Raw genomic sequence first — 144,179 nt, forward strand, 5'->3', positions numbered from 1 at the left:
TCTGCTAGCATATCAGCCCGATAGAGCTCTCAAGTCTTTAGCTAGCATATCAGCCCGATAGAGCTCTCAGGTCTTCTGCTAGCATATCAGCCTGATAGAGCTCTCAGGTCTTCGGCTAGCATATCAGCCCGATAGAGCTCTCAGGTCTTCTGCTAACATATCAGCCCGATAGAGCTCGCAGGCCTTCTGACGCTGGTTTTCTGTGTACCACATGTACAAAAGAAGAGATTTGGTGAGGCTGCATTCTCATTTTATGCACCCAGATTGTGGAATGCACTGCCAGTTTACATTAGGGATGCAACCTCAGCAAATATATTCAAGTCAAGACTAAAAACACATCTTTTTAATATTGTGTATAAATGACTAATTAATTAAATTATGATTATATAATGATTGGAGCACTTTGAGCTGCAACGTTTGCATGAAAAGCACTACACAAATAATAATAATAATTACTGCAGCAGTCATGTAAGGTACAGCACCTGGGGTTTGACTTGGCCACTCTCACAATTGAAAGATTCACAAGTTGCTATGGCAGAATGTTCACTAGTTGCTATGGCAGCATGTTCCCTAGTTGCTATGGCAGTATGTTCCCTAGTTGCTATGGCAGCATGTTCCCTAGTTGCTATGGCAGCGTGTTCCCTAATTGCTATGGCAGCGTGTTCCCTAGTTGCTATGGCAGCGTGTTCCCTAGTTGCTATGGCAGTGTGTTCCCTAGTTGCTATGGCAGCGTGTTCCCTAGTTGCTATGGCAGCATGGTCCCTAGTTGCTATGGCAGCATGGTCCCTAGTTGCTATGGCAGTGTGTTCCCTAGTTGCTATGGCAGTGTGTTCCCTAGTTGCTATGGCAGTGTGTTCCCTAGTTGCTATGGCAGCGTGTTCCCTAGTTGCTATGGCAGTGTGTTCCCTAGTTGCTATGGCAGCATGTTCCCTAGTTGCTATGGCAGCATGTTCCCTAGTTGCTATGGCAGCATGTACCCTAGTTGCTATGGCAGCATGTTCCCTAGTTGCTATGACAGTGTATTCCCTAGTTGCTATGGAAGCATGTTCCCTAGTTGCTATGGAAGCGTGTTCCCTAGTTGCTATGGCAGCATGTTCCCTAGTTGCTATGGCAGTGTGTTCCCTAGTTGCTATGGCAGTGTGTTCCCTAGTTGCTATGGCAGTGTGTTCCCTAGTTGCTATGGCAGCATGTTCCCTAGTTGCTATGGCAGTGTGTTCCCTAGTTGCTATGGCAGTATGTTCCCTAGTTGCTATGGCAGCATGTTCCCTAGTTGCTATGGCAGTGTGTTCCCTAGTTGCTATGGCAGTGTGTTCCCTAGTTGCTATGGAAGCGTGTTCCCTAGTTGCTATGGAAGCGTGTTCCCTAGTTGCTATGGCAGCGTGTTCCCTAGTTGCTATGGCAGCATGTTCCCTAGTTGCTATGGAAGCGTGTTCCCTAGTTGCTATGGAAGCGTGTTCCCTAGTTGCTATGGCAGCATGTTTGCTGTACGATGAAGCGCCATCCAGTGAGATGAGGAAGCATTTGTACTTGTGATAGAAGTCAAATTAGTCTAATGTATTGATTGTAAGTCGCTTTGGAATAAGGCGTCTGCTAAATGCCAAAAATGTAAAAAAAATAAAAATAAAAAAAATAATGGATTGTGTCCCACTCAGAATATAGTAAATCCAGGCACCCCAATAGATGACAAAATGTATCCAACAGATATATCCCACCAAAAAAATAGGCAAGGATGCAAATAGAGACTTTCTGGTAGTTGAGAACAAAATATACACGGGAAACACTGAGCTTAGACCAGTTTATTGCTATACTTCACATCAACAACCAAGTTGGTTCGAACCACAACAGAAATCACAGATATGTAGGGGAACACTCTTTCTATGACGTCATTCCATTTTTATTTTTATTTTAGATCATTACGGTCATCCCATCGCAATGGACCTATCGCTGAGCCACGCCCCCTTTTAAAACTTCACAGAGCCCCCCCCCCCCGACCTGGACAGGGTCATACAGATACATTCATCATTCATCATAGCTTTTGCTAGCATATCAGCCCGATAGAGCTCTCAGGTCTTCTGCTAGCATATCAGCCCGATAGAGCTCTCAAGTCTTTAGCTAGCATATCAGCCCGATAGAGCTCTCAGGTCTTCTGCTAGCATATCAGCCTGATAGAGCTCTCAGGTCTTCGGCTAGCATATCAGCCCGATAGAGCTCTCAGGTCTTCTGCTAACATATCAGCCCGATAGAGCTCGCAGGCCTTCTGACGCTGGTTTTCTGTGTACCACATGTACAAAAGAAGAGATTTGGTGAGGCTGCATTCTCATTTTATGCACCCAGATTGTGGAATGCACTGCCAGTTTACATTAGGGATGCAACCTCAGCAAATATATTCAAGTCAAGACTAAAAACACATATTTTTAATATTGTGTATAAATGACTAATTAATTAAATTATGATTATATAATGATTGGAGCACTTTGAGCTGCAACGTTTGCATGAAAAGCACTACACAAATAATAATAATAATTACTGCAGCAGTCATGTAAGGTACAGCACCTGGGGTTTGACTTGGCCACTCTCACACTTGAAAGATTCACAAGTTGCTATGGCAGAATGTTCACTAGTTGCTATGGCAGCATGTTCCCTAGTTGCTATGGCAGTATGTTCCCTAGTTGCTATGGCAGCATGTTCCCTAGTTGCTATGGCAGCGTGTTCCCTAGTTGCTATGGCAGCGTGTTCCCTAGTTGCTATGGCAGCGTGTTCCCTAGTTGCTATGGCAGTGTGTTTCCTAGTTGCTATGGCAGCGTGTTCCCTAGTTGCTATGGCAGCATGGTCCCTAGTTGCTATGGCAGCATGGTCCCTAGTTGCTATGGCAGTGTGTTCCCTAGTTGCTATGGCAGTGTGTTCCCTAGTTGCTATGGCAGTGTGTTCCCTAGTTGCTATGGCAGCGTGTTCCCTAGTTGCTATGGCAGTGTGTTCCCTAGTTGCTATGGCAGCGTGTTCCCTAGTTGCTATGGCAGCATGTTCCCTAGTTGCTATGGCAGCATGTTCCCTAGTTGCTATGGCAGCATGTACCCTAGTTGCTATGGCAGCATGTTCCCTAGTTGCTATGGCAGTGTATTCCCTAGTTGCTATGGAAGCATGTTCCCTAGTTGCTATGGAAGCGTGTTCCCTAGTTGCTATGGCAGCATGTTCCCTAGTTGCTATGGCAGTGTGTTCCCTAGTTGCTATGGCAGTGTGTTCCCTAGTTGCTATGGCAGTGTGTTCCCTAGTTGCTATGGCAGCATGTTCCCTAGTTGCTATGGCAGTGTGTTCACTAGTTGCTATGGCAGTATGTTCCCTAGTTGCTATGGCAGCATGTTCCCTAGTTGCTATGGCAGCATGTTCCCTAGTTGCTATGGCAGTGTGTTCCCTAGTTGCTATGGCAGTGTGTTCCCTAGTTGCTAAGGAAGCGTGTTCCCTAGTTGCTATGGAAGCGTGTTCCCTAGTTGCTATGGCAGCGTGTTCCCTAGTTGCTATGGCAGCATGTTCCCTAGTTGCTATGGAAGCGTGTTCCCTAGTTGCTATGGAAGCGTGTTCCCTAGTTGCTATGGCAGCATGTTTGTTGTACGATGAAGCGCCATCCAGTGAGATGAGGAAGCATTTGTACTTGTGATAGAAGTCAAATTAGTCAAATGTATTGATTGTAAGTCGCTTTTGAATAAGGCGTCTGCTAAATGCCAAAAATGTAAAAAAAAAAATAAATAAATAAATTATGGATTGTGTCCCACTCAGAATATAGTAAATCCAGGCACCCCAATAGATTAGAAAATGTATCCAACAGATATATCCCACCCAAAAAATAGGCAAGGATGCAAATAGAGACTTTCTGGTAGTTGAGAACAAAATATACACGGGAAACACTGAGCTTAGACCAGTTTATTGCTATACTTCACAGCAACAAACAAGTTGGTTCGAACCACAACAGAAATCACAGATATGTAGGGGAACACTCTTTCTATGCCGTCATTCCATTTTTTTTTTTTTTTTAGATCATTACAGTCATCCCATCGCAATGGACCTATCGCTGAGCCACGCCCCCTTTTAAAACTCAGACAAACAAACAACGCTTCACTGACAGTGACTGACTGAATGTGACTGAATGACATTCAATGACTTACAATGGCGGGAGTTGGCAAATTTCTGATTTACCACGGCAAGTAATAGACATGTTTTTTAAAGAGTCTAGAAGCGAGTCTTATAATTTAGTTTTCCTACTACACGCTTGATTCCCTCTAACCAACATATGGAATTGGTAAATATAAACATGTTAAGTCAGATAAAAAAATAAAGATTGAATAAAGATTTCATGGTAAAAATAAATAAATATATATATATATATATAGTTGCACCAGGGATTCACATACTTTCAAGCATCACTGTATATTTCCATGACTGACAGTGATGTGGGGAATGGCCCCCGATTGGTAGAATTTGACGTAAAAAGAGAATCCTCTCTGCCCCCTGTTGGACAGACGAACACATTGCAGCTAAAATGGTAGTTGGTGATGATCACCAGGGGGCTTGCTAGGGAGGAGCCTGAAGGTAGAGGGAGTTCTGTTGGCTGTCTGGAGTGTCTGGGGGAGATGAGTAGACCAAGACAGACTGACAGGCCTCAGTATCCAGAATAGATACACAATAGTCATCTGTCCATACAATTTTTTTTACATACAGTAGATGATGGTGCAGCCAGCAGACCTCCTTTAGGGCTCCTGCCTCGTTGAAACTCCTCCCAAAACTCGGAGCAGTCGTATTGACTAGTGTGTGCAGTATGTATTCTCTGGTGCACATTTAGGGATTGTGCCCAACTGAAACTCTTCCCACACTGGGAGCAGTGATATGGCTTCTCTCCTGTGCGTGTTATCTTATGCTTCTTTAGGGATCCTGGGAGCAGTGAAACTCTTCCCACACTGAAGGCAGTGATATGGCTTCTCTCCTGTGCGTGTTCTCTCATGCTTCTTTAGGGATCCTGGGAGCAGTGAAACTCTTCCCACACTGAAGGCAGTGATATGGCTTCTCTCCTGTGCGTGTTCTCTCATGCTTCTTTAGGGATCCTGGGAGCAGTGAAACTCTTCCCACACTGGGAGCAGTGATATGGCTTCTCTCCTGTGCGTGTTATCTTATGCTTCTTTAGGGATCCTGGGAGCAGTGAAACTCTTCCCACACTGAAGGCAGTGGTATGGCCTCTCTCCTCTGTGCATTCTCTGATGCTTCTGAAGGGTACCTCCAGTAGTGAAACTCTTCTCACACTGGGAGCAGTGATGGCTTGTGTCCTGTGTGTATTCTCTGGTGTCTCTTTAAGGAATCTGTCCTGTTGAAAGTCTTCCCACACTGGGAGCAGTGATATGGCTTCTCACCTGTGTGTATTCTCTCATGCACCTTTAGAGATCCTGACACGGTAAAACTCTTCCCACACTGGGAGCAGTAGAATGGCCTCTCCCCTGTGTGAATTCTTTCATGTTTCTTTAGATCTTCTAGTTGACTGAAACTCTTCCCACACTGGGAGCAGTGGTATGGCCTCTCTCCTGTGTGTATTCTCTGATGTATTTTTAGTTCTCTAAGTCGACTGAAACTCTTCTCACACTGGGAACAGTGGTACGGCTTCTCTCCTGTGTGAATCCTGTGATGTAACTTTTGATGTCCTAGTCGACGGAAACTCTTCCCACATTGGGAGCAGTGGTATGGCCTCTCTCCTGTGTGAATCCTCTGATGTGACTTTAGATCTCCTTGTCGACTAAAACTCTTCTCACAATGGGAGCAGTGGTATGGCTTCTCTCCTGTGTGTATTCTCTGATGACTATTTCGGTGTCCTAGTTCACTGAAACTCTTTCCGCACTGGGAGCAGTGGTACGGCTTATCCTCTGTGTGTACTCTTTCATGTCTCTTTAGGTCAGGGTTAGGGTGGTGATTCTTAAGTCTTGAGCTCCTCCGTCTGTGTTGTTTATGGTTTCCTGATGTGGTGGAGCTGGGCTCGCTGTCTGAGCCTGGGTTGGAGCTCTCTCCTGTAATAGCAACATATACAGGATTAGAAACAATTAGATTAGATTAAATGTTAGTTTGTCATTGCTGAGTACAAGTACCAGACAACGAAATGCAGTTTAGCATCTAACAAGAAATGATATAAAAACATGACAGTGATAGGTACAGTATGGCGAGTACAGTAGTTAGAGGCATATATACAGTTATGAGCTATGTACAGTATGGCATGTACAGATGTATAGATCAGAATAGATTCAATTTAATTGTCATGGCAAAGTACAAGTACTATACAACAAAATGCAGTTTAGCATCCAACCAAAAGTGCAAATAGTGATATAAGGGCATGATATAAATAGAACAAGAATGGTAGTGATGAATAACTATGCAATATACAGTATGTGCAGACGTAATATTATTAAATAATATAATTAATATATAATAATAATTATAATAATATATATAATTATAATATATAATATAATTGTTATACAGTTATAAGATATGCACAGTGAGGTAGCTTCTGTACAGTATCTAATAGAATTGAATTGAATTGAATTGAATTGAAAACCTTTATTGTCCCCAATGGGGAAATTTTGTTGTCAAACAGCTTAGTTAGGGCAGACAGAAAACATTCAATAAAATACATAAAACAGTGCAGGCTCAATAAGTAAAAAGTTCCAAGTTCCAAAGTTCCAGCTCCAGGTCTCCCCCACCCTGCAGGGCCTGGTTGTAGAGTCGGAGTGCAGCTGGAACAAAGGACTGTCCAAATCTTTTTGTACTTTGACGGGGGAGAACAAATCTGTGGCTGAACTTGCTCCTCATCCCCGCCAGCTCGCAGTACATCGGGTGGGAGGGATTGGCCAGCATGGCCGCCAGTTTTTTCCCCATCCTCTCTTCTGCCACCACCTCTAGGCTGTCCAGCCCGGTCCCCACCACAGAGCTGGCCTTCTTCACCAGTTTGTTTAGCTTCGCAGCATCCCTGGCACAGATGTTTCCACCCCAGCAGGCCACGGCGAAGAACAGAACGCTGGCAACCACCGACTGATAAAACATTCGCAGCAGCTTGTTGCAGACACCGAAAGACCTCAGCCTTCTCAGGAAAAACAGTCTGCTCTGCCCTTTCCTGAGAAGAGCCTCGGTGTTGTCAGTCCAGTCCAGTTTGTTATTAATTTGTACTCCCAGGTACCTGTAGGAGTCCACCCTCTCGACTTCCACCCCCTTGATGGTGATGGGGGCTGGGGCCCTTCTCTTCCTCCTAAAATCCACCACCAACTCCTTTGTTTTGCTGGTGTTAAGCAAAAGGTAGTTGGTGTCGCACCACTGCACAAAGCTCTCCACCAGGGCCCTGTACTCCTCATCCCTGTCGTCTGTGATGTAACCGACGATAGAGGAGTCATCAGAAAACTTCTGCAGGTGGCACTGGTCGGAGCTAAACTGGAAGTCGGAGGTATAGAGGGTGAAGAGAAAGGGTGACAGAACAGTTCCCTGGGGGGCACCGGTGTTGCACACCACCACCTCAGACTGACAGCCCTGCAGTCTCACATACTGACGTCTGTCTGTGAGGTAGTTGTGGATCCAAGCCGTCAGGGAGTCCTCCACACACATCACTGCTAGTTTGTCAGCCAGCAGTGATGGCTTGATAGTGTTAAATGCACTGGAGAAGTCGAAGAACATGGTCCTCACCATGCTCTGTGGCCTCTCCAGGTGTGTGTAGGCCCTGTGCAGCATGTAAATGATGGCATCCTCCACCCCAATGCTCTCCTGGTATGCAAACTGCCGGGGGTCCAGGAAGTCCTTCACCTGGGGCTTAAGGTGTTGCAGCACTAGCCTCTCCAGGATCTTCATGACCTGTGGTGTCAGGGCGACAGGTCTGTAGTCGTTTGGGGTGCTGGGCCGTCCCTTCTTTGGCACTGGGACGATGCAAGAGGTCTTCCAGAGCTGTGGCACCCTCCTCAGTCTTAGAGATAGACTGAAGAGATGTTGGAATGTGTCCGCCAGCTCTCCAGCACACACCTTCAGAACCCTGGGGTTGATGTTGTCTGGACCTCTGGACTTGTTCACATTCACCCTGGAGAGCTGCCTTCTCACCTGCTCAGATGTTATAAAGCTGTGAGTACGGGTGTCTCCAGGTGTGAAGCATGCTCCCTGGCTCCTGGTGTTGGTAAGGGGAGGCAATTGCTGCTGGGGTGTGAGGGGGTCAGGGGGAGTGGGGGCTACTGTTGCCAGGGGTGCGGTACATTGGAGAGGGGAGGAGAGGGTCGGGGGCTGTGGGGGGTGACAGGGGGATGGTTGGTCAAACCTGTTAAAGAAGCAGTTCAGGTCATCCGCCTGCTCTCGGGTCCCCTCCACCACAGTATGTGGCTGCTTGTGGCCCGTGATCTTCTTGAAACCCTTCCACACCTCCTTGGAGCTGTGGGCCACTAGCCCGCCCTCTAATTTCCTCCTGTATTCCTCTTTGGCTGCTCTCAGCTCCTTCTTCACCTCCTTCTAAGCGGCCCTGGCTCCCTCAGTGTCCCCTGCCTTAAACAGCCTCCTCTTCCTTTTCAGAAGGTTCTTGATGTTCCCATTTATCCACGGCTTGTTGTTAGGAAAGCACCGTACCTTTTTAATGGGGACGATGCTCTCCTCGCAGAACTTGATATAGTCTGTGACACAGTCTAGCAGACCATCTATGTCCTCCCCGTGGACTCTCTGGAACATCCCCCAGTCGGTTGTTTCAAAACACGCCCTCAGCTCCTCCTCCACGTCTTCTGACCATTGCTGGACAGTCCTGGTGGTGATAGGCAGCCTTTTTATGATAGGGGTGTATGTTGGTTCCATCCAGACCATGTTGTGATCGGATGCCCCTAGTGGCGGGAGGGCAGAGGATGTGTAAGCTCCCTTCACATTGGCATATAGGGGTGTAAACGGATCGCCCCCCACGGTTCGGCACGCATGTGTACCGCGGATCAATTGCAAAATGTAACTAAGTAATAATATTACTTAATATTAGTTAATATCCCTTGTAAATCACAATGTAGAGTTGCCATGAAAAGATAGACGCGACAGTTGCGTGCTTTGTTTTACTCTAAAGCGCAATGATAGGTTGATAAAAAAAGAAAAAATCCAGAACAACAAGGCTGCGTTCGTAAATTCGCTCTGGAATCTGATCAGCATTCATGGAACGCCTCTTGTCCAATCAAATTACTTGGTCCCTTTATGACGTCGGACCCAGTGTGCTCTCCGGCGCTCTCAGAGCAAATTTACGAACGCAGCCCAAGTGTATCATGGCGAGTGCTGCTAATGTTGGCGACAGAGAAGAACTCAAAATGCCTCCCTCGTCATTTAAATCCCATGTATGGGAGCACTTTGGCTTCTCTGTCAATTATAACAATGACGAACAGTGTCATTGGAGGTGTGGTCGATAAAAAAGTTACGGTGTTTAAGCGTTGTGCAACGAGAAAGTCGTACGAGCATGGCCACACATTTGCCGCGACATCACCCTGGTGTGTTGACGGGAGGCACGAAAAAGGCAGCTTGACAACTTCTGATAATGTAGCCAATTTTTTCATACCATGTTTAAAGTAAGGCTTCACTTTATTATTTAGTTAAAAGTGGTATAAAACATGTTTATTTGTCTGCTTTAAAGAGCCCAGTGATTCACTGCTGCAACCAGGTGCCTCCTCCCTCTCACCTACTGCATCATTTAAGTTGAATGTGTGTTTCTGTTTAATATGTAGCCTAATGTTTGAGTGTAGAATATGTTATGTATGTATATATATATACACACACACACATATATATATATATATACCAGTTTTGACATCTTGAATGTTGTTGGGTTTTACACAGTAAAAGTGGTGTTTTTACAGAATTCGAGGTAATTTAGCTTTTTATTTTTATTTTTATGTTTTGTGTTGATCCGAAAAATGATCCGATCCGTGACTCAAAAACCGTGACACGATCCGATCCGTGAGTTAGGTGATCCGTTACACCCCTAGTGTGCATGTATGTGCATATGTACCGTATGTGCATATTGTTGTGTGTGTGAATGTGCGTGTGTATAATGTGTGTCTGTCAGCAAGGGTGCATATGTGCGATGCAGCGTGTCTCTCTTTCTCACCCTCTCATCCTACTTGTCAGCGTTCATGTGTTTGCGAAATTATATCCTGCCTGGCTAGCTGCCCATGCATTGACTGAATGAAGCCAGAAACACCCTAAAATGCCCAGTTGTGAGACCCCCTGGACTTGACAGCCATGTTGCAGGACTAATTCAGTCGTCAGAACCTGGACAGTGTGACATGAAGGTTTGTATTCTGTGGGAATGATCACACAATACAGACTAGTGTGTGACACACTTGACAAACTTCAACCTTTTCGCTGCTCGGCTCCTCTCTTTTTGATAAGCTGATGTGGAGATGCTCTTGAAAGACTGCCCTCTATCTGTGAAGAAGTGGAACTATGCCAGCAGGGGCATTTCTTTTGACTAAGTTATTTTTGTCAAAACAGAATGCATGCTTGAGCCAGAGAGACCCGATCGCTCTCTCCAACCATTTGCTTGACCAAGACCTTTACCTTTGGACTTATGTATTTAACTCATGCATCCAATGATTGATTTGTTGATGGATCATATCTGCTATTTATTCCTATGTGTTTATTAAATAGAAAATTATCCTACTGTTATTTGTTTGTTTGTGTCATGTGTGGTGACTGTTTTACTGTTGAGAAGATCTATGTAGTTCTGTGTTGGTTATGCTGTCGCTCTCAAATCTATCCTTGTAATTGTGTGTCTTTCCCAAACTGATGCCTGTAATGTGTTAGAAATATAACCAATAGGCCTACTGGGTTTACATAAGATTTAACATATGGTGACCAGGTCTTGAAAATGATTAAGTACACAACATGGATCGATTGGAGGTAAATGCAGTGCAATCCATACATGTGTGTGTGTTTGTGAGAGAGAGTGTGAGTGTGAGTGTGAGAGAAAAAGAGAGAGATCAGTGATTATTTTGTGCTGTAATTACATGTTTATCCCTCTCTTGGTGTCTATCGGTTATGTTGAAATAATTGTATGTGTCTCCAGTCTTGCATTGCCAAAATTCCAAGGTGAGAAGAAAGACTGGGGTGTGAGGTTAGTAGGCCTATGTCACTAACCGATTGAGAAAAATAGAAATGAGAAGCATATGAGAGCAAAGTGTCTGTAACACAAAGATAAAACCATTACCAAACTCTTTCTGTTAGAGTTATTATTTCTTATTGATGGAATTACAATTACTATTGATAATGTAACGTAATCGTTTACAATTTGGCCAAGTTACACGAAAGTATAACCCCACTGATGAAAGCCTGATAATCAGCGGACAGAACAATCTGAATAAATGTAAGCAAGTGGTACACCTCATTACGACACTTTGTCTGGGACAGATAAATACAGAGACTGGAGAGAGCAACAGCTTCTGTGTGCTGTTGTACAGTGCAAATGCTATGAATAAAAGTTTGACATAATATGATGTGTTCTTTTTGTAAGACATGGTGAGTTTTCTGATGGAGTGAGGGAGGGAAGGAAGGCAATATGAAGGGGTGGGTTGGTGATATGTGTGCTTGTGCAAGCAAGAGCGGATGAGCAGACATAATTATGTCACCTCCCTGTCATCAGAACGACCCTTTTGGGTAAAATCGAGCATGGAAAAGTGCCGGGGCCAAATTGGAAAAACTAGTGTGTCACCATGGCTAAAAGCTGCTGCGTCGTATTTAGCACGTCAAACAATAAAACAAATCCCAGTTTATGATTTTCTTTAGTTCCCCAAAGAGCGAAGAACAGTAGGCCTACAAGAAGAGATCTGTCGCTTCATGCCATCCACAGAGAGGATGAAAATGGTCAACTGTGGGACCCTTCAGTGCTGAGACCAAAGGGGCAGTTCTCCAGTGGCAGACAACATTTCAAGGGACTGTTGTTGTTGATGTTCTTCTTTTGCCTTCAGTTTTTTCCCGACTCAGCTTTTGATTTTTGCTTTGTCTGTGTAGAATGTAATGTCTTTATTCCAGACAGATGCCTCTAAATTAAACAAGGAGTGCTCTGACATGGGAACAACAACTTTCTCACATTCTAGAATAAAATAGAATACAAACACTTTATTTTATTTTATTTTTATTTGTTTTTACCTTTATTTAACCAGGCAAGAACCAGGCAGGCAAGAACAAATTCTTATTTTATTTTTTACTTACTTATTTTATTTTTTTTACTTACTTTTTCACCAAATAGGAAGAGCATTTATTTTCTTCTGAAAACGATTTAGCATGAAAATAATGAACAGCAAGCTATAGCCAAAACTAGTGCCGGAGGGGGGCAAGTGAGCTAGTCACATTGGACAGACTACCAAAACAGCAAAAATAAAGTGTATTAACGACAGAAAAAGGGATACAGGTCATAAATACATTACATCTGGAGATTCAATAAGGTAGTTGTAGGCCTAAGTCAGCTTAAGACACCTCAGACTCAACCCATATTTCTTTAAATTAACTAACCCGTTTCTATACAACGACAACGATGGTTGATCGGCAACGACGTTACATAATCGTTTGCCTGACTGGCCGATTTGGACTCAAAGCAACACTGTATTCTTATGTTATGCATTATTATAGCATAGAGTACAGCACAGTGTTTTATTAGTATAGTATAGTATAGTGGATAGTGTATATAGCCTTTATTTATGTAAACCAGCTCTTTTTCCCTTCTTGTTTTTAGTCTTTTTTTCCTAGCACCAGGGGAGACCCCCCTCCTAAATTTCGTTGTATGGTACCTGTACTGTATTAATGACAATAAAGACCATTCATTCATTCATTCATTGTTATGCGGAATTTGAATGTACTGCCAGTCAAACTAAGGGGGACAGTCTTCACCTAAAAGGGGGCGGGGCATGCAAGGGCAAAATACCCGGATGACGCTACTCTCCTTAATGATATGATTGGACCACACAAAGTGTGGGCGTATCCATTCACCCTCGCTTACTGATATGATTGGACTACACAAAGTGTGGGCGTATCCGTTCACCAGCAGGGTAATGGGTCTGCGTAGTCAACGAAGGGCATTTCAGTTCAGCCAAGACATCGCCTCACACCAGGTACAATGAACGGGCTAGACGAAGAACAAATTGGTCCACAGACGTTCCTTTATGGTGAGAAACTATTGTTGATGCCTGTTAGTGATCATGTTGTCTTCAAACATTTGGTTCACATGCGTGATACAATTATATACCTTGTTCGCTGAGAGTAGTAACGTTAGCTAGAGTGTAACTGAGCAATGCAGCTGCTAGCGAACCACGAGGTTGAGCATGTCCAATGGTCTCGCTACCTTGAATGGCTATTCCAGTCACAATGATGTGATGCTCGGACGTTCAGGAGTTAATTCTACTCATGTTTAAAATGAACGTTTTCTAACTTAAATTATTTGAGTGTCAGGCTTTTCCTGTGTTAGCTTAGTTAGCCCATGGCGTGCGTGTCGACACGTGCTTTAAGATGGCGCACTTAGAGGGGAAGGCCACTCACTGAAATGTGTCTGCTATATGCAGGACAGGTCGATTGTGTAAACCGAAGTGAACAGGAGTTGTCTCTTTCCATACACTGATGTTAAGTACAGGACTAATAAATAATAATTGCACCCAGTCACTTCTTAATCCCAGCATCATGTTTTCTGATCGCGGAAGTCTCTGGTACATGCGTCGCACACTTTCACAGTTGGCTCGGCGATTGTATATTGGACCTTAAGCCCAAACAAAAAGCCATCTAACGTACTTACCTAGTTAGGAAGACTGTGTCTAACAACCCTGTATCATTTTTAATCGAATACGTGCATCAAATATTATGACTATAGGAATTCCGCATGTTACGAGCAGTGATGCCGGCAACACGTTACTCTAATCTGAATACTTTTCCCAGTAACGAGTATTTTAACGCAATACTATTTCCAAATCAGTAATCGGATTAAAGTTACTTATTCAAGTGGCTGTGCGTTACTATTGCGTTACTACCTCATAACTTAGGCTAAATGCAGTATTTCTTTGTAATGTTCGATAGTAAACAAACATTTCTCGCGTCTTGGGGAGTGACGTCAGTGCTCACGTTTTCAACACGAGGTTACTATGGAAGGCCATGCCCGCAAAAAACGGCTCTCGACTATCGCGAGATTGCAGCAGAATCGCTCACGTGTATCACCACGCTGATTGCACAGTGTAAACAGAAGCGTAGCCTACACAATGGAGCGAGAACAGAGATATGCGTTAAATAGCTGGAAATATAAGGATTATTTTGAGTTTGTGTCAGCAAAGGATGACAAGAACATAAATGTTGATCATTGATAAACTCAGACTCACCCAGTTTAGGATTAGGATTATATTAGGATCATATCTGAATGGTCAGGGTAGGTTTTAGGTTTTGTGAAACCACTCCTTGCTAGTTACTGTTAAATAAAGATTATATTTATTTTATTGTTTAAAAACAAGTATTTATGTTGGGTGAGGCAAAGAAAGACTCTTTATTTTGTTGTTTTAAGTTATTGTTTAAAGTTTAATTATGTAATTTAAGTTACTGTTAAAATAAAGTGAGTTTTGGCAAAACCAGTTTTCATTTTTATGTTGCGGGGGGGGGGGGGGGGTCGGGTGCCTAGGCAGCTGCCAATAGTAACTAAAAAAGTAACTAGTAATCTAACTTAGTTACTTTTAAAATCAAGTAATCAGTCAAGTAACTAGATTACTTTTTAAAGGAGTACCGGTAATCAGTAATCAGTAATAGGGCTGCACGATTAATCGATTTTAAATCGAAATCGCGATTTGAAATGATGCGATTAGCTAATCGCAAAGCCTGCGATTTCCCTGCGATTTTATTATTTTTTTTTTTTTACTATTTAGCAGACGCTTTTAATCCAAAGCGATTTACAATTACGAATTACAGGGACATTCCCCCTGGAGTAACTGAGGGCTAAGTGCCTTACTCAAGGGCACACTAGTAGTGGTGTGCAGGGGCGTGTCCAGGGGGGGGCCAGGGGTGGCCCGTGCCACCCCTGAAATCTGATTGGCCACCCTAGGTGCCACCCTGATTGATTGGCCATCTGCCTAGTCACTCAGAGCAGAGGCCACTTCGCGCCACGAGACGAACTTTTCGAACAGAACACATTTTTGATCAGCGGTGAGGTGTGCTGGTCTTGGCGCTCCTGAAGAAATGTGAGTACCATTAATAACGTTAGACTTTTGCATAGCTACATATAGGCTACGGTGTTGTGCTAGTGGTTAAAACGTTTTGCTTCACTTGGAATCAGAGTTTAGGATAAAATTCGCTTTGCTCTGCGTTGTTTGGAGCTGTGAGAACGCACATTCGAAGTCACTCCCGGAGCAAACAACCAACACATGGTCCGGCGCTTGAAAAGGGTGGTTTCACTCTGATTAGAAACAACGCATCGAGGCTGTCCATAGGAAAACAACAGCGCATGCGTGTTGATCTGGATAAGAGCGGGACAAACGGGCAGTTTTCTATTTTCCTGACCAATCAACTACCACGTATGTTGCTTCAATTGCCTATGTTACTAAAGGGCTGTGAGAACGCAAATCAGAAATAATTTATGCAACAATGTTGCAAACTCATCCGCTTGCTCTGGGTCATGATTCAGATTTTCATGTAAGAACATGACCTTAGTAGCCCAATTAAAGTATACAATGGGGAGTGGAGACAGAAATGGTAATAAAAAGCACAAAATGGTGTGTACAAATTCACCAGAATGCAGGGAATTAAGTGTTAAATTCTCAAAATTGTGCCACCCATGCATAACAAGGTGCCCCACCTGGGCCACCCCAGTGAAAAAGGTCTGGACACGCCACTGGTGGTGTGGTTTCAGGCGGGATTTGAACTCACACAACCTTCCGATCACAAGTCCAACTCACTAGACCACCACTACCCGTATCGGATACGTCATACAGCGCGTCGGATTCAACGTCAATGAACGTCAACGTCAATGAACGTCAAAAATGAACGTCAACAATGAACGTGAACGTCAATGAAAATAGGTGATAGATAGATTCATCCAATCACCTGCCAAGTATTTTTTGAAAGTACCTGCCCTTTTCCAAACAGCTTCCAATTAAGCTTTCCTAGATGGTTGTGTGAAACAAACTACCTGAGTCAGGTTAGTAATGCTCCATCACATGTTTTAATCTGAAGCTTGATTTTAAAGCAACCCAACTTTAAAGCAACCCAATGTAAGTTTAGTTCTTTCACTCGTAGCTCGGGCTGTGGGGGTGCTAGAGGAGGGAGCCTCTAAGTCCCCTGAAGACGTACAAACAAACTGCACGTTGATACGACCTTCCTAGCCGGAGATATGGCCACACTTTACAAAAACTTCAAACAACTTTTTTTTTTTTGCTATTTAAAAAAAAAAAAAACGCAAATTAATCGCAATCGCGATATCTGTCCAAATAATCGCAATTCGATTTTTTCCCCAAATCGTGCAGCCCTAGTCCAGATCACATACTTTACTAACAGCTAGTCCAGATCAACATCTATAATATTTTTATTTTTTATCATGAATAATGTCGAAGAGGCTGATGAATCATCTATTGACTCCCACTATTTGTTTTTGCTAGTTAGTAGCTAACGCATATCCATTCAACATTGATTGGCCATTTCTGTTTTCAGGTGAAAGAGTCCTGTGTTTTCATGGGCCATTGCTTTACGAAGCAAAGGTAGGTTACAGTCATTTGAGATTGTAGCATTCGAAGTCAGTCAGCTCTAACAAAAACAATGACGTTGCATATTATTAACATAAACATCATGTTAATATTTTGTTTTACAGTGTGTGAAAATCAATATCAAGGACAAGCAGATTAAATACTTCATTCATTATAGCGGATGGAACAAAAAGTGAGTTATTTTTGCCTGTTCTTACTGTTCTTTCTGTTGCACAAAGGGGATGTATGGCATTTGTTTTAGGACCCGTGTATGAAGTGAAATCAGTATCATCCTAACTCCTCAATAGTTTTAGTCCCAGTGAAGATCTACAGATTTAACCTTTGTTTAACAAGAATGAATGTGTGGAACTATGCTGTTCTTTATCTGATCTCTCTGTTTCAGCTGGGATGAATGGGTCCCTGAGAGCAGGGTTCTCAAATATGTGGACAGCAACCTCGCGAAACAAAAAGAGCTTCAAAAGGCTAATCAGTAAGTTCCTATTAATATGTCCCAAGTTGGGGTTTGGAGAAACTATCGCTGGAATGGTCATACTGTAATCTATCAACATTAATTTATACAACCTGCCTGCAAATGAAAGCTGTTCAAAAGTGAGATTAAATACGAATCAATTTCTCCCCAGAAATGGCGATGATGACTCGAAGATGGGCGAACATAAAAAGTGAGTTCCACTTAGTTTATTATTATTGTTTATTATTAGAATATGTGTACTAAAGCATCTCTCATACATGTACAGTACTTATTGCCCATATTGCTTTTCCACAATAGAACTTAGCAGTAAAGAAGGTAAATACACACTATAAGCGACAATACATAGTATAGGCCTGCATGCAGTGAAAGAGATAAAAGAAGCTATAACAACATTCTGAAGCACTGGCGGACTCAGGGGGGGGGGGGCAGGGGGGGCGACTGCCCCTCCTGGTGCCCCCACGGTTGAAAAACGTCTCTCTTAAGTGCCCTTTTGAGTGGCAAAAATTCCCTTTTGAGTGGCGAAAATGAGAGGACGTGCCCTATTGGTGCCCCTCCAATGGTCTAAACTTGACCATGTGCCCCCACAGTTGAAAAACGTCACACTAAAGTGCCCTTTTGAGTGGCAAAATTAGAGGATGTGCCCTATTGGCTGCCCTTCCAATGGTCTAAACTTGACCATGTGCACTGATGGGGTCCCATGTTGTCCAGTAGGTGACCTTTTTTGTATTTTCGCCCCTGTCCTTCAAACAGCCTGAGTCCGCCACTGTTCTGAAGGACTTTTCTTGTTGATTATTGACTGTGTGTAATGTTGTATATTCTCTTCTGTCTTCCAGGGAGCATTATGTTGAGGGGAAGATGAGGGGTGTAGCACCGAGCAAGAAGATAGCTGCTGTGCAGCAGAAAAATGTTGATTTGTGAGTTTCTTCATGATTTTCTTTTCCGCAAGTAGTCTAGAAAGTTACTAAATAAATCGAACGAGCCCTCTAAATGTATCTTTATTTTATTTTCATTCCAGGAAAGCGAAAAAGACCAAACCGAAGAGTAAGTCAAAATATTGTCCGTTTTTTAAACTCATTTAGATTTCTTGCATGGAACAGTATGTGTTTGCCATCGGTTGAGTTTGTTTTGCTTGTTAGCTGCAGTTGAAATCAGAAGTTTACATACACCGTAGCCAAATACATTTAAACGTTTTTTCACAATTCCTGACATTTAATCCTAGTAAACATTCCCCGTCTTAGGATAGGATCACTACTTTGTTTTAAGAATGTGAAATGTCCGAAAAATAGTACAGAGAATGATTTATTTATTTCAGCTTTTATTTCTTTCGTCACATTCCTAGTGGGTCTACTATATGTTGTGTGTTTCTTGTCCAGCACCAGGGGCGGGTGAAGGCACCAGCACAGGAGAGATGCCACAGCCACCACGAAAGAAGAGGGCTCGTGTCGACCCAACCGTGGAAAGTGTACGTGTATGACTCATACCCTCACTGTGTGTTATCCTCAGATACATCCACTACCCACTGAGAATGGATTCATCTCTCAAATATGTGACTTTTTTAGTTTGTTTGCCCAATTACTTTTTCTTCTTATTTCCACAATAAGATGCAATGTAACACCCTGTGTGTAAGCGATCCTGTGGTTTATGTTTGTTTGTTTGTTTGTTTGTGTTGTAACCAGGAGGAGACGTTCACCAACCGTGTGGAGGTGAAGGTGAAGATCGCTGAGGAGTTGAAGCCCTGGCTGGTGGACGACTGGGACCTGATCACCAGGCAGAAACAGGTGGGGGTGAGGGATGGGCCGTCCAAGCCAGGCCTGGGGCACTACCTTTAGGCATAGGCTACACGGCGCCGGATTTGTCTGAAACGGTGAAGATTTGATATCGTTTGCACGTCACGGCTACGCGACTCCGCCGAATCCGTGAGCTCATACGATAACGCTGCAAGGGTGTTTTCATTTAATTTTTGGAGTCGAGGGGTCGGCGATAAGGTGCGTTTTTCCGATAACGGTGACGCGGACACCCACAAATGTATTGTGGTTTACTTAATACTGTTCAGCACTTGGTTACATTCAATGCATGACTTGTCAGTCCCTCCAGAAAAACGTGATTTTGCGGTCGTATAATTCAATGCATAATCAGCTAAATGGCGCATGATTATGCAAGGTCACGTAATGAAAGAGATGGAGCATATTCACCGCAATAAAATATTGCATGTTGACTTGACATCAGGTCACACTGTTCTGTTGTCCTTCTGTGGACGGGCGAGGGGATGACGTTTGGCGTCGTATATGCTGTGACGTTTGTCGGGCTGATGATCAATGTTCAAATACTGAAACATTGAAAAAAAGTACGTAGCCCATCTTCTTTCCCCCAGAATGACATTTCCAAAATTCAAGTATGGGGTGAATATATCTTAAACATCCGTAATGTATTTTGAAAATGGCGGTAGAAAACTACACGCAGATACATTATGCAATCGTTGCTTGGAGAGATGTGAACGTTTATGGCCATCCATCGGCAAGGCATATGAGAAAAAGTTTTTGCGAGATTGCAATTGCGTTTGTTCGTCGTTTTGTCGTGGTGTAGCCTCATTTGAAACATTTTAAAGTGTTCAACGCATCTTGAAGGGTCAATGTGTATGTAGTAACTTTGTGAAATGGGAAAACACTTCTCTGAGTTGCCTGTTGATCCTCTTATTTTGCAGCTTTTTCACCTGCCTGCTAAGAAGAATGTTGAGGCTGTCTTGGAGGACTATGCAAATTACAAGAAATCAAGAGGAACCTCAGACAACAAGTAAGCAAAACGACACCTCATAAGGCAGCTAATAACACGGTTAATTAATAATAAGGTTAGATAATAATAAGGGTCAGTGTTAGGGTCAGGGTCAGGGTCCAGCAGTGGAGGCTGGTGGAGGTAGAAATCGGAGGACGGGCTCATTGTGATGCGTGGAACGGAATGAGGAATGTTATCAAACACATGTTTGATATGATCCCTCATCCACTACCATGCATTACAATGAAGAATGGTATCAAACACATGAATCTGATACCATTCCTCCTTCCATCCCATGCATTACAATGAGCCCGTCTTCAGATCTCGAGATTCACCAGCCTCCCCTGTACAACTCTTACAGCAGTTAAACTCTTTGTTTGTTTTAACCATGATGCCATTTTCAACCCATAATCTCAAGTACTGAACTGAACACTTTCCAACTTACCATAGCCTCTGTTTCGCATCATTGACCTTGAATCGTACCACATTTCTTTCCCTCAAAACTGTCATTTAATGTCGTTTAACTTTCAAGTTAAGAATGTTCTCATTTCACCTTTTCACTCTTGGGGATCACCTCATTCTTACCGCCAGCTTTAACACTATCTTTATTTTTGAGCTACAAGTCAATTATTCAAAAAGAAAAATTGTGAGATATATAGAATAGAATAGAATGTGAATGTCAAGTACTGAACTGAACACTTTCCAACTACCACAGCCTCTGTTTTGCATCATTGACCTTGCTCTTCCTCTCAGGGAGTATGCGGTGAATGAAGTGGTAGCAGGGATCAGGGAGTACTTCAACGTGATGCTCGGCACCCAGTTGCTCTACAAGTTTGAGAGGCCCCAGTATGCTGAGATCCTGGCCGACCACCCTGACGCCCCCATGTCTCAGGTCTACGGGGCTCCACACCTGCTCCGGCTCTTTGGTACGTAAGCGTACTGCGGCTGCCGCTTCATTCTCCACCCTCCCTCCTCCAAGTGTGCACTTGTTCACTCGCCCCCCGCGTGCTCTTAAAAGAGTTGAATTGGTTTGATTACGGGCTTGATGGATGTTTTTTTCTATTTTCATTGTTACCACAGTCCTTTCCCATAAGGCTGAGATAACTCACAACATTGTGAGACCAAGGGCCGGTTTCAGAGACAAGGCTTAAGCCTAGTCCTGGACTAAATCACACTTTCAATGTAAAATCTCCATTGAAGATGTTTTTTAGTCTAGGACTAGGCTTAAGCCTTGTCTGTGAAACCGGCCCCAAGTGTAATGTTTTTAGTCTGTGCTAAATAGAATCGTTTTCTATTGAGTGTGTCGCTCCTCTTCTACAGACTAGGCTTGTCACGATACTAGAATTTTTACTTCGATACCGATACCCAGTTCAGTATCGATACTCGATACCATTTCGATACCACACAGAACAAATTAAAGCACAGACTTTTTTTACTTTGCTGTAAAACTTTTTTTTTTTATTGTCAAAAACTTACTGTATCATTAATACAATATTTTTAAAAGTTGTATAAGGTAGTGCAAAACAAAAAAGTACAACTTCAGTATTTAACCTCAATGACATTGACAACCCTCTTTATGTTGTCTGAGCTAGTGCCCACAGCCAAAAAATAACCTGGAACCAATGACACATTTGACACAAGTTGTCTGGGGTAGTGCAAAACATAGGAAATACAACCACCTTACTGTAGCATACCATGTTTTCAAGTTCTCTGAGGTAGTGCAAAAGAACAAAACAAAAAAACTATGTTCTCTGAAAGCTGATCCATGATCAGTTGTTTTGTTGCATGGTATAATGCAGGAATTTCAGTGCTCATGAAATAATTACGTGAAGGAAGGTCATACCTTGGATTTAGCTGTTTAAGAAGTTGTTTGAACCCAGGTTTCTCTACAGTGTAAATGGGGACCATATCCATGCACACATACTCTGATACAGCCCTGTTTATTTTCTTTGCTTCTTGTGACTTTGGATCATAATGTCTTTGCTGCTCAAACACTGCTGTTAGCGAAGGCTGTCTGTGTTTTGGTATCGCTGGAGCCGGCGCAGGTTGACTCTCCTGAGCGTCACTCTGGAGCTATAAGAGAAACATCACACTTAGCAGAGGCAAATACGTTTGTATCTCGTTAAGTTAAAGCAGTCGATTAGGATTACTCGGGCTGCGGGCATGCCTGCTAACGTTGGCAGCTAGCTCCATGTAACCTTACGTTATGGACTAGCGCTAGCTTGCAAGCTAGCTTACTCGGCTAATGCCCTGGCAACGTTACGTTACCGTTTAGGATGTAAATACAACTCAGTTAAATCACGATCAAACGGGAGCTTACCTCTCGAAATTCCTTATACAGATCGGGATGTCGGTCTTTAAGGTGCTTGGCCAAGTTTGATGTGCTGCTGCTCCTGGTCGTCACAAATCGGTAGCAGTGTTTGCATATCGGCTTATCCATATGCTTTGCCTTTCCACGTTCATCTGCTTCATAGCCAAAATACTTCCAAACAGCACTTCTACTCTTTTCCCTGTCAACCAGGACTGGCCGCGGAGGCTCTGCTGCGACACTTGCCATGGTTATATCATGTCTTCTTTCCATCTTGTTTTGCTGGTAGTAGCGAGACAATCACAAGCCGGGACATGTGGCGAGTTCAGCGCTGTGCAGAGCGAGAAAGCAGTCTGCACTCTGCAGTAGGGCTGTTACGATTATTCGACGTCGTCGACGTCACCGACTACGTCAATACGTCGGTTAGCGTAATATGCGTCGGTTAGTCGTAAATAAACAAAATGGCGCTTTTTTTTTTTTTTTTTTTTTTTTTTACCTTTATTTTACCAGGCGAGACAATTAAGTGTATGAGTGAAAAATGGATAGCTACTAGCTAATGTTACACAAGCAATGTAGCTCACCACAGTTCGTATGTCTTGTCTTCTGGTGTTAGTAACGTTAGCTATGTAGCTGGCTAGCTACGGTAGCCTATTGTCATTGTGGTGCGAGCACCTACTGTACGTTATCTAGCTCGTAGCTCGCATGCTACGTTAGCATCAATTTAGCTAATCATAACATAGCAGCGAGAGTAACGTTAGCTAGCTATGTGTTGTGGTGATGGACAGACTTCTAAATGGCCATGTTGGCATTCAAGTTGGCTAAACATAGCAGTGAGGTGGAGACAAAATTATTTTTATTTTATTTTTTTTTACAGTACAAAAATTATCGTTAGACTTATCGATAAATTAGTCGTTAGACTAATCGAATAACCGATAAAATAATCGCTAGATTAATCGTTAGAAAAATAGTCGTTTGGGACAGCACTACTCTGCAGAGCAGAGGGGGAGGGGCGCATGCGCAGGCTTCAGTGTGTGGACTGTAGCAGGCTAGCAGCAGACCATAGGCATAGGAGCAGACGTTAGCAGAGAAAGCGCTGTTGGTATCGAAGTCAGTGGTTTGGTATCTTTAGTATCGATACCACAGCAAGCTAGTATCGTATCCGTTTAAAATGTTTAGTATCGAGTAAGTACCGAAGTATCGATCTTTTTGACAACCCTACTACAGACACGCTACATAGAGTAGTACCAGTAGTACACAGTGGTAGGGAATGTGAACTCTGCAATGTGCTTAAGCACTGTGTTTCAAGTGAACACCTGTATCTCCTAGAACACATCAGCGTCTCAGCGTTCTCACTGAGAAAGAATGAAAACAATACTACACTACATACATGTGAAGCATCTTACATAAGATGTACCCTCTTTGCTCGTAGCCAATCAGCCAATTTCATGCATAGAAACATTCTCTGACATATAAATATAGAGTGCAGTGTACCATGTGACCGTGGAAGCGCGACTTCTGACACAACGTTGTGCTGTTCACAAATGCAGCCGGAGGATATGTGGATATGTCACGCAATTCTACAATTTCGATATCTTTCAATGCTGTGTATGCTCCCGTTCGCGCTCCCTTTGATCTCCTCTCTGGGTGCCAAAGCCCAGCGCGTGACAGGCACTTTCCTATCTCACCGTTGGCCTGGTTTGTAAAAAGCCCATGTAAGCTTTTTCATTTGGAAAAAAGCCCCCTGCACTTATGGCCGTCTATCAAGTCGCCCAGCCTACTGGATCAGCACAACCAATGGCAGTTGGTGGTGCACGTGCTGAGCTGCAGTGATGAAGAACAAGGGAATGTACCAGCACGCAGCAGACTCCTGCCAGTACCCTGTAGATGGGGCGGCTGTGGCGCAGGAGGTAGAGCTGCCGTCTACTGATCGCAATGTTGGCAGGTCGGCGGTTCGAGCCCCCGGCTGTCCTTGGGCAAGACACTGAACCCCAAATTGCTCCCAGTGAGTGGGCCGGCGCCTTGCATGTTAGCTTGCTGCCATTGGTGTGTGAATGGGTGAAGGAGAGGCCGTTGTAAAGCGCTTTGGATAAAGTCGCTGTATAAGTCAGTCCATTTACCATTTAGATTGGGGAGGATCTACGAGTGGAGAGAATTATAAAAGTAATGTAAAAAATTGTTTTGACTCACCCTAACTGCATAACGTTTGGTGATGATAGGCTTATGAACATATTACATAGCACATGTGTGCAGGCACTCCTTGAGGTTTTCTGCTGCGTTTCTGTGGAACCTTGCTATTGATTTTTTCTTCTCCTTTTTTTCATCATTATGAATGAATGTCATCGCACTGTTAAATGTTATTGTTTGATTGTTGTGTTAATGAGGAGTTGCTTACCCTAAAGCATTTAATTGCTTGCATATTTTGTAAATGACTATTACAATTTTATTTTAATTGGATAGTTGGGGAAAATCCCTATCAGTGATGTAGCCAATTAGGCCTATGCTGCATATGTTAGTATAATTCCTTGCATGGAATAGGCTACGCAGTCTCCAATTAAGCAATTAATTGGCGTCGGATCCTGTGTGACCAAAGCAAAACAATCAAAAGGTTGATTCAAAATCAAAAGGCAGGCAGAAAATAAGTTAATCAAAAACAACATTTCCCAAGGTTAATTTCATGTGCTCAACAGTATGCTCATATGCTTGCTCAATGGGGCACATTGAAATAATGAAACATGCACCACTTCCATACCCTCAGCGTTGTGGCTTGGTATCTTAGTGAGAAATTATACGGCTGCTTAAAAACCATGCTGTAGAATTGCATGAAATGCACTTAGAAAAGAGCACATTTTCCTGGGAGAGGACTCCCAGACCATCAGCCCAAATTAGGGCTATTAGTTTTTGCGCCAATGGATCTGTATTACAACAACCATCTCAGTTCTCTCTGCTTCCATCTGGCAGACGGAACTGACGCATCCAGACCCGGACCAACAGGTTTCAGAATAGCTTCTACCCTCAGGCCATGAGACTGTTCCATTAACACCCCCCTCCTAGACTCTGCACTCTACACTTTTACTCTCTCTCCTGCTGCTCTATGTATATATAATAGTATTATTAGTGTTCCTACTATTACTACGTAGTAGAACAGTAACAGTATTGTTATTGGTGGTTTACTTCTTATTATTCTTTTCCTGGCTTTGGTCAAATAGCTAAAAAAGTCCCTGACCAAAAATGCTAGGAATTTGCATGCCACAACTGGAGAGCATGGCAGAAAGAATGACCACGATTAGACCATAGGTGGTGCTATAATAACCAAAAGTAAATAATTAACTTCAGAATGCTGGCATTTCCACCCTGTTGAATGAAAATGTATGAAACTTGGTACATATGTGTCTTTCCTCATGGGGAACATATTTGCCTCAAGAACCCATAAGGTGGGGCGCTTAGGTGGCGTAACGGGTTAAGCGTCGACCATGTAACCGCAGGGTTCCCGGTTCGATTCCGACCACGGACATGTCCTGCATGTCATCCCTTCTCTCTCTCTCTCTCTCTCTCTCTCTCTCTCTCTCTCTCTCTCTCTCTCTCTCTCTCTCTCTCTCTCTCTCTCTCACCCATCCTTCCTGTCAAAACCTCTAATATCTCTATCACAATCAAATGAAAAATATGACTGGGACTCAGAAAATAAAAATAAAAAAATAAATAAAAAGAACCCATAAGGTCTGCCATGATGGATTTTTCGTCTCTCTTTTGGATGTTAAAGGATAAGAGGTCCATTTAAAATTAGATTTTTCCAGAATTTTCAAATGCTTGGGAGAATTTGCCCTGCTACGTCAATATTTATGGCAGTCGATAGGCTGATAGAGGGCACTACAATGTGTTACTGTGTCGAAGCATTTGAAGATATCAGAAAAAACATGGACATTACAGATGTTTGAAAATGTTCTATGTTTGAAATGTTTGAAACTTTCGAGGCGTCTGTGACGTAATGACGCTTCACGAACTATGCCGTGTTGGGGTCCTTGAATTTGAGGGAATTGAGTCTTGAAAGTCCTTGAAAGGTGCTTGAATTGGATGTTTCAGAAGGTGTGGGAACCCTGTTAGTTATTCAGGCCAGGTTGTGTTTCTTTCCTCATGTGTTCCGGGGCCGTGGTGCCCCTCAGGTCGACCCCGTCTCTGGTGCTCTGCACCTCCTCCTGATTTACAAATGAACCGCTGATCCACAACCACTCAACTCTGCCAATCCAGAAGCCTGTCGTGTGGAAAACAAGTTAGATTGATTGAAGGAACAATAAGTGTTGGCTGAACAGCTCGATAGTCTGTTGAATGCCATTGGTATTAGGCCAGCGTTGATGTGTCTCAGAGTGTGTCTTTAATCAGATGATGTGTGTGTGTGTGGAGGCCTATTGTTGTGCCAACAGGTGGTCTGGTGCACAGGATCCGATGCTTTAATCAGTATTTTTTTCTAGCTGGGATGATCATGTACTTCTTTCCCCTCATGGGAAGGTTAATGTGAAAACAATACTGTGCTTGGGTGAGGGTCATCCATTTTCACATTTTCAAGGTCTGATTTCCTCCGTCATAAATCGCGGCCCGGTCAGTCCCTTAGAAGTCTGTTGGTTTTTCCTGTTCTCCTGAACCAATGAGGCGTGAAGATGGAGTGTAATGTGCACTATGTTGGGTGGCAGTGAGTCTAAAGCATCTGCCACTGCTGCAAATGGCACCTCAGGATCCCATCAGCTCGTTTTTTAATGAAGGAAACCTTGAGCGGAGCTTTAAGGTAATGGCCTGCTGCACATCATCAGCGGTCGGCCTTCAGCCTGAGGAGATGATTGGCTGGGAGAGGTCGTGGTCAGGGACGCTCGTCTTGTTAATGAGGCATGTTAAAGAGAGGATAATGGGAGAACGACAATTTAGAACGTGTTGGCTTAGCTCCTGTGAGCAATGTTGCCTGCAACTTAGTGTTTATATACCGTACTATATACACACACACACACACACTCACACACTCACTCACTCACTCACTCACTCTCAGTACTTTATTACCTGAACACTTTCTCATTTATTCAGGTGATGTAATGGTGTGGGGATTATTTCCGTGGCACACTTAGGGTCCGTTAATACCAATCAATCATCGCTTCATCCCCCCCCCCCATTAATCCTTGTTTCTTACTTAATCTTTAATTCATATCTTCTAGCACAATGACTGCCAATGGCCCCTTACCCTAGCATGGATTACTTTTTCTTGCTACGAGTAATGGATATCTGATTCACCTACTTAGACAAATGTAATAAGTCGCTTTGGGTACGGGGCATCTGCACACACAGTTTTCACAGTATCATATTTGATGCACCATGTCACAAAGCATTCATTCTTTGACAATGTCACAAAGCCACATTCTTCAGTGGCGGAGTCAATGCCTGAAATATATACATGAATTAAATTGATTAATTTCATAACATATATATTAACATGATTCATTTCATCAACATGTAAAGAATGCATTGTTTCTAAAAGCATTTATCGTGGCACTTATGCTGTGATGTGGTTTTCAGAACAATCCAGCCATACCGTTATACCATACCTTTATAGAGAGAGCATTCATTTCATTGACCTCAACTCCAGTCTTGTTCATCCTTGTTCCTGTGTGTTTTGTACAGTGCGTATAGGAGCCATGTTGGCCTACACCCCTCTGGATGAGAAGAGTTTGGCTCTACTGCTCAACTACCTGCAGGACTTCCTCAAGTAAGAAGCTTTCCCTGTGTCCATCCCTGAATGGAACGTTAAGGTCTTTGCCCATTGATGCGTTTTTTTCGTATGCGTATTTTTAAATCCTTCATCCCAAAAATCCTGTTATACACAGAGACCTTGCACACTGATGTCCGATGCGTTTTATTAGAGTCCGATGTGTTTTTTTTATTATATTGACGTTGCAAAATTTCCCAATATGCTAAATTGAGTCATCAAGCAGTGAGGACGATGTTGTACTCCTGTCACTTTTTTTTTTTTTTTTTTTTTGATTTTATCCCTTTTTCACCCAATTTGGTAGCCAATTTAACCCAACTTAGCATCCAATTATCCCCTGCCTATTGCATAGGATCCGCCGCACGACCCCGTGGCCGGCAGTCCCAGAAGAGGCCGCCAGGCAGACTAGGCTGACTGGCTCCTCGAGCCCAGTACCGTTATTCCGGCGCCCAGGGGGCGGTGTTGCACGACGGATCCTAGTCCAGAAATACTCCTATACCGCCCTCGGAAGCGGCCGGCCAATATGCCGCTTCCCGTGTGCCTCGGCCATATCTGGATCTGGCGAGCCGGGATACGAACCCCGGCCCCGGTGGGCAGCATGCACTAGTGGCCAGTGCGTAGACCGCTACACCACCGCGGGGCCACTTACTCCTGTCACTTCTTGAGAATAGAAAAAGAAACACCCATAACCATGCTGAATTATGTACCTATATGATGCATGCCGAAAAGAATTATGACGGACGAATATTTCGGATTAGATGTGCAAACATGAAAGAACATGAGTTCTAATGTTTTTTTTATTTATTTATTTTATTTTATTTTTACGGACGTAAAAAACGCATCAATGTTCCTAATGTGACCCTAACGTCATATCCACACATTGCAACCTCACTGTGGAAAAATGTTGCCTACTGACTGTAAAATGTATGCATCTTTCTCAGGATTCAGTCTGCGCTGAGCTACACCATCAGACGTGACAATTTGATAGAGACTTACTAAGTGGCATATGTAGAAACTGAGGGCCTAACTATCTGTTTCCCCTTTCATACTTAAAATGTCTTGCTGCATGGGTAGAGTTTTGCTAACCTAAACTGTTGCACAGTGTTGTAAAATGAAGCTGTTGCAAAATGAAATGTTTCATTATGTGCTCTTCATCAACCATATCACAATTACTGGTAAATTGGCATAGCGTCCAACCATGCAGACAACAAATTGATTTGGATTTTCTCATAAATGAAGCTTCCTATCTTAAATGTGACAGATGTTTATGACGGCACTTCATTAAAGGATATGTTCCGCATATGTTAGTTATTTTTTTAACCGTATCATAATTTTGGATAGGGGGATGTACTACAGACACTTTTTTGATGAATTAATTTGTTATTCATAAACTTCCTGACACCAGTGAGTGACAGCAGGCTACAACGGAAGTAATGCAGGCAATCCTGCAACCGTGAACAAAGGCTAAAGAAAGTTTCAGAACATGTCCTTTTCGAAACTGCAAAGCTCCCAATTTAGTGATGGAGGGCCCAGTTCAAAACTTTTAATCTGGATCAGAATGATCCCGATTTATTTTTCTCTCTCATCCAGGATCAGATCTATCTGGCTGATTTAGGGGAAATCAGCCAGCTCTATCTGATCCTGGATCAGAGAGAACAATCGGGATCGTGTCATACATAAGAAATTGTGTCGGATTCGAAATTGGATTCCACCCTCAGTGTCCCAACCGAAGCTCCGTCAGAGTTACCGTTTTTCAAGATCAGGGTCTGTCGTTTTTTCATTATTCCTTCAGCCTGTGAAATATTTATTTATATATAGTCCCTGTACTTCTAACTCAGATCAGCCCATTATCCTTCATGCATTTACCTTGGTGTCAGTCTTTCTCTGGACAGTAATTGACAGGTGTTTTTTCTTCTCTCCTAGGTATCTGGTCAAGAACTCATCTATGCTCTTTAGTGCCACTGACTACGAGGTGGCGCCCCCAGAATACCACCGGAAAGCCGTGTGAGCGCTTTGAGGGAGCGACCCCTCTTCTTCTGAGGAAACGCCACGGTGTCTCCCAGACACAGACCACATGTATAGTAATTATTACAACCCTTTTTTTGGGGGGGTGGAAAAAAAAGCCGGACTCTGATTTTTCACTTGAACTCTCTTCAGAAAGTCGCCGGAGTTGTTATGGCTCTGAGAGAGGTGGCCTCGGAAACACAAGTTCACGCTGGAGGAGCTTTTAAGCTGTAACCTGTGTTTTTATTTTTATTTTATTTTTTATTTTTATTTTTAAAAAACCTGTCATATAAAACGAAAACAAGACAGGACGGTTTCTCTCAGTAACAATTATTATTTTTCATGAGAAGCTCTTTAATGTTTTCTGTGCATTCCATCAGATCAGCGTGTTCTCTTCTGTCACGTGTAAAGACATCGACAGCGTTGCATGTGTTTATTTATGGGTTTTTGTTCACATAAAACTACATGTGCTATGTTATGCTGACCACAATTTGGTGGATACATACTGTGTATTAGTTGGTTATCATTTTGTAATAAAGATGTTTCTACACAGTTTCGGCATTAAATCTCTGTTATCAAGCCGGTTTCGACTCATAACCTCTAGCGTGTTCTTTTCAATCTTTCTGCAACTCATTATAAAACTCATTATATAAAATGCCCCTTTTAGGAAAGCATGTAACTATCTAGGATGCATTGGACAGTTGATTGACGGGTTTCCAAGTGTGAATGCTCGCCAGTGAATGTTAATGGTGTGTTATAGTTATTACATGTGGAATTTGGGCCTTTGGTATTAAACCTTAAACATGTCGTTTTGCTCTTTGCTGCTCTCTTGGCGAGCATTTTAAAACGTACAATCTGCAATATTCTTTTTTTTTTTTAAATAGTGGCAAATGTGTGCATATCCAGGTAAACAAACAAAACGTGCAAATGGTATGTAAAGGCCAGTGTTCGACCAAGACATCAGATCACTACTGATTTATCATGCCCATTTAGCACTATTTGAAAGGTCAAATCTACATCCTGGACCTTTTAAAATAGAAAATATTGATCAAAGAAGACCCAATAAGCCTGAGAAGTAGACACAGAATTAGCCGAATGGTTTGCTTTACAGAAACGGGAGTTTAAGTTAAAAAGAATCAACCGATGATCCCTGATAATGAGATCTGCATGTTAGGCTGCTGACATTCACCAACGCCTGTTGGCCTGATATCATCAGTGGGCTAAACAAAAGGGGTCAGATGGGAAAACCGTCCCTGTGCTTCACTCTCATCACTCTGACATGCCCTATTCTGTTCCCACTGCGCGTAACCAGGGCGCAACTTCCACAGATAGCGAACATACACTGACACACAAATGAATCCTCAGACGCTGGAGTAAAGTTTAGTTTTTTACTCAATCCTCAGAAACATGAGTGGTCGTTTGGTTATTTTGTAAAACTGTAAATAAACATAAGAGTACAATTACTGTAATGCTCAAAACTATACTGTTACACTTTCAACATCAACAGTATGTAGCCAACATATTATATCAATATAACAATACAAATAGTTATACTTAAATAATATAAGCTATGTATTTATAAACATATACATTATACATTGTAGTTAAACAAGAAAAGAAAAAGCAACTTACAAGCAAAGCCTTTTCCAGGGCAAGAATGTAAACAAAGAGATTCTCCGGAGCTTTTCCTCTCAACTAGCTGTTGCACGAGCTATCACGTCTGAACAGTGTGCTCACGTCATGTGACTAATGTTCGTCATGTGACTAATCAAAACCGAAACTGAATAAAGGCAGTAACAAATGTAATGTCATAAAATGTCCACTAGATGTCTCCAAAATGAAAACCTATGAAACCATGACACTCCCCGTCTGGTATGGAGGAAATACCACTATGAACTAACTCAGGGATACTCAGTCCTTTGGCGACATGAGAAGCACTGTCTCAGATATTGGTCTCAAGAACGTTTTAGCCGTCCCATGTTTGGTGATCTTCACTTCGATTCTTCTGATCTTACCGTCCTTGTCAGGGAATGTCTGGCTGACTAGTCCTAAGGGCCAGTCGTTGCGCTTAGCCTGAGCATCTTTGAGAAGGACCAAATCCCCTACTTTGAGGTTCGGACGTTCCTCTTGCCACTTGCTGCGACTCTGTAGTGTCGTGAGGTATTCATGTCTCCATCGGCTCCAGAAAGTATTTGCAAGGTGCTGAACCTGTTTCCACTGCTGTCTGTGGAGGTCCGTATCACTGAAATTTCCCGGAGGAGGAAGTGGAGTGCACATCTTCTGCGTAAGAAGCATAGCTGGTGTTAGAAGAAAAGGAGAGTCTGGATCCATTGAGATGGGGGTGAGAGGTCTGGCGTTGATTATGGCTGTAACCTCTGCCATCAGGGTGGAGAGAACTTCATGAGTCAGGTGAGAAGGGCAAGCCTTGAGCAGCATGGAGTCAAGTATGCGCCTTGATATCCCTATCATCCTTTCCCAGGAGCCTCCCATGTGGGATGAATGAGGTGGGTTGAAGACCCATGAGCAGCCCTCTTCTCCCAGGTACTTTCGAATGCTAGGCATGTTGGGGTTGGTCAGCAGAATGTTCAGCTCTCGGCATGCGCCTGTGAAATTTGTTCCACAATCTGATCTAATCTGTTTGGCAGGTCCTCTTAGACCAGGGGTGCCCAATACGTCGATCGCGATCGACCGGTCGATCGCAAAGGTAGTATGGGTAGATCGCATGGCATTGAACAACAACAAAAAAGTTCAAAAAAAAAAAAAAAAAAGTTCAAAAAAAATTCCATCCTAACTATGGCTTTTGCCACTTGATTGACGTACAGGTAAGCCAGTCTGCGATCTGATCTTTTCACCTAACACACGGTTCACCACGCATGCGCAGTCAACAGCACCAACTACAAAATACAAAATACCGGCGAGACTAATTAACTAGTTAGCCTTCCAATTTCTACTATTTACTACTAAAGAAAGGGTATACAAATGAGTGGGGAAGCTGGACCAAGTAAGAAACCAATAACGTATAACTTCCATCCAGAATGGGATGAGGACTTTTACACGATGTGATATTGGAAGTGCGTCTGTCTGATCTGCAGATCTACGATGGCTGTTAGAAGGGAAATGTGGCAAAAGAGCGAAAACGTACAGCTGTAACGATAGCTTCTTATCGCGTCAGTCACGTTCTTGTTAAACACAAGAAGTCATTCAAAGACGGCGAAATTGTGAAAAAAGCGTTTCTCGAGGCTGCAGATTGCCTTTTCGATGACAGATCCACAGTGGCTGATGACACCTTGCAGCCTGCCTACACCTTGCAACCAGCTCCTACAGCCCTGACTACTAGAAACTAGCTGCCTCCTCCCAGTGCCAGGTCTCCCACTAAGGTAGAGAAATGCATTTATTTCCTCCTTTCAAACTAGGGAATTACCTGTTTTGTATCTGGTTTACTTTTCTGTTTGTTGGATCAGTAGTTGGCTATGGTACTGCAGACTGGCTGTCAGTGTGTGAGTGAGAGAATAATAATAATAATAATGGATTGTATTTATAAAGCACTTTACATTCCAAGAATCTCAAAGTGCTACAGTCAATAAAAGAAATAAAAACAGCACAACACAATAAAGATCACTAAAAACATCAAAAGCAGAAAGGTTAAAAAGACACTGTGGCATAAAAACTAAAGAAAAAAAAAATACAAATCTGGCTACTGGAACGCTTTGTTAAAAAGATGAGTCTTAAGTCCGCTCTTAAAAGAGTCGACCGACTGTGGTGCTCTCAGGTGGGCAGGGAGGGCGTTCCACAGTTCGGGGGCGATGGAGCAGAAGGCCCGGTCTCCCATGGAGCGGAGGTGGGTTTTGGTGGGTTTGAGGAGGTTTGCATTTGATGAGCGGAGAGTGCGAGTGGAGAGGCTGTGGGATTTGACCAGGTCCTTGAGGTAAGGGGGTGCGTTGCCGTAAATGCATTGATGAGTTAACAGTGAGATTTTGTAAATGATCCGAGAGGAGATGGGAAGCCAGTGTAGTGAGTGGAGGATGGGTGTGATGTGATCGTATTTGCGCACTCTCATCAGGATCCCAGCAGCGCTGTTCTGAATGTACTGGAGCTTCTGAAGGCTCTTGCTAGGGATCCCGATGAGAAGTGCGTTGCAGTAGTCGAGCCTGGAGGAGACAAAGGCATGGACTAACTTCTCGGCATCGGGCAAAGACAGGGTGGGGCGGAGTTTTGCTATATTTCTAAGATGGAAGAATGACGTTTTGGATATGTGTTTAATGTGGGCCTCGTAGTTGAGGTGGGGGTCCATTCGAACACCAAGGTTGGTGACGACGGATGACAGAGGGATAACCTGTCCAGAGAAAGTGATGCTTGTTATGGGGGATGATTTAACCTGGTGAGGGGTGCCGATGAGGATGGCTTCTGTTTTGCAGCTATTTAATTGGAGGAAGTTAACTCTCATCCACGCCTTTATCTCCTCCAGGCAGATGGTGAGTGCAGATGAGGAGAGAAAGTGAGTGTGTGTGTGTGTGTGTGTGTGTGTGTGTGTGTGTGTGTGTAAGAGAGTGAGAGAGAGAGAGGGAGAGAGAGGGGGAGAGAGAGGGAGGGTTTGTGCTATGGCTCCCTATGCAGACTGGCAAATGTGTGTGTGTGTGTGTGTGTGTGTGTGTGTGTGTGTGTGTGTGTGTGTGTGTGTGTGTGTGTGTGTGTGTGAATGTGTGTGAGCGAGAATAGCAAAGAGGGAGGGTTTGTGATGGTCTTCTCCTGTGGCTGTGTGACAGAGAGAGGGAAAGTGTATTGTGAGTTTACTATGCAGGCTGGGAACTGTGTGTGTGTGTGTGTGTGTGTGTGTGTGTGTGTGTGTGTGTTTGTAGTACGTGCATGTACGTTTGCGATGTTGAAACTAGACTGGTAGATCTTGGCAGACTGGCTACTTGAAAAGTAGATCTTGGTTCCAAAAAGTGTGAGCACCCCTGTCTTAGACTAAAGAACCTGCGTAGCGCATTGATAAAGCATGATGTGTCCATTGACTCAATCAATTCGATGTGGACAGCGCGCTTACTTAGACATGTGAAAAGAACAGCCCATCTTTTACTGTTTGCCTGTCCTCCTCTTGTGCGTCTTGTGCTTACATGCCAGGGGCCGAAGACGTCCAGTCCCACGTAGGTGAATGGGGGTTCAGTACTCAGGCGATCAACAGGTAGGTCGGCCATCATCTGTTCCGTCACTCTGCCTCTGAGCTTCTTGCAGGTTACACAGTCGTGAAGGATGCCTTTGATCAGTCGTCTTGCTCCCATGATCCAGTACCCTGCAGTGCGGACAGCGCCTTCGGTAAAGACTCGGCCTTGGTGCATCACCCTTTGGTGATGGTGTTCCACAAGTAGCTTTGCGATGTGTTTCCCTCCCGGAATAACAAGAGGGTGTTTTTCCTTGTAGGCGAGATCTGAATGTCTGAGCCGTCCCCCTATTCTCAGGAGGCCTTCTTCGTCGCAATAGGGATTGAGTTTCTTCAGAGGACTACTTCTTGAGATGTCCTTTCCACTTACTATGCACGCAAGTTCGTCCTTGTAAGCCTCTCCTTGCACGCATTTGATGATGATGAGTTCAGCTTTTGTCAGTTCTTCAGCTGTGCGAGGCTGCTTGCAGTGATGCCATGAACTGCAAGTTTGATCCTGATCTTTGCTGGTAGCCTTACAGGATTCCACGATGTGGATGAGTGAACTTGTTGCTCTCACAAGTCGCTTCCATGAGGAAAAACGCTCGAATCTGTGAGATCCAAGGTGTGTTCTGTCGTTGGGCAGGTTGGTGATGTGTGCCCGCACCTCTATGTCTGAGTCCGGGTTGATGAGGTCAAAGACTTCAGGTGATGATGGCTCCTCTACTTGTAGCAGAAACGTTGGTCCTCTAAGCCAGGTTGTCTCACCTAGCATAGCTGCAGGCACAGAACGTGTGCCAAGGTCAGCTGGGTTATGGCTTGTGGAGATGTAGTGCCACTGGGTTGGTTCAGAAGACCGCCGTATACGCTGCACTCTGTTGCTCACATATACATAGAACCTTCTTGTCTGGTTGCTAATGTATCCTAGGACAACTCGGCTATCTGTATAGAACTTGGCAGCATCCAGAGCTATATCTAGCTCGCTTGTGACTAGCTCAGCGACTTCCACACCCAACACGGCAGCTCCCAACTCCAATCTTGGGATAGTGTGAGCCGACTGTGGAGTTAACTTAGCTTTTCCAAGGACAAATCCTACTTGACATTTTTGCTCAACATCAATTACTTGGAGATAGGCGACTGCTGCAATAGCCTTCACTGAAGCGTCTGAGAACACGTGTAGCTCCTTTCTTATGGCTGTTGAGATTGTAGAAGCAGAATAGGTTCTTGGGATCTCCAACTGCCTGAGGTCTTGAAGAGAGCTTCTCCAAGCGTTCCACTCATCTTCCCTTTCTGGAGGAAGAGGAGAGTCCCAGTCGGAGGCTTCGTTTGTGAGCTCTCGTAACAGGATCTTTCCCTGTATCGTAACTGGTGCAACGAATCCAAGTGGATCGAAGAGGCCGTTGACAGTAGCTAGAACACCCCTACGTGTGAAAGGCTTTGTGGATTCTGCTACTTGAAACGTGAAGACATCTTTCTTCAGATCCCAACTCACTCCAAGGCTCCGTTGAATAGGAGTGGGATCGACATCCAAGTTTAGGTCTTTGAGTCCCTTTGCTCGGTCCTCAGCAGAGAATGCTTCCATAACCTCCTGGCTGTTGGAAGCAACTTTGTGAAGTCGCAGGTTCGACACAGCAAGCATCTCCTGTGTCCGCTTCAGTAGGTCGATGGCTTCACGTGCTGTGGGCCTTGACAGGAGTCCGTCGTCAACGTAGAACTCTCTTTCGATGAACTGTTTGGCGTCAGACCCAAATTCTTCTTCACCATGAGCTGCAGCACGTCTGAGACCATAGATTGCCACCGCAGGAGAGGGACTGTTCCCGAATACGTGAACCTTCATGCGGTACTCACATATGTCGTTCCTAGGATCGTTGTCCTCGTACCACAGAAAGTTCCTGTGGTCTTCTTTCACAACGAAGCTGTGAAACATTTGTTCTATGTCCACAGTGACAGCGATCGGTTCTCGTCTGAATCGCACCAGTACTCCTAAGAGGCTGTTATTTAAGTCCGGACCAGAAAGGAGAACATCGTTCAGTGACACACCTTTCCATTTTGCACTGGAATCGAAGACGACTCGAATCTGGCCTGGCTTCTGAGGGTGATAAACCCCGAAGATAGGTAAGTACCAACATTCTTGTCCGTTCTCCAATGTAGGAGCCAGCTCAGCATGATCACGGTCGAAGATGTTCTGCATGAACGCGATGAAGTGCCTCTTCATCTCGGGCCTTTTCTCCAGTGTGTTTTGAAGAGAGGTAAGTCGTGTGAGGGCCTGGCCTCGGCTGTGAGGGAGTTGCTGACGTGGTGTTCTGAATGGCAATGGTGCCACCCAGCTGTTGCAGTCATCCATATACATTTCTTTGTCCATGACCTTTAAGAACAGTCTGTCTTCAATAGAGAGTCCAATCTTGTTGTCATCCTCGGACGTGTTGAAGATGGTGCTCCCTAAGTTGCATTCCCGGATACTGTGGGTGCCTTGCTCTGGGGCAATCTGATGTGCTGGCTTCGGAACATATTGCTCCTTCACCTGGATCCTGTTCGGACATGGGCTGAAGAATGAAGGGCGTTGGTTCTCAAGCACATTGGTGCGGTAGCTTTGGATGTCTGAAGGCTTGTGGGCTGCCTCTAGGCAGACTTCTCCTATGATGACCCATCCCAGGTCGAGTCGTTGTGCGTAGGGGGCGTCATGTGGACCGTTCCGTTGCTCCCGCACTTTATGAACTCTAAGGATGTCTCGGCCTAGCAAGAGAAGGATCTGTGCTTTAGAATCCAAAGGTGGTATACCATATGCTATGGGCTTGAGGTGGGAATGATGCAACGCTGCTTCTGGCGTAGGTATCTCAGCTCTTTCGGTGGGAATGTTGTTACACTCTATTAGTGTAGGTAGTGTCACTGTTGTAGCTCCATCCACAGATTCCACCACAAAGCCTGTGGCTCTCCTTCCTGTCATCTGAGTTGTACCTGCACATGTACGAAGTGTGAATGCTGAATCTGACCCCTTGATGTGGAACATATCAAAGAATTCAGACCGTGCAAGCGACCTGTTGCTTTGGTCATCCAGCACAACGTATGCTCTGGTTGCTCTCTCTGGGTGTGCTTCTGGGAATATATTCACCAGGCAAATCTTCGAGCAAGATCTGCCGCTTTGACCCTCTCCACAGACTTCTGTGCAATTTGAGGTGACTGAAGATTGGTCTGATCCTCCTTCTCCCTCCCCGCCATCCTCAGATGGGGCTGAAGGCGGAGGTCCTGGATGAAGAGCCGTGGTGTGGCTGTTACTCTCACATTCCATGCACTTGATGGCTGTGGTGCAGTTCTGGGCTAGATGAGTAGTTGTGGAACAACATCTGAAGCAGACACCGTTGTCTTTGAGGAAGGCCTTGCGCTCCTCGAGGGGCTTGCTTCTGAAACCTCTGCAGCGTGTTAGGGGGTGTGGCTTCTTATGGAGAGGGCATAGTTTTTTTATGTCCACTGCTGTTCGGCCTGAACCGTCTTGTGTGTCTTTCTCGTGAGAGACATCTGTCTTATGTGCAGAGACCATGCTCTTACTTTGTCTCTTGAATGGCTGCTCTGACTTCATCTGGGCTGTGTTACTCATCGATAGCCTGAAGCTTGGGTCATTGCGAGCTCGTGCCTCTTTGGTGATGAACTCGCAGAAGAATGTGAATGGGGGAAAAACTACCTGTCGCTCAGCTTTGTATCTGGAACCCTGTGATATCCATTTCTCTTGGATGTTGTAGGGCAACTTGTCTACAATGGGCAAAATGCCGCGTGAAGTGTCCAGATAGCTCAAACCAGGCAGGTAACCTTCGAACATGGCTGCTTCCAACTCTTGGAGAAGGTCACTTAGCTCTCTCAGCTTCACAGGATCTTTATTGCTGATCTTTGGGAAGTTCTCCAGCCTGTCGAAGAGGGACTTTTCAATTACCTCTGGAGACCCGAAGCACTCTTCTAAGCGTTCCCAAGCTTTGCATAGACCTTGAGATGAATGACTTACATGTACTGCTCTTATTCGTTTCACGTGCTTTGCAGATTCACTCCCTAACCACTTAATCATGAGGTCCATCTCTTCATTAGCACTGAGTAGTAGTCCGTCAATGGCGTTCTTGAAGGACGACTTCCATGCCCAGTAATTTTCTGGGTGATCATCGAACTTGGTGAGACCGGAGGTTACGAGGTCTCTGCGTGCTAGGTACCGAGCCACATCACTGATGTCGGTTGTGTCACCGCTTCCTGTTGGTTTGTATGGTGAACCCTTGGGCCTGCTGGGTGTGAGCTGCTCTGATGTCTTTGGCCTACTAGGTCGCAGTGATGGAGAGCTGTGCTCATGCTTCACGGTGGAGGAGTGCTGTCTCTCGTATGAAACAGTCAGACGCTGTCTGGGTGGTGAGGAGGATCTCAGCCTATGGACTATCGGTTCCAGATTGGCTATAGAGTCCTTAACATCTTCGGCAGATAGTGGTAACTGTGACTGTTGTTCTACGTACTGGCGTGTGCGGTCAACAGTGGCATGAATGACAGCTTCGATACCGTTGTTTTCTTCCTCCGCTGCTGCTTCAAGAACATTAGCTTCAGCGATGGCTTCTGCCACTTCTTTCTCATGCAGCAAGTTCTTTAATTTTGCTTCCATTTGGGCTTTTTCGATCATAATCTCTGATTCCATTTTTGCATAGCCAGCACGTGTGCGTGCTACTTCCACTTTGACACGTGCATTGACAGCTGCCCTACTGGCTGTTGATTTAAAAGACCTAGATGTGCTAGAGGCCACTGACCTTGTCTCAGCATTGCTCAACTCTTCCATCATGAATATTGCTGTGTGCTTGGCGTGAGCAAGGATGATGGGGAGCAGTGCTTGCGCTGAAGATCTCTCTCCTTGAGTCGATCCGCCCGCTGAGTGGTTGCTTTTTTACTATTCTGTTCCCACTGCGCGTAACCAGGGCGCAACTTCCACAGATAGCGAACACACACTGACACACAAATGAATCCTCAGACGCTGGAGTAAAGTTTAGTTTTTTACTCAATCCTCAGAAACATGAGTGGTCGTTTGGTTATTTTGTAAAACTGTAAATAAACATAAGAGTACAATTACTGTAATGCTCAAAACTATACTGTTACACTTTCAACATCAACAGTATGTAGCCAACATATTATATCAATATAACAATACAAATAGTTATACTTAAATAATATAAGCTATGTATTTATAAACATATACATTATACATTGTAGTTAAACAAGAAAAGAAAAAGCAACTTACAAGCAAAGCCTTTTCCAGGGCAAGAATGTAAACAAAGAGATTCTCCTGAGCTTTTCCTCTCAACTAGCTGTTGCACGAGCTATCACGTCTGAACAGTGTGCTCACGTCATGTGACTAATGTTCGTCATGTGACTAATCAAAACCGAAACTGAATAAAGGCAGTAACAAATGTAATGTCATAAAATGTCCACTAGATGTCTCCAAAATGAAAACCTATGAAACCATGACATGCCCGTTGGCAGCTCTGCAATACTATGAGGGATCCATGGCAACATGGTTGCTATGGAGACTTTGAGAGCTAGAGCCATAGAAAGAGAACACATCTAGGCTGCTACTACACAGCCCAGAGTTACAAACATAATTGATGTAGTTAGATTTCGAATGCTTTCAGAGACATAAGCTGCATGTTCTGTGGTCGGCACAATGTAATGGGAGGGCATATTATCCTACATTGAACAAGACAAGATTTCTGAGTAATTGTCTGTAGCGGTAATATAAAGTCACAGGTGCATTACCAATAGGGGTAGCCTATTAGCAGTCTCACTAAGGCAGACTCCATTTAAAAGAGACACGATTCTGAGTTCTAAAATGAGGCTATTAGGGGAGCATGTGTTTTTGTTTTTATTCTAAACGTTTTTTTTTTTTTTGTGTGTGTGTGTGTGATGTGTCTCTACACTTTGCTACAGTATTAACCAGACAATATTTTTTCATGGAGAACTGTCCCGCCTGTGAACAAACTCCCTGGTGTTTTCTTTGTCTGCATGTATGGGACCAGCAGGGGGCATCATTCTCTTTTCTTGTGTTGAATTGTCAGACAGAAAATACTAATGTGTTTTTTAGCAGCTCTTTAGGGATATCTGATTCAAACGATTTTTTTTGTTTACATTTATATCCTCCATCTTATTTTTCTATACATGTTATAATCAAGTAGGTCTTTACATTACATTTTTGTTTGTTTTGCTTTTGTACATTGTACATTTTTTGTTTAAATAAATAGAAATCTATGTCCCATGTGTCTTTGGTCAGGCCTAGATGCTTGCCTTGTATGAACACAAAACATTCCAGATAACATCCTTCCTTTTCTTTTATGATGTCAGTTCTTCATGTCTAATGCAATTATATGAGTATATAATGTCACTATTATCCATTTACAGTTTCAAAATAAATACAGGACATTTTAATATGGCACATTTATGGAGACCAGATCTCCACAATATGTTTTAGTTTTGATTCTTGTAAAATGTACACTCACTGAGCACTTTAGGACCACTACACTAATACTGGGTAGAGCCTCCCTTTGCTCTCAGAACAGCCTAAATTCTTTGTGGCATTGATTCCACAATATGTTGAAAACATTCCTTTGAGATTCTGGTCCATGATGACATGATTGCATCACACAATTCCTGAATTTTTCAGGTGCACTTTCAATCTGTGAATCTCCCGTTCTACCACATCCCAAGGGTGTTCCATTGGATTCAGATCCGGTGACTGGGAAGGCCAATGAAGAACACTGAACTCATTGTCATGTTCATGAAGCTAGTTTGAGGCGACTTTCGCTTTGTGACATGGTGCATTATCATGCTGGAAGTAGCCATGAGAAGATGGGTACATTGTGGCCATGATGGGATGTGGCACATGGTCAGCAGCAACAATACTCAAATAAGCTGTGGCATTCCAGCAATGATTGATTGGTATTAACAGACCCAAAATGTGCCAAGAAAACATTCCCCACACCCTTACACCACCTGAATGAATGAGAAAGTGTACAGGTGTTCCTAATAAAGTGTTTGGGGAGTGTATGTAGGCAGACCTTGGACATAGGTTAGGCCTTTTGAGAATCAAGGACCCCAATTGAAATAAGCCAGTGGCTTTCTTGGGTTTTTATCCTGTTAGTTGACCTTGTATGTAATATGTACTTTCATATACCTACTTCTGCAAATCTTCTAATAAAGTTTTCAATCAATCAAAGCCTATAGCCTACAGTAGTCAATGCCTGGAGATGATATCTGTGTAGGATAACATGGAGTTTGGTGAGACAGAAATGATAGGCTGTCCGTGCTTGATATGCCATTTTCCACCCAGGTTGAATGGGATCCTTCTCCTCTCAGGTGAGGCCATACGTCACTTCACCCAGGTTGTGCATGTGGGTTGTCCCAGGATGTCCCCAAGAACTCCAAAGTACCCGATGCCACTAACAAACCAGGAAGTCCCTCCTTTCAGTCACAGCCGATTGGTAGAAACACAAAGAGTGACGCGCGTATTTCACTTTCATTGGTTGAGAAGATGGTCAATCTGAATCAGGGCTCGTAATGTGCTGTAGGCGTCAGGTGAAATCGTCGGGAGTTTCTGAGGGGGGAAAAAGTTGTTTCGTCTGACTTAACACAGCGTTAGGCGACTAAATTCGATCATATTTATTTAGCTTTTAGGTTTAAGTTAATAAACATTTAGCCCTACCAAGTAACCCGCAACAATGAAGAGTCTTAAGTATCGTCTGAAAAAGCATGAAGTGACCATCACAGTAAGTTGAATTATGTATTTTTTTGGGGGTGGATATACAAATACCATTTAGGATAGAGTAGGCTATAACCAGGGGTCGGCAATTAGGTTTGGCCTCGGGCCAAAAAAAATTTGAGCCACTAGATGGCGGGCCCGAACTTTTTTTTTCCTAACACCAGGGGAGCCACCCCTCCTAAATTTCGTTGTTTGGTACCTGTACTGTAGCAATGACAATAAAGACCATTCATTCATTCCATTAATTCATTCATAAGTAATTGATTGTTAAAAAATGTGACACATTCTAATGCTTTGACTTTTCTTTCGAAAAATGTACACATCTAGTCAACTAACACAGCTTGTTTTGTGAGCCTGCTAACAATGTAAAGTAGTGTAGTAGTTAACTAGGTAACAATGTAAAGTAGTGTTGTAGTTAACTAGGTAACAATGTAAAGTAGTGTTCTAGTTAACTAGGTAACAATGTAAAGTAGTGTTGTAGTTAACTAGGTAACAATGTAAAGTAGTGTTGTAGTTAACTAGGTAACAATGTAAAGTAGTGTTGTAGTTAACTAGGTAACAATGTAAAGTAGTGTTCTAGTTAACTAGGTAACAATGTAAAGTAGTGTTCTAGTTAACTAGGTAACAATGTAAAGTAGTGTTGTAGTTAACTAGGTAACAATGTAAAGTAGTGTTGTAGTTAACTAGGTAACAATGTAAAGTAGTGTTGTAGTTAACTAGGTTACAATGTAAAGTAGTGTTGTAGTTAACTAGGTAACAATGTAAAGTAGTGTTGTAGTTAACTAGGTAGCAGTCCAATCCATTACGTTGCAGTATTTTGGCTTGACTAGCAAGTTTGTGTTGTGATTCTCAACAACGTTGAAACGTAGTTTCACCCTTTTCCATAGTTTTGAATAATAAATGTGTGGACTGACGATGTAGCGCAGCCTAGCTTATTCTAATAATTATTTAACATACTTTCATTCTGAATGATTCCCCCCTCCTCCCAGACAAGGTCACATTATTATTGGATTGGTTGTTTGCCTGCCGGGTGAAGTTAGCTAAACATTTAACCTGCTAACTAGCAAGAGAAACATCATGTCACTCTCCAAAGGTGTAAAGAGGAAAGTTGACGGTGAAAACAGGGCATTTAAAGAGGAATGGACAGCGAACTATAATGTTCATCCTACCTGGTTTCATCAACGCAAAGCCGTTGTGAGACTCACATCTTCCGTGCTCACAATGTTCCCTTTCTATACATGCGAGTCGTCCTTTTCCTCAATGAATGTGATAAAGACGCACGAGAGGAATCGATTGATGCAAAAAAAAACTTGAGAACTGCCTGCGGATTAAAGTGACGTCCATATAACCAGATATCAAGCAAATACTGACCGATGGGAGATGCCACTTTTCACATTAAGTGAGTACCAAGCCTGTCGTTATTGTATTTAATAACCTAATTGTATTTTGTATATTTTGAATGAATGGCTCATTGTAATTATTATCCCTAATAGCGTGTTTGCTCTGTCGTTTCAGGAGCATAGGCCTATGCACCACCACCCCTCGCATAAGCGGATTACTTTTCTTTCTTTTCTTTTTTTCACCGATTTTGTTGTCAATGTTTTTCAGAATATTAAACTGAATTTGCTTTGTTACTGTTCATATGTGTGTTGCAGTCACATATACGTAAACATTACGTTTGAATTATTTACTGAGCTGGTGTTATTTTTTTCAAACCACACACGGCTATTTCAGCACTACACGTTGTCCACCTACTTATGATTCACTATGAGGGGTTCAGCGTCAGTGCGCTTCGGTGCACCCCGCTGCCTGATTGTCTGTCCCTGTGTCATTCACTCTCAACATGGATAAAAGTACAATAAGCATTATTCAGGTGGAGGTAGATTCTCTATTCGGACATTATAGGCGCTATATGTGGGACTGTCGGTCGGATATTGTAAAAAAAAAAAAAAAAGAAAAAAAAAAAAAAAGTGGATTCTCCAAATATTCTGCTGGGCCAAATATTATTGGTGATGGGCCAGCAATGGCCCGCGGGCCGCCTATTGCCGACCCCTGCTATAACTGTTCTGTCTTTCAAGTGATTTGATGAATACTAGGCTTTACTCCCCATCTTTCTAGTACCCATTACGAGTTCCCTAGTATCCAGGCTATCCTGCATTTCAGCTATCCCAGATTTTTCATAACCTATAGACATTCATTCTTTGAAACAAAAACGCTGGACGCACATGCTGTCAATCAAAAACATCCGTTCTAATTCACCAGTTCGTGATCTTAGAATGATAAGGTTCTATCTCCGTTTAGAATGATAAGGTTCTATCTCCGTTTAGAATTATAAGGTTCTATCTCCGTTTAGGGTAGTTCAGAGATATTGAGCGTCAAGGTTTTTACATTCCATTATGTTTTGTGAGATGGAACCTTTGTATTTTATGAATTACTAACTCAGAAATGTCAACATTTAAAAAAATAACACCACACAGGCATTAATAAACACCTAATGGATCAGATTATGTAAAAACCTAAATTTTGACAAAAATGGAGATAGAATCTTATAATTCTAACGTCACCCAGTGTCCAACTACTGAAACGCGTACGTACATGGTGGACATGGGATGTGATAAACGTGCAGTGGACAGACGGTCACACGGGCGCTCAATAGCGCCGACCGCTCGCAATAATGGAGGGCATTTCAAATCAGTGCTATGGGTTAATAAGTTTCATTCACTTTCATTATCAGGCTAAAAGGCGGCACTTCAGAGCGAGCCTTGTCTGGACCTGGATATTTCTAGGTGATCTTACTTAGGCCTTCGTTTTTAGAATATAATATAATAGAACTGAAGGATTTCTCCAGGGGGGGCTTGGCTTGAGCCTCAGGGGTGGTAGGGCAGTTTAACAGGCTACATGACCTGCAGGCTGCACAGTTACAGACATGACAAACACAGATGTTTGTCATGTTTATTTGGTTAAAATACTGTTAAAGGCACAACCTGTCATTTAAACGACAAAAACGGGCTCCCTGACACTTTTGGGGGGAGGGATGGGGCTGGACAAATGGGGCTGGACAGAGCTATGGGTGTAAGTTCTGACCATCCATGAGATCAAAGTGCTAACCACCGTTTAACCATGTTTTGAATCTATACAGTGTTTGTTTACAATTATCATCTTGTTTGTTGTTCTAAAGGGGTGTGACACTTGAACTAAGCTCATGAGGTGTTTATAAACTCTATTCTTCAAGAATCAATGGCTAGTCTATAGCCTATCATTAATTTAAAAGAACACATTGATGAACCAATAACAGATGGCCCCTTTAAAGGCTCTCTTGGTCCCAAGAGGGAACAACTGAAGCTTCAGGAGGCATTGTAACATGCATGAACTTCTCATTCTTGATAATAGCCCACAGAAGGTTATGTCTTGCTTTGACATGTTGTTAGAATTCCAGAGAGGTGGTTATGGTTGGTGGCAGCGTCCATCAGGGAAATGTCAGTTGCATGTATTGTATTTGAAGCTACGTGTACTCACACAAATGTAAACGCCCCCTCATGTATCTGTCAATGCAAGGGAGACTTTGACATCTGTCTTAGTCTATTCTAGACAATTCTGCTGCGTGCACAGTTCATCGTCTACTACTGCTTGTGGATGTATGAATCTCAATGATATAAATTAATGTTAAAACTCCTAACCTCTGTCTGTTTACAGGTTACAGGATAAGGTAATAGTGACCAGTAAATATATTTCCAATGAGCCTATTCAAGTGCAATTTGCACCAGACTTGCGTATTAACTCAAACAATCCAGACAAAAAATCTAAACATTAAAGTCCATATGTAAATAAAGTTATGTGTAATAAAGTGGAATGAAACAGGAAAAAAGTATTGAACACACTAAGAAAAAGCAGAACACCACAGCAAGGAAAGGCAAGGAACCATCTGAAAACCATAACTAATTAGGAGGCAACTCTACTGTTGACATTTCCGTGATGGACGCTGCCACCAACCATAACCACCTCTCTGGAATTCTAACAACATGTCAAAGCAAGACATAACCTTCTGTGGGCTATTATCAAGAATGAGAAGTAATCTGTCTGTTTTGGGTGAGTTTTGTATGTTGTAGAAGTAGGAGGGTAAGCTCAGCTGTTCCTAGGACTGTGTCTAAGTGTGGAACCTTCACCTTGTTGCTGTGCATGTTGTTATGATCATTCTGGTTGGACTCGCCGGTTCAGGAATCACGATGAGCTGTGGGTGGTTGGCAGGGAGAGAAATCTCTTTCTCCCCACAGCGATTACCATGATAAAGGCTGGAGGCCAAGAGCTGTTTGTGGGCCAGGGAAGAAAAGAGTTTTGGAATGCCATTAGTCAGAATTTGCCCCTCACTTTCTCAGAGAAGAGAAACTCACCGGTTCATAAGAAGAAGCAGCTGTTCGTTCAGAAACACAACCTCCAAAAAGGCTATAAATGCTTCATGTTCTCAACAAGAGGATTGTCGTATTGTAGGCTAGGTGGTTCGTGCAAAAAAATGTCATTATTCAATGGGATTGACTTAATTCGCAGGCTGCAGCCAGTGAGGGTAAGACTATTGTCACCTGACTGGTGATTTCACGAGGGTCACGTTGCGGTGCCAGCATGTGTATGTAGGTGCTCCGGTGGCCTAGAAATGAGATGGGAGGATGATGGCAAACCCCATGGTTGCATTATGAACCTGGGGATTGTGGCCCCAGGAGAGGTCTGTTAAACTGTGATAAGGAAAGAAGGAAGGATTAATCAGAACCGTTTAAAGGAGTAAGAGTTCGCTGCACGTACCAGATTGAACCATCATCCTCTTTCTAATTCCAAATGAACCCCTAGTCCCTAGGCTCCTGTCAGTAGTCTGCAGTGTGTGTGGTGTATTGAAGGTCATAGGGCTCATTATCTCGAGCAGCCTCTCATTTCTACACAATTAACTTGGAGAGCCTAGGGGTTGATGTGGATTTGACCAATTTATCCTACTTATAATAATGATTTAGCCTAATAATCATAATAAACTTTATTCGTATAGCACTACAAAACACAGTTACAAAGTACTTTACAGAACATGATAGTTCAGGATAAAAACAACAACATAATAAAAACACAAGACAAATATTAAGGGTTTTAAGACATATTAAAAGTGATAAGTGAGGAATAGAAACTTGACAAACAAACGATTTACTATATAAAAAAAAAAGCCTTCCTGTAAACGTTTTGAGAATTAATTTAAAAGAAGGCACTGAGTTTGCTAATGTAAGTTCTTCAGGTAGGGAGTTCCACAGCTGCGGGCCTCTAACGGAAAACGCCTGGTTTCCTTTCGTAACGAGGCGGGCTGTGGGAACAGTTAGCAGGGACCTGCCTGAGGAGCGCAGGCAGCGGCTAGGCTCAAGGGCGCGAGAACATCTGTGATGCAGGTAGGACCAAAGGTAGGGCTTTAAAAGTAATTAATAGAAGTTTATAATCAATTATTCTATACCTGACAGGTAGCCAGTGATGCCATGGGATGGGAGTGATATGGTCTTGTCTCTTGGAATTTGTAAAAAAATCTGTCAGCCGAGTTTCGAACAAGCTGGAGACGGGAGATGGCCATTTGGCTGAGCCCCGAATACAGGGAATTACAATAATCCAGTCGTGACAAAATTAATCTATGGATAACTTCAAATTCCGCTTGAGACAAAAAAAAAATTGTAATTTTTTGTTCCTAATTTGGAAAAAAGCACGATTTTACTACCTTGGTGATTTGTATGTCAAAGTGCTTGTGGAGTGCTTAAAGTCGGGGGACAGGTTCCCAATATTCTTAACCAAGTCTCCAGTCCGTTCAGGGGGACCGAATAAAAGGACCTCAGATTTGGACTCATTGAGCCGGAGGAAGTTTTGTGACATCAGCATTTAGTATCAGAGAGACACGCCGTAACATGAGTGATTTTGTCTGTGTCACTACCAGTAGGAGGAACAACAAAGTTGGGTGTTGTCCGCATAACAGTGGACATTAATGTATGATCTAACCCAAAGGAAGCATACAGATAGTAAATAATATCGGGCCAAGAATTGAGCCCTGGGGAACACCACATGAGAGGGGGGCTGGGGATGAGGACACTAGTTATGACTATCAGAAAACCTGAGGAATATGTGTTGGCATCAGGGTATGTATGGGTATGTATGTATGGGTATGTATGGGTATGTATGGGTAATATGTATGGGTATGTTGAGGTATGTTGAGGTATGTTGAGGTATGTTGAGGTATGTTGAGGTATGTTGAGGTATGTTGAGGTATGCTGAGGTATGTTGAGGTATGTTGAGGTATGTTGAGGTATGTTGAGGTATGTTGAGGTATGCTGAGGTATGTTGAGGTATGTTGAGGTATGCTGAGGTCAGATTGGAAGGGATGTCCCTACTACTGGTGTACTCACTCACAAGTGACACATGAGCCACCCGGCTCCCACGACCGGCCGGCTCCCACGACCGGCCAGCTCCCACACCCTCCTATTACAATGTAGTGGCTGCTATTACAGGGACTACAGTAATTGTATAGGCTGCTATTACAGGGACTACAGTAATTTTATAGGCGTCTCTGAACACACCTAAAACCCCTTTGTGAAAGTCAACTTGAAACAGCCGTGAGTGCGATTGTACTGACGCAGTGAAATGTTTCAATAGTGGTTCAACAGCTGCGTGTGCGTGCGTGTGTGTGTGCGTGTGTGTGTACGTGTGTGTGTTTGTCTGTGCCTAGTGTATGTCTGCGTGCCTGTGCATGCATGCATGTGCGTGTGTTTGTGTGTGCACAGGGCTCTCGGAATGCCAACAATAGCTGAATCCTATCCAGACTGCAGTCACTTGAGGATCTCTTCCACTCTTTCATTGTGTAACTTTTTTTTTTCTCCCACATTCCTCGTCGTCCTCGTCCCGGGGCAAAGGTAGCCGTAAGCCTCTCTTTCATTCTCCATCTGACAGAAATGCTGTTGTTTGAAATGTTAGGAGAGTGAAAGATAGAGCTCTGGACGTGAGGTTCTGTGATTTCTCTGTCGGTTGCAGACACAGATTCTCTTACCTGCCTTCTCTTACCTGACCTTTACTCTGAAAGGTACCTCCTGCCGGGTTCCCACGGGGTCCTTGAAATCCTTGAAAGTTTGTGAATTTGAGAAAATTCACAAAAAGTTTTACTTAGCTCGTCAACTAGTTCTAGTCTCAAACTGTGCCGTGTTGGGTCCTTGAATTTGAGGGAGTTGAGTCTTTAAAGGTGCTTGAAAGCTGCTTGAATTTGATGTTTCAGAAGGTGTGGGAACCCTGCTCCTGTCAAAAGAAGGTCAACGCAAAACCCCTCACGGTGCGTTGACTTATAGATTTGCTGATGCTGCTGTCCAGGGATGTTTTGAGTTAACTGGTTTATAAGGTTGAAGCCTACATGGTAGTTTCGTATATTTTGGTATCTGTTACTGCTAAAAATGAAGAAGAGTTCTTGAGCAAATTTAAGACTTGTTTATTCAAAAAAGCAGGTTACACAGCATGGCCCCTCAATGGAGCTGGTGGTCCGAATCGGTCACAGGATATGAAGTCAAAGATATGGATATGAAGAAAAAGATATGGATATGAAGAAAAAGATATGGATATGAAGAAAAAGATATGGATATGAAGAAAAAGAGATAGAGCCCATCTGTGTACAGGATTTTATACCCCCCCCTGTCACTGTCGCTGAGCCAATCAAAACAGAGTCCACGTCATTTTAATTTGGTCAGATACAAAGTTTTGCCAGTGAGATCATAGTAGGTGAGGTCATTTTCTGTCCTGTAAATAGGATGTTATTATCTTATTAAGGATCCTTTGCTGTGTATTATCTGCCATACCTGAAGGCAGATAATGTACTCTGCATTGGTTTAATGCAATTCACCCTATGGTCTAATACAATTCTAATGCAATTTATGCTATGGGCGTCTTGCTGGCTCGGGCCCTAATGCAATTATATCTGCCCATGATGATATTACAGCCTCTGCACATGCATGTCAAAAGGCCATTGTGTGTATTAGAGGGCCATTGCTATGGTTACAGAGCATGAAAATACACGACACAGCCCCCCTCGGAACACCCAGAGTGTGTTCCGAAACTAAACGACAGACAGAAAAACTACATCAACCCATCAACTACATCAACACATCAACACATCAACACATCAACACATCAACAAATCTCGGTAGAACCTCCACACAGACCAACCCAGGACCAGTACTATGAACCAAAGATAACACATACAAAAAATAGAAAACAACCAATAATAAAAAGAATCTTGTAAATAACAATCACAATTAAACCACACTCAGTTCATCATGCATAATACAAAAACTGAGATACAGAAATTTCCAACGACCGATGTTTCCCTCGTCCTCGAAGCGGCAGGGTCAGAGGTTGCTAGCACATGGCCCCAGTTGGAGAACAGCCTTTACCGCTGTCTCAGATTGATAACACTTTCATAGTCAGGAGCTTCCATTGTCGCGTAACCATTACATCACTTCACAACCGACATCAATCACATGATATAGAAAGAAACAAACAGGAACCGAAGCAAACAATCACAAAACATCACTTAATAAACAAATCATCAAAAGAGGAAACAAAATCAGAAAGCAAAACAGAATCCAGCTTTTGCTCATCAGCTATGTCGGCCATCATTAAAGCATTAACCGGAACATCAGAAATACACTTTCCAAAACATTTGATTAAAATACCAAGTAACATAATACAGATGATAATGACAACAAGAATAATAGCGACGGACCTGATCATATTACCAATACCTGAAAAAGCAGAATCAAAGAAATCCAATGTATTCCAACCGTGTTCTTTACGTAAATCCTCTATACCCTTCTTGTTAGATTCATGGAAATCATACAGAGCGTTACCAGAATCCGAAATATAACTGCAGCATTCACCGCCTATCAAAGCACAAGTACCACCCTGACTGGCCAAAATAATGTCCAAAGCCATTCTATTTTGGAGAGCTACATTCTTAGTTTCAGTCAATTCAGTAGCCAGGGCAGATACTACAGCATCCGAAGCATTAATGTGTTTTTCAAGAACGGATGATAGGGCACTTAATTCAGTCTGAGAGTTGTAGACACCATAACTTGGGAATATTAGGCCAAAAAACTTCTGAGCGGTAGATAACGCCCTACGACTACGATGGGTTGCTTGTTTGTGAAGTACAGACATCTCCTCCCGAGTAACTTTCCTAATCAAAGGTATCAGATGAGCTAAATAACAAAGACCCTCACTCAAAGCAGGAAGCTTAGAGAATGCATTATTATCACACACAAGAAACACACCCTCCGGGAGTTGAAGCTCCGTACCAGGATACAAGAAAATGACACCACCTATACAAGACGCGGCCCCTAGCTGACGAATCGCGCTGCCCTTGAGCCGAGATTGTATGTCAATACAGGTTGTAATATTTACGAGAGGCATGACCTTAAGCTGCGTGGTGCCTTTCTGCCGTCTGGTAGTATTGGTATCATGTAATTTCATTTGAGGCACCATAGCACAATCAACAACTTTACATTTCAATCCAGAAATAACAACTGAACCTCTCCACCGTGTAGAAGTCACACTCCCAGAACATGACAGATGAGGACTCAATGCAGTACCATTCAATTGAACGAACATAGCTTGGATAATATATATCTTCTTCGGACCTGTTGGTTGTGACAAATGTGTAAGCCTATCAATAATAACCTTCCCCACACCGCTAGGCCTATGGTGTTTGTTAACTGCTGCTGTCAGACGTTCCAACACACCAATATCCACACCTGCATAGGAAGAATTTAAAGGAACCAGAATCGTGCTGGGCTGACAAGAAGAGCTCTGGTTCTTGCCCTGTAAAACAAATTGGGCTAAACCCTGCCAATTATAATGAAACCATTCTGCTTTAGTTAACGGTATGGGGAAAAACATAGGAGCAGATGTACTTACAGGGAGTAGGGATCAGCTGTTTAATTCCCTCGAATCCGATTGTCTTCACATATTTCCCAGACATAGGAAGGTGCGTGGCATCTTCAGGCTTCAGACAGGTGTAGGCTGCTCCACTGTCCACCATCAATTCTAATGGACGTTGGTTGACCGACACCCATATGGTAGGTTCATCTTCAGGCCTGTTTGTCACCACCAGCTGGCACCCCCCTCTCGGATCTTCTGGGCACCCCTATAGCCCAGCTGCTGGGCCTCCGTAGGGGTTCACCACTCCTGGAGCCGGTGTAGCAGGGGGCCTATATCTTCCTTTTTGTTTCCCCCCTGCGCCCCCCTGGTTCTTCTTCCAGCAGGTACGGGCTAAGTGTCCATCCTGGCCGCATTGGAAACATGGTCCTAACATCTTCTTCCCGGCTGCGGTCCATCCCTCTTGTGGTGGTCCTTGGCCAGGCTGGTTGTATGGCTGGTACGGAACCACTTGCACCCCTGGTGTCCCCTGTGGGTATGGATACCCCCCTTGTGGCCCCTGTGGGTATGACTGGGGAGGGACAGTTTGCAGTTGCTGTGGCTGAGATGGGACCTGTAGGGCTATGGTCTGCACTCTCTCTCTGATTTTCTTGCCTTCAGTCAATTGTACTTGAGTTAGTTTTCTGAGTGAGTCTTCGTCTTGTGCCTTCTGTATCTGAATCTTCTTTCTAAATAATTCTACTTGGTGTGCTACGTTGTCTATATAAACAGCCTTGTTCATGTGTCGTAGCCCCACCACTTCTGCTAACTTGTTCTTAACTGGGGTAGGGAGACCTTGTTGAATCTTTTCCCTGATTATGGCTTTTTCTAACGGGTTATCTTCGGCATCCTTCCCTGTCACACTTCTCCATTGAGAGTGCACACGGGCTACAAAACCCCTGGGATTCTCATCTTCTCCCAGTGGCATCACGATGATATTGTCTGGGTGAATGTGAGTAGGGTATGTCTCTCTGATTGCCTTCCACAGCCTGCCTCTGTTTGCTGCGAAGAGCTCTGGGTCATAAACTGATGTACCGATATATTTATGAAGTCCTGCCTTCGTCAATATTTCCTGCATGGTGTCCAATCCTGTAATAAAGGCTAAGAGTCTTTTCAGGTCTCCCATCGCGGCCTGCGTCCCTGTCAGTCTCACGTCCATCTCGGTAGTCCATGGGTGACCCCATCTTCTAGGACTGGGAGTTTTTCGATCACTTCAGACAGATCTGTATGACCCCAAGGACGATATTCTATCTTGTTATCTCGAATCAGCACCGGGAAGGTCCCCTGAATTTCCTCTTCCTCCGATGCCTTCCCTCTTGGTCTTAGGCCATAATTGCTTACTAGTGGCTTCGTTTTTTCGTCCCGCCTTGGTGTCGCTGTAGACCTTGGGAGGTTCGGCTGGGATGTATGATGTGATGTCACTTGAGCTACCTGTTCTAACAGTTCCTCTATCTGTCGTCTGTGACTTTCCTCCTCTCTTAGGCTTCTCTCTTGGAGTTTTCTTGCCCTCTTTCTTAACTCCTCCTTCTCCTTTTTCACCCTTTCTTCCTCCTCTTCCTCCAACATCTTCTTCTTTTGCTTTAAGCTCTCTTTCTTCTTCTCTATCTTCAGAGACTCCTGCTCATCTTCAGAACCACTTTCTTCTTTTCCCTTTTTATAGCGTCTTGTCCTTCCCTGTTTTTCGGCCCTGGCTATTAGTTTTCTGATCTCAGCACTGTAACCTCCCTGTGCATTGCTGTCAGCACCTGAACATTCGCCATCACCTCCACTGCCATCTTCACTGTCATCTGTCTTGTTCTCTGGTTCGAAATCCACGGTCACTTTCGCTCTTCCCCTCTCTAGTACATTATCACCCTCATCTTTGATAGTGAAGGCTCCGTTCGTACTTAGGACGGGGACCTGAGGGTAGATCCGCTGAGAATTGTCCTCCAGTATCTTGGCATAGGGAGGAGGACTGGAGATTGGAGCTGTGTGTGAGAATGGAATGTTCACTTTCTCTTCCATTGCTTTGGCCAATTCATCTCTTTTTTCTGGATCCATGTGAGCTGTTTTCTCATTCCAAGCTAATGCTACTTTCTGCCCCTCTACCTTGAAGAGGTCTAAAATAGCTAACTCTAACCTGCGTTTCTCTGATCTAATCTTTCCTTTTTGATGCGCCTTATGTGCATTGATAAGTATCTCCAATGTTGCAATTAATTGTAAGTCAAAGGTGCCCTCTTCTGGCCATGGTTGTTCAATGTCTGCCCAACGAATATTCCATTTCGTTGACATTTTGCTAATCTCCTTAACAAGAGGATTCATTTTTTCCACTATAGCCACAGGGGATGAATTTGCTAATATTCCCTTATCTGTATTAACAGCCCTCACAATTTTACTGGGTTTGGCTCCCATGTCTGAAATATTTATACTGCTCAATATGCTGAAAGTATGCTATAAGGTGTACTTTTCTTACAACCCACCTTCTGTTGCCGTATCTGCTAAACAGATGCTAGTCCAACTTTTAACTGTGTCAACTGTCTACACAGAACATTACAATTCAGAACAACGGATTGTTTCAGTGGTATTGTGTATTATTGACTTAAATGTAATCTATGTGTGTGTGTGTGTTTTAATCTAAATGTTTTTCCCTTATTGTGTATGAATGTGTGTCACTTAATTGCTCAATCAATACTAATTATAGTTCAGGTCAACTTTAATTATTAAACTACAAAGGCTGTTCAACACAATTTATCAAATTACAAAGGCAGGTCACGCTCTAAGTCTTTCTGATCCACAAACCCTTGATTGATCAATCCTCAGATAGAAACTGTTCTGCTATTCTTTAATCAAAAACTGTGAAAAAGAACTTAACTTGAAATAAAGATGTAAAACACGAATATTAATTACAACCTGTAAAGAAATCGATTTATTATTTGGAAGGAATAAAATGATTAATTATTAATTACAATCTGTAAAGAAATCGACTTGTTATTTGAAAGGAATGCATAATTAATTAGACTTAGTCATTGACACTTCATTGATGTAAACCTGTGAAAGAAAACGTTATCATTGGACTATTACAATCTGTCCACTAGATAATAAACATTACGTTCCAACATCTTATGTTTCCAACAACAAGCAACCGACTTGTCTTATCGTGTTCCGTCCACTAGATGGCGGCAAGTTCCTTCCATAGATCTGATAGGTTCAGATGGAATCTGATTCTGCAAGCAACCGAAAATGTCTTATCGTGTTGCTTCAGACCACCCTGCCGTGATCTTCAAGTCATAACCTATTATTTTAAACAACTCAACTTTCAAGCGAAAGGAATGAACGATTAGTTAGAATTATTCATTATATAATCATACACATTGATTTAAAACTTGTGGAATCAATCAATTGTTTTGTGAAAACAGAAAATGAATGATCTGAATAATTAATTCAACCAATAAGCAATTAATTAAATCAACTAAAGTACTGTAATACTGATCAGTCATTCACAACATCAATCTATGCATCAACCTCCTAGATTCCTTCACCAACATTCTTTATTGCGGGGAAAGGTGAAAGGCAAGAAAGCAAAATGGAGGAAAAAAGAATCCGTCTCCAGTCTCTGCTGGGCTACGCCCCTCTCCGCGCATGCGCCCGCTTTTCACCAGACTTGCGAATGAAACTCAACAAATATCCCCAAACTACTTTAAAATACCCCAACGATCAACCCACTTTATCTCTAATTTTATAAATACTACAATCTATGTGTAATGGATTCAACCTTATCTTTTATGCAACAATCAAATTCAGCTTCCCTTTTTCTCTTTGAAACTGGAGACAAAGACAGCCTTGTATGAGACAACATGTGTGAGCTCGGATCAACAGATAGAGGAAGGAGGAGGGGGAGGGGCTGGTCTTTGCCCTTTTCCTCCGGGGGGAAACCCGCTGTGGACTCTTAGATTAATCTTTACAACATAACATTGCTTTCATAAACAATTACTTTTCACGACACCGCAATATCAAGATTATCTTTCAATGCAGTTAAACGTATTGTTTACCAAATGTTTCATTCTAATATTCTTTAATGCCTTTTTTCCACAGCCTCTCTCTCAAGAGCCTGAGCCTGCGGGCGTAAGGCTCGGACGGCACTAAAGCAATTAGCTCCGCTCACTGCTCTGCTCTGCTCTGCTCACAATGGTCCTTTTGTCTTATCAAACAGGAATTCTCATTCATTTTACATACAATAACACAATTATCAGCTTCTCGCTAATCTTCACAATAACCAATATTGCCGACCCATTAACAAAACGTCTTCCGTTAATTTTCTGTCGACAGCGCATTCGCAAAACGCGCACTGAAGCAATTCATTCTTTGCTCCACAATACACACACGATACTTCTACAATATCGTACAATTACACATTTATGTACAAATACAGATTTCTAAATCCGGCTCTTTAAATTCAATCCAATTGTAATTATCTTATATTTCTAACAGATACTCAACACAAATCTAAATTCTTTTGTTTATAGCTTAAGACCATTTTTTTTTACAAAATTACATCAAAGCTGGAAGTCTGAAGTCTGAAGTCTGAAGTCTGGCAGAGAGAGAGAGACAGAGAGAGAGGGAGGGGGAGCAGAGAGAGGAGGAGGGGGAGCAGAAGTCAATGGGTTACAGGCACAGAGAGAGAGAGACAGAGAGAGAGGGAGGGGGAGCAGAGAAAGGGGGGGAAATGGTACTTACCTCCAGGCGCTGAGAGAAGTGAAGAGATGCAAAAATTGACGGTCACTATAATCACTTATAAGCTATATATATTTACTCGTGGACTAGGCTCGCCATATATTTCGTATATTTTGGTATCTGTTACTGCTAAAAATGAAGAAGAGTTCTTGAGCAAATTTAAGACTTGTTTATTCAAAAAAGCAGGTTACACAGCATGGCCCCTCAATGGAGCTGGTGGTCCGAATCGGTCACAGGATATGAAGTCAAAGATATGGATATGAAGAAAAAGATATGGATATGAAGAAAAAGATATGGATATGAAGAAAAAGATATGGATATGAAGAAAAAGAGATAGAGCCCATCTGTGTACAGGATTTTATACCCCCCCCTGTCACTGTCGCTGAGCCAATCAAAACAGAGTCCACGTCATTTTAATTTGGTCAGATACAAAGTTTTGCCAGTGAGATCATAGTAGGTGAGGTCATTTTCTGTCCTGTAAATAGGATGTTATTATCTTATTAAGGATCCTTTGCTGTGTATTATCTGCCATACCTGAAGGCAGATAATGTACTCTGCATTGGTTTAATGCAATTCACCCTATGGTCTAATACAATTCTAATGCAATTTATGCTATGGGCGTCTTGCTGGCTCGGGCCCTAATGCAATTATATCTGCCCATGATGATATTACAGCCTCTGCACATGCATGTCAAAAGGCCATTGTGTGTATTAGAGGGCCATTGCTATGGTTACAGAGCATGAAAATACACGACAGTAGGTAAGGCAGTTACATGAGGGGTACATCAGTGATTGCTTTTTCTTCAAGCCCATGGGCAGCCATTGAAATGAGCCGTATGCTCCCAACTGATAGGCCTATCTATTTACACTGCCAAAGTGATTTTGGCCTCTGGAAAAGTGCTTAAACCTAAAAAAAAAAAAAAAACTTATTTTTAAAAGTCAATTTCTCCCTTAGAGCAGGGAGTTTTAGTTACTTGTGGATAAGAACAGGCTGTTCGATGCAGTCATATCGATTTAACCTTTCTGTTTAGGTGCCTGACTGCCTCCTGCTCTGTTCTGCTTTGTCTTAGTGTGTCATGCTGACACGGAGCTACGGCAGCGGTATTGCAGTTTGTCCTCACACACTTCACAAATCACTGAGAATCACTGTGACAGGCCACTCTCAAGGGAGAGGGAGGGAGGGAGGGAGGGGGAGAGGTAGTAAGAGAGATGGAGAGGGAGGGAGGGAGGGGGAGAGGCAGTAAGAGAGATGGAGAGGGAGGGAGGGAGGGGGAGAGAGAGAGCGGCAGACAGACAGACAGACAGACAGACAGGCAGGCAGGCAGGTTAGGTTAGGTTAGGCTATGGAAGTCTGTGCGTAGATAAGGTCTTCTGTAATTACCTGCGACACCAGCCGTTTGGTGTTTGCACTGCTGATGACTAAATTAAAGGGGGGTGCATTCAATACCGCACCTTAGGCAGGCATGTTGGTTTTTAATGAATACGAACAGGCCTACCTAATGAGTGTGTGTGTGTACTCATGGCTTGGACTGCAGGGATAATCGGTAATCAAAGTCAAATTAATCACAGAATTCTCCGACATGTTTTCCACATTACTGACATGCAATGAATATGCGGTGTGGTGTGTCTGGCACCTTTGAACGTATGTTAATAGTGTGTTTTCCGGAGCCTACGTCACTATGTATACTGATGAATGACAAACCATGTTTGCAACCATGAAGCAAATTGTGTTTGCTTATTGCTTTTGTGATTGCTTTTGTTTTTCTGGAAATTATTGTAGTATTTGTGGTTAAAAATTTATTTTTAAAGAGATTTTTCAGTTGGTGCTGGTAGATTCTTACCTCCCAACTAGGGTGGCAAAAGTCCCGTAAGTTTGGGAAACTTTCCGATAATTTCCATATAGAAATGTTTCCCCAAAAATGTGCAACCCTACCCTACTCCCAACTGCTTTTTAGATGTCCTCTGTGTCAATCCACTGATGAAAGACCTCAGGATTGGATAGTGGAGATTTCCACCTCTACCAGCCTCCACTGGTTTGAAGAGCAATTATGGGTAGCTCCGTCTTACCCACTGGTTTGTGTCCTATTGCTTAATGCACCTATCCAATCTTCTGTGATGTCCACAAATGGGTAAGGCTGGGGGTAGGAGACATTTCTTCCATTTCTTCCACTTCACACGTGTCAGCTGCTCTTAGGTCTAGTCATCAGGAAGTGCTGATAAGATTCTAACTAATATAGAATTGTGTTTCTGCTCCTTACACACACAAACTCATAACCACACACAAATACACGTGCACACACATTTTTGTTTGTGTGCTTGTATAATTTCTTGCCACCCCAGAGGGACAAAGGTTATACATTAGCATGGCTACAGCATCTCGCAGGCAGGTTTATAGAGGCAAGAAAGCTAATGTTTACCCATGTCTTTTTTTATTTTCCAATTTCCCCATCAATTACGTATGCATGGAATGTGTTGAATGAAGGTTTCATAATTAATTCCACATCGATGAGTGCCAGTAGAAGCTGGTATGACGGCTGAAACTGAGGCCAAAGGCCACTGCTTGGAGTGAGAGGGAGGGAGAGAAGAAAGGCGGGAGGGAGGGGGAGAGAGAGAGAGGGGGAGGGAGGGGGAGAGAGAGAGAGAGGGGGAGGGAGGGGGAGAGAGAGAGGGAGGGAGGGGGAGAGGGAGAGAGGGGGAGAGAGGGAGGGAGAAAGGGAGGGGGAGAGAGAGGGTGGGGGAGAGAGAGGGAGAGAGAGGGAGGGGGAGAGGGAGGGGGAGAGAGAGGGAGAGGGAGGGGGAGAGAGAGGGAGGGGGAGAGAGGGAGAAAGGGAGAAAGGGAGGGGGAGAGAGAGGGAGAGGGAGGGGGAGAGGGAGAGGGGGAGGGGGAGAGAGAGGGAGGGACAGAGAGGGAGGGGGAGAGAGAGGGAGGGACAGAGAGGGAGGGGGAGAGAGAGGGAGGGGGAGAGAGAGGGAGGGGGGGAGAGAGAGGGAGGGGGAGAGAGCGAGAGGGAGGGGGGGAGAGAGAGGGAGAGAGGGAGGGAGGGAGGGGGAGAGAGAGAAAGAGGGAGGGAGAGAGAGAGAGAGGGAGAGAGAGAGGGAGGGAGAGAGGGGGAGGGGGAGAGACTCATATTAGTATGCAGATTGCAGACTATGCACTGACTGTACCATAATCAGGGCAATTACCATGTGCTGCCTACTGGGCTGGTTCACTTTCTCAAACATTGAATTACTTTTTTTGCCCCCTAGTTGTTGAAATGATGTGATGAATGATAGAGGCATGCGGTGATTATATAACTGTAATGGGGAAAGTTGCACGAACAAGACCACTTTTATAACCTGGATGTGTCACATGACTAGAAGTATACAAACACCAGTGAATGAGATGTGGGTCATCTGTTACCTCTGTTCCACCAAGGCAGTTTGAGGGCCAGTTCGGAGCCGGGGCCTAATCTCCAACCAGTTCTTCGCTTTTCGGCGGCTTGGCCAGGAAAACTGGTTCCAGAGTGGCATCGACACTTAGCTGGTCAAGGACAAAGAACCGCTTATGTCATGGGCTAGGGGCGGGGAGTATCGGAGATCATTAATTTATAGTATCATTAATACTACATTACATATTATTGGTGTCCCTCATTAAATCATTGGATTTGTTTAACTGCAGTGTGTCAGATACCAGCATAGCCGATGCTAGGTAGCTAGCTATATCGACCTAGCAAGCTAGCTTGCAATAAAGGCTAACATTAGCATCTTATGTTCAGTGTTAATAATAATCAAAACATGTTATGTAATTACCATTATCTTCTTGAACATAATCACCGTCCATAGCAATCGTGACGAGCACGAATACGTTGGATCAGTCGTGTTTGGATGCCAATGTCGGCTTGCAAAGCCAGGAGCACCACTTGTAAAGGTGCGATGTAAATCAAGTCAAATCAAATACATTTTTATTTGTATAGCGCATTTCTCACAGGATGTGATTCAATGCGCTTCACATGACATGTGATGACAGATGACAGAGCCGCAAGCAGGCAAAGGGAAAAAACCTGTATACTGTGCAGCCAGGAAAATGCCCTTGCAGCCCTCTACTCATAGAGCGACTACTACCAGTTTGCCTACCAGCACACAGCAGTGGCCCCCGGGGGGCCCCACACACCCGCCCCGCCCCACCACCAGCAGACCCGGCCCAGCCAAGCAAGCACAGACCATAATAGCCCCGCACCAGGCTAGCCAAGCAGGTGCGATGTAGTCCACCGTTGTTGTTGTTGTGCTTGGCGCATTGCTGGGAAAGCATACAGACGTATACAGTGACGTAATGACGCGGCTCTCTAGCCCGTGGAAAAGCAAACCGGTTCGTAGAAGTTTCACAAGTTGAACCAGCTGTGAATCGGCAGAAGCACCAGCCCCAGAACTAGAACTAGGTTTGCGTTGGTGGAAAGGCGGGTAGGCCTATGTGTGTTGTAACTTCTGTACAGAAGGCTAATGACAGTACACAGTAGCCTATTGTAAAACATAACTGAAACGTCCCCCTAGGGAAAAGTGTGTTCCGTCTCACATGATAGGCTCCCGATAGCCTTTTCTCATGTGTTTTCTCATGCGACTGACTGCTCGCGTCCTCCTCTCCTCCCTCCTCCACTCACATCTGACTGAAAACGGACCGGAGGAGCGTTCGCCTCCGATGCTTTTTGAGGACGACATGAGTGGAGGGAGAAGAGGAGGAGGAGGAGGAGGAGGAGAAGGAGGAGGAGGAGGAGGAGGAGGAGGAGGAGGAGGAGGACGTGAGGGGTCATGTTGTGTTTCCTAAGGCTGATATGTTCTCCTTTGGTGTGAATCATCATCACATCCTGTCTTCTGCATGAATCACAGCACACCAGTAACATCAAACCTCTTCTCAACCTCTCTCCCCCTTCTCTCCCTTTGTCTTCCCCTCTCTCTTTCTCTCTCTCTCCCCCTTTCTCTCTCCTTTCTCCCCTTTCTCTCCCAACTCTTTATACGAGTACATAAAAGACATAGCCCCTCTCCGACATAGAACAGCCCCCTCCCTATCGATCCGTCCCTGAAAGGGCCTGTTGTTGCGGTGGGGTGTTGGAGGGGGGGGGGGTGTGGTGGAGCCACCACCCTGCGGGGGCTGCGATGCTCTGTTCACAACGTGTCAGTGCTGGGTGTCTGTGGGCCTCCAGAGCAGCGCAGAGAGAGAGAGAGGGAGGAAGGCAGACAATGCGGGTGGAAAGTTCAGTCTAGCATGATTAAAAAGCCCAGGATTTAAAAATGGGGAGGGGGGGGGTAGGGGGTGTTGTTAGGATGGGATCTACACCCGTGGCCTGTGGGAGGTCAGGCACGGTACCAAAGAGGACGTAGCGAGAGAGCACGGATATGAAACCGTCACAAACGTGACACGGATATTACGTGTGCGTGCTGGTATTAGGTCTGCATCGCTCCATACAGGCATAGAAACCTCTAGAAAACAGTTTACGCCGAGTGAGTCCCTGTGCTGCCTGTGACACACTGGTGACGCATCGTCACGTTGGTCAACGCAGGCATACAGTAAAATCAGTGGTTTCATCCAGGGAGGGGGGTATTCAAACAAGGCCTTGTTGTCTCTGAAACACCCTAAAACCACGGTACTCGTTGTTTTAAAGCCAGTCTATGACACCCTTCACAGACTACTGACATGTTGAAGCTATGTGAAAAGGCCAAGGAAATATTACACAACATCATGTCTGCTCTTGCTGCCGTGGAGAGAACCATACGTTATTCTGTGACATGTTTCAACTGTGTTTGTGTGGCTGTGTGGCTGTGTGTCTGTGTGTGAGCTTAGAGAGAGGGGCGTACACAGTATGTCTGGTATGTAACGTCAACTTCATAAACAATACTAACAACTAACTCCCTGCAGTTTGAACAATGACTGAAACAAGCTGTTGCGATGGCAGAGGGCTTTGTTCAGTATACATGAGCCCTACCCTGTTATGTAGATAATAGTAATAGTAAAAATAATACGTTAGGCTTATATAGCGCTTTTCTAGACACTCAAAGACGCTTTACTAACTGAAATGATCGAGTAGGCTAGTAATAATAAAAAGAAACAAAAAATAAAGAAATAAAGATGTATAGATGAATGATAGATGATAAATATAGATGACAGACTACAATAGTAATCGAGGAGTAAATCCAAGCATTGATAGTGAGCAGCTGTCTACTTTTTGTGTGAGACATTGCCTTGGCTCCTACATGTGAGGGAGGCATGGTAGGCCACCATGACTCATCAGATAACAGCATTAGCACTGGTTGTCCCATCGGAGGTCCATGTGACACTTTAGGAGGGGCACAATGTGACACTTTAGAATAAAAATAAAATAACGTTTCCCTTGTAAAACTCCCCTTCCCTGACTCGTCCGAAATGACTGTTTTTAACATAATAGCCATGGTAACGATTCTTAACACCAGTGACTAAACCCGACCAGTGCATCATTGTCTATGCATGGTGTTGATGTCATTCAATGATGGCACTGTTACACTGCTTTGGTTAGTGAGGACAGCCCTGGGCTCTGAGTGTTAAAGTTAGACTCACAGATATGACATCATCAGATACATCAGGGATCTTCCTACTTATAGTCAACAACAACAACAACAACAACAACAACAACAACAACAACAACAACAACAACAACTGAATTCAAAACTACCCAAGTCCCTTGAGGGATGGCCACATTTAGAATAGCCAATGATAGAAATCTTTGCATATTAATAATAAATATGGCTGCAAGCGGAAATGATCAGGGTCCAAATAGATTGGGAGCATTTTCTGTGATTGTTTGTTTGTTATTGTTTGTTTGTTATTTAATATTTAATGAGATTTGTTTTTCATGAATGCAAGCTGAAATGACGAGACACTTTTATCCAAAGCGATTTACAAGTCTCCCTGGAGTAACTTAGGGCCTTACTCAAGGGCGCACTAGCGGTGGTGTTCGAACTCATGACCTTCTGATCACCAGTCCCTATCCACTAGGTCAGACCTACCCCACACAGTCAGCCCAAGAACGTGCAGATCTAGCATTGCGAGCAGGTGAAGTAGGGCAAAGGCAGGGTTTGAACCCTGAACCTTTGGATTGAGAGACCGAACAGCTTCCCACTGCGCTATTTGTGAAGGTATGTTCCAGTGCATGTTTGCACACACAAAACATACTCAAGGCCATTTTTATAGCCACACAGGCTATTATAATAATAATAATAATAATGTTGTGTATGATTCTAAGCAGAAAGTTACCTTGTTGCCTGTGATGTCATATCACATATTTATGTGCAACAAAGAGACCCTCTCTTCCAGTGGACTAGAGCAGCTCCCTCTGGTCTCAGCCTGACAGATGAATCCCGGTGTCTTCAGGACCCTTCTCTCACTCCCATTAATCACGCAGGTAGGATAACGACCCAATTAGTTAATTTGTGTCGTCTCACACAGCCAGACGCAGAACTCCCATTGGCTCAAGGCAATATCCAACCCTGGCTGACGAGGACAGCTTGTTTGGAGACAAAAGCTCATTTTGACAGTATAATTCAGCATCCAGCCTGCTAATTGGGTGGTAATGATACTAATGCTGTGCCATTAAGGTAGCTAGCAGGCTAACAATGTTCTACACTGACATTGCCACTGATTATACCTGTATATGCCAAGTTGTTCATTTGATAAACGTCAGCTCCTGGGCTTGATGAGGGTAATGGCCGTATGCTACCGGTACACTGCAAAAGGTCAGTTCTTAAAAACAAGAAAATAGAACATAGCAATAGAATTGGACGTTTTGTTTAAAATAAGCAAGATTATCTGCCAACAGAACAGGAAAATGTCACTTGCCAAGATTTTCTTAAAACTAGTAAAAGGTCAGACACAAAAAAACGTTGATTTAAGATATTTCATCTTACTTAGATTTACTTTTTGCAGTGTAAGTATTGAGCCTTTTCTAAAGCACATTAGATACTATGCCAGAATGTCAAATCAGACGGAATCCATTCAGTCAGTGTGTTGTCCCGTAGACGTGTATTCAGTCAGTGTGTTGTTCAGGCAGTGTGTTGTTCAGGCAGTGTGTTAAGTCAGTGTGTTCAGTCAGTGTGTTGTCCTGTTGGAAAGACTTTCACTGCAGGTCTCACGCCCTGTTGTTGCCCTTTCATGTTTTCATTCTCCTCTCTCCTCTAAGGCTTGAGTCATCCTCTTCTGTCCCTTTCCCCTCCCTTCCTCCCTTCCTCCCTCCCTCTCCCTCCTCCACTGCCCCCTGGAACACGATCCACCTACCCTGCCCCCCCGAGGGCACTGCTTCATGGACAAAACGTCAGAATCAGCCTCACCCTTGAAGTGGGATCCTTTTACGTGTGTGTGTGTGTGTGTGTGTGTGTGTGTGTGTGTGTGTGTGTGAGAGAGAGAGATGGGGGGGGGGATAGACCGGTAGTGCTTTGTTTGGAAGGAGAAACGTCTCTGATTTCAAGGTTGTTTCAGAAACAACAACAGGAGCGAGTCAACAAGGTTAGTGTCAGAGGCCCGTGTCCCCAACATGGTCCTGGTGTCAAACCACCTGACCACATCACGCATACACCAAATACCTGCCCTGGAGGTATTATAAATACCTGCCCTGGAGGTAATATAAAACAGATTGCATGTTGAGGAAATTACATTTTACAAGCGGCCCCTCACTACAGACGGAAATATGGCCCCCCTGGACAAGTTTATAGAAGTTTATAGATGCACTGTGGACACGTATATGGTGGCGGAGGAGGTAGAAATCAGACGACAGGCTCATTGTAATGCGTGGAATGGTAGAGGTATGGTACCAAAACAGGCGATGCATGGAATGTATGGAATGGAGTGTTATCAGACACACGTGTACAATGAGCCTGTCCTCCCCTGTCCATTCCTACCGACAGCCCTCCCCTGCTGGGAGGGTTACTGGAACAGTTTGCCAGCGTTGAATAATTGTGATGGCAGTCTGTCCTTTTCTGTGACCTGCCTAAAAATTGTCCCCCCCCCACCCAGCATCACACACAGACACACACACAGACAGACACACAGACACACAGACACACACAGGCCTTGCTATCCTGCTGGTGCTCCTCAATATGTGTTCTCTAACAGTCAATTCACCTGTTAAAGTTGAGTAATGAATCAGGCGTGTGTGTGTGTGTGTGTGTGTGTGTGTGTGTGTGTGTGTGTGTCAAGTGCCTGTTGTTTGAGAGAGGGAGAGTTGAGTTTTTAACACACCTTTATTGTACACAAGGTGAATGGTCAAGTGTCTTACACACCTCTCCTTCTCCGAAAACAAAACAGTCATGTATCTAACACACACACACACATTTGAATACTTTATTTGGTTCCACAAATTATATTATACAAACAGGGAATCAAATATTTCGGGGCTAAGCAGCACTGAACACTTAACACACACACACACACACACACACACACACACACACACACACACACACACACACACACACACACACCAGAAAGAAATTGAGACCTAAAAGAACCCAAATGAGTGCAAAGCAGCCTCCCCTACCTCAACAGATCAAACCTACTACCATTAGACTTCCCCTTCTACCCAGAACACACTGCTGCTCCCTGTGGTCCACATTAGGGCTGCACCATTAATCGATTTTAAATCGAAATCGCGATTTGAAATGACGCGATTAGCTAATCGCAAAGCCTGCGATTTGCCTGCGTTTTTTTTTTTTTTTTTTTTGCCATTTAGCAGACGCTTTTTTAATCCAAAGCGATTTACAATTACGAATTACAGGGACATTCCCCCTGGAGTAACTGAGGGCTAAGTGCCTTACTCAAGGGCACACTAGTAGTGGTGTGGTTTCAGGCGGGATTTGAACTCACAACCTTCCGATCACAAGTCCAACTCACTATCCACTACCCGTATGGGATACGTCATACAGCGCGTCGGATTCAACGTCAATGAACGTCAACGTCAATGAACGTCAACGTCAATGAACGTCAACAATGAACGTCAACGTCAATGAACGCACACCAACAACATCGCACGTGAAACGCCCACGTTTTGGTAGCTAGCAATAGCAACATTCATGGTGGATAATGGCTTCAGCAGAACCAGAAGCAACGTTGGACGATTTAGTCCCGAAGAAAAGCAGCACTTCTGTTGTGTGGAAGTATTTCGGATTTAGGACGACTGATGTGCAACAAAAACAGGTGTTGTGCACGACCTGTCGTGGAACAGTTGCTACATCCAGAGGCAACACCACAAACCTATATCAGCACTTGAAAAAGTACCACAGGCAGCTGTATGACGGGTGTGCGGTCAGAAAGGGAGAGTTGAGTGAAAGTCCCGTAGCCCAGTCTAACAAAGTTAAACAAACTAGTGTTTCAGAGTCGACTTGATTTTAAAGCAACCCAACTTTAAAGCAACCCAATGTAAGTTTAGTTCTTTCACTCGTAGCTCGGGCTGTGGGGGTGCTAGAGGAGGGAGCCTCTAAGTCCCCTGAAGACGTACAAACAAACTGCACGTTGATACGACCTTCCTAGCCGGAGATATGGCCACACTTTAAAAAAACTCCCTTTTTTTTTTTTTTTTTTTGCTATTTTAAAAAATAATAATCGCAAATTAATCGCAATCGCGATATCTGTCCAAATAATCGCAATTCGATTTTTTCCCCAAATCGTGCAGCCCTAATCAGTAATCAGAATACTTTTTCAAAGTAACTGTGGCAACACTGGTTACGAGTGTCACCACGTGGGTTGACCCACATGTGCCGCCGTCACCCCCAGGTGACCCCCCCTTACCAATTTGAGGAGTTTGACGTTTGATGTCGTTGATGTCTGAATACTTTTTTTGATTGACCTTTTCGACATCAACAGGGTGCGAATTGAAGTCTGGGAAGGATGTTGTCTTCAACCCAGAGGACGATGAGTTTGAGCACCAGCTGGATTTGAAGATGGTAAGATGTAGATAGTACTCATCAGTTTTTAATATATATTTTATTTAGCACCTCTACCTCTGCCTTTTCTCTTCTGTACGTTTACACATCGATTCTGAGCAATGACACCCAACTTGATCACCTCTCCGGGAGTCTGAGTGCAGTGTTTCCTCCAGGAATTTTTCCATTGGTGGCGAATAGGTCGCTGCGCGCGCGAATTTTTTCACGTGCACGCGCATGGAACACGCACGCGCGCTCAAAACAACGAACTAATTTCAAACTAGAGGGAGGATGGCAAAAAAAAAAAAAAACTACAAAAATCTTCCCAGAACCTGAATTGCACGACCAGCTGTCGCTGTAGGACACGTTCGATTGCAAAATTAATTTATCCTTTATGTTCCCAGTTGAGGGCGTGTAGCTGTCGTTAGTTGGCCTGCTTTTATTTAGTTATGCGTACGTTTGAGTTAGTCATCTCTAGGATTGTTGTTTGATATTAGCCTATACTTTCTCTTATCTGCATTTGGAGCAACTGTACAAGACCCAACAACACAACTCTGATACAGGTCTAATGTTACCTAGCTGCTTTAGCTAACCCAACCCTGCTACAAGACCCAACAACACAACTCTGATACAGGACTAATGTTACCTAGCTGCTTTAGCTAACCCAACCCTGCTACAAGACCCAACAACACACCTCTGATACAGGACTAATGTTACCTAGCTGCTATAGCTAACCCTGCTACAAGACCCAACAACACAACTCTGATACAGGACTAATGTTACCTAGCTGCTATAGCTAACCCTGCTACAAGACCCAACAACACAACTCTGATACAGGGCTAATGTTACCTAGCTGCTATAGCTAACCCTGCTACAAGACCCAACAACACAACTCTGATACAGGACTAATGTTACCTAGCTGCTATAGCTAACCCTGCTACAAGACCCAACAACACAACTCTGATACAGGGCTAATGTTACCTAGCTGCTATAGCTAACCCTGCTACAAGACCCAACAACACAACTCTGATACAGGACTAATGTTACCTAGCTGCTATAGCTAACCCTGCTACAAGACCCAACAACACAACTCTGATACAGGACTAATGTTACCTAGCTGCTATAGCTAACCCAACCCTGCTACAAGACCCAACAACACAACTCTGATACAGGACTAATGTTACCTAGCTGCTATAGCTAACCCTGCTACAAGACCCAACAACACAACTCTGATACAGGGCTAATGTTACCTAGCTGCTATAGACCCATTTGTACTAAACAACTACAACGTTGTATTGGACATTTTTTTTCTCGAACTAATCCACAGACAGCAGTCTTATTAACGGCCCGTGTGGAGGCGACCCAGCACAGTGGGGATTTCCACTATCAAGCCAAGCTCTACTGTCAATATTTGTGTGTGTGTGTGTGTGTGTGTGTTTTTTACTTTGAACGCAATTTCAATTGCAATGTCCCACCTACATCTCCTCTGTGGAAAACTCTAATCCCGACGCAGCAGTTATTGTGCTCGGCGATTTTAATCACACCAACAGAACTTCCCAATTACAAACAACAGGTGTCATGCCCCAGCAGAGGAGCTAACATACTAGACCACTGCTACGTTACTATCAACGAGGCTTACCGTTCGTTCCCGAGGGCACCGCTGGGAAGGTCCGACCATGCCATGCTGCTCCTCGTCCCGAAATATAGAGAGAAACTTAAATCCTGCAATACGACACCCAGCCATGCAGTTTCGTATCGCTCATAGCCACTGCTAGCTTCAGCAATGTTTGAAGTGTCTGGGACATCTTTTTTCGTGAAAGATCCATCCATCTGTCGCTGTTTTCGTTTAATTTTTCGAAGTTATTTAACGTGATATCTTATTTGTGCACCTAGCTAGCTATATCAGCTTTTTGTATCTTTTAGATGGTACTACCGGTGACTTTTAGCCCGTTATTTGCGAGGAGAAAACACAGGCGTCCGAGCATTTCGGAAGGCAAGACTGCTGAGCGGGGATGGTTGAGTCTGCACGGTTCTCATGCCGGTTCACATTTAGACCAATCAGGAGTAGCCCTTGTGTCACGTCGTCAACTGAATGTTTAATGTCATTAATCTGATTTTGGATCAGCGGTTGCACTGGAGTGCCATGTGTTCTCATGAGCATGTTTAAATGCAGGTATAGGTTGAATGCACGCATAGGTTGCTTTCCCTATCATTGCATGGCGTCTGTGGTCGAAGATGAAATTTGTTAAGCTGAACTGTTGCTGATGCATTTTCAACAACTGCTTACCAAAAGACTGAGACTGAAGATGGCTACTCCCATTGTTGAGGATTGTACTGTTTTCAATATAATGGCACTCAATAGCACTTACAATACCCCACATGCTTTGCAGTTTTTGGGCTATGTACTTAACGGTGTGTTGCAATTCTACCTCTGTTCTCAGGTGTGTGTGGACCCCAGCACCAAGGATGAGCTTCACATTGTGGAGGTGGAAGGGCAGGACACAGAGGGTCAGCAGGTTAAAGCAGTGCTTGCTTCACTGAAACCCTCCACCCTTCCAAGTGTGAGTTTGAGATGTTGACCATCATCAAAATATCAGATTATTCATATACAACTGTAAGCCAAAGCTCAAAAGCGTTGTTAGTGTGGTTGTGAACCAGAGATCAAGCCCGGTGTTTGTGTGTTGCAGGTGTGTCTTGGTGGGTTTGCAATCACACACCCTGCTGTTTTCCGTCTCAAGTCTGGTTCCGGTCCAATCCACATCAGTGGTCAGCACCTTGTCAGTAAGTATGATCACCTCTGCCAGGAACCTGTAGTCGAAGATGACATTTGTTGAGCTGAACTGCTGCTGATGCATTTTCAACAACTGCTTACCAAAAGACTGAGACCGAATACTGCCACTGAAAAAGTGATCCTATAGTGCCGGTAGGAAAAATACTTGTTGGCATAAGCCATCAGCTCTTAAGTTGCCATCTTGTTTTTCTACCAGTGATGGGGGGCGACCAGTCGTTTGATGAGGAGGAGGATGATGATGAGGAAGAGGAGGTTCAAACGTCCAAGAAAAGGCCCGCCTCAGCACCGGCACTGAAATCCCAGGTCAGTCTCCAAACAGTACCTCTGTCCAACCTGGTCTAGTCACCTGAAACAACATGTGTCTTCATCTCTGACACTGACCAGCCCTTTTCTTCTTCACAGAAAAAAATGAAACTGGAGGTGAAGGAGGAGGAGGATGATGATGATAGTTTGATGATGATAGTAGAGTAAGTATAGAAGTTTTCTCTTCTTAGGAGTGTTCAATGCACATATTTTTCTGAAACTGATTTGTAACATGACTCCTCATTAGGGAAGATGAAGAGAGCGAGGCTGAAGAATACCTGTTATATACCTGTTAGAATACCTGTTAAGGTGAGGGTAATTTCTATTGCATTTATTTGAAAAGCCTATATACTATCTGCTTAAATCGTTGCTTGGCGTCTGTAGTCGAAGATGAAATTTGTTGAGCTGAACTGCTGCTGATGCATTTTTCAACAACTGCTTACCAAAAGACTGAGACTGAAGACTGCCACTCCCCTTGCTGGAGGGAATTATTCTGTTGATGTTAGATAACATGTAGCTGTCTTGGCATAAGCCACCTTCTACTAGTTGACATAAAACCATAAACCCTATTCATCACAGCCTAAGAAGACTCCGTCCAAAGCCAAGTCTCCTGCTCAAAATGGAAAGAGTCCTAAAGGCAACACACCAGCTGGATAAGAGGTTAGTGCTTCTGCCTTTGTTTTTCTCTTCTGTAAGTTGACACATTGCTTCTAAGCAATGACCCCACACTTGGGGCCTGTCCCAATTCACCCCTAGCCCTTCGTTTTCACCCCTATGGCTCGATTTGCGCGTTCACGTTTAGGGGGAGGGCTGTCCCAATTCATATTTCATCGAGGGCTAGGGGTAAGGGGGAGGGCTAACTATTACTTTGTTTCGAGCGATTCCAGGACCACACTAGCTTCGAAGGGCTAGGGGTACGCTACCCCTTGATACCAGGATGCATTGCGAATCATCTACAGAAATCTTATGTCGCTCTATTCAATGCGGAAATGTCATTTTACTTTCTCTGTAATTACTTATTAATAAAGATTTGAAAAATTATGATAACCATCTTATTGTCTTAGTTTAATGTCATTACAATGCATTATAGACCTTTTATTTATAACAAGCTTAACCCAAAAATCGCTTTTATGTCGGTGCTGTGTCTAACGTTACAGTAACGCAACGCTGCATGACAGTCGAGCATTTCAGAGATGTACAATCATAAATCAATTATTACCTGTGGCGTTTGACAGCGGATGATGGTACACATATGTAAAGTTATCTATCAAACGTTCGTCTGACTTGTACATGATGCGCATTTTGACCTATTTCCACCCGCAATCTAATCCGAGCAGTTGTTATTAGGTAATATTATTAATGGGTTGTATCATTGTATGTAACTTACAAATGTAATTACAGAAGAAGAGGAGGACGACCGCCCTAGACACCCTGGTAACCCTGGTGGAAAAAGACATGGAGCGTCATAAAGAATTTTTAGCGCTGTTCAAACAGCTAGTGGATACAATTCCTGACAAGTAGAGTAGATTTGTTTAGAGGGGCTATTCCATCAACTTTGCTAAAGGAAAGTCCATATTTTTTGGATTTTCCTTTAGCAACGTTGATGGAATAGCCCCAAAGTTGTTAACAGTTAATTAACGTTGTTGTTTTTATTGTGCTGTTGGGGTATTCCATCAACTTTGCTAAAGGAAAGTCCTTATTTTGGGGATTTTCCTTTAGCAACGTTGATGGAATAGCCCCAAAGTTGTTAACAGTTAATTAACCTTGTTGTTTTTATTGTGCTGTTCGGGGGGTATTCCATCAACTTTGCTAAAGGAAAGTCCTTATTTTTGGGATTTTCCTTTAGCAACATTGATGGAATAGCCCCCATGATACTTACATTTGTTGTTGTTGTTGTTGTTGGACTACTAAAGTATTTGTTTCAAACCAATTGTTGGTGGATTCATTATGAGCATGAATAACAGATTGTCTTATATAATCAAACCACATTTTCCCATTTAGCTAGCAGTTAGTTCACTGTAAAAATCCTAAAATTGTAAGACAAATATTTTTGTAATATTTTTTTTATTTGAAGAAATCACACAATTAAGACATAAAACAGATTGAAACAAGCCTAAAATGGTATCAACATGGCTAACATACAAACTATATACAATTATACATTTCTGGGTCACAAACAGCATTGTACTATGGTGCTTGCACATGGCCCGAAACCAAGGCAGCCAGTCTGTCCCTTGTAGCATTCCCAGAGGTCTCGTTACCTGCTAGGGGCTCACCGGGAGGTTGGGGGTCAAACATGTCCTGTGCATCTGGATCTAGCTCCAGCATGTCTCCATTATCGAGACACACATTGTGCAAAAAGGCACAGGACGCAACTACCACAGGTGCAAATGTTGGTTTAACCTCCAAGGCTTTGAACAGGGTAGATCTCCATCTGGTCTTCATCATTCCAAAAGCCCTTTCTACAATGCTGCGGCCTCTGGAATGATAATTATTGAAGCGCCCCTGTATTTGTCCAATAACGGGATCCTTGTATGGTGTGATGAGGCAGATTGGTGTGTCCAAACAGGGATAGCCACCATCACCCAGAAGCATGTAACCCCTGGGAGGGTACTGTCTGGTCCTGTAAAAGGTACTGTTCTTCATGATGCGTGTGTCATGAACCGACCCCGGGTAGCCTACAAAGATGTCAAGGAATCTACCCTTCGAATCACAAATTGCCTGCATGTTTATAGAAAAGAATCCTTTGTAATTTAAATAGTCAATTAGGTGTAGTAGAGGGGGTTTGATCCTGATATGGCAGCCATCTATTGCACCCACAACGTTGTTGAAGGCAGGGCTTCCTGATAGCAGGGCAAATCCTTGCCCAACAGCATGAAGCTCTCCTGCCGGTGGGAGAGAGATGGCTCGCTTGAGGTTGTTCCAAATGTGCTGTGCAACTCTGTGGATGATGCGGTGGACTGTGGCTTTTGGCACATTGAAGACACGGCATACAACCTGATAGGACAGTCCATGAGCCAGCCAGTACACATAAATGAGGACTTCCATCTGATTTCCCCAGCCATGATCCTGTTCCCTCTGTAGGAGCCTCTGCAGACCATGCATGGCTCTTCTGCTGAGGCGGTAGTCCTGTCTCAGCTCAGCCTCTACATTAAACCATAAACGCAGGATGGGCAGGTCCTGACTCAGCTTGCAGTATCTCATAGGATGACCAGTCTGTAAAAGGAAATACGTTCACATTCCTTAGTCTGAATAGGAAAGATTTTACTGCAGGACATTTCTCCATTCCCCATCCCCCAAGCAATGTCCCCATCCCCCAATGAATGTCCCCATCCCCCAAGCCATTTCCCCCCAATCCCCCCAAACCAAACACATATGGAACAAACACGTTAATAGCACGATAGCATTAATTACCACGTAATTACGCCATGTACGCATTGTACTGCACACAGATCATCACACAAATCAATAATACAAAAAGTAAAAGGTCGGTTACTCGTTGAGACAACATTTACATGAATAACCACTATACTAGCATGTTGTGTTGCTTGGTTAAAAACTTTTTTGCAGTCTATCGTACATACCAAAAACTGTCCCATCAGTCCCATCAGTATTCTGGCGCGTCGAAGACGTCTTGCTCTTCCATGATTTCTCAGGTGTGTTGATAATAAACGAAAATAGATGCTTATAGCACACGCAACAGAAATAAACACAGCTGAAGAAGGCATTGCGAGATGTGAGAATTCGCCGGCAACATAACGCGTCACCCGTACCGCGTCTAAACCACTGTTGATGACGTAGGCGCCGTGAAGGGCTGTCCCAATTCATAGGGCTTAGATTTCAAGGGGTATGGCTTGTGACGTGTTCGAAGGCCTTGGCTTCGAATCGAGTGACACTCGAAAACGAGCCATAGGTGTAGAAAAGGGAATTGGGGCATGCACCAGAGAGGAAGGGAGGTGGAGACACACGAGAGTAGGAAACTTGACCTCAGCTTGGTTAATTGGTGTTATGGTTGTTAGTTGGTATGTTATGGTGGTTAATTGGTAGGTTATGGTTAGTTGGTTTGTTATGCAGAGTGTGTGAGAGATATACACACACAAACCAACACAGTCTCACACTAAAACAAACACACTCTTCCTCATACTGTCATTCTCTCCCTCACATGAGGCTCACCACAGACCAACAAAGTATCACACGCACAAAAACACACAGTTATCCCACACTGTCATTCTCTCTCTCACACTCTCACACTCTCTCACACACACACACACACAAAAACGCACACACTCCCCTACACACTCAGTCATAGACACCCAAATGCACACGGGTAGGTTAGTGGATTGTGTGTGGGGGGCAGTTAAATAATGGCTACACATTCTCTCTCTCTCCCCTCCGTCCCTCTCTCTCTCCCCTCCGTCCCTCTCTCTCTCCTCCGTCCCTCTCCCCTCCGGATCTGCAAAGAGGAGTGGACCAACATCTCTCCCGAGATGTGCACAAACCTGGTGACCAACTACAAGAAACTACTTTTATATAATGTGTTTTTTCGGGATTTGTTGATATTCAGACTTTCACTGTTAAAGTAAACCTACCATTAAAATGATAGATTGTTCATTTCTTTGTAAGTGTGCAAACGTACAAAATCAGCAGGGGATCAAATACTTATTTCCCCCACTGTATATGTGTGTGTGTAAGGTTCATGCAAGTCTTGCTCTTTATTATTGCATTATTAGCTATCGGCCAGGGGGGTATTCCACGAACGTTGATTAGTATATCGGCGATAAAAATAAATGCCGCGATCAGGCAACTCGAGATTGGAATTCAAGCCTCAGGTGATTCCTCGAACGAGGATCAGGCTTGTGTCATGAGTGTTCATAGAACACCGGCTTAGAAATCCTCGATATGGGCGCGTGCACGCAGGCATAAAGAGCCCCGAAGAGTCGAACTGTCGAAATTAAGATTGATCTTTATGAAGACGAAAAATAAGATGTAAAATACTGCCGCAATTAACAAGGCGAGGGAAATGGTTTGGCAAGAAATTGCTGACCGATTAAATGCGTAGGTCATACTAGCCCCAGTTATTGTTATATGTTCATATTTTAATAAAATAATATTTACTACTGTGGTGATATCAGCAGCAGGCTACAAACCATCATATCGTCACGATGGTCTAGTGGTATTGACCGCTGCCATGGTATTTATTCGTCATTTTAAGACGGTGGTTCAAATCCCTCCAGACACACTTTTTATTGCATTTCGTTGTCTGAATCTAATCTAAAATCTAATCTAATCTAAACAAGTATATAGGCCAGGGGTCGGCAACTAAGTTTGGCCTCGGGCCCCCCAAAAATTGAGCCACTAGATGGCGGGCCCGAACATAATCAAAGGCTAAGTTAAGTAATTGATTGTTAATGTATTTGATGACATTCGATGACAATCTTCCTCTTCCTCCCTTTCTCGTTGCTCCTTCAGCCATCTGTGGTGTCTTTCTTCCTCTCTTTCCGCTTTCTCCCGGCGTCTTCTCCCACCTTTCCTTTCGGCTGTGGCTATCATCTTCCTGACCTGAGCGTTGTAGCCTCCATCTGCATTGTCGTCATCACTTGAGTCTTTACTGCCATCTTCGCTGTCATCTTCCTTGTCACTCCTGTCGTCCCCTTTTCCCCTTGGCTCCTTCTTCTTCTTCTTCTTCTGGGAATGGTCCTCCAGTGCCTTAGCATATGGAGGGGGACTGGAGACTGGACACATGTTTGTGAATGGAATGTTCAATTTCTGTTCCAGTGTTCTGGCCAATTCATTTTTCTTTTCCGTTCCCATTTTTGCTGTTGTCTCATTCCAAGCTGCTGCTATTTTCTGCCCCTCTACCTTAAATAGCTCTAAAATGGCTAATTCTAACTTGCGTTTCTCTGATCTATTCTTTGCCTTTTTCTGGTTTGCTTTATAGGTTTTAATAAGTACCTCTAAAGTTGCAATAACTCGTAAGTTGAAGGTGCCCTCTTTCGGCCACGGCTGTTCAATGTCTGCCCAACGGCTATTCCATTTCGTAGACATTTTGCTAATTTCCCTAACAAGAGGATTCATTTTTTCCACTACAGCCATAGGGGATAAAGTAGCCAATATTCCACTATGTTCACTAATATCTTTTAACACCTTCGTTGAATTTGCTCCCATCTTAAGCTGATTGATTTATACTGCTCAATATGCTGAAAATATTCTATAAGGTGTACTTTTCTTACAACCCACCTTCTTTTGCCGTATCTGCTAAACAGATGCTAGTCTAACTTTTAACTGTGTCAACTGTCCACACAGAACACTACAATTCAGAACAACGGATTGTTTCAGTGGTATTGTGTATTATTGACTTAAATGTAATCTATGTGTGTGTTTTTTCACTTAAATGTTTTTTCCTTATTGTGTATGAATATGTGTCACTTAATTGCTCATTCAATACTAATTATAGTTCAGGTCAACTTAATTATTAAACTACAAAGGCTGGTCAACACACTTATCAAATCACAAAGGCTGGTCACACCCTAAGCATTCACTGATCTACAAAAACCCTTTTACTGCTCAACTATCAAATATGTACTATTCTGCTATTCCTTAATCAAACACTGTGGAAATGACCTAACTAAAATAAAATATGTAAATTACAAATATTAATTACAACCTGTAGAATAAATCAACTGTTAAGTGAAAGGAATGAATGATTAGTTAGAATTATTCATTATATAATCATATTTAAAACCTGTGGAGTCAATTATCTGTTATCAAAATATCAAACAAAATGGTTTTCATTAGACAGTCACAGACATTTGATCAAACCTGTGGAATCAATCAATTGTTTTGTGAAACAGACAATGAATGATCTGAATTATTATTTTTAACCAAGTAGTAATTAAACAAGTAATGTAATATTCAACAGTCATTTACAAACATCAATCTTATAAATGTACATGATTATGTCACCAACATTCTATGCAAGCAGGCAGAGAGTCACAGAGCCGTTTTATTGGGGGTCATAAATATCTTCCTGTGTTCTGCTCAGGAAACAGTCAACAGATGTCTCACAGAACGACTGGCCTCTTTTCCTTTGAATGTATCAAAAGCCCACAATCTATTCTTTTACTTTTAACAAACTATGCTTAACTTTCGTGATTCTGCAATCACAACTTTATCACAAAAATGAAAATGAAAGAAAGGGTTCGAATGTGAGCTCCGCGCTCACTGCTGTGTGTGAAAATGAATTGAGTCTCCGTGTGTGTAATGTTTGCGCATGCGATTGAGGTTAATTATTGTTGGTTATGAATCAAAGAACAGTTATTGAGTTTAAGACGATTTAATCAAAGTTCAAAACATACATACATACATGTCTGCTCTCCGCTGGCTGGGCTGGTCAAGAGAGCGATCTCCCCTCCTCCTGCCTTTTTGTTCCCCCTTCTCTTATGCAAATATCTACCAGTGATCCTATCAGTCACCTAGATGTTCAAGAGGGCCGTCCCCTGTGATGTCACTATGGCCTTAAGTCAGGGGGCTATTGCACAACACTCAGGGGGCTTATTGCACAACATTGCACAATACTCCCCTACAGCATATATACAGGCCCCTATCATACTATCTATGCATGTGTGTGTGTTTAAGTAGAAATACACGACATATTCCCCCCTCTGTCTCCTGGCTGGCTCGCCACTTATGAGGTTAATTATTGTTGGTTATGAATCAAAGAACAGTTATTGAGTTTAAGACGATTTAATCAAAGTTCAAAACATACATACATACATACATGTCTGCTCTCCGCTGGCTGGGCTGGTCAAGAGAACCTCCCTCCCCCTGTCTTCTCTTTTTGTCCCAGTCACCTAGATGCCTGCCCTCTTATGCAAATATCTACCAGTGCCTTGTAGCTGGACAAGGGGAGAGACATCTGTTAATGATCAGTGTGTGTGTGTGTGTGTGTGTGTGTGTTTGCCCAACCCCTCATGGGCGCCTTTCAGTCTGAAGGTCAGAGTGTGTGTGTGTGTGTGTGTGTGTGTGTGCTTATCTGTGTGTGCGCTTACAAGGGTCCCAACCCCCAGAGGTCTCTGTTGGTCATCTGGTTGCCATAGAACCCCCATTGTTAGAGGGCATCATGCCCTTGCATGCCCTGGTATGTGTGTGTGTTTAAAATATACTACATATTCATACATAGATCATACATACTACATAGATCTTTGGGTCTCACCCTGGTTCATCACAATATGCAAATACAGTCACAGGCCATAGCCTATCACCTTATCTAGATGGTCAAGAGGGCCGTCCCCTGTGATGTCACTATGGCCTTAAGTCAGGGGGCTCTTGCACAACATTGCACAACACTCAGGGGGCTATTTGCACAACATTGCACAACATTCCCCTACAGCATATATACAGGCCCCTATCATACTATCTATGCATGTGTGTGTGTTTAAGTAGAAATACACGACATATTCCCCCCTCGGACCACCCAGAGGGTGTTCCGAAACTAAACGACCACAAAACAAAAACAAAAACACAAAACCCCACAAACTGCAACCAAGACACCAAAGAGAAAAGAAAAGAAAAAAATCAAAAAATAAACAACAAGACAGAAAAACTACACCAACACACAACACAAGAAACATAATAACACAGACTAACCCAGCACCAGTACCAGCAACCAAAAATATCATATAAACTAAATACAAAACAAACAATAATAAAAAAGAAACCTAAAAATAACAACACAAATTAATCTAAACACAGTACATCATACATATTTCAACACAAAAACTTCCAACGACCAACGTCTTCTTGTTACTCGCATCTTCAGAACAACCTTTACCGCTGTCTCAGATTGATAACCTTTCCTAGTCAGGAGCTTATTCTTCGTTGCGCTAGGAACAGAACTTCTTTCCTATCTTTGTATAACCACCACATCACTTCTCAACTGACCTCAATCACATACGATATAGAAACAAACAAACAATACACAAATAATGACATTCAGTTATCATAACACATAATTCCCCAACAGTAAGCATAGGACAAAGGGAATGCATTAATGCATAGATCTTCACCTCAGGTGAGGACTAGTCTTCTGAAAAGTTCATCAACGAGGACTGAGTGACTGATTTTCCAAAAACAGTCAATGAGGCCCTGTCTCCTAAGAAAGTCAAAAATCATGTCTGCTATAATAGGTGCTCCTATCTTAGCAAAATAAGTTTCCCATGCCCCTAAGACCGTTTCCAGCCATGCTATCATCTGCTGTCCATTCCCGTCGTTCCCTTTGATCTGCTGCTTCACTACCCTATTCATAGTCTTTAATCTTTTCCTAACTGGTCGTCGTCCGTCAGTGTCATTGAGGTTCAGGCAGCCGCCTGGTCCCCTCCCACGCTGATCAAGGTCTGGGGAGTCGCCCTCAGCATCATCTGAAGCATGATGCAGGCACTCGCCAGCATCCCCAGTAGCACAGGTGTCCAGGCTTTGGACACTCCCAGGCTGGACCTCCAGACTGTCAACACTCTCTGCTTCGTTGGTTTCTGGTTTATTGGCATCTGGACAGCTTTCCACTGTCCCCTCGGTTTCAGGCATTGCCGGTAATAACACTGGCATTACCACTGGCTCTGGCAACACCACAGCATCTCGTCGTAGCTCCTCCTTCTCAGGTTCTCTGGGGACCTCGGCACCTGTTGGCACAACATCCTGCCTACTCTGTACATCCACCCCCCTGTCCACCACCCGTGGCCCTATTGGGGTAGGGATATGCCCAGACACCACTGGTGTACCCACTCTGATGTTGTTTCTCCAACAGACCCCACATTGACCTAAAGCATGGTCAATCTGTTCCATCAAATATGGACTCCAAAACCCATATTCCTTGGTGATCTTGCGTCTTACCTCCCCCCTAGCCACATGTGCTAATCCATGAGCTTCCCGTATTAACATGCCTACTAAATCTGAGGGTGCTACAACCAACCCCTCATGATTCCTCCATAGACCTGTGTCATCCTGACTTGCCCCCCTTGCTAGCCAAACGTTCTTGTCTAACGTAGTTGCTCTACTCTGTAACATCAATAAATCCTCAAGTGTGACCATGCCCTGTAATTGCTTTTCATGTGCGTCCAGAAGACCTTTACCTGCCTTGTCTGCTCCTGTAATGGCTTTGGCTGCATCTTCTGCAGCCCTGTTACCTTGTGTGACATGTGATGAGTCAGACCTGTGTGTGGCACACTTCACTATGGCTAATTCCTTTGGCTTCATCATGGCTTGTAACAGCTTCATGATCTGTGCGTGATGCTGTATAGGCGTACCATCAGTTCTCTTAAAACCCCGCCCCCTCCATACAGCTCCATTAAAATGACAAACATTATGTGCATAGGCAGAGTCGGTGTACACTGTCACTCTCCGTCCGGTTCCCAAGTTGCATGCTTCTGTGAGGGCAATCAACTCAGCCAACTGAGCTGAGCAAGGCTGAGGAACTGCCTCAGTCTGTTCTACAATAAACTTTGAATTCTGTGTTTTAACTAAGGAATACCCAGCGCACAAAGTTTCTCCTACCCGGTAACAAGACCCATCAACCCAATATTCTATATCAGCTCCCTTTAAAGGCAAAGCTTGTAGGTCTGTTCTATGCTTAATCACTCTGGCTGTCGATGGAATCTGAGCACCGGATGGCATCGTCACCTGACAGCCGTCAGGTGTGCATTTTACTGTACAGTTCAATTGGCATAGAGCATCTCTCCCTAGCAGCCCTGTTGGCGTGTGTTCTGACACAAGTGTTGACAGAGTTGCTCTCTGTCCCTTGTACTCTAAGTCTACAAGCTCAGTTGTAGGAATCAGCTGTTTAATTCCCTCAAATCCGATTGTCTTCACATATTCTCCAGACATAGGAAGGTGCGTGGCGTCTTCAGGCTTCTTTGTCACCACCAGCTGGCACCTCCCTCTCGGATCTTCCGGGCACCCCTATAGGCCAGCTGCTGGGCCTCCGTAAGGGTTCATCACTCCTGGAGCAGGTGTAGCAGGAGGCCAATATCCTCCTCCTTGGCTCCCCCCTGCGCCCCCTTGGGGCCTGTTGTAGCAGGTACAGGCTAGATGTCCATTCTGGCCGCATTGGTAACATGATCCTAGAATCTTCCTCTCTGCTGCTGTCCATCCCCTTGGTGGTGGTCCTTGGCCAGGCTGTGTGTATGGCTGGTATGGAACCGCTTGCACCCCTGGTGGCCCTTGTGGGTATGGCTGGTAAGTAGCAGGATACCCCCCTTGTGGCCCCTGTGAGTAGGACTGGTAAGTAGCAGTCTGCACCCCAGGTGGCTGTTGCTGTGGAGCTAAAGCCTGCACTCCCTCTATGTTCCTCTTGCTTTCAGTCAATTGCACATGAGTCAATATTCGGAGTGACTCTTCATCTTGTGTCTTCTGTATCTGAATATTCTTTCGATATAACTCAACTTGATAAGCTACGTGGTCTATATAAACAGCTTTGTTCATGTGTCGTAGCCCCACCACTTCTGCTAGCTTATCCTTAACTGGGGTAGGAAGACCTTGTTGTATTTTTTCCCTGATTATGGATTTTTCTAAGGGGTTATCTTCAGCGTCCTTCCCTGTCACACTTCTCCATTGAGAGTGCACACGGGCAACAAAACCCCTGGGATTCTCATCTCCCCCCAGTGGCTTCACAATGATATTGTCTGGGTAAATGTGAGTAGGGTAAGTCTCTCTGATTGCCTTCCACAGCCTGCCTCTGTTTGCTGCGAAGAGCTCTGGGTCATAGACTGATGTGTTGATATATTTATGAAGTCCTGCCTTCATCAATATTTCCTGCATTGTATCCAATCCTGCAATAAAAGCTAAGAGTCTTTTCAGGTCTCCCATCGCTGCTTGCGTTCCTGTCAGTCTCACGTCCACCTCAGTCGTCCACGCGTGGCCTCCATCCTCCAGGACTGGGAGCTTTTCTATCACTTCAGACAGATCTGTATGATTCCAAGGATGATATTCTATCTTGTTACCCCGAATCAGCACTGGACAGTTCTTTAATGTATTTGATGACATTTGATGACAATCTTCCTCTTCCTCCCTTTCTCGTTGCTCCTTCAGCCGTCTGTGGTGTCTTCCTTCCTCTCTTTCCGCTTTCTCCCGGCGTCTTCTCCCACCTTTCTTTTCGGCTGTGGCTATCATCTTCCTGACCTGAGCGTTGTAGCCTCCATCTGTATTGTCGTCATCACTTGAGTCTTCACTGCCATCTTCGCTGTCATCTTCCTCGTCACTCTTGTCCTCCCCTTTTCCCCTTGGCTCCTTCTTCTTCTTCTTCTGGGAATGGTCCTCCAGTGCCTTAGCATATGGAGGGGGACTGGAGACTGGACACATGTTTGTGAATGGAATGTTCAATTTCTCTTCCAGTGCTTTGGCTGTTTTCTCATTCCAAGCTGATGCTAATTTCTGCCCCTCTACCTTAAATAGCTCTAAAATAGCTAACTCTAACCTGCGTTTTTCTGATCTATTCTTTGCCTTTTTCTGGTTTGCTTTATAGGTTTTAATAAGTACCTCTAAAGTTGTAATAACTCGTAAGTCGAAGGTGCCCTCTTTCGGCCACGGCTGTTCAATGTCTGCCCAACGACTATTCCATTTCGTTGATATTTTGCTAATTATCTTAACAAGAGGATTCATTTTTTCTACTATAGCCATAGGGGATAAAGTAGCCAATATTCCACTATGTTCACTAATATCTTTTAACATCTTCGTTATATTTGCCCCCATCTTAAGCTGATTGATTTATACTGCTCACTATGCTGAAAATATTCTATAAGGTGTACTTTTCTTACAACCCACCTCCTTATTGCCTTGTTTGCTAAACAAATGCTAGTCCAATTTAACTGTATTAACTGTCCACACAGAACCCTACAACTCAGAATAACAGATTTGCCTCTTATGTATGTCAGTGTAGTATTAACTTAAATCTGATCTATGTGTGTGTTTTAATCTAAATGTAATCTATGTGTGTGTTTTTTACTTAAATGTTTTTTCCTTATTGTGTATGAATATGTGTCACTTAATTGCTCATTCAATACTAATTATAGTTCAGGTCAACTTACTTATTAAACTACAAAGGCTGGTCAACACCTAAGTATTCACTGATCTACAAAAACCCTTTTACTGCTCAACTATCAAATACGAACTATTCTGCTATTCCTTAATCAAAAGCTGTGGCATGACCTAACTAAAATAAAAGATGTAAATTACAAATATTAATTACAACCTGTAAATAAATCAACTGTTAAATGAAAGGAATGAATGATTAGTTAGAAATATTCATTATATAATCATATACATTGATTTAATACCTGTGGAGTCAATTAGCTGTTATCAAAATATTTAACAAAATAATTATTATTCAGAATGGTTTTTCATTAGACAGTCACAGACATTGATGAAATCTGTGGAATCAATCAATTGTTTTGTGAAACAGACAATGAATGATCTGAATTATTATTTTAACCAATTAGTAATTAAACAAGTAATGTAATATTCAACAGTCATTTACAAATATCATTCTATGAATGTACAGATCTCCTCTATAAATTATCTCTCGTCAACATTCTGTAAGCAGGCACACAGTCACAGAGCCGTTTTTATGGGGGTGATAAATATCTGTGCTGGAGGCACTGTTGTGACTTTGCTCAGGGAGAGCAGCCCTGTCTATGCTCACGCACAAGTTGCCTCATATGCTTTGAATCTAACCTAAAGTCACAATCTATTCTTTTACTTTTAACAAACTATGCTTAACTTTCGTGATTCTGCGATCACAACTTTATCACAAAATGAAAATGAAAGAAAGGGTTCGAAAGTGAGCTCCACGCTCACTGCTGTGTGTGAAAATGAATTGAGTCTCCGTGTGTGTAATGTTTGCGCATGCGCGCGTTCCCCGTGTAAACTCCTCTGTTTTCCTAGTAACCGTACCTTTAAACTATTTAAAATACCCCGATGATCAATTCACTTTATCTCCATCTTTATAAATACTACAATCTATGTGAATCGATTTAACCTTATCTTATGAGATGGGAAGTGAAACAATCACCCGCAGCCCCCCTTTTCTATTTGAAAACGGAGAGGAGAGAAAAAAAAAGGAGGGGGCTGCTTTGCCTTTGTCCTCTGGGGAAAACCGTCCCTGTGGGATTAAACTTTACACCATACTTTGCTTTCACAAACAATAATGTTATTTTCCACGACACAACAATTTCAAGATTATCTTTCAATGCAGTTAAACTATTAGTTACCAAACTAAATCTCATTCAAATACTCATATGCTTCACTGTTTCTCTTCCAAGAGACGTCTAGGCCTGTGTGTGTCCGCGTGTCCGCGCGTGCCTGAGCGTGCGTGTTTTTGCTCCGCTGACAAAGGACAATGGCTCCCAAAATACTTTGATTTCTTAATCTTTTACAATAATGCTCTTTCTTACAAAATAGACTTCACAGTCCAATTACACTTTATCAAATTAGGAATACTTGTTCCATAAACACAATTTTACACAATTTTACACAGACACACACGATATTCCATAATACCATACAAACAAATCACATACCTTACCATCAAACACTATATTTACAAAAAACGGATTTCCAAATCCGGCTCTCAACCCCAGCTTAAAGATTATGAAAGGTTTGTTTCTATTCCAACAAGATTAACTTTACACAAGATTCTTTTGAGTATAACTTATCTGAGATTCATAGTCAACTTTGCACACACTTCTACTGCTGGAATCAACGGGGAGGGGTCTCTGCAGAAACGTACCTTTGTTGAATTGAAGAGTTGCAAAATGACTGTGAAAAGATGGTTATTTCTCTCCTGGCTGGCTCGCCACTTATGAGGTTAATTTTGTTGGTTATGAATCAAAGAACAGTTATTGAGTTTAAGACGATTTAATCAAAGTACAAAACATACATACATATACCAATAGCTGGAGCCTGGTGTCTGCTCTCCTCTGCTGGGCTGGCTGGGGTGGTTAAGAGACAGATCTCCCCTCTCCTGCCCTTTTTGTTCCCTTTTCTTATGCAAATATCTACCAGTGATCCTATCACAGTCACCTAGGTGGTCAAGAGGGGAGAGGCCAGAGTGTGTGTGTGTGTGTGTGTGTGTGTGTGTGTGTGTGTGTGTGTGTGTGTGTGTGTGTGTGTGCTGGTAAGCGGTCCCAACCCCCAGAGGATCTGGTTGCCATAAAACCCCCATTCCCAGCAGGACAGGCAAAATAAACTACAATCCCTCAATGACCCTCCTGGGAAATATAAATATAAGGAATACAATGAATATCATAACAATCATTATTACGTTTATATTTCTATAACAATCGCCCTTCATCTACAGAAAGAGGAGGTATAACAAAAAAAGAACAATGGGAAAGAAGTGAAGAAAGAAGAAACAAACACACCTCTCTCTCACCGACGTATTGGCCATGATCATTTCAACTGCTTCTTGCCATAATGGTATGAGCACAGGACACACCAGCCGTCGTGGCACACAAGTGGTTACAGGCCGTGATCGTATAGTGGTTAGTACTCTGCGTTGTGGCCGCAGCAACCCCGGTCCGAATCCGGGTCACGGCAGCCTTTGAAAGATGGTTCAAATCTTTTGACCTTAGCAGAACCCAAAGTTCTACTTCTATTCCAATGAACTGTAGTTTCTTCCCCTGCCATTCGGTTTACACAAACAGCATAGGCTAAATTTCGGACTATTTATCCCTCTTCCCTGAGGATCTCAACAGGCCCTGCTCGGTAAGATAGAGTGGGCCAGTGGCGCAATGGATAACGCGTCTGACTACGGATCAGAAGATTCTAGGTTCGACTCCTGGCTGGCTCGGCCTCATTTAGTTTCCAGTAGAACCAACAACAGAAACACATTGAAACACCGCCACCGATTTCGGGATGCTCTAACAGACAGCAGACTTGTGCTTGTCAAAATACCATGTAGCCTCCATCGGAGAGATGGTAAAAACTCTCTGCTGAAGGAAGCTGGAGTACAACTTGTGGCTACATGTGGAAAGGACTCTGTGACGCGCACTTTTACGACGTAAAATCATTCATGATATCTGTTTTGAACATTGCACGTATCCATTCAGGGCAGTATTTGGATACTAGTAGCACAGTTGGTTTATTTGAATTGGTCAGTAAAGCAGTAATTGTCTCTGTCGGGGGGAGGTGGCTGCTCTATTCAGCTTTGGACGTGTGTCTCTATGCTTCAGACGCTTCAGCTGGTTACGCATCCTGCTTCGTGGTCACCTTTCAAAGCTTATATAGTAATGACATAATTCATGTTTACATTTCTTCATTTGTGACATATCAATAGCCAATTGGTTATGTGGCAATGCAATTAATGAAGCGTAATGAAAGAGCATGTGAACTACAATCTCTACAGCACATTTGTGTCGCTCGTGCCATAAGGCCCAGAATCCGCACCGCCTTTGAAATGACACTCAGATCTTAGGCTCTAGCGGAATGGATGTCTTCCCATATGGTCTAGCGGTTAGGATTCCTGGTTTTCACCCAGGCGGCCCGGGTTCGACTCCCGGTATGGGAACTCGTTCTTCTTGAAAACTCAAGTATGTCCTTACAATCTGTAATTAGGATGTCCTGACGATCACATTGATTATCGTCTGATGTGATATCCCTTCAATCCCTCAATGACCCTCCTGGGAAATATAAATATAAGGAATACAATGAATGTCATTACAATCATTATTACATTTATATTTCTATAACAATCGCCCTTCATCTACAGAAAGAGGAGGTATAACAAAAAAAGAACAATGGGAAAGAAGTGAAGAAAGAAGAAACAAACACACCTCTCTCTCACCGACGTATTGGCCATGATCATTTCAACTGCTTCTTGCCATAATGGTATGAGCACAGGACACACCAGCCGTCGTGGCACACAAGTGGTTACAGGCCGTGATAGTATAGTGGTTAGTACTCTGCGTTGTGGCCGCAGCAACCCCGGTCCGAATCCGGGTCACGGCAGCCTTTGAAAGATGGTTCAAATCTTTTGAACTTAGCAGAACCCAAAGTTCTACTTCTATTCCAATGAACTGTAGTTTCTTCCCCTGCCATTCGGTTTACACAAACAGCATAGGCTAAATTCCGGACTATTTATCCCTCTTCCCTGAGGATCTCAACAGGCCCTGCTCGGTAAGATATGAATGAATGAATGAATGAATGAATGGTCTTTATTGTCATTGCTACAGTACAGGTACCAAACAACGAAATTTAGGAGGGGTGGCTCCCTTCTTGAAAGATAGAGTGGGCCAGTGGCGCAATGGATAACGCGTCTGACTACGGATCAGAAGATTCTAGGTTCGACTCCTGGCTGGGTCGGCCTCATTTAGTTTCCAGTAGAACCAACAACAGAAACACATTGAAACACCACCACCGATTTCGGGATGCTCTAACAGACAGCAGACTTGTGCTTGTCAAAATACCATTCATTCATTCATTCATTCATTCATTCATTCATTCATGTAGCCTCCATCGGAGAGATGGTAAAAACTCTCTGCTGAAGGAAGCTGGAGTACAACTTGTGGCTACATGTGGAAAGGACTCTGTGACGCGCACTTTTACGACGTAAAATCATTCATGATATCTGTTTTGAACATTGCACGTATCCATTCAGGGCAGTATTTGGATACTAGTAGCACAGTTGGTTTATTTGAATTGGTCAGTAAAGCAGTAATTGTCTCTCTTGTCGGGGGGAGGTGGCTGCTCTATTCAGCTTTGGACGTGTGTCTCTATGCTTCAGATGCTTCAGCTGGTTACGCATCCTGCTTCGTGGTCACCTTTCAAAGCTTATATAGTAATGACATAATTCATGTTTACATTTCTTCATTTGTGACATATCAATAGCCAATTGGTTACATGGCAATGCAATTAATGAAGCGTAATGAAAGAGCATGTGAACTACAATCTCTACAGCACATTTGTGTCGCTCGTGCCATAAGGCCCAGAATCCGCACCGCCTTTGAAATGACACTCAGATCTTAGGCTCTAGCTGAATGGATGTCTTCCCATATGGTCTAGCGCAGGGGTCGGGAACCTTTGATTGATTGATTGAAAACTTTATTAGAAGGTTTGCAGAAGTAGGTACATGAAAGTACATATTACATACAAGGTCAAACTAAAAGGATAAAAACCCAAGAAAGCCACTGGCTTATTTCAATTGGGGTCCTTGATTTTCAATTCATCGTTACATGTAAGACAGACATAAGAAAAGAACTAGTAATATCTACAAGATAATACAGACAAATAACTATTACTATCTACAAGATAAACGTACATCCATCATGGGAAGAACAATACAACAAAACATAAGGTATGTACAGCGGGTAGGACAGGTGGGGACATACACCACAGGTGGGGGCGGGGGACAAAACACAAAGTATGTACAGTGGGTAGTTCGGGTCTTTTAATCTGATTTTTGTTTTAGAGGGTCCAGTTACGGATTGCAGCCTCCTGTAAATGTTTTTTGAGAGTGGTTTTGAAGGTGGGCAGTGTTTTGCACTCCTTTAAGATTATAGGGAGATTATAGGGAGACCTTCTTGACTGGGAGAGCCATAAAAGCCAAATATTTTTAAATGTATTTCATTTAGAGCCATATTGTAGAGGACAATGCTATGATGTATGATGTACATAATTCACCTGTGTGTTTGGTTATGGGGAATTGTGTGCGGGCACTTTAACGCCGGTCACTGGGGTGTGACGTATGGGGTTACAGGTAACATATAAGGAAGTGTTGTGTGTTGCTATGGGCGCTATGTCTTCAGTTAAATAAACGCCGACACAGTCGGCTTTATACTGGCTCCAAGTCTCCGTTTCATTTGTATGCTCCAACTCCTACAGTGGTGACCCTGACGTCGCTTTGGGACGCTTTCCAAGGATTATATTGTTTTGTTTTTTCAATTATGGATAACGCACCGGCTGCGATGAACGCTGTCGCTATGAAGTTGCCTGAGTTCTGGGAGAAACAGCCAAAAGTGTGGTTTGCTCAGACGGAGGCACAGTTCGTGCTTAAAGGAATTACCACGGACATTACGAAATACTACTATGTCGTCTCTGCTCTCGGGAGCTCGACAGCAGCCAGGGTTGTGAGTATTCTCGAGCAGCCTCCTGAGCACAATAAATATGGAGCATTAAAGGCGTACTTACTAGAGACTTTTACTTTAACTGAATCTGAACGTGCCCGCCAGCTACTCTCTCTGCCCGGCCTCGGCGATGCTAAACCCTCAGAGTTGATGGACTATATGCTAGCTCTTCTAGGGGATCATAGACTGTGTTTTCTTTTTAATGAACTATTCTTGCAACAGCTACCATTACAGGTTCGGGCTGCATTAGCTAATACCATTACTAAGGATAGCCGTGCTTTGGCTAGAGAGGCAGATAAGTTTTTTTCTGTTGGTGTGCAACGGTGCAGCATGACAATTCGAGGTTCAGCCAGTGTTAACCCATCGTGGCCTGGAGACACAGTGGAGGTGGCCGCTGTGGGCCGACGGCAGCAGGACACAGGCCTGTGTTACTACCATGCACAATATGGCTCCAAAGCTAGGAGGTGCCGCCCCCCGTGCAACTTTGAGGCATCGGGAAATGCCAGGGCCGGCGCTCGATAGCTGCCATGAGTGTCGGCCGTTCAGGTAGCTTGTTGTTCATTACTGACACAGTTTCGGGACGGCGGTTCCTCTGTGACACAGGGGCTCAGCTGAGCGTCCTGCCTGCATCACGGATAGAGATCCAGAGCGATAAACATGGCCCCATTCTAGAAGCTGCCAATGGCAGCCCCATCCGCACGTTTGGGTTCTCTAAGGTGGACCTAGTTCGTGGCTATCACCAGGTTCCTGTCCATTCACAGGACGTCCCGAAAACAGCAGTGATCACCCCATTCGGCCTTTTTGAGTTCCTCCGTATGCCGTTCGGTCTTAAAAACGTGGCACAGGCTTTTCAGCGGCTGATGGACACCGTGCTTAGGGACCTGCCATTCCTGTTCGTTTATCTGGACGACATTCTTATCGCCAGCGCTTCCATGGCAGAGTATGTGTCGCATTTAAGAACTCTCTTTGAAAGGCTTAACCAGCATGGCCTGATCATCAATCCAGCCAAATGCCAGTTCGGACTGACGTCAATTGATTTCCTTGGACACCGCATCACTAACGACGGGGCAGTGCCCCTGCCCTCAAAAGTGAACGCTATCGTGGATTTTCCACGTCCACTCACAATCAAGGCCCTGCAGGAATTTTTAGGCATGGTGAACTTTTACCACCGCTTTGTTCCCCGAGCAGCCTGGTTCATGCGGCCCTTGTATGAGGCTCTTAAAGGCAAGACCGCCAAGCACATCATCGGCTGGTCGGTGGAGATGGACGATGCTTTCACTGGGACTAAGAGAGCTTTGGCTAGGGCAACTATGCTGGCACATCCCTCGCCGAATGCACCGATTGCCGTAACCACGGATGCTTCTGACTATGCATTTGGGGCGGTGCATGAGCAGTGGGTGAAGGGAGCTTGGCAGCCACTCGCTTTTTTCAGCCGGCAGCTCCGCCCTAACGAACGTAAATACAGCACCTTCGATCGGGAGCTCCTGGGCCTCTACCTCGCCGTTCGGCACTTCCGTTTTCTGTTGGAGGCCAGGCCATTCACAGCTTTCGTGGACCATAAGCCGTTGACATTCGCGATGGCGAAGGTGTCAGAGCCATGGTCTGCCCGTCAGCAGCGCCAACTGTCCTTCATCTCTGAGTTTACGACCGACATCCAACATGTTGCAGGGAAGGACAACCAGGTTGCTGACTGCCTCTCACGGGCGGTCGCCAGTGCGGTTCACCTGGGCATTGACTACGCCCGCATGGCAGGCGATCAGGCCTCTGACCAAGAGGCTCAGGCCCTCAGGACTGCTGTCACAGGGCTTAAGTTGGAGGACGTGGTCTTCGACGACACCGGGACCACACTCCTATGTGACATGTCCACTGGGCAGCCACGGCCCGTCGTGCCCCTTGAGTGGAGACGACAGGTTTTCGACGCTATTCATGGCCTGTCCCACCCAGGGAGGAAGGCTTCTCAAAAACTGCTGGCAGCTAAGTTTGTCTGGCACGGGCTTAGAAAGGACATTCAGAAGTGGGCAGATGCCTGTGTCATGTGCCAGCGTTCTAAGGTGCATCGACATACGAAGGCCCCTCTGGCACATTTTTCAGTGCCGGAAAGGAGGTTTGATCATGTCAATGTGGACCTGGTGGGGCCTTTGCCACCTTCTCATGGGTTCACCTACCTCCTCACAATGGTTGACAGAACCACACGGTGGCCGGAGGCCGTTCCACTATCATCTACCACGGCTGCTGAGGTGGCTCGGGCGTTCGTTGGCACTTGGGTCGCCCGGTTCGGTGCTCCATCTGACGTCTCCTCTGACCGGGGGCCACAGTTCACGTCTGAGCTCTGGAGTGCGGTTGCCGGAGGCCTGGGGATGAAGCTACACCGCACTACCGCATATCACCCACAGGCCAACGGGTTGTGTGAGCGGTTTCATCGTTCTATGAAAGCTGCACTTCGGGCTAGCCTCAAGGACAGTGATTGGGTCGACAGGCTCCCGTGGGTCATGTTGGGCCTTAGGACCGCCCCTAAAGAAGACCTTAGGTCGTCATCCGCCGAGCTGGTCTACGGACAGCCGCTACGGGTTCCTGGGGATTTCGTCCCTAACGCCACGGTCCCTTGGTCGGCGCTCAAACAGCGAGCCGAGTTTTTGGATAAGGCCAAGGCTTTCGCACCTGTACCCACCTCACAGCATGGGCTACCCCAGTCATATATGCCACCCTGCCTGCGAACGGCAGAGTACGTGTTCATCCGCCATGACGCCCACCGAGGGCCATTTCAACCGTCCTATGACGGACCGTTTCGGGTTCTGGAGGCTGGAGACAAGGCTTTTCTGGTGGACATCGGGGGTAAGCCAGATTACATCTCAGTGGACAGACTTAAGCCAGCTCACGTGGATCTGGACCAGCCCGTGGGGTTGGCTCGGCCCCCGAGGCGGGGCCGCCCTCCAGCTATGCCCCCACGCCACCGCAAAGCCTCTAAAAAAACACCTGCTGTCCCTCATAAGCAGACCCCTGTTGAGCTTTCAGTCCCTGCTCCGGTTTTACGGAGCCGTTTTGGACGGGTGATCCGGGCCCCGCAATGGTGACTGTTCTCAATTATGGTGAATTCTGGGGGGAGGTCTGTAGCGGACAATGCTATGATGTATGATGTACATAATTCACCTGTGTGTTTGGTTATGGGGAATTGTGTGCGGGCACTTTAACGCCGGTCACTGGGGTGTGACGTATGGGGTTACAGGTAACATATAAGGAAGTGTTGTGTGTTGCTATGGGCGCTATGTCTTCAGTTAAATAAACGCCGACACAGTCGGCTTTATACTGGCTCCAAGTCTCCGTTTCATTTGTACGCTCCAATATAGTATTTTTAACATATAATAAATTAAATATGTCTTACTTTTAATGCGATTTCTGGTGCTGCATGGTTTTGCTGATGTTCTTGTAGTCTGGTTCATACGTGGTGAGGTTGAGCTTCATGCAGGCGTTGAGGCTTCCATCAGTTAAACGTGAGCGTAGGTTGGTCTTAATGTTCCTCATATGCGAGAATGACTGCTCACATACATATGTAGAGCCAAACATGGTCAATACGGCAATACTAACACGCTGCATTGTGTGGTATGTCACAGGAAGCTCGTTCCAAGTTTTCAGAATCAGCTGGTCTTCAGGTTGAAGTTTTTTCATTTCTGTCCACTTGTGTTCCCTCGCCAGCTCTGCTCGCTGTCGCGCAAGACTTTCCAACTCTCCATTAAGTGTCTTGAACTTACTCATCCACATGTCTGATGCCTTCAGGTCAGCAACTTCCAGCTCAAAGTCTCCCATAGAGACCCCAGGGATGCATGTCAGGTCGATTTTGTCCACTGCACACTCATGTGGATGAGTGATGAACTTGAAAAGACCAGTGCGCGCATGAAATTCTCCAAAACGTGCTTTGAATGACTGCAGGAGATTGGACGTAAAGCCAGCTAGCTGCTGGAGATCCAGATGTTGAGTGGAGTCACTTGCTAAGCATGCATCTCTAAATTGTTGCAGTGTTACAAAGTGCAGAAGACGACCTGTTTCAATGTCCCTGAGAAAGACTTCCAGCTTGCTTTCAAATGCAAACACTGCTTGTTGAAGGGATGAGATTGTATTTCCAATACCTTGCATTTTCACATTGAGCTGGTTCAGATGGCCTGTTATGTCCACGAGATAGTGAAACTGCAGGAGCCAGTCAGTGTTGTCTAGCTCAGGATGCTTGACGCCTTTCATTTGAAGAAAAGTACCTAGGTATAAAATGAATTATAAATCATCAAAACATGTTGTGTTACATTAAACATTTAATTGATTAAGACTTTAAAAAAGAAAATATATTTGACAGAAATGTCCTCAGGTGGATTCCAACCCACGGCTGAAAAGACGGGAGGAAAGGGTCAATAAAAGGTCAAATCTGCGTTACGGGAATACTCGACTGGCCCCCGAGCCCAAAGCGAGAATCATACCCCTAGACCAACGAGCCGTTCAAACCCTCCTCCCCTCAGTTATAGCCCCTGACCAAACCTGTAGCGTCCCCGGTAGGTCCATCAACGACAACCTGCTCCTGGTGAGAGACCTCATCCTGCACTCCCAGGAGCGGAGGTCCCCTTTAGGCCTTCTCAGCCTGGATCAGGAGAAGGCCTTTGACAGGGTTAGCCATGGTTTCCTGCAGAGGGTGCTGAGAGGCATGAACTTCCCCCAGCACCTGCTCAACTGGACCGAACTCTGCTACAACAACATCACGAGCAGAGTTCGGATCAACAACCAGTTGACAGACCCCTTCCCCATCAAAGCTGGAGTACGGCAGGGATGCCCCTTGGCCCCTCTACTGTACGTCATCTACCTGGAGCCGTTCCTACGGAAGATCAGGAGCTCCCCCAACATCATGGGCTACCCTCTACCAGGGGCCCGGGGGGAGAGGCTCAAGGTGGTGGCGTACATGGACGACATTACCATCGTCGGCACAGATAGTCGCTCCATTTCCACAGCAACGAAAGTGGTGGAGGACTACTGTGCAGCCACTGGCGCCCTGATCAATAGGGGTAAGTGTGAGCTGTTTCTGTCGCAGCACTGGCAGGAGAACCTGGCAACCTCCTTCCCTGTAAAGACGGAAAACATTAAGCTGCTGGGGATCACCTACCAGAAAGATGGAGGAGCCTCCGGCAGCTGGAAGGAGACCATCCGCCAGGTCCAAAAGAAGATCTGTGAGTGGAGTGCACGGCCTCTCACAATGACAGGCAAGATCCTGGTCCTGAAGGCTATTGTTCTTCCCATTCTCCTTTACCTGGGCAGGGTGTTTCCCCCAGACAGAGCAGTATCCAAAACCATCGAAAGGATCATGTTTACCTTTGTCTGGGGGAGCCAGATGGAAAAACTAAAACGCACCACCCTGTACAAAACAGTGGAGAATGGGGGGAAAGGGGTCCCAGACATCCTAAACATCATTAGGGCACAGGGACTCTCCAACCTCATCAACAACATCAACAACAAAGATAGGAAAGCCAGGTTCTTTGAAATATACTATGCCACACCCATCCTCCGGACACTCAGGGTGACCGCATCAATAAATCACACTGTGCCCTACAGCTGGGACCCCCCTCCAGTCTACAAGATATGGAGGGACTTTGCCTTCAAGACAGGATTGTCCGCGGCTGGGCTGGCCTCATGGAAATACAAAGACATTATGACCTTCATAAGGTCGAAGGAAACCATTACTCACCCCAAGGCCAGCACAGCCGTGGACTCCAAACAGGTATGGAAAAACATTAATCATAAATGTACTAACAATAAACAAAAAGACATTGCCTGGATGGCTGCTCATGGTTGTCTCCCCACTAGGGAATTCTTGCATAGGCGGCACATCGCAAAGACTGAGAAATGCCCCCACGGATGCACGGACACAGAACACATTAACCACCTGTTCTGTGAGTGCTCCGTGGCCAGGCGGGTCTGGGCCCTGTTTGTTCCCTCTGTCTCCCTAAACAGCCTGCTGACCCTGCCCCGCTTGACGGGCGAGAACATCCTGTATGGTCCTCCCGGGGGATGCACAACCCCCCAACTACAACAACAGTGGAGGATCATCAACGCCGTCAAGCAGGTACTCTGGGAGACGAGGAACATCAGGGTCTATCAGAAACAGAGCGTCCACCTGACAACCCTGAGGAGGAGAATCACCCTCTTCCTCAGGGACCATGCTATTGTTGACTTTAAAAATAACCCGGATCAAGCAAGAGCGGTGTGGGGGGTGGAGAGATGGAAGGACGTCATCCTCTAAACCGCCCCCCATGCCGCGCCGCATCGCCCAACCCCCCCCCACCCCGGGCCTACCTCACTACACCACCAGTTCCTGCACTATCACCTTCACCACCGTTCCAGCACAAGCCCTGGTCAGCAGTATCACCATCACAAGGACCAGGAGAGGAGCAGCGCACAACACCAACAGGGAAGTTTACTGCACCTTCCACCACCTACACATGTACACAGCACTGACCCACTTCCTACCCTCACCAGAATATCACCACACACAACCCACAGCCGAACCAGCCGTCTCTGCCAGCACCACCAGCACCAGGATGACCAACACCACTGGGTCACAGGGAAGTACTGATCACCCGCCTGACACCAAAATGCACACTACACAAACCATGCACACCTCCCTTCTCTCACTCCTGTATCTTTTCAGGCACATGTCATATCCAGCTCTGACACCTACCCAGGCTTCCAGACCCAGGAGCAGAGACCGGCGGGAACCACCACGTCACCCCAGCACCAACCCCAGGTTCCAACTCAGCGACCCCAAACCCCCTGTTCCGGGCCCCCCCCCCCCAACTCCAGGCCCCCAGCTACAGGCCCAGTCCCCTACCCGCCAACCCCCAACCCCCAGCCCGGAACAAGCTGAGAAGAGCCAGGGAGCTTTTTCCCTGGATAAGCTGTGTACAGGTTTTTCGCCTCTGCTTGCCTGCCATGCGCCGAGCTCTCTGGGCCTCTCCTCGGGGGCTTCCGGTCGGCCTGCGTGCTCGATCTGCTCCGCCGCTGGGGCGCCTGGTCCGGCTAGCCTCGTGAAGGGCTACAGGAGTCTGAGCCTGGTGGGCTGGGCCGGATGCGCCGGTGGTGGGGCGGGTCGGGTGAGTCGGGTGTGTGGGGTCCCTCGGGGGAGGGAGGTGGGGGAGCCACGGCTTTGCACTGGTGGGCAAACTGGATAGTAGTCGCTCTACAACTAGAGGGCTGCAGGGGAATTTTTTTCCCGGATGCACAGCGAACAGGTTTTTTACCCCTGCCTCCTACCGACACTGGAACCTGGACACTGAACACTGAACACTGAACATTACACTACACTGGACAATACACTGAACACTGAGCACTTTAGTTAGTTTAATGTTGGTTGTTGTTGAATGTAATGTCTTAAATGTCTGATTGTTTGATTAATTGATTGTATACACGGTGTTGCGTTTTTATAAAAACCAATAAAAAACACCTAGACCAACGAGCCGTCTGAAGAATGCGTTCCCCTCCCCCGCAACGGAGCCTCAGGTTGGGAGAAGTGTCCGCCTGAAAGGCCTAAAGAAGGGACTTTTATTAAGCCGTGATATATCATTGTTGCGGTCAATCTTCATGTCATGAATGCTTTGGTGGTATAGTGGTGAGCATAGCTGCCTTCCAAGCAGTTGACCCGGGTTCGATTCCCGGCCAATGCAAGTAAGCGAATGTTTTCCCAAGGGGCCCATGCCTGCAGTTCCATAAGTGCTGGCCTGACACTGCAGGCTCGTTGATAGCGTGGCTTGCAACAACGCCTGTGCCTTCCATATTGAAGCAGTTTCCGCACTCAAAGAAGCTATTCGATGACGTCCCATTTGAATGTGCTCTACGAAAGACGTTCCGGATGCTTTGCATTGTTTCTCCACCACCTCCTCTGTTGACAAGGTGTTCCAACGGGGCTGTCAAGCAGAAAAAGCAGTAAGGCTATGCGACGAGGATGGGATTCGAACCCTTGCGTGCAGAGCACAATGGATTAGCAGTCCTTCGCCTTAACCACTCGGCCACCTCGTCATGCGATCACTTTGAACCAGTAGCGCTTCCCACCGGATCTTTAAAGCCAGGACGTGTCAAAGCAGTTTTTGAACATGGAATATTGCAGTGACCCGAGGCAAGATCTGTTGAAGCATTGAGCCAAAGCACTTCCATTTGGTGGTCCCAGCTGGTGAAAGGTTTAGTCAAAGGGATCGTCCGGAAATTGAACCCGGGACCTCTCGCACCCAAAGCGAGAATCATACCCCTAGACCAACGAGCCGTCTGAAGATAGCGTTCCCCTCCCCCGCAACGGAGCCTCAGGTTGGGAGAAGTGTCCGCCTGAAAGGCCTAAAGAAGCAACTTTTATTAAGCCGTGATATATCATTGTTGCGGTCCATCCTCATATCATGAATGCTTTGGTGGTATAGTGGTGAGCATAGCTGCCTTCCAAGCAGTTGACCCGGGTTCGATTCCCGGCCAATGCAAGTAAGCGAACCTTTTCCCAAGGGGCCCATGCCTGCAGTTCCAAAAGTGCTGGCCTGACACTGCAGGCTCGTTGATAGCGTGGCTTCCAACAACGCCTGTGCCTTCCATATTGAAGCAGTTTCCGCACTCAAAGAAGCTACTCGATGATGTCCCATTTGAATGTGCTCTACGAAAGACCTTCCGGATGCTTTGCATTGTTTCTTCACCACCACCTCCTCTGTTGACAAGGTGTTCCAACGGGGCTGTCAAAAGGAAAAAGGCAGTAAGGCCTTGCGACGAGGATGGGATTCGAACCCACGCGTGCAGAGCACAATGGATTAGCAGTTCATCGCCTTAACCACTCGGCCACCTCGTCATGCGCTCACTTTGAACCAGTAGCGCTTTCCACCGGATCTTTAAAGCCAGGACGTGTCAAAGCAGTTTTTGAACATGGAATATTGCAGTGACCCGAGGCAAGATCTGTTGAAGCATTGAGCCAAATAACTTCCATTTGGTTTTCCCAGCTGGTGAAAGGTTTAGTCAAAGGGCTCTTCCGGGATTTGAACCCGGGACCTCTCGCACCCTAAGCGAGAATCATACCCCTAGACCAGTGGTCACCAACCTTTTTAAGCCCAAGATCCCTGACCTCGGCCTTGGTGAAGGCAAGATCTACCTATTGAAGCGTTGAGAGAAAAAGACAGCCAAGATAGTACTTTAAACTTAATGACGTTTATTTGCCTGTATTTTAATTAGATGCAATGCATTGGTCCAACATTAAAATTGATGGAACAAAAAAAAAAAGACTGTATCAAGCATATCAGGCAGCTGTCTTGCTTTAAGAATTGTACATAACTGAAATTCAATTCAAAGTTTGATTATGTCATTTCATTACAACACAAAAAAATAAAGGCATGGAATGGAGGAATGTATGATAAAATCATTTTGTTCATAGTAACATTAGCCAACGTTAACAAATTGACATTCTTGACATTTTGACACTTGACTGACTTAATTATTATTCTTACTTATTAACATTGACAAACATATTTACAATTAGCATTTTATAAAGTAGAACTGTAATGTGTACTTTCTCAGTCAGTGCTAAGTGCAGTCATCTTATGCAGCATCACTTTTCACATCAAAACAAAAGTAAAACTAATGTGTACTTTCTCATATTATTAACATTGACAAACATATTTACAATTATATCATTTTATAAAGTAGAACTGTAATGTGTACTTGTGTCTCAGTCAGTGCTAAGTGCAGTCATCTTATGCAGCATCACTTTTCACATCAAAACAAAAGTAAAACTAATGTGTACTTTCTCATATTATTAACATTGATAAACATATTTACAATTATATCATTTTATAAAGTAGAACTGTAATGTGTACTTGTGTCTCAGTCAGTGCTAAGTGCAGTCATCTTATGCAGCATTACTTTTCACATCGAAACAGTCATGTTACTCACTCAAGTCAGTGTGATGGTTGTGACTGGATACTGTCTACAAGTGCTTTGTAGTTTGGCTCATAGCTACTGACTGCCAGTCTGAGACAGTCTGTGAGGTGTCTGTCAGTAAGGCGGCTCCTGTACTTTGATTGGATTATTTTCATCTGTGAAAATGACATTTCACAGAGATACGTGGATCCAAAGTAGGCACTCACTCTTAGTGCACATGCAGTGAGAAGAGGAAACTTCTCTCTGCTGACAAGTCCCCAAAAGTCACTGTCCCTTGGTGTCCCTTGGTGTGGCGTGACAGTTGGATGTCTGAGGCCATCTTTTTCAGTGTTTCATTTGGAGAAAACATTTCCATCACATCAGTGATGCATTTCTTAATAAACTCTCCTTCATTGTATGGCTTTTTAGCACGTGCAATGTTCCAGGCCACTTGATAGGACGCAAGTGTCACTGTCTCTGATTGCTTAACCAATATTTGGAACAACTTGGTCTGTGTTTGTGTCTGGCTTTTCAAGCTGTTTAATTTACCATTGCGAAGTTCGGTGTCTTTTGGAAACTCCTGGTCAATGTTAGCATGCGTTGTGCTGAAATGGCGCTGGAGATTGGAAGCTTTGTAATGTGCCAACGATGTTTGGCATATCAGGCAGAATGGCTTTCCATTGCGCTCCACAAAGAAATATTCACTCTCCCACTCGGCTAAAAACTTCCTGTGCTCATCTCCATACTTGCGTTTAGCTGTACATTTCTTCCCTGACATTTTTATTTTGTTGTTGTTATCCGTAATTTGTCAATAAATGAACTGTCAAAAAGCCGTGTTTACGTGACAGCTTCTCCTCAGAACGGACAATTAGGGAACAGTGTTGCCTGATTTGGCCGATTCCAGCCCAATCGAGCTACTTATGATCACTCTGGGTGGGTTTTTAGACTCTGGTTGGGCTGAAAAATCAATCCAATCTGGCAACACTGTTAGTGACTCGAGATGATCCTTGAAAAAAAAGTATCGGGTTACAGCAGCGTGCAGCAAGACAGAGGCCGCGTTCGTAAATTCGCTCTGAGAACGTTGGTGCCTCCAAGTCTCTTGTCCAATCAAATTACTTGGTTCCATTATGACGTTAAACCCAGTGTGCGCTCCGGCGAATTTACAAACGCGGCCTGTCAGAGAGAGCGCTACACCAACACTTTTAATGAATGGATTGAAGAGCCGCACACAGACAGCCAAAGAGCCGCCGCGGGTTGGCCACCCCTGATCTACAGGGAAAGTCTCAAAGATCTACCAGTCGATCGCGATCGACGGGTTGGTGACCACTACCCTAGACCAACGAGCCGACTGAAGATAGCGTTCCCCTCCCCCGCAACGGAGCCTCAGGTTGGGAGAAATGTCCGCCTGAAAGGCCTAAAGAAGGGACTTTTATTAAGCCGTGATATATCATTGTTGCGGTCCATCTTCATGTCGTGAATGCATTGGTGGTATAGTGGTGAGCATAGCTGCCTTCCAAGCAGTTGACCCGGGTTTGATTCCCGGCCAAAGTAAGTGAACCTTTTCCCAAGGGGCCCATGCCTGCAGTTCCAAAAGTACTGGCCTGACACTGCAGGCTCTTTGATAGCGTGGCTTCCAACAACGCCTGTGCCTTCCATATTGAAGCAGTTTCCGCACTCAAAGAAGCTATTCGATGACGTCCCATTTGAATGTGCTCTACGAAAGACGTTCCGGATGCTTTGCATTGTTTCTCCACCACCTCCTCTGTTGACAAGGTGTTCCAACGGGGCTGTCAAGCGGAAAAAGCAGTAAGGCTGTGATTCCCGGCCAATGCAAGTAAGCGAACCTTTTCCCAAGGGGCCCATGCCTGCAGTTCCAAAAGTGTTGGCCTGACACCGCAGGCTCATTTATAGCGTGGCTTCCAACAACGCTTGAGGCTTGAGGCTTGAAAAGACTCTGTGGCGCAACAGTAGCGCGTCTTACTCCAGATCAGAAGGTTGCATGTTCAAATCACGTCAGCGTCAGGGTGTTTTAGTTGAAAGCCACTGGCTTGGAGAAGAAGCCACATTTCATTGTCAGGATGTGGACATGCAGGATGAATGTCTCACTCCAGATCAGAATGTGTCAGAGTTCGATTAGATTGACCATTTTTGTCATTGCACTGAGTACAATTACTGAGACATACTTGTGGCGCAACAATAGCCACTTAGTCCAGATGAGAAGGCTGAGTCTCCAAATCACGTCAGGGTGAATTAGCAGTCAACATGTAACCCTCTGTTCCGCACTAGAAGCAAAGCGTCATTGTGAAGACCTTCAAATGCAGGATGCGCATTATGTCAGCTCTATTGCAATCAAATTGCCAATGGAGCAGTCAAAGGAAGGTCCGCCCGAACAGGGACTTGAACCCTGGACCCTCAGATTAAAAGTCTGATGCTCTACCGACTGAGCTATCCGGGCTCTTGAAGATGAAGCGAACATGATGTTCCGTTTCCATACAGGCTTCCTACTTCTTACTTTGACTTTTTCAAAACATTTTCTTTAAAACGATAGGCCTATTGAAAAGACTCTGTGGCGCAACTGTAGCGCGTCTGACTCCAGATCAGAAGGTTGCGTGTTCAAATCACGTCAGGGTCAGGGTGTTTTAGTTGAAAGCCACTGGCTTGGAGAAGAAGCCACATTTCATTGTCAGGATGTGGACATGCAGGATGAACGTCTCACTCCAGATCAGAAGGTGTCAGAGTTCGATTAGATTGACCTTTTTTGTCATTGCACTGAGTACAATTACTGAGACATACTTGTGGCGCAACAATAGCCACTTAGTCCAGATGAGAACCCGTCTGACTCCAGATCAGAAGGTTGCGTGTTCAAATCACGTCAGGTCAGGGTTATTTAGTTGAGAGTGCCAGAGAGCGTTCAAGCAGCTGAAGGCCGCCCTCCTGAGTGCCCCGATCCTAGCATATGCGGACTTCACCAAGCCATTCATCCTGTATACCGACGCTAGCTTTGATGGCCTGGGGGCGGTACTATCCCAAGTCCAGGGTGGCCAAGAGAGGGTCATCGCCTATGCTAGCCGCAGCTTGTCTCCCCCAGAGAGAAATGACCAGAACTATAGCTCTTTCAAGCTAGAACTATTAGCACTGAAGTGGGCAATGACAGACAAGTTTCGGGACTATCTATGGGGGGCTGATGTTACAGTCTATACAGATAATAACCCACTGGTACACCTAGACACTGCAAGGCTAGGGGCAGTCGAACAGCGATGGGTGGCCCAATTGGCCTGCTACCAGTTAGAAGTAAAGTACCGCCCCGGCAGCTCTAATCAAAATGCTGACCTTCTCTCCCGACTCCCTAGGATTGAGGGGCAGGTGTGTCTGAGCCAGGAAGCTGGGTGTGAGATAGGACCACGGCCGGAACGGGTTGTTGAGGGAGGGCCTGACTGGAGGCAGATCCAACAGGGGGACCCACACCTCCAAGTCTTGTCCGAGAGGCTCAGTCAGGGCAAGATGCCCGTCGGCAGGGCCCGGGACGGTGTTCCCCAACAGGAGAGGCGGTGGTGGAGGGAATGGGACAGATTAGCCCTGCGGGATGGAGTCATTGGCCGGAGGGTGCGGGACACGGTCGAGGACACCTGGAGGTGGCAGATCCTGGTGCCCAGCTCGGCGACGCACGACCTATGGGAGAAGTACCACACCTCTTTAGGTCACTTGAGTGCTGGTCGGATTGAAGCAGCCCTAAGGCGGGGTTTCTATTGGCCCCGATTGGGGGAGGATGTGTGACATTGGATTATGGAGTGTCCCCAGTGTGTACAGAGGAAACCTGGGCCAGAGGTAAGGGCACCTTTGGTGCCGATCACCACCAGTTATCCCCTAGAAACCGTGGCCATCGATTATCTCTCTTTGGGTCGACCCGTTGACACCTACCCGTATTTGCTTGTCATGACTGATCTTTTTTCCAGATAAGGGTGGGCAGTCCCGACAAAAGATCAGACAGCTGAGACAACAGTGAAGGCCCTCTGGACAGCGGTGGTGCAGCACTGGGGATGCCCCGAGAAAATTCTGAGTGATCGGGGGGCTGCTTTTGAGTCGGAGATCGTGGCCCAGTTCTGTGAGTTATATGGGTGTAAGAAGATCCGCACTACCCCTTACAGACCCCAGGGCAATGGGGCCTGCGAACGTTTCAACCAGACATTGCTGTCTCTCCTGGGGTCCCTGGGGGAGGACCAACAAAGGCGATGGCCTGATCACCTACCCATGTTGCTCCAAGCGTATAATAACACCGAGCACAGTAGCACTGGGCTCACCCCGTTCTTTGTCATGTGTGGCAGGCATGCCCGTCTCCCTGTTGATGTCATTGTAGGTGCAGAGGCCCCGAGGCCACGGATGGACCTGGATGGATGGGTCCGGCACCACCATGACCAACTCCGCCGGGCCTACAGCCAGGTCGAGGCAAGGACCCAGCACCAACAGGAGCGGGACAAACGACGGTATGACAGACGAGCCAAGGACGTTCCATTGGTGGCTGGGGAGCGAGTGCTCCTGAGGAACTTTCACCGGCGTGATCAGGGTAAGCTGGCCGGTCGATGGCAACCCAACCCTTTCGTTGTTTTAGGACCACTCCAGTCTGGACTGCCTGTCCTCCGTATCCGACCAGAGGGAGGAGGACCTGTTCGGACCATCCACCGGAACCACCTGAGGCCCTGCCCCTACCCAGCCGCCCAGCGGACCCCGGCTGCCGTGCTGCCCAGCCAAGACCCAACCGACAGTGTGCTCCCCAACCAGGTCCCCAAACCGGACTGGCGTAACTACACCTGGTACCCTATCCGTGTTCCCATGGCTCTTCCAGCTGCCCTGCCTGCTGCTCCCATAGGAGGTCAGGATGGTGGAGGTGAGGAGATTGTACCCCTAGCTGAGGAGGGGGGTGGACGGGAGGTTGCACCTCTGGCCGGGGAGGGGGAAGGACTGGGTAGGCCCAGAAGGCTGAATCGGCAGCCTCCACTTAGATATCGGGAGGCACTTAGCTCCTAATAGTCGGGACAAAGGGGGGGTGAGTGTCACGAGATGAAAGCGGGACTAGCCGTGGGTAGTTCGCGGGCACATCTGTGAGCACAGCTGCCCTGGGTGTGGTTGATTGGGCGCACTAGCCAGTGGATTGGCTGTTGCGCCTTTTAAAAACCCCAGAGTTTTAGGAGAGAGAGAGGGGAGACATGGGGGTTGTATTGTCGTGAGTGGACACATGCTGTTTTGTACGACAAACCTATATTGCAGTTAGTGGAGTGCCTGTGTGGCGGATTGACTGCCTGGTCGAGGCACTTGGTCGAGGCGCTGCCTGGTCGAGTGGTGGCCGCCGACGGCGGACTATTCGGTGGAGCCGAGCCGACGGTGGTTGCTGACGGGGGGACTCTACTGGGAAATCGCTGGGGAAAAATCACTCTACTGCCGAGTCGCTCTGGATACCGGTGAGCTTGGGGATTCTCGGAGGCGGAGCCCCGCCGACGTCACGACGACAGGCCTCGTTTCAACTCAGGCAAATAGAGACTCTTTGTTTATTTCTTTGGTTTGAGTTTTGTGGGGTAGCGCTGAGGAGGAGAGCCTACCCCACGCACCTGAACTCTGTTGTCTGTCATGTGCGCCTTCCCCCAAACCCTCTCCACCTAGTCCAGCACTGTAAGTCCCTGTAGATGGGTGGGAGATGACGGATAGCACCACGGGTGGGTACTTATGGGAGTATCATCACGTGTGCAGTGTAGTACCCTATTGGTTCCTGATTGCAGTGCCTTATTATTACCATTATATCGAGTGCAGTGTTCCTGTTTGATGATTGCCGTGCCAGAGATTGTCTTATCGAGTGCAGTGTGCTCTTTTGATATTTGCAGTGTCCTCCCTAAATTACCAGGGTACAGTGTGTGTTTTCCCCTTGTTCACAGTTGTTATTTATTATCTGATAGTACACCCACTTGTAAGGGCTCCTCATCCCCACATTGTAAGTCAGGGAAGGGTAGTGAGTGTGCTGGGGGTGGGTTGGAAGGGTGGATTTTAAAGTAGTCAATTTATATGGATTTTAGCAATGTGTAATATGAAATGTGTAATAAAGATGATTATTTTTATAAGCTCGTCTTGGTCTTCTGTGTGAGGGTGTGTGTTGGAGAATTAAATATTCTGTGCCGGGAAGGTTTAAGGGTGTTGTTACGCTTGCCTGGCTCAGGACAAGGTGACAAAAAGGGAGACGACACATGGAGAACAATAATAGGAGATTTATTAAAGAATAATATGTTAAATGGAAATAATGATAAAGTAAATAGTAACAACAAACAAAAAGGCTGCTGGTCGACAAGGAAGAGACCGAGTCCATCAATTTGACCCCCTCTTAAAGTTCCTGGGACAATCAGGATGATCACCTTCACCTGTGCCCATCAGGAACCAAGAGAGAGGGTCAACAAGACAATAGATGTTTGGCGCCCACTGGTGGTACCAGTGTGGATCGTCACATCCCCCCCCTTAAAACAGAGGCCTACTAAAAAGGTCTCTGCTAATTTGTTTCCCAGATTACAAATAATACAAATAATAACAAGAGTCTATGGCAACAAAAAAACGGTGATCTCTGCCACACACAGCCTAAACGTCAAATCCCAACCTCCCCTACAACCTGCCCACCCTCCAGCAATTCCTGGTACCTGGAAAAGCTCTATTTAAGAAGGGAGGAGCAAGAGAAAGAGAGATTAAGGACAAGAGTTTTAGACCGGCAGCATTGATTCACCTGGTAAGGCGCTGGCTCGGACTCTGCAAAGTATGCAAAAAGGTCAGGGGGTTATGATCTGAACAAACAACCACTGGATGAGACCCCCCCCTTCCCACATAAACATCAAAGTGCTGCAGAGCCCAAACCAGTGCCAAACAGAAACCAAACAGTTCTCAAACAATAACACATAACTCAGCCAATGTCTCATGGTCTTAAGCCGAGGACGCAAAACACCGTCTCCAGGCCCACTCACATCCTCCTCCCCCCCTGCTGCCACCACAGGAGTGGACGGAGATGGAGACACCCCATGCACTGTGGTCTGTGTAGACCCTCTACGGCTAGGGGCATCGATCAAATAATTCTGTCTGGACACCTGTCGTACAACAGAGTAGGGACCAGTAAATTTTGCCTGGAAAACTGGGTCACTCACAGAACAATCATTATGAGGAAGCCATTGCCGAACCAACACATCCTCCAAGAGAAAACAACCACTTTCAGAGCTCTCCAGCTCATTCTTAGGCTGAATCCCACTGAGCAGTAGCTTCAGCTCAGGATCCTCCTGTTGGGCTAAAATCAACTCACTCCGAGACAAAGGCGGCGGCAGGTCAGGAAACTGAAAAACAGAATTGTCAGGAGTGAACTTATCAGACTCTTTACCATCATCAATTTTAGGGTCCATGCAACTCATAGCACGAGTCATGGCGCAGGCAGTAAAAACCTCAGGAAACTCCTTCACACTTAGGTCGGGTCCTGTTGGTCGTGTAAACCCAGAACTAACTACCAGAGGTGGGGGCACATCACTCCACACTCTTCCTCCAGCCAGGTTATTTCCTAAAATGACTGCCACACCCACCACAGGCAGAGAGGGTCGAACACCAATGGTCACTACCCCCTGGACCAGATCAGAGCAAAGCTCAATTTCATGCAAGGGGACAGACAAAGTCTGCATCCCCATCCCTCTAATCAAAACGCTGGTCCCCACACTTGACTCCTGAGAGAATGTTAAAACCGATTCCAATATAAACGATTCTGAAGCCCCTGTATCACGAAGTATCTGGACAGGCACTTTCTGTGGGCTTCCCACCAGAGAAACGAAACCTGTAGTAATAAACGGGCCAAAATCAGGATCCTCCTCGCTAATCTGTATGGAGGCAGAGCCCTGTAATGCCCCCGCCAACTCAGTAGCCGCAGGTGGGCTGGATACTGAGGATGCCATCACCCCTGGTTTAAAGGGAGACCCCTCGGCAACCCCAGACACTCTTACTCCTGCCCCACAAGCATGCACTGCAAGAGCCAACGGTCTAACAGAGCCCCCCTTCCCACTGTAGGTTTTCTTTCCTTTTAGGACAGGACACTCCTGTTTCCAGTGACCCTTCTCAAGGCAATAATTGCATGTCGAGTTAGGATCTACTCTACTCTGACTGCCATGCTCCGACTTTGAAAAGGGGACAGAATAACCAGGACCTTCGTTAGGGAATTGTGTACGATTTACCAATAGGTCAGTCACGGTCGGATTTTGTCTACGGCTCCCCTCGCTACGAAAACGATGTTCACCAAACTGACTCTTATTAGTCAGTACAAATTCATCTGCCAACACCGCGGCTTGACCTGCTGTTTTTACCTTGTGTTCATTTACATAAGTGGCAATGCGATCAGGGACAATGGTTTTAAACTGTTCCAAAATAATCAAATTTGACAGATCCTCCAGAGTATTCACCTCTACCGCCACGCACCAACGATTGAAATGGCTGGTTAGTTCTCTTACAACCTCAACATGAGTTTGTTTGTCATGTTTCTTCCATTTTCTAAACCGCTGTCTGTAAGCTTCAGGAACAAGTTCATAAGCCCTAAGGATAGCGGCCTTAACTGTATCATAATCTTTCCTCTCTCTACCATTAAGAGCAATATAAGCTTCCTGAGCTCGGCCAATAAGCACACTCTGTAGTAATGCGGTGCGGTCTGAAGTAGACCAGTCCCTATCGTCGGCAACACTCTCAAACAGTGAAAAGAATACATCAGGATCTTTTTCATTAAACTTTGGCAACAGTCTAACCATGACAGACATATTATCCCTCTTAGAATTACTCGAATCGCCACCTCCACCGTCAGATAACTTTCCCTCAGCAATCAACCTAAGGCGCTCCCGTTCAAGAGCTAATTTATCCAACTCCAATTCCCTGTCCCTCGCACGCTCTTGTGCCTGAAACTCACGCTCTCGCGTCTGCTCTCGCGTCTGAAATTCACGCTCTTGCATCTGAAATTCACGCTCTCGCGTCTGTGATTCCATCTGTAATGCTAACAATTCCTTCTGTTGATCAAATGTTAACTCAGTGGACCCAGATGCAACCCCAACGGATATTTTAGGGACAGACAATTTACCCTTTAGTATGCCCCTATTAATTAACGTAGTCTGTAAAGCCTCCACTACATCCTGTTTCTTTGCTCGGCCTTTCACCACCTCAAGCTTAACCTCATAATGTTCCACAACCTTCCACAGTTGTTCCTTGGTTAACTGTAACAATCCATCGACCGACGGAGCTGCCACAAACTCCTCAAAAATATCCATAACTCAATATAATCAAAACCAATATTAACCAACCCTAACAAACGGGAATCTCCCCCCCTATTACAAACTCCTCCTTTAAACTACTCCCATATCAGCCATAATCTTCAGCCCATTTAAAGCGAGTAACTGTGTACACATACAAAACAGAAAAGTAACTAACATACTTCGTAAGAGCTGCCCCGCATCTAACTCAGTAATGACTGACTAACCACTCAGCTAGTCTTCAGTGCGTTCACATGCAACTCTTCCACCAAGCAAATGCCTGGTGGCGCCCCCGCGTTCAACACACCAAAAATAACAAACGAAAACAATAAACAAGCGTTAAGCGCTTCTACTCCTAGCACGGGGGTTCACGTATAGCTCTGATGGTATCTAAACCACCCGCCCTACCTATCCTTCTCTGCTTTGCATAGAACACAGCACTCACCAAACTCCAGCCGAAGATCACAGCCAATACCAAGAGTTACGTCCTTGTCAGCACAGTCGGACGGCCAGCTCCCCCTCGTCACCAGCACCCAAACCAACGTACCAAATATACTAAACAATACATTACATCCAATCCAACCAAAACCCAATAACTATAAACAATAACCATGCGGGTCTCCCAATATAGAGTTGGACAAATCCAACAATCCAATCCCGAATATCAACTATGAAAAGGGAGAGAATATTGCTCTCACCAAATTCACTCCCGGACGAGCACCCAATTTGTTACGCTTGCCTGGCTCAGGACAAGGTGACAAAAAGGGAGACGACACATGGAGAACAATAATAGGAGATTTATTAAAGAATAATATGTTAAATGGAAATAATGATAAAGTAAATAGTAACAACAAACAAAAAGGCTGCTGGTCGACAAGGAAGAGACCGAGTCCATCAATTTGACCCCCTCTTAAAGTTCCTGGGACAATCAGGATGATCACCTTCACCTGTGCCCATCAGGAACCAAGAGAGAGGGTCAACAAGACAATAGATGTTTGGCGCCCACTGGTGGTACCAGTGTGGATCGTCACAGTGTTCACTCCAAACTGTGACACTTACAATAAATGCAGTCTGACTTGAACAATCAACAACTCTGGTTTCTTTGATACTTTACTAGGCAATAATTAAGTACAGATAAATAAGATATTGAAGGAATTGCCCACGACAACACCTTCTGATCTGGAGTGAGACGTTCATCCTGCATGTCCACATCCTGACAATGAAATGTGGCTTCTTCTCCAAGCCAGTGGCTTTCAACTAAAACACCCTGACCCTGACGTGATTTGAACACGCAACCTTCTGATCTGGAGTCAGACGCGCTATCGTTGCGTCACAGAGTCTTTTCAATAGGCCTATTGTTTTAAAGAAAAAGTTTTGAAAAAGTCAAAGTAAGAAGTAGGAAGCCTGTATGGAAACGGAACATCATGTTCGCCTCATCTTCAAGAGCCCGGATAGCTCAGTCGGTAGAGCATCAGACTTTTAATCTGAGGGTCCAGGGTTCAAGTCCCTGTTCGGGCGAACCTTCCTTTGACTGCTCCATTGGCAATTTGATTGCAATAGTGCTGAGATAATGCGCATCCTGCATTTGAAGGTCTTCACAATGACGCTTTGCTTCTAGTGCGGAACAGAGGGTTACATGTTGACTGCTTATTCACCCTGACGTGATTTGGAGACTCAGCCTTCTCATCTGGACTAAGTGGCTATTGTTGCGCCACAAGTATGTCTCAGTAATTGTACTCAGTGCAATGACAAAAAAGGTCAATCTAATCGAACACCTTCTGATCTGGAGTGAGACGTTCATCCTGCATGTCCACATCCTGACAATGAAATGTGGCTTCTTCTCCAAGCCAGTGGCTTTCAACTAAAACACCCTGACCCTGACGTGATTTGAACACGCATCCTTCTGATCTGGAGTCAGACGCGCTACCGTTGCGCCACAGAGTCTTTTCAATAGGACTATCGTTTTAAAGAAAACGTCAAAGTAAGAAGTAGAAAGCCTGTATGGAAACGGAACATCATGTTCACCTCATCTTCAAGAGCCCGGATAGCTCAGTCGGTAGAGCATCAGACTTTTAATCTGAGGGTCCAGGGTTCAAGTCCCTGTTCGGGGGGACCTTCCTTTGACTGCTCCATTGGCAATTTGATTGCAATAGTGCTGAGATAATGTGCATCCTGCATTTGAAGGTCTTCACAATGACGCTTTGCTTCTAGTGCGGAACAGAGGGTTACATGTTGACTGCTTATTCACCCTGACGTGATTTGGAGACTCAGCCTTCTCATCTGGACTAAGTGGCTATTGTTGCGCCACAAGTATGTCTCAGTAATTGTACTCAGTGCAATGACAAAAAAGGTCAATCTAATCGAACTCTGACACCTTCGGATCTGGAGTGAGACGTTCATCCTGCATGTCCACATCCTGACAATGAAATGTGGCTTCTTCTCCAAGCCAGTGGCTTTCAACTAAAACACCCTGACCCTGACGTGATTTGAACTCGCAACCTTCTGATCTGGAGTCAGACGCGCTACCGTTGCGCCACAGAGTCTTTTCAATAGGCCTATCGTTTTAAAGAAAACGTCAAAGTAAGAAGTAGAAAGCCTGTATGGAAACGGAACATCATGTTCGCCTCATCTTCAAGAGCCTGGATAGCTCAGTCGGTAGAGCATCAGACTTTTAATCTGAGGGTCCAGGGTCCAAGTCCCTGTTCGGGCGGACCTTCCTTTGACTGCTCCATTGGCAATTTGATTGCAATAGTGCTGAGATAATGCGCATCCTGCATTTGAAGGTCTTCACAATGACGGTTTGCTTCTAGTGCGAAAAAGAGGGTTACATGTTGACTGCTTATTCACCCTGACGTGATTTGGAGACTCAGCCTTCTCATCTGGACTAAGTGGCTATTGTTGCGCCACAAGTATGTCTCAGTAATTGTACTCAGTGCAATGACAAAAAAGGTCAATCTAATCGGACTCTGACACCTTCGGATCTGGAGTGAGACGTTCATCCTGCATGTCCACATCCTGACAATGAAATGTGGCTTCTTCTCCAAGCCAGTGGCTTTCAACTAAAACACCCTGACCCTGACGTGATTTGAACACGCAACCTTCTGTTCTGGGGACAGACGCGCTACCGTTGCGCCACAGAGTCTTTTCAATAGGCCTATCGTTTTATAGAATACGTTTTGAAAAAGTCAAAGTAAGAAGTAGGAAGCCTGTATGGAAACGGAACATCATGTTCTCCTCCTCTTCAAGAGCCCCGATAGCTCAGTCGATAGAGCATCAGACTTTCAATCTGAGGGTCCAGGGTTCAAGTCCTTGTTCGGGCGGACCTTCCTTTGACTGCTCCATTGGCAATTTGATTGCAATAGTGCTGAGATAATGCGCATCCTGCATTTGAAGGTCTTCACAATGACACTTTGCTTCTAGTGCGGAACAGAGGGTTACATGTTGACTGCTTATTCACCCTGACGTGATTTGGAGACTCAGCCTTCTCATCTGGACTAAGTGGCTATTGTTGCGCCACAAGTATGTCTCAGTAATTGTACTCAGTGCAATGACAAAAAAGGTCAATCTAATTGAACACCTTCTGATCTGGAGTGAGACGTTCATCCTGCATGTCCACATGCTGACAATGAAATGTGGCTTCTTCTCCAAGCCAGTGGCTTTCAACTAAAACACCCTGACCCTGACGTGATTTGAACACGCAACCTTCTGATCTGGAGTCAGACGCGCTACCGTTGCGCCACAGAGTCTTTTCAAGCCTCATGCCTCAAGCGTTGTTGGAAGCCACGCTATCAACGAGCCTGCGGTGTCAGGCCAACACTTTTGGAACTGCAGGCATGGGCCCCTTGGGAAAAGGTTTGCTTACTTGCATTGGCCGGGAATCGAACCCGGGTCAACTGCTTGGAAGGCAGCTATGCTCACCACTATACCACCAAAGCATTCAAGACATGAGGATGGACCGCAACAATGATATATCACGGCTTAATAAAAGTCCCTTCTTTAGGCCTTTCAGGCGGACACTTCTCCCAACCTGAGGCTCCGTTGCGGGGGAGGGGAACGCTATCTTCAGACGGCTCGTTGGTCTAGGGCGGGGGTCGGCAACCTGCGGCTCTAGAGCCACATGCGGCTCTTTAGCGCCGCCCTAGTGGCTCCCTGGAGCTTTTTAAAAAATGTATGAAAATGGAAAAAGTAAAAAAAAAAAAAAAAAAGTTTTTGTTTTAATATGGTTTCTGTAGGAGGACAAACATGACACAAACATTCTTAACCTTTTTTGTGTTAACAGACTCCTGACACCTATACTGCAGCCAGCCACCAGGGGGCGATCAATAGTAAACTCAAGATTTTTTTTGTTTTTTGTGGAGAATAACACGACAATAGCCTACGACAGACGTTTCTTTCAGCGGTGCCAGGCAGGTGGCTGTTGCAAATGGGAAACAAAAAGAGTAACCTACAAACCGGCGGGTGTGTGATGGGCCATGGATCCCAAAGGGAAAAAGAGAAAGATCGCTGAGGAGAACAGAGGATTCAACAGTTCTTGGACCGAATCATTTGCTTTCATTGCCAATGCGGAAGGATTGCCTGTATGTTTGCTCTGTAATGAGAAGTTGTCAAATAACAAAAAAAGTAATTTGGAAAGACATTTCCAGGGAAGGCCTGCTACATTTGCAGCCGAGTACCCAGTTGGGAGTCAGAGAAAAAGTGCGATTGCATTACTTCTGGAGAAATTAGAGGAGCGCAAAGATCGATTTAAGAAGTGGATTGCATCTCCAAACTCCACTACTGCTGCTAGTTTTGTTGCAACCCGGGAGATAATAAAGCGTGGAAAACCGTTCACAGATGGTGACTACATGAAGGATTAATTCATTAAAATATCAGAGCACCTATTTTCAGACTTCAAAAACAAAACCGAGATAATACAGAAAATTAAAGACATGCCTCTCTCCGCAAAGACAGTGAAGGAAAGGGCCATTCAAATGGCAGGCAACATCACCAATCAGCAAATCAAGGACATTAATTCAGCTCCAGCATACTCAATTGCCTGTGATGAGTCGTGTGATGTGATCGATATTGAACAGACAGCGCTGTTATGCAGGTATGTGAACTCTGATGGGCCGCAAGAAGAAATGATCGAATTAATACCACTGAAAGGCCAAACACGGGGGGAGGACATATGTGAGGCTGTGCTGAAGTGTTTAAATGACAATGGAATAAACACCAACCACCTGATTTCAGTGGCTACAGATGGGGCGCCCAGTATGAGAGGATCACAAAAGGGGTTTGTGACTTTACTACAGAAAGCGTTGGGTCGAAATCTGCTTGCATTTCACTGCATCTTGCACCAAGAAGCACTGTGTGCACAAACATTCCCGCCGGAGTGTATGGAGGTGATGAAACTTGTCATCGAGATGGTGAACAAGGTAATTGAGATGCCTCAGGAAGGAACACAGCAAGCAGGAGATACTGGTGACCTTCTACCGCGGCGCAGTGGAGAGCATCCTCACCTACGGCATCTGTAACTGGTTCTCCAGCTGCACAACAGCGGAGAGAAATGCGCTACAGAGAGTCGTGAGAACAGCACAGAAGATCACCGGCGCCCCCCTCCCCTCTCTGGAAGAGCTGTACAACACACGCTGTCTCAGGAAGGCCTCCAAGATCTCCAGGGACCCGACCCACCCTGGGCACGTACACTTTACCAGGCTGCCCTCGAAAAGGCGATTCAGGACCCTTGCCGCTAAGACAAACAGACTGAAGAACAGCTTCTACCACAGGGCCGTCCAGGCCCTGAACACAGCAAAGACCTAAGTTCTGGGCCCTGGACAGTCTGGACGGATTGATGGCAGCTGCTGGACTGAAAAAATCAGGTGTAGTGCTGAGGCACAAACATGTACATTTCAAGCCTGCAAACTGTGACACTTTAAATAACGTGAAACAATACTATTGTGCAATATGACAACCCTAGTCGTCTATCTGTACAGTATAGTACAGTGGATTGTGTACATAGCCTTTATTTATGTAAACCAGCTCCTTCCCTTCTTGTGATTTTTTTAAAAGTTTTTTTTTTTTTCCCTTTCCTAACACCAGGGGAGCCACCCCTCCTACATTTCGTTGTTTGGTACCTGTACTGTAGCAATGACAATAAAGTCCATTCATTCATTCAATTGCAAAAGCATTAAACCACCGTCAGTTCCGTGCATTTCTAGATGAAGTTGACAGCGAATATTCCGATCTCCTGCTACACAACAAAGTCCGATGGCTGTCCAGGGGTGAGGTTTTGCGTCGCTTTGTTGCTTGTTTAGAACACATGAAAACATTCCTGAAAAGCAAAGACCTGAACTACCCGCAACTGGAAGATACCGAGTGGCTGGAAAAACTGCACTTTATGGTGGATATGACAAGTCACCTAAACATGCTGAATAAAAGTCTCCAGGGGCGGGGAAACACTGCACTGCAAATGCTGGAAGCTGTTTTGTCATTCGAGCGCAAGCTGACTGTATTCGCCAGAGATGTACAGCGAGGCACGCTCTCTCACTTCCCCTCCCTGAGAGAGTTCAAAGAAGCCCATCACGATCACACACTCAACGGTGATTATTTATAAGGTGCGATCGTTGATATGCAAACTGCATTTGGGAGCAGATTTAGCGAGTTCCGAAAGGAAAAAATGTCACTATCTTTCCCTGTCACACCCCTGGAGATTGACAGGGAAATTGAACACATTCCCAGGAGTAAATCAAGCTGACCTTGAAATGGAAATGGCCGATATAGCTGACAAAAATGTATGGGTGTCCAAGTTCAAAAGTCTGACAGCCGAGCTTGAAGACGTCACTCGCCAGAAAGCCCAGCTTGCCCAAAGCCACAAATGGAGCGAAATTGAAAGCCTCCCAAAACCCGAGAAACTTGTGTTTGAAACATGGAATGCTCTTCCTGACAGTTATAGGAACATGAAGAAATGTGCATTTGGAGTATTATCCATATTTGGATCAACATACCTGTGCGAGCAGATATTCTCAAACATGAACTACATCAAATCCAAATACCGCACCCGCCTCACAGATGAGAGCTTGCAGTCCTGTGTGAAGATTAAAGTTACATCTTACATGCCCGATGTTGAGAAGCTGTCCAGTGATGTCCGAAAACAGAAGTCACATTAAAGAACACAATCCTGTCATAGGCACATATTTAGTAACAAATTGCCTGTTTTTATAAAGTGATTTCATATTTTTGTCAATATATATTTGGAATGACACATAGGGATATTATTGTGTTTTGTTGCTCAGGTCCGAGGATGGCTGCGTTGTGTTGTGCGTGTCAAAAGAGAAGAGGATGCTGCTGTGTTTTACCCTTGACTAGCAGTTCTGTTCAGTTCACTTCACTTCAGTTCTAGCACTGACTTACTTGGCATTGGCGGAAAACTAAAGAGAAGAGGATAATGTAGAGAAATTGAACTTAAACTGTATTATTTAAATGTAATATACTTGCTGATGTTTTATTTTTTATAATTGCAGGCTGCGTTTTAACTGCAGGCTGCGTTTTATTGCACTGTTTGCCCAGATAAGGGGGAAAAGAGAAGAGGATTGTATTGTATTCGACTTATATGTTGTATTCGTATTGTATTATTGAGGGTTGAAGAGGACTGCATTTTATTCCATGGGGAGGTCTGAAATTACAGGAGGCCTATTATGCACGTTCCATTTTATTTATTTATTTTTATCCTCAAAATAAAAATGACATCAAAAATTTGATTTCTTTATTGTATTTCTATAATTTCATCAATGCAACGAAACATAATACATTAATATTGTAATGGAAGTTAAACTTAAAGCACCGTCGTACAGCAGAGTAGTCACGTGGTGCGTCATTCTCTCCAGCATGCGCTGCAGCGAAAATAAACATTTAATCATGAATGCTCATTATGTATTTGTAGCCTACCTAGTCATTTAGTAGGCTAATATAGCTAATATAGACACTTACAGCATGTGTTGCCTTCATTATAAGGCTTATATAAGGCTTTTATTTTTTTGCGAGTCCAGACAGATTTGTTTTTAGTTTTTTTGGTCCAATATGGCTCTTTCAACATTTTGGGTTGCCGACCCCTGGTCTAGGGGTATGATTCTCGCTTAGGGTGCGAGAGGTCCCGGGTTTAAATCCCGGAAGAGCCCAGTGACTAAACCTTTCACCAGCTGGGACCACCAAATGGAAGTACTTTGGCTCAATGCTTCAACAGATCTTGCCTCGGGTCACTGCAATATTCCATGTTCAAAAACTGCTTTGACACGTCCTGGCTTTAAAGATCCGGTGGGAAGCGCTACTGGTTCAAAGTGAGCGCATGACGAGGTGACCGAGTGGTTAAGGCGATGGACTGCTAATCCATTGTGCTCTGCATGCGTGGGTTCGAATCCCATCCTCGTCGCACAGCCTTACTGTTTTTTCCGCTTGACAGCCCCGTTGGAACACCTTGTCAACAGAGGAGGTGGTGGAGAAACAATGCAAAGCATCCGAAACGTCTTTTGTAGAGCACATTCAAATGGGACGTCATCGAATAGCTTCTTTGAGTGCGGAAACTGCTTCAATATGGAAGGCACAGGCGTTGTTGGAAGCCACGCTATCAACGAGCCTGCGGTGTCAGGCCAACACTTTTGGAACTGCAGGCATGGGCCCCTTGGGAAAAGGTTCGCTTACTTGCATTGGCCGGGAATCGAACCCGGGTCAACTGCTTGGAAGGCAGCTATGCTCACCACTATACCACCAAAGCATTCAAGACATGAGGATGGACCGCAACAATGATATATCACGGCTTAATAAAAGTCCCTTCTTTAGGCCTTTCAGGCGGACACTTCTCCCAACCTGAGGCTCCGTTGCGGGGGAGGGGAACGCTATCTTCAGACGGCTCGTTGGTCTAGGGCGGGGGTCGGCAACCTGCGGCTCTAGAGCCACATGCGGCTCTTTAGCGCCGCCCTAGTGGCTCCCTGGAGCTTTTTAAAAAATGTATGAAAATGGAAAAAGTAAAAAAAAAAAAAAAAAAAGATTTTGTTTTAATATGGTTTCTGTAGGAGGACAAACATGACACAAACATTCTTAACCTTTTTTGTGTTAACAGACTCCTGACACCTATACTGCAGCCAGCCACCAGGGGGCGATCAATAGTAAACTCAAGATTTTTTTTGTTTTTTGTGGAGAATAACACGACAATAGCCTACGACAGACGTTTCTTTCAGCGGTGCCAGGCAGGTGGCTGTTGCAAATGGGAAACAAAAAGAGTAACCTACAAACCGGCGGGTGTGTGATGGGCCATGGATCCCAAAGGGAAAAAGAGAAAGATCGCTGAGGAGAACAGAGGATTCAACAGTTCTTGGACCGAATCATTTGCTTTCATTGCCAATGCGGAAGGATTGCCTGTATGTTTGCTCTGTAATGAGAAGTTGTCAAATAACAAAAAAAGTAATTTGGAAAGACATTTCCAGGGAAGGCCTGCTACATTTGCAGCCGAGTACCCAGTTGGGAGTCAGAGAAAAAGTGCGATTGCATTACTTCTGGAGAAATTAGAGGAGCGCAAAGATCGATTTAAGAAGTGGATTGCATCTCCAAACTCCACTACTGCTGCTAGTTTTGTTGCAACCCGGGAGATAATAAAGCGTGGAAAACCGTTCACAGATGGTGACTACATGAAGGATTAATTCATTAAAATATCAGAGCACCTATTTTCAGACTTCAAAAACAAAACCGAGATAATACAGAAAATTAAAGACATGCCTCTCTCCGCAAAGACAGTGAAGGAAAGGGCCATTCAAATGGCAGGCAACATCACCAATCAGCAAATCAAGGACATTAATTCAGCTCCAGCATACTCAATTGCCTGTGATGAGTCGTGTGATGTGATCGATATTGAACAGACAGCGCTGTTATGCAGGTATGTGAACTCTGATGGGCCGCAAGAAGAAATGATCGAATTAATACCACTGAAAGGCCAAACACGGGGGGAGGACATATGTGAGGCTGTGCTGAAGTGTTTAAATGACAATGGAATAAACACCAACCACCTGATTTCAGTGGCTACAGATGGGGCGCCCAGTATGAGAGGATCACAAAAGGGGTTTGTGACTTTACTACAGAAAGCGTTGGGTCGAAATCTGCTTGCATTTCACTGCATCTTGCACCAAGAAGCACTGTGTGCACAAACATTCCCGCCGGAGTGTATGGAGGTGATGAAACTTGTCATCGAGATGGTGAACAAGGTAATTGAGATGCCTCAGGAAGGAACACAGCAAGCAGGAGATACTGGTGACCTTCTACCGCGGCGCAGTGGAGAGCATCCTCACCTACGGCATCTGTAACTGGTTCTCCAGCTGCACAACAGCGGAGAGAAATGCGCTACAGAGAGTCGTGAGAACAGCACAGAAGATCACCGGCGCCCCCCTCCCCTCTCTGGAAGAGCTGTACAACACACGCTGTCTCAGGAAGGCCTCCAAGATCTCCAGGGACCCGACCCACCCTGGGCACGTACACTTTACCAGGCTGCCCTCGAAAAGGCGATTCAGGACCCTTGCCGCTAAGACAAACAGACTGAAGAACAGCTTCTACCACAGGGCCGTCCAGGCCCTGAACACAGCAAAGACCTAAGTTCTGGGCCCTGGACAGTCTGGACGGATTGATGGCAGCTGCTGGACTGAAAAAATCAGGTGTAGTGCTGAGGCACAAACATGTACATTTCAAGCCTGCAAACTGTGACACTTTAAATAACGTGAAACAATACTATTGTGCAATATGACAACCCTAGTCGTCTATCTGTACAGTATAGTACAGTGGATTGTGTACATAGCCTTTATTTATGTAAACCAGCTCCTTCCCTTCTTGTGATTTTTTTAAAAGTTTTTTTTTTTTTCCCTTTCCTAACACCAGGGGAGCCACCCCTCCTACATTTCGTTGTTTGGTACCTGTACTGTAGCAATGACAATAAAGTCCATTCATTCATTCAATTGCAAAAGCATTAAACCACCGTCAGTTCCGTGCATTTCTAGATGAAGTTGACAGCGAATATTCCGATCTCCTGCTACACAACAAAGTCCGATGGCTGTCCAGGGGTGAGGTTTTGCGTCGCTTTGTTGCTTGTTTAGAACACATGAAAACATTCCTGAAAAGCAAAGACCTGAACTACCCGCAACTGGAAGATACCGAGTGGCTGGAAAAACTGCACTTTATGGTGGATATGACAAGTCACCTAAACATGCTGAATAAAAGTCTCCAGGGGCGGGGAAACACTGCACTGCAAATGCTGGAAGCTGTTTTGTCATTCGAGCGCAAGCTGACTGTATTCGCCAGAGATGTACAGCGAGGCACGCTCTCTCACTTCCCCTCCCTGAGAGAGTTCAAAGAAGCCCATCACGATCACACACTCAACGGTGATTATTTATAAGGTGCGATCGTTGATATGCAAACTGCATTTGGGAGCAGATTTAGCGAGTTCCGAAAGGAAAAAATGTCACTATCTTTCCCTGTCACACCCCTGGAGATTGACAGGGAAATTGAACACATTCCCAGGAGTAAATCAAGCTGACCTTGAAATGGAAATGGCCGATATAGCTGACAAAAATGTATGGGTGTCCAAGTTCAAAAGTCTGACAGCCGAGCTTGAAGACGTCACTCGCCAGAAAGCCCAGCTTGCCCAAAGCCACAAATGGAGCGAAATTGAAAGCCTCCCAAAACCCGAGAAACTTGTGTTTGAAACATGGAATGCTCTTCCTGACAGTTATAGGAACATGAAGAAATGTGCATTTGGAGTATTATCCATATTTGGATCAACATACCTGTGCGAGCAGATATTCTCAAACATGAACTACATCAAATCCAAATACCGCACCCGCCTCACAGATGAGAGCTTGCAGTCCTGTGTGAAGATTAAAGTTACATCTTACATGCCCGATGTTGAGAAGCTGTCCAGTGATGTCCGAAAACAGAAGTCACATTAAAGAACACAATCCTGTCATAGGCACATATTTAGTAACAAATTGCCTGTTTTTATAAAGTGATTTCATATTTTTGTCAATATATATTTGGAATGACACATAGGGATATTATTGTGTTTTGTTGCTCAGGTCCGAGGATGGCTGCGTTGTGTTGTGCGTGTCAAAAGAGAAGAGGATGCTGCTGTGTTTTACCCTTGACTAGCAGTTCTGTTCAGTTCACTTCACTTCAGTTCTAGCACTGACTTACTTGGCATTGGCGGAAAACTAAAGAGAAGAGGATAATGTAGAGAAATTGAACTTAAACTGTATTATTTAAATGTAATATACTTGCTGATGTTTTATTTTTTATAATTGCAGGCTGCGTTTTAACTGCAGGCTGCGTTTTATTGCACTGTTTGCCCAGATAAGGGGGAAAAGAGAAGAGGATTGTATTGTATTCGACTTATATGTTGTATTCGTATTGTATTATTGAGGGTTGAAGAGGACTGCATTTTATTCCATGGGGAGGTCTGAAATTACAGGAGGCCTATTATGCACGTTCCATTTTATTTATTTATTTTTATCCTCAAAATAAAAATGACATCAAAAATTTGATTTCTTTATTGTATTTCTATAATTTCATCAATGCAACGAAACATAATACATTAATATTGTAATGGAAGTTAAACTTAAAGCACCGTCGTACAGCAGAGTAGTCACGTGGTGCGTCATTCTCTCCAGGATGCGCTGCAGCGAAAATAAACATTTAATCATGAATGCTCATTATGTATTTGTAGCCTACCTAGTCATTTAGTAGGCTAATATAGCTAATATAGACACTTACAGCATGTGTTGCCTTCATTATAAGGCTTATATAAGGCTTTTATTTTTTTGCGAGTCCAGACAGATTTGTTTTTAGTTTTTTTGGTCCAATATGGCTCTTTCAACATTTTGGGTTGCCGACCCCTGGTCTAGGGGTATGATTCTCGCTTAGGGTGCGAGAGGTCCCGGGTTTAAATCCCGGAAGAGCCCAGTGACTAAACCTTTCACCAGCTGGGACCACCAAATGGAAGTACTTTGGCTCAATGCTTCAACAGATCTTGCCTCGGGTCACTGCAATATTCCATGTTCAAAAACTGCTTTGACACGTCCTGGCTTTAAAGATCCGGTGGGAAGCGCTACTGGTTCAAAGTGAGCGCATGACGAGGTGACCGAGTGGTTAAGGCGATGGACTGCTAATCCATTGTGCTCTGCATGCGTGGGTTCGAATCCCATCCTCGTCGCACAGCCTTACTGTTTTTTCCGCTTGACAGCCCCGTTGGAACACCTTGTCAACAGAGGAGGTGGTGGAGAAACAATGCAAAGCATCCGAAACGTCTTTTGTAGAGCACATTCAAATGGGACGTCATCGAATAGCTTCTTTGAGTGCGGAAACTGCTTCAATATGGAAGGCACAGGCGTTGTTGGAAGCCACGCTATCAACGAGCCTGCGGTGTCAGGCCAACACTTTTGGAACTGCAGGCATGGGCCCCTTGGGAAAAGGTTCGCTTACTTGCATTGGCCGGGAATCGAACCCGGGTCAACTGCTTGGAAGGCAGCTATGCTCACCACTATACCACCAAAGCATTCAAGACATGAGGATGGACCGCAACAATGATATATCACGGCTTAATAAAAGTCCCTTCTTTAGGCCTTTCAGGCGGACACTTCTCCCAACCTGAGGCTCCGTTGCGGGGGAGGGGAACGCTATCTTCAGACGGCTCGTTGGTCTAGGGCGGGGGTCGGCAACCTGCGGCTCTAGAGCCACATGCGGCTCTTTAGCGCCGCCCTAGTGGCTCCCTGGAGCTTTTTAAAAAATGTATGAAAATGGAAAAAGTAAAAAAAAAAAAAAAAAAAGATTTTGTTTTAATATGGTTTCTGTAGGAGGACAAACATGACACAAACATTCTTAACCTTTTTTGTGTTAACAGACTCCTGACACCTATACTGCAGCCAGCCACCAGGGGGCGATCAATAGTAAACTCAAGATTTTTTTTGTTTTTTGTGGAGAATAACACGACAATAGCCTACGACAGACGTTTCTTTCAGCGGTGCCAGGCAGGTGGCTGTTGCAAATGGGAAACAAAAAGAGTAACCTACAAACCGGCGGGTGTGTGATGGGCCATGGATCCCAAAGGGAAAAAGAGAAAGATCGCTGAGGAGAACAGAGGATTCAACAGTTCTTGGACCGAATCATTTGCTTTCATTGCCAATGCGGAAGGATTGCCTGTATGTTTGCTCTGTAATGAGAAGTTGTCAAATAACAAAAAAAGTAATTTGGAAAGACATTTCCAGGGAAGGCCTGCTACATTTGCAGCCGAGTACCCAGTTGGGAGTCAGAGAAAAAGTGCGATTGCATTACTTCTGGAGAAATTAGAGGAGCGCAAAGATCGATTTAAGAAGTGGATTGCATCTCCAAACTCCACTACTGCTGCTAGTTTTGTTGCAACCCGGGAGATAATAAAGCGTGGAAAACCGTTCACAGATGGTGACTACATGAAGGATTAATTCATTAAAATATCAGAGCACCTATTTTCAGACTTCAAAAACAAAACCGAGATAATACAGAAAATTAAAGACATGCCTCTCTCCGCAAAGACAGTGAAGGAAAGGGCCATTCAAATGGCAGGCAACATCACCAATCAGCAAATCAAGGACATTAATTCAGCTCCAGCATACTCAATTGCCTGTGATGAGTCTGTGTTGTTCGTGTCGTTCAATGAGAAACAGTTCAATGAGAATCTTTTTATAACTTTTATTCACGTGCTCTGGTTACATCAACTCCATCTACCTAGTACCTATTAGTTCCTGTCCTGTCACTACCACTACATCATCTCCGGTCCTGTCCTATAACAAGGACCTCTACTGACACCTAGTGGTAGGAGTATCCAATCGTCACATCCTCCTTTCTTTGAGGTAAGAAAAATAACAAACAGCTAACAGTTCAAGTTACACAAATTACAGGTATCAGCTACAATCTTAACTGCCGCTATGTCCTTAAAGCATTTGACTGAAACACACAACCAAACATGTTTACTATGAACTAACCCTTAAACTTTCTTTTATATGTATAACATATCAACTCAAAACATTAAACACATTCTTACACATTCATGCTTATTGTCTTTTTTTTTTTTTTTTTTTTTTTTTTTTTTTTTTACAAGTTCAGTCTATCAGGCTTTGTGATGTGTCTTGTGGATCTTCTTATCACAGGTTCACTTGACATGTGTGTGTTAGTGTGTGGTTCAGTATATCTGTCTGTGTTACAGTCACTTGGAAGTGGACGGATGGGCTCAGACTCACTGCAGGCTTCACTGAGCTCTGGAACAGCTTCTGGAGTTTTTAGGAGACTGCGGCGATTGCGTCTGAAGATTTGTCCTTCTTCTGTTCTCACCGTGAATGACCGTGGAGCGACTTCGTCAAGAACAGTGGCTTTTGTCTTCCATCCACCAGGATCTTGAATCCTGACTGTGTCGTCGCTTGAGAGTGGTGGAAGCTGCTTGGCTGTTCTGTCATAGAATGACTTCTGCTTCATCTTCTGTAGCTGTAGCTTTTGTTTCAGCTTTGGACGTCTTCTTTGCTGTGAGTAACTCGGCAGTGTGGTACGAAGCTTTCTCTTCATGAGCAACTCAGCAGGTGACAGTCCACACTCAAGAGGTGATGCTCTGTAGCTGAGTAGAGCAAGGTATGGATCTGAGTCACTGTCAGCAGCTTTCTTCAGGAGTTGCTTGAGAATGTGGACTCCTTTCTCAGCCTTTCCATTAGACTGTGCATAGAGAGGACTGGAGGTCACATGATTGAAGTCGTACTGTTCTGCAAACTCTCTCCACTCTCCGCTACTGAAGCATGGTCCGTTATCAGACACAACGGTATGTGGTATGCCATGTCTGGCAAAGATCGATTTTGTGTGTGTTATGACACAGGCTGATGACATGTTTGCTAGCAGTGCCATTTCAGGGAAGTTGGAATAATAGTCAATGACTATTACATAGTCTCTTCCTTTGAGATGAAACAAGTCCATTCCTACCTTGTGCCACGGTGCTGCTGGCACATCAGCTACTATCATGGGCTCTTTGGTTTGCTTGTTCCTATGCTCCTGACATGTTTGACACCTGCTTATCAGTCTCTCTATGTCTTTGTTGATTCCAGGCCAGTAGACAGTATCTCTCGCCCTCCTTTTACACTTTGCGACACCGAGATGACCTTCATGGATCCTCCGTAGCATGTCCTGCCTCAGAGCTCTTGGGATGATGATTCTGTCGTGTTTTAGCAACAGCAGCCCATAGACTACACTCAGCTCACCTCTGACATGGAAGAACTGTGGACAGGAACCTGGAGGCCATCCATTTTGCATGTTGTCGATGACTTGTTGCAGCTCTGTGTCTTTCGCTGTTTCCTCAGCTATCTGTCTGGACTTGGAGTCTGATACAGGAAGCACAGCAGACACCATGTTCACATGCCTCTGAACATCCTCTTCAGTTGTACTGACACTGTCCCCTGTTGGTGCTCGCGAGAGTGCGTCAGCGAGTACTAGATGCTTTCCTGGTGTGTAGATCAGTCCAAAGTCGTATCTTTGCAATCTCATCATCATTCGCTGTATTCTTGGTGACATCTCATTCAGATTCTTTTTGATTATAGCGACTAATGGACGATGGTCTGTCTCTACAGTGAAGCAGGGGAGGCCATATACGTAGCTGTGGAACCTCTCTAGCCCAAACACTAGCCCTAAACACTCCTTTTCTATTTGAGCGTAACGACACTCAGTTTCTGTCATAGACCTAGATGCATAGGCTACCGGTTTCCAGTGTTCACCCTCAGCCTGAAGGAGTACTGCACCAATCCCATCTTTTGATGCATCTGTGGACACTTTGATCCTCTTTGTGTGGTCGAAGAATGTTAGCACAGGTGCAGTGGTTAGTGCTCTCTGGAGCACTTGCCATTCATGCTCATGTTTGGAGGTCCACTTGAACACACTCTCATTGTGCAGGAGCCCACGGATGCAGGATGTTTTCGCTGATAGGTTGGGGATAAATTTACCTATAAAGTTGACCATCCCCATGATGCGTAGCACCCCTGTTTTGTCTGTGGGCCTCGGCATGTCGAGTATGGCGTTGATTTTCTCCTGGTCGGGTTGGACACCTTGTGCTGAGAGCTTGTCTCCAAGGAAGACTATTTCCTGAACTCCAAACTGGCATTTGCTCCTGTTGAGCTTCAGTCCATTCTTCCGTATGCTCTCCAGCACTTTTGTCAGCCTCTCATTGTGTTCTTGGATTGTGGAGCCCCAGACAATGATGTCGTCCACATAGGCTCGAACTCCATCCAGCCCCTCGATGATGTGTTCCACTGCTCTATGAAATATTTCAGACGCAGAGATTATTCCAAATGGAAGTCTGAGGAAGCGGTATCGACCAAAAGGAGTGTTGAAGGTGCAATATTTGGTGCTGCTCTCTTCTAATTTGAGTTGCCAGAACCCTTGTGATGCATCAAGCTTTGTGAAGTATCTTGCACCCGCCATTTCACAGGTGATTTCCTCACGCTTGGGTATCTGGTAGTGTTCACGCCTGATGTTCTCGTTTAGATCTTTTGGGTCCATGCATATTCTTAGGTCACCGTTTTTCTTTTTCACACACACCATTGAATTGACCCAGTCTGTTGGTTCTTCAATCTTCCTTATTACACCCAGTGTTGTCATCCTGTTTAGTTCCTCCTTTAGACGGTCTCTCAATGGTGCTGGGACCCTTCGTGCAGCATGCACAACTGGCTGTGCATTTTCTTTGAGCTGGATTTTATAGGTGAATGGCAGTTCACCAAAGCCCTTGAACACATCTGAATAGCTCTGCACTATGGATTCAACAGAGTCACTAGATGTGCTCACAGTTGTGTTGATGCAGTACACTCTTTTCACCAGCTCTAAATCTTCGCATGCTTTATCACCTATCAGTGAGTCTAGTCCTTCAGCTACCACAGAGAAGAGTAAGTGGTGCACTTTCCTTTTCACTGTTACTTTCAGCTTGCATGTGCCTAAACAGTCAATTCTCTGTCCATTATAGTCCTTAAGCTCAAGCATTTTTCTTTGAATTTTTGGCTTTTCTTTCATTGCTTTGATGTCAGACATGCTGATTAGATTTGCTTTTGCACCAGTGTCTAGTTTCAGAGTGACTATAGTCCCATTTATTTGCAGTGGTACTATCCATTTATCTTGCTTGACAGCATTTATCTGCTTCTGTGGCTCTACTTCACAGCCCACCATGCCAACAACATATGGGTCACTGTCACTGTCAGTTTCAGTGTCTTCCCCCACTATATTTACAGGTTTTCCCATCCTTTTCTCTTTCCCTTTAGAGAAGCACTGTTTGGCAAAGTGGTTATTTCCTTTACAATGAGAGCATTGCTTACCAAAAGCTGGACACTCCCTTGGCTTGTGCTGCGAGCCACAGCGTTTGCAGTTGAACGTCTCACCGTCTGTCCGTTGCGTTTGTGCGCGTTGTTTTCCTTTGTAGAAGACCGCGGCAACTGTCACATCATCACTCACTTTCATGGAGCCCGCTGCCATCTCGCCGAACGTCCTCGCGTGAATCCGGGACAGCTCACTCGCATGACAGATCTTGATTGCCCCCTCTAATGTCAACTCAGCTTCCCTCAGCAGCCTTTCCCTGACCTTTTTATCCTCCACACCAACTACGATCTGGTCCCTGATCATGGAGTCCTTTAGTGTAGCAAAGTTACATGACCGTGCTTTTAGCTTTAGGTCAGTCAGAAAACTATCGAAAGGCTCGCCCTGCTGCTGGATTCTAGAACGGAACACATATCTCTCGTACGTCTCGTTCTTTTTGGGAGAGCAATGGGCATCAAATTTCCCGAGCACTTTATCCAGCTTCTCGTTATCATCTTCTTCCTCAAACACGAACGTGTTATACACTTCTATGGCTTGTGGGCCTGCTATTGTTAGTAAGAGTGCTACTTTCCTGGTGTCCGGCTTCGTTTCCAATCCCAACGCTGTAATGTAGAGTAGAAACTGTTGTTTAAAAGTGCGCCAATTGCTGTCGACATTCCCCGTCAGTTGCAGACTCGTCGGTGGCTTCACTGAATCCATGTCGCATTTCACAGTTGTATCTTGCACTGTTTTACTCCTGGTACCATGTGTTGTTCGTGTCGTTCAATGAGAAACAGTTCAATGAGAATCTTTTTATAACTTTTATTCACGTGCTCTGGTTACATCAACTCCATCTACCTAGTACCTATTAGTTCCTGTCCTGTCACTACCACTACATCATCTCCGGTCCTGTCCTATAACAAGGACCTCTACTGACACCTAGTGGTAGGAGTATCCAATCGTCACAGAGTCGTGTGATGTGATCGATATTGAACAGACAGCGCTGTTATGCAGGTATGTGAACTCTGATGGGCCGCAAGAAGAAATGATCGAATTAATACCACTGAAAGGCCAAACACGGGGGGAGGACATATGTGAGGCTGTGCTGAAGTGTTTAAATGACAATGGAATAAACACCAACCACCTGATTTCAGTGGCTACAGATGGGGCGCCCAGTATGAGAGGATCACAAAAGGGGTTTGTGACTTTACTACAGAAAGCGTTGGGTCGAAATCTGCTTGCATTTCACTGCATCTTGCACCAAGAAGCACTGTGTGCACAAACATTCCCGCCGGAGTGTATGGAGGTGATGAAACTTGTCATCGAGATGGTGAACAAGGTAATTGAGATGCCTCAGGAAGGAACACAGCAAGCAGGAGATACTGGTGACCTTCTACCGCGGCGCAGTGGAGAGCATCCTCACCTACGGCATCTGTAACTGGTTCTCCAGCTGCACAACAGCGGAGAGAAATGCGCTACAGAGAGTCGTGAGAACAGCACAGAAGATCACCGGCGCCCCCCTCCCCTCTCTGGAAGAGCTGTACAACACACGCTGTCTCAGGAAGGCCTCCAAGATCTCCAGGGACCCGACCCACCCTGGGCACGTACACTTTACCAGGCTGCCCTCGAAAAGGCGATTCAGGACCCTTGCCGCTAAGACAAACAGACTGAAGAACAGCTTCTACCACAGGGCCGTCCAGGCCCTGAACACAGCAAAGACCTAAGTTCTGGGCCCTGGACAGTCTGGACGGATTGATGGCAGCTGCTGGACTGAAAAGATCAGGTGTAGTGCTGAGGCACAAACATGTACATTTCAAGCCTGCAAACTGTGACACTTTAAATAACGTGAAACAATACTATTGTGCAATATGACAACCCTAGTCGTCTATCTGTACAGTATAGTACAGTGGATTGTGTACATAGCCTTTATTTATGTAAACCAGCTCCTTCCCTTCTTGTGATTTTTTTAAAAGTTTTTTTTTTTTCCCCTTTCCTAACACCAGGGGAGCCACCCCTCCTACATTTCGTTGTTTGGTACCTGTACTGTAGCAATGACAATAAAGTCCATTCATTCATTCAATTGCAAAAGCATTAAACCACCGTCAGTTCCGTGCATTTCTAGATGAAGTTGACAGCGAATATTCCGATCTCCTGCTACACAACAAAGTCCGATGGCTGTCCAGGGGTGAGGTTTTGCGTCGCTTTGTTGCTTGTTTAGAACACATGAAAACATTCCTGAAAAGCAAAGACCTGAACTACCCGCAACTGGAAGATACCGAGTGGCTGGAAAAACTGCACTTTATGGTGGATATGACAAGTCACCTAAACATGCTGAATAAAAGTCTCCAGGGGCGGGGAAACACTGCACTGCAAATGCTGCAAGCTGTTTTGTCATTCGAGCGCAAGCTGACTGTATTCGCCAGAGATGTACAGCGAGGCACGCTCTCTCACTTCCCCTCCCTGAGAGAGTTCAAAGAAGCCCATCACGATCACACACTCAACGGTGATTATTTATAAGGTGCGATCGTTGATATGCAAACTGCATTTGGGAGCAGATTTAGCGAGTTCCGAAAGGAAAAAATTTCACTATCTTTCCCTGTCACACCCCTGGAGATTGACAGGGAAATTGAACACATTCCCAGGAGTAAATCAAGCTGACCTTGAAATGGAAATGGCCGATATAGCTGACAAAAATGTATGGGTGTCCAAGTTCAAAAGTCTGACAGCCGAGCTTGAAGACGTCACTCGCCAGAAAGCCCAGCTTGCCCAAAGCCACAAATGGAGCGAAATTGAAAGCCTCCCAAAACCCGAGAAACTTGTGTTTGAAACATGGAATGCTCTTCCTGACAGTTATAGGAACATGAAGAAATGTGCATTTGGAGTATTATCCATATTTGGATCAACATACCTGTGCGAGCAGATATTCTCAAACATGAACTACATCAAATCCAAATACCGCACCCGCCTCACAGATGAGAGCTTGCAGTCCTGTGTGAAGATTAAAGTTACATCTTACATGCCCGATGTTGAGAAGCTGTCCAGTGATGTCCGAAAACAGAAGTCACATTAAAGAACACAATCCTGTCATAGGCACATATTTAGTAACAAATTGCCTGTTTTTATAAAGTGATTTCATATTTTTGTCAATATATATTTGGAATGACACATAGGGATATTATTGTGTTTTGTTGCTCAGGTCCGAGGATGGCTGCGTTGTGTTGTGCGTGTCAAAAGAGAAGAGGATGCTGCTGTGTTTTACCCTTGACTAGCAGTTCTGTTCAGTTCACTTCACTTCAGTTCTAGCACTGACTTACTTGGCATTGGCGGAAAACTAAAGAGAAGAGGATAATGTAGAGAAATTTAACTTAAACTGTATTATTTAAATGTAATATACTTGCTGATGTTTTATTTTTTATAATTGCAGGCTGCGTTTTAACTGCAGGCTGCGTTTTATTGCACTGTTTGCCCAGATAAGGGGGAAAAGAGAAGAGGATTGTATTGTATTCGACTTATATGTTGTATTCGTATTGTATTATTGAGGGTTGAAGAGGACTGCATTTTATTCCATGGGGAGGTCTGAAATTACAGGAGGCCTATTATGCACGTTCCATTTTATTTATTTATTTTTATCCTCAAAATAAAAATGACATCAAAAATTTGATTTCTTTATTGTATTTCTATAATTTCATCAATGCAACGAAACATAATACATTAATATTGTAATGGAAGTTAAACTTAAAGCACCGTCGTACAGCAGAGTAGTCACGTGGTGCGTCATTCTCTCCAGGATGCGCTGCAGCGAAAATAAACATTTAATCATGAATGCTCATTATGTATTTGTAGCCTACCTAGTCATTTAGTAGGCTAATATAGCTAATATAGACACTTACAGCATGTGTTGCCTTCATTATAAGGCTTATATAAGGCTTTTATTTTTTTGCGAGTCCAGACAGATTTGTTTTTAGTTTTTTTGGTCCAATATGGCTCTTTCAACATTTTGGGTTGCCGACCCCTGGTCTAGGGGTATGATTCTCGCTTAGGGTGCGAGAGGTCCCGGGTTTAAATCCCGGAAGAGCCCAGTGACTAAACCTTTCACCAGCTGGGACCACCAAATGGAAGTACTTTGGCTCAATGCTTCAACAGATCTTGCCTCGGGTCACTGCAATATTCCATGTTCAAAAACTGCTTTGACACGTCCTGGCTTTAAAGATCCGGTGGGAAGCGCTACTGGTTCAAAGTGAGCGCATGACGAGGTGACCGAGTGGTTAAGGCGATGGACTGCTAATCCATTGTGCTCTGCATGCGTGGGTTCGAATCCCATCCTCGTCGCACAGCCTTACTGTTTTTTCCGCTTGACAGCCCCGTTGGAACACCTTGTCAACAGAGGAGGTGGTGGAGAAACAATGCAAAGCATCCGAAACGTCTTTTGTAGAGCACATTCAAATGGGACGTCATCGAATAGCTTCTTTGAGTGCGGAAACTGCTTCAATATGGAAGGCACAGGCGTTGTTGGAAGCCACGCTATCAACGAGCCTGCGGTGTCAGGCCAACACTTTTGGAACTGCAGGCATGGGCCCCTTGGGAAAAGGTTCGCTTACTTGCATTGGCCGGGAATCGAACCCGGGTCAACTGCTTGGAAGGCAGCTATGCTCACCACTATACCACCAAAGCATTCAAGACATGAGGATGGACCGCAACAATGATATATCACGGCTTAATAAAAGTCCCTTCTTTAGGCCTTTCAGGCGGACACTTCTCCCAACCTGAGGCTCCGTTGCGGGGGAGGGGAACGCTATCTTCAGACGGCTCGTTGGTCTAGGGCGGGGGTCGGCAACCTGCGGCTCTAGAGCCACATGCGGCTCTTTAGCGCCGCCCTAGTGGCTCCCTGGAGCTTTTTTAAAAATGTATGAAAATGGAAAAAGTAAAAAAAAAAAAAAAAAAAGATTTTGTTTTAATATGGTTTCTGTAGGAGGACAAACATGACACAAACATTCTTAACCTTTTTTGTGTTAACAGACTCCTGACACCTATACTGCAGCCAGCCACCAGGGGGCGATCAATAGTAAACTCAAGATTTTTTTTGTTTTTTGTGGAGAATAACACGACAATAGCCTACGACAGACGTTTCTTTCAGCGGTGCCAGGCAGGTGGCTGTTGCAAATGGGAAACAAAAAGAGTAACCTACAAACCGGCGGGTGTGTGATGGGCCATGGATCCCAAAGGGAAAAAGAGAAAGATCGCTGAGGAGAACAGAGGATTCAACAGTTCTTGGACCGAATCATTTGCTTTCATTGCCAATGCGGAAGGATTGCCTGTATGTTTGCTCTGTAATGAGAAGTTGTCAAATAACAAAAAAAGTAATTTGGAAAGACATTTCCAGGGAAGGCCTGCTACATTTGCAGCCGAGTACCCAGTTGGGAGTCAGAGAAAAAGTGCGATTGCATTACTTCTGGAGAAATTAGAGGAGCGCAAAGATCGATTTAAGAAGTGGATTGCATCTCCAAACTCCACTACTGCTGCTAGTTTTGTTGCAACCCGGGAGATAATAAAGCGTGGAAAACCGTTCACAGATGGTGACTACATGAAGGATTAATTCATTAAAATATCAGAGCACCTATTTTCAGACTTCAAAAACAAAACCGAGATAATACAGAAAATTAAAGACATGCCTCTCTCCGCAAAGACAGTGAAGGAAAGGGCCATTCAAATGGCAGGCAACATCACCAATCAGCAAATCAAGGACATTAATTCAGCTCCAGCATACTCAATTGCCTGTGATGAGTCGTGTGATGTGATCGATATTGAACAGACAGCGCTGTTATGCAGGTATGTGAACTCTGATGGGCCGCAAGAAGAAATGATCGAATTAATACCACTGAAAGGCCAAACACGGGGGGAGGACATATGTGAGGCTGTGCTGAAGTGTTTAAATGACAATGGAATAAACACCAACCACCTGATTTCAGTGGCTACAGATGGGGCGCCCAGTATGAGAGGATCACAAAAGGGGTTTGTGACTTTACTACAGAAAGCGTTGGGTCGAAATCTGCTTGCATTTCACTGCATCTTGCACCAAGAAGCACTGTGTGCACAAACATTCCCGCCGGAGTGTATGGAGGTGATGAAACTTGTCATCGAGATGGTGAACAAGGTAATTGAGATGCCTCAGGAAGGAACACAGCAAGCAGGAGATACTGGTGACCTTTTACCGCGGCGCAGTGGAGAGCATCCTCACCTACGGCATCTGTAACTGGTTCTCCAGCTGCACAACAGCGGAGAGAAATGCGCTACAGAGAGTCGTGAGAACAGCACAGAAGATCACCGGCGCCCCCCTCCCCTCTCTGGAAGAGCTGTACAACACACGCTGTCTCAGGAAGGCCTCCAAGATCTCCAGGGACCCGACCCACCCTGGGCACGTACACTTTACCAGGCTGCCCTCGAAAAGGCGATTCAGGACCCTTGCCGCTAAGACAAACAGACTGAAGAACAGCTTCTACCACAGGGCCGTCCAGGCCCTGAACACAGCAAAGACCTAAGTTCTGGGCCCTGGACAGTCTGGACGGATTGATGGCAGCTGCTGGACTGAAAAAATCAGGTGTAGTGCTGAGGCACAAACATGTACATTTCAAGCCTGCAAACTGTGACACTTTAAATAACGTGAAACAATACTATTGTGCAATATGACAACCCTAGTCGTCTATCTGTACAGTATAGTACAGTGGATTGTGTACATAGCCTTTATTTATGTAAACCAGCTCCTTCCCTTCTTGTGATTTTTTTAAATTTTTTTTTTTTTTTTCCTTTCCTAACACCAGGGGAGCCACCCCTCCTACATTTCGTTGTTTGGTACCTGTACTGTAGCAATGACAATAAAGTCCATTCATTCATTCAATTGCAAAAGCATTAAACCACCGTCAGTTCCGTGCATTTCTAGATGAAGTTGACAGCGAATATTCCGATCTCCTGCTACACAACAAAGTCCGATGGCTGTCCAGGGGTGAGGTTTTGCGTCGCTTTGTTGCTTGTTTAGAACACATGAAAACATTCCTGAAAAGCAAAGACCTGAACTACCCGCAACTGGAAGATACCGAGTGGCTGGAAAAACTGCACTTTATGGTGGATATGACAAGTCACCTAAACATGCTGAATAAAAGTCTCCAGGGGCGGGGAAACACTGCACTGCAAATGCTGGAAGCTGTTTTGTCATTCGAGCGCAAGCTGACTGTATTCGCCAGAGATGTACAGCGAGGCACGCTCTCTCACTTCCCCTCCCTGAGAGAGTTCAAAGAAGCCCATCACGATCACACACTCAACGGTGATTATTTATAAGGTGCGATCGTTGATATGCAAACTGCATTTGGGAGCAGATTTAGCGAGTTCCGAAAGGAAAAAATGTCACTATCTTTCCCTGTCACACCCCTGGAGATTGACAGGGAAATTGAACACATTCCCAGGAGTAAATCAAGCTGACCTTGAAATGGAAATGGCCGATATAGCTGACAAAAATGTATGGGTGTCCAAGTTCAAAAGTCTGACAGCCGAGCTTGAAGACGTCACTCGCCAGAAAGCCCAGCTTGCCCAAAGCCACAAATGGAGCGAAATTGAAAGCCTCCCAAAACCCGAGAAACTTGTGTTTGAAACATGGAATGCTCTTCCTGACAGTTATAGGAACATGAAGAAATGTGCATTTGGAGTATTATCCATATTTGGATCAACATACCTGTGCGAGCAGATATTCTCAAACATGAACTACATCAAATCCAAATACCGCACCCGCCTCACAGATGAGAGCTTGCAGTCCTGCGTGAAGATTAAAGTTACATCTTACATGCCCGATGTTGAGAAGCTGTCCAGTGATGTCCGAAAACAGAAGTCACATTAAAGAACACAATCCTGTCATAGGCACATATTTAGTAACAAATTGCCTGTTTTTATAAAGTGATTTCATATTTTTGTCAATATATATTTGGAATGACACATAGGGATATTATTGTGTTTTGTTGCTCAGGTCCGAGGATGGCTGCGTTGTGTTGTGCGTGTCAAAAGAGAAGAGGATGCTGCTGTGTTTTACCCTTGACTAGCAGTTCTGTTCAGTTCACTTCACTTCAGTTCTAGCACTGACTTACTTGGCATTGGCGGAAAACTAAAGAGAAGAGGATAATGTAGAGAAATTGAACTTAAACTGTATTATTTAAATGTAATATACTTGCTGCTGTTTTATTTTTTATAATTGCAGGCTGCGTTTTAACTGCAGGCTGCGTTTTATTGCACTGTTTGCCCAGATAAGGGGGAAAAGAGAAGAGGATTGTATTGTATTCGACTTATATGTTGTATTCGTATTGTATTATTGAGGGTTGAAGAGGACTGCATTTTATTCCATGGGGAGGTCTGAAATTACAGGAGGCCTATTATGCACGTTCCATTTATTTTATTTTTTTTTATCCTCAAAATAAAAATGACATCAAAAATTTGATTTCTTTATTGTATTTCTATAATTTCATCAATGCAACGAAACATAATACATTAATATTGTAATGGAAGTTAAACTTAAAGCACCGTCGTACAGCAGAGTAGTCACGTGGTGCGTCATTCTCTCCAGGATGCGCTGCAGCGAAAATAAACATTTAATCATGAATGCTCATTATGTATTTGTAGCCTACCTAGTCATTTAGTAGGCTAATATAGCTAATATAGACACTTACAGCATGTGTTGCCTTCATTATAAGGCTTATATAAGGCTTTTATTTTTTTGCGAGTCCAGACAGATTTGTTTTTAGTTTTTTTGGTCCAATATGGCTCTTTCAACATTTTGGGTTGCCGACCCCTGGTCTAGGGGTATGATTCTCGCTTAGGGTGCGAGAGGTCCCGGGTTTAAATCCCGGAAGAGCCCAGTGACTAAACCTTTCACCAGCTGGGACCACCAAATGGAAGTACTTTGGCTCAATGCTTCAACAGATCTTGCCTCGGGTCACTGCAATATTCCATGTTCAAAAACTGCTTTGACACGTCCTGGCTTTAAAGATCCGGTGGGAAGCGCTACTGGTTCAAAGTGAGCGCATGACGAGGTGACCGAGTGGTTAAGGCGATGGACTGCTAATCCATTGTGCTCTGCATGCGTGGGTTCGAATCCCATCCTCGTCGCACAGCCTTACTGTTTTTTCCGCTTGACAGCCCCGTTGGAACACCTTGTCAACAGAGGAGGTGGTGGAGAAACAATGCAAAGCATCCGAAACGTCTTTTGTAGAGCACATTCAAATGGGACGTCATCGAATAGCTTCTTTGAGTGCGGAAACTGCTTCAATATGGAAGGCACAGGCGTTGTTGGAAGCCACGCTATCAACGAGCCTGCGGTGTCAGGCCAACACTTTTGGAACTGCAGGCATGGGCCCCTTGGGAAAAGGTTCGCTTACTTGCATTGGCCGGGAATCGAACCCGGGTCAACTGCTTGGAAGGCAGCTATGCTCACCACTATACCACCAAAGCATTCATGACATGAGGATGGACCGCAAAAATGATATATCACGGCTTAATAAAAGTCCCTTCTTTAGGCCTTTCAGGCGGACACTTCTCCCAACCTGAGGCTCCGTTGCGGGGGAGGGGAACGCTATCTTCAGTCGGCTCGTTGGTCTAGGGATATGATTCTCGCTTCGGGTGCGAGGGGTCCCGGGTTCAAATCCGGGACGAGCCCTTTGACTAAACCTTTCACCAGCTGGGACCACCAAATGGAAGTGCTTTGGCTCAATGCTTCAACAGATCTTGCCTCGGGTCACTGCAAAAATCCATGTTCAAAAACTGCTTTGACACATCCTGGCTTTAAAGATCCGGTGGAAAGCGCTACTGGTTCAAAGTGTGCGCATGACGAGGTGGCCGAGTGGTTAAGGCGATGGACTGCTAATCCATTGTGCTCTGCACGCGTGGGTTCGAATCCCATTCTCGTCGCAAGGCGTTACTGCCTTTTTCCGCTTGACAGCCCCGTTGGAACACCTTGTCAACAGAGGAGGTGCTGGTGAAGAAACAATGCAAAGCATCCGGAACGTCTTTCGTAGAGCACATTCAAATGGGACGTCATCGAATAGCTTCTTTGAGTGTGGAAGCTGCTTCAATATGGAAGGCACAGGCGTTGTTGGAAGCCATGCTATCAACGAGCCTGCAGTGTCAGGCCAGCACTTTTGGAACTGCAGGCATGGGCCCCTTGGGAAAAGGTTCGATTACTTGCATTGGCCGGGAATCAAACCCGGGTCAACTGCTTGGAAGGCAGCTATGCTCACCACTATACCACCAAAGCACTCACGACATGAAGATGGACCGCAACAATGATATATCACGGCTTAATAAAAGTCCCTTCTTTAGGCCTTTCAGGCGGACACTTCTCCCAACCTGAGGCTCTGTTGCGGGGGAGGGGAACGCTATCTTCAGTCGGCTCGTTGGTCTAGGGGTATGATTCTTGCTTAGGGTGCGAGAGGTCCCGGGTTCAAATCCCGGACGAGCCCATTGACTAAACCTTTCACCAGCTTGGACCACCAAATGGAAGTGCTTTGGCTCAATGCTTCAACAGATCTTGCCTCGGGTCACTGCAAAAATCCATGTTCAAAAACTGCTTTGACACGTCCTGGCTTTAAAGATCCGGTGGAAAGCGCTACTGGTTCAAAGTGTGCGCATGAAGAGGTGGCCGAGTGGTTAAGGCGATGGACTGCTAATCCATTGTGCTCTGCACGCGTGGGTTCGAATCCCATCCTCGTCGCAAGGCCTTACTGCCTTTTTCCGCTTGACAGCCCCGTTGGAACACCTTGTCAACAGAGGAGGTGGTGGTGAAGAAACAATGCAAAGCATCCGGAACGTCTTTCGTAGAGCACATTCAAATGGGACATCATCGAGTAGCTTCTTTGAGTGAGGAAACTAATTCAATATGGAAGGCACAGGCGTTGTTGGAAGCCACGCTATCAACGAGCCTGCAGTGTCAGGCCAGCACTTTTGGAATTGCAGGCATGGGCCCCTTGGGAAAAGGTTCGCTTACTTGCATTGGTCGGGAATCCAACCCGGGTCAACTGCTTGGAAGGCAGCTATGCTCACCACTATACCACCAATGGATTCATGACATGAGGATGGACCGCAACAATGATATATCACGGCTTAATAAAAGTCCCTTCTTTAGGCCTTTCAGGGCGGACACTTCTCCCAACCTGAGGCTCTGTTGCGGGGGAGGGGAACGCTTTCTTCAGAAGGCTCGTTTGTCTAGGGCTATGATTCTCGCTTAGGGTGTGAGAGGTCCCGGGTTCAAATCCCGGAGGAGCCCTTTAACTAAACCTTTCACCATTTGGGACCACCAAATGGAAGTGCTTTGGCTCAATGCTTCAACAGATCTTGCCTCGGGTCGCTGCAAAATTCCATGTTCAAAAACTGCTTTGACACGTCCTGGCTTTAAAGATCCGGTGGAAAGCGCTACTGGTTCAAAGTGAGCGCATGACGAGGTGGCCGAGTGGTTAAGGCGATGGACTGCTAATTTATTGTGCTCTGCACGCGTGGGTTCGAATCCCATCCTCGTCGCACAGCGTTACTGCTTTTTCCGCTTGACAGCCCCGTTGGAACACTGTGTCAACAGAGGATTTGGTGGTGGAGAAACAATGCAAAGCATCCGGAACGTCTTTCGTAGAGCACATTCAAATGGGACGTCATCGAATAGCTTCTTTGAGTGAGGAAACTGCCTCAATATGGAAGGCACAGGCGTTGTTGGAAGCCACGCTATCAACGAGCCGGCTGGCTTTAAGGCCATGGACCAGAATTCTCTTGCCCAAATTCAGCAGACATCGAAGCATCGGGACATCAGTGGGAAATTGAAAATGAAACAATTGGAAACAACCCAGGTGAACTATGTCAACAACCAATACATTTCAATATCCAATCTTCAAGGCCAAGTTCAGCAGACATCTAAGCATTGGTGGTTCACTGGTAGAATTCTCGCCTGCCACGCGGGTGGCCCGGTTTCGATTCCCGGCCAATGCATGAACCCACCATTAGGACAATTCAAAGAACAGATATCAACTAAGTAAACATCTATTATTCAAGGTCAATTTCAGCAAACATCTGAGCATTGGTTGTTCAGTGGTAGAATTCTCGCCTGCCACGCGGCAAGCCCGGGTTCGATTCCTGGCCAATGCATGAACACTTCTTTAGGAAAACAGATATCAACTCAGTAAACATCTATTCTTCAACGTCAAATTCGTTGCACACATGTAACCCCTGCCTTATGGGCGGGGCCTGAGTTCTATTTTAAATAAGTGGCGGTATTACCTGTAATAATAAACTATTCAAATTATGACGATCGGTGCCTCCATTAACTATGTGGAAGTATTTTAAATAGGACTTCCTTTTTAATCCTTTTAATGTATTTATGTTTTAAGATATCATATGAATTGCCTATTACCTGTTTATGACACAACACAGTGGCTTTAAATGCAAATACCAAAGGGTATATATTTATTTACTAAATGGTAAATTTAAAGTGTTGGTAGTCAATTATAATGTTATACAAAGTCAATAGACAATATTCACAATACAATGTCAACAGACAATATCACAATAAAAAAAAGATAAATTTGTTAAACTAGCAGCACATGTGTTAATGTATCCTCTTGCAGATTTATTTAATTTGTCAATTTCTACCTGCTCAATTCCCTCAATGTGGAAATGTGCCCGTGTTACCCCTATTTTCAAGAACGGAAATGTAACTGACATGAATAATTATCGCCCAATTTCAATTATTTGTTTCACTGCAAAAGTTTTTGAGAAACTGATTTACAATCAACTGTCTCACTACCTTAATTTATTTGATATTCTTTCACCATTTCAATCTGGGTTTAGACCCAACTTCTCAACTACTTCTGCTCTCCTCAAGTTTACTAGTGATGTTTTCTCATCCTGTGACAAAGACCAACTGACTGGTGCCATCTTCATCGATCTATCTAAAGCTTTTGATTTGATTGATCATTATCTTCTTCTTGATAAGTTGTACTCCATTGGTTTTTCTCAGAAGGCTCTTTTTTGGTTTAATGCATATTTGCATAATCGCCGTCAATATGTTTCTTTACAGGGTTCTCAGTCAGATTACTTAATTGTGGACAAGGGTATTCCTCAGGGTTCTACTCTGGGACCACTCCTCTTTTCTATATTTATTAATGATCTCCCTAAGTCTTGTTCTAACTCTGATATTCATCTTTATGCAGACGATACGGTTATCTATACTTCTCACAGAGATCTAACACAAATTCAAAGCTCCTTGCAATCAGATGTTGCATCTGTTCAGAACTGGTTCTTTAATAATAACCTTGTTCTGAATATGAACAAATCCTGTTGTATGGTGTTTGGTGCACATTATCGGCGTCCCCACCTCTTAGATTTAAATATTGTTTATGATGATGGTTCACCCCTAGAAAATGCTAAATTATTTAAATATCTTGGTCTCTGGGTTGACCCTGAACTCTGTTTCAAGCCACACATTGATAATCTTGTTAAAAAATGGTTGCCTTGGTTCTTTATATCGTTCTATTGATTGCTTTACTTTTGAAATCAGGAAAAGATTAGTTTCTCAGCTTATTTTACCAATTATTGATTATGCTGATATTGTGTACCAGGGTACCTCTGAGACCTGTCTTCGTCCCCTAAATGTCTTGTTCAACTCCCTCTGTCGTTTTGTTCTCAGATGTCATTATTTTACACACCACTGTCTAATGTATGATTCACTCAACTGGTTTTCACTTGAAGACAGAAGGCAATCCCATTGGTTACAATTTATTTATAAATGTATTTACTTTAAATATCCCATGTATTTAAAAGTTTACTTGGTCCCCCGTAGTTCTCCCTATCCACTCAGACAACATCAAAACCTCTTTTTCTGTGTTCCCAGATACCGAAAAAAACTAGGTCGTAATTCATTTGCCTACAAGGCCCCTAGTGACTGGAACAATCTCCCTTCCCCTTTAAGGTCCCTCACATCCTTTCAATCCTTTAAATCATCTTTACTTTCCTATTTAAAAAAGCCCTGCTTATGCTATTAATTATGTGGGGGGTTTGGACCGGCTAGTTTTCAGGTTGTTCGTATCTGTATTTTCCTTAAATGTGCTTTCTGTTGTTGCCAATTTCGATTACTTGCTGATGTCTTCGGATAATTATATTATGTATGTATCTGACTGTTGCTTGTATATATTGCGGTTGGGTTGTAGTGGTGGGTTGTGGAGTGATGACGGGCTGTGTGTGTGAGTGTGTGTGTAGGTGCTTTGTATTGTTATTTGTTATGTGTTACGATTATGTTTGTATCGTCATGTGAGGACCCCCTCGAAAATGAGAAGATTCTTCTCAAGGGGCTTACCTCAAATAAACAATCTCAATCAATCTCAATCACATAACAAAATATAGGCTCAAAGCCTATTCCAATTCCTTTCAAGGAAATAAATGTAATGTTTCCAATAAACTCAAAGTCAACTCAAAGGATTCACAATTGTACAATATATCATTCAGTAAAATAAAAAGGTGGGCCCACACTCACACACACACGCACTCTGTAACTCAGTCCATTAACCAGTGTTACCGTTGCAGCTGACGGTGCTTGTGAGCGGGGGGCCTTGAAACTGTTATGGCCACTTCACTCGTCCACACGAGCCTAAAATAAAAGCTTGTGCGTGGTTCAGTACTCACGTAACCTCGTGGGGAACTCGTAGGTAAACGAGGGGTTTGAAAGATGGTGTAAAAAGAGGCAGAGATGAGGGGGATGAGGTCCAGCGCTCTCCCACGAGCGCAGGAGAATGATTGAAGGACACTAACGCGAAGATTCACTGGACGGTCTCGAGTTACCCCAGGCGATTGGAAACGGTCTCCTTGTCCACCGGAGAGCTTTCCTTTGGCTTGGTCTCTCGACTTCCAATTCTCTGGTAGCTTCAATGTGCACCAACATCCAAAGGAATAACTGTTCGTTGATTCCCGAAATGTTACACACAGCATATACAGGTCTTACTTCACTCGATGATGTCCTCAATCATTCTGACACGTTACTTAGTGCAACCTAACGCTATTAGTACAAAGTCCCGCCCCCTCTCTCTCAGCATACATTACAGTTGGCTAGCTCTTCCCGATGGACCAAGGAAATAAAGAAATGAATGAATGACATAGCCAATGTGCGAACTCACATTAGAACTTGTAAACAAGTACACATTATAAACTTATAACAATGTTAATAACCGTGTACATAACCATGAAATTATGCTTATTTATTAACCCTTTGTGATGTTCACTTTTTGGACCCTTTCGTAGTGTTCGGGTCCAGTTGACCCGGGACATCATTGGGGTTTTAAAAGCACTTGTCTTAACATGGTGCTCCTAGTCCCAAGGGTGACCCATACAAGGGGGTATCCGCTTGTTAAGTCGTGACGTATTTCCGGGGCCAACGTTGGCTGAGGCGCTGTCTTCGAAATGGCGAAATAATAATAATAATTAATTATATTTATATAGCGCTTTTCCGAGGCTCAAATACCCTGACAATATGGAGAAAACGGGAAAGTGCTGTGTCCCTTGTTGTATGAATAGATCCGAGTCTAAAAAACGATTAAACTGTCATTCTACCGCAGTAGTTCACAGGTACTCTGGTGCGGGGAATTTCTGATTTGGACTCGGAAATGGCTAAACGTCACTTTTGACGTCAGACTTAACAAGCGGATACTCAGGGCGCAAGAAAGCCCCAAAATAGCCCATGATATTAAAGGGCGCCTCCTGTGGGCACAAACCGGTACTGTACCCAATAATGCACAATAGGTACTGTGTACACATTCAAAAGTGCATATCTTTTGTTCTAGTGGATCTAGGGGGTTGCCCTTTGGAGAGGCTGGAGCAGAGGATGCTTAGTAACAACCCACAAAGTGTCAGACCCCTGGGAATAGGTGGGGCCGAACGACAGCATGATGAGTAGAAGCG

The 144,179-nt window shown here is 44.6% G+C and overlaps 2 protein-coding genes across 2 annotated transcripts; both read left to right on the forward strand.

Moving 5' to 3' along the window:
• Positions 1-13,113: 13,113 nt before the first annotated feature.
• LOC308162493 (nucleophosmin-like) lies at positions 13,114-71,755 on the forward strand (the record flags this gene model as incomplete). The annotated part of the gene is made up of 6 exons (XM_080536642.1): positions 13,114-13,169; positions 68,435-68,514; positions 70,935-71,054; positions 71,181-71,274; positions 71,481-71,587; positions 71,687-71,755. Exons 1-6 carry the CDS (start codon positions 13,121-13,123, stop codon positions 71,753-71,755), a joined length of 519 nt encoding a protein of 172 aa, XP_080392768.1. The 5' UTR covers positions 13,114-13,120.
• LOC308161829 (mortality factor 4-like protein 1) lies at positions 13,326-30,021 on the forward strand (the record flags this gene model as incomplete). Its single annotated transcript, XM_080535908.1, has 13 exons — positions 13,326-13,335; positions 16,675-16,721; positions 16,832-16,899; positions 17,110-17,196; positions 17,348-17,386; positions 18,030-18,110; positions 18,212-18,237; positions 18,570-18,658; positions 18,873-18,974; positions 19,898-19,986; positions 20,719-20,891; positions 27,929-28,013; positions 29,937-30,021. 13 exons carry the CDS (start codon positions 13,326-13,328, stop codon positions 30,019-30,021), a joined length of 981 nt encoding a protein of 326 aa, XP_080392034.1.
• Positions 71,756-144,179: the final 72,424 nt, after the last annotated feature.

Source organism: Nansenia antarctica, assembly GCF_963989245.1.
Source record: "Nansenia antarctica genome assembly, chromosome: 7".
Classification (NCBI taxonomy): domain Eukaryota; kingdom Metazoa; phylum Chordata; class Actinopteri; order Argentiniformes; family Microstomatidae; genus Nansenia; species Nansenia antarctica.